Source organism: Salmo trutta, chromosome 15, assembly GCF_901001165.1.
Source record: "Salmo trutta chromosome 15, fSalTru1.1, whole genome shotgun sequence".
Lineage (NCBI taxonomy): Eukaryota > Metazoa > Chordata > Actinopteri > Salmoniformes > Salmonidae > Salmo > Salmo trutta.
Genome location: NC_042971.1, coordinates 60,608,967 through 60,750,538, shown reverse-complemented (window position 1 = coordinate 60,750,538; position 141,572 = coordinate 60,608,967). Strand labels below are relative to the sequence as shown.

Below are 141,572 nucleotides of genomic sequence, written 5' to 3'. Positions count from 1 at the left end.
AGGTCTAATATACAGGTCAGGTCTGATATACAGGTCTAATATACAGGTCAGGTCTGATATACAGGTCTAATATACAGGTCAGGTCTGATATACAGGTCTAATATACAGGTCTGATATACAGGTCTGATATACAGGTCTAATATACAGGTCTGATATACAGGTCTGATATACAGGTCTGATATACAGGTCTGATATACAGGTCTAATATACAGGTCTGATATACAGGTCTGATATACAGGTCTGATATACAGGTCTGATATACAGGTCTGATATACAGGTCTAATATACAGGTCTAATATACAGGTCTGATATACAGGTCTAATATACAGGTCTGATATACAGGTCTAATATACAGGTCAGGTCTGATATACAGGTCTAATATACAGGTCTGATATACAGGTCTGATATACAGGTCTTATATACAGGTCTGATATACAGGTCAAATATACAGGTCTGATATACAGGTCTGATATACAGGTCTGATATACAGGTCTGATATACAGGTCTGATATACAGGTCTTATATACAGGTCTGATATACAGGTCTAATATACAGGTCTAATATACAGGTCTGATATAAAGGTCTGATATACAGGTCTAATATACAGGTCTGATATACAGGTCTAATATACAGGTCAGGTCTGATATACAGGTCTAATATACAGGTCTAATATACAGGTCAGGTCTGATATACAGGTCTAATATACAGGTCTAATATACAGGTCAGGTCTGATATACAGGTCTAATATACAGGTCTGATATACAGGTCTGATATACAGGTCTAATATACAGGTCTGATATACAGGTCTAATATACAGGTCAGGTCTGATATACAGGTCTAATATACAGGTCTAATATACAGGTCTAATATACAGGTCTAATATACAGGTCTGATATACAGGTCTAATATACAGGTCAGGTCTAATATACAGGTCTAATGTACAGGTCTGATATACAGGTCTGATATACAGGTCTAATATACAGGTCTGATATACAGGTCTAATATACAGGTCAGGTCTGATATACAGGTCTAATATACAGGTCAGGTCTGATATACAGGTCTAATATACAGGTCAGGTCTGAAATACAGGTCTAATATACAGGTCTGATATACAGGTCTGATATACAGGTCTAATATACAGGTCTGATATACAGGTCTGATATACAGGTCTGATATACAGGTCTGATATACAGGTCTAATATACAGGTCTGATATACAGGTCTGATATACAGGTCTGATATACAGGTCTGATATACAGGTCTAATATACAGGTCTAATATACAGGTCTAATATACAGGTCTGATATACAGGTCTGATATACAGGTCTGATATACAGGTCTGATATACAGGTCTAATATACAGGTCTGATATACAGGTCTGTATACAGTCTAATTACAGGTCTGATATACAGGTCTGATATACAGGTCTGATATACAGGTCTGATATACAGGTCTGATATACAGGTCTGATATACAGGTCTAATATACAGGTCTGATATACAGGTCTGATATACAGGTCTAATATACAGGTCAGGTCTGATATACAGGTCTAATATACAGGTCTGATATACAGGTCTGATATACAGGTCTAATATACAGGTCTGATATACAGGTCTGTTATACAGGTCTGATATACAGGTCTGATATACAGGTCTGTTATACAGGTCTAATTTACAGGTCTGATATACAGGTCTAATATACAGGTCTGATATACAGGTCTAATATACAGGTCTGATATACAGGTCTGATATACAGGTCTGATATACAGGTCTGATATAAAGGTCTGATATACAGGTCTGATATACAGGTCTAATATACAGGTCTGATATACAGGTCTGATATACAGGTCTAATATACAGGTCTGATATACAGGTCTGATATACAGGTCTAATATACAGGTCTGATATACAGGTCTAATATACAGGTCTGATATACAGGTCTGATATACAGGTCTAATATACAGGTCTGATATACAGGTCTGATATACAGGTCTGATATACAGGTCTGATATACAGGTCTGATATACAGGTCTGATATACAGGTCTGATATACAGGTCTAATATACAGGTCTGATATACAGGTCTGATATAAAGGTCTGATATACAGGTCTAATATACAGGTCAGGTCTGATATACAGGTCTAATATACAGGTCTGATATACAGGTCTGATATACAGGTCTAATATACAGGTCTGATATACAGGTCTGATATACAGGTCTGATATACAGGTCTGATATACAGGTCTAATATACAGGTCTGATATACAGGTCTGATATACAGGTCTGATATACAGGTCTGATATACAGGTCTGATATACAGGTCTAATATACAGGTCTAATATACAGGTCTGATATACAGGTCTAATATACAGGTCTGATATACAGGTCTAATATACAGGTCTAATATACAGGTCTGATATACAGGTCTAATATACAGGTCTGATATACAGGTCTGATATACAGGTCTTATATACAGGTCTGATATACAGGTCAAATATACAGGTCTGATATACAGGTCTGATATACAGTCTGATATACAGGTCTGATATACAGGTCTGATATACAGGTCTTATATACAGGTCTGATATACAGGTCTAATATACAGGTCTAATATACAGGTCTGATATAAAGGTCTGATATACAGGTCTAATATACAGGTCTGATATACAGGTCTAATATACAGGTCAGGTCTGATATACAGGTCTAATATACAGGTCTAATATACAGGTCAGGTCTGATATACAGGTCTAATATACAGGTCTAATATACAGGTCAGGTCTGATATACAGGTCTAATATACAGGTCTGATATACAGGTCTGATATACAGGTCTAATATACAGGTCTGATATACAGGTCTAATATACAGGTCAGGTCTGATATACAGGTCTAATATACAGGTCTAATATACAGGTCTAATATACAGGTCTAATATACAGGTCTGATATACAGGTCTAATATACAGGTCAGGTCTAATATACAGGTCTAATGTACAGGTCTGATATACAGGTCTGATATACAGGTCTAATATACAGGTCTGATATACAGGTCTAATATACAGGTCAGGTCTGATATACAGGTCTAATATACAGGTCAGGTCTGATATACAGGTCTAATATACAGGTCAGGTCTGATATACAGGTCTAATATACAGGTCTGATATACAGGTCTGATATACAGGTCTAATATACAGGTCTGATATACAGGTCTGATATACAGGTCTGATATACAGGTCTGATATACAGGTCTGATATACAGGTCTGATATACAGGTCTGATATACAGGTCTGATATACAGGTCTAATATACAGGTCTAATATACAGGTCTAATATACAGGTCTGATATACAGGTCTGATATCAGGTCTGATATACAGGTCTGATATACAGGTCTGATATACAGGTCTGATATACAGGTCTGATATACAGGTCTAATATACAGGTCTGATATACAGGTCTGATATACAGGTCTGATATACAGGTCTGATATACAGGTCTGATATACAGGTCTGATATACAGGTCTAATATACAGGTCTGATATACAGGTCTGATATACAGGTCTAATATACAGGTCAGGTCTGATATACAGGTCTAATATACAGGTCTGATATACAGGTCTGATATACAGGTCTAATATACAGGTCTGATATACAGGTCTGTTATACAGGTCTGATATACAGGTCTGATATACAGGTCTGTTATACAGGTCTAAATTTACAGGTCTGATATACAGGTCTAATATACAGGTCTGATATACAGGTCTAATATACAGGTCTGATATACAGGTCTGATATACAGGTCTGATATACAGGTCTGATATAAAGGTCTGATATACAGGTCTGATATACAGGTCTAATATACAGGTCTGATATACAGGTCTGATATACAGGTCTAATATACAGGTCTGATATACAGGTCTGATATACAGGTCTAATATACAGGTCTGATATACAGGTCTAATATACAGGTCTGATATACAGGTCTGATATACAGGTCTAATATACAGGTCTGATATACAGGTCTGATATACAGGTCTGATATACAGGTCTGATATACAGGTCTGATATACAGGTCTGATATACAGGTCTGATATACAGGTCTAATATACAGGTCTGATATACAGGTCTGATATAAAGGTCTGATATACAGGTCTAATATACAGGTCAGGTCTGATATCAGGTCTAATACAGGTCTGATATACAGGTCTGATATACAGGTCTAATATACAGGTCTGATATACAGGTCTGATATACAGGTCTGATATACAGGTCTGATATACAGGTCTAATATACAGGTCTGATATACAGGTCTGATATACAGGTCTGATATACAGGTCTGATATACAGGTCTAATATACAGGTCTAATATACAGGTCTAATATACAGGTCTAATATACAGGTCTGATATACAGGTCTGATATACAGGTCTGATATACAGGTCTAATATACAGGTCTGATATACAGGTCTAATATACAGGTCTGATATACAGGTCTGATATACAGGTCTAATATACAGGTCTGATATACAGGTCTGATATACAGGTCTGATATACAGGTTTAATATACAGGTCTGATATACAGGTCTGATATACAGGTCTGATATACAGGTCTGATATACAGGTCTAATATACAGGTCTGATATACAGGTCTGATATACAGGTCTAATATACAGGTCTGATATACAGGTCTGATATACAGTCTGATATACAGGTCTGATATACAGGTCTGATATACAGGTCTAATATACAGGTCTAATATACAGGTCTAATATACAGGTCTGATACAGGTCTAATATACAGGTCTAATATACAGGTCTGATATACAGGTCTGATATACAGGTCTAATATACAGGTCTAATATACAGGTCTGATATACAGGTCTAATATACAGGTCTGATATACAGGTCTGATATACAGGTCTGATATACAGGTCTGATATACAGGTCTAATATACAGGTCTGATATACAGGTCTAATATACAGGTCTGATATACAGGTCTGATATACAGTCTGATATACAGGTCTAATATACAGGTCTGATATACAGGTCTGATATACAGGTCTGATATACAGGTCTGATATACAGGTCTAATATACAGGTCTAATATACAGGTCTGATATACAGGTCTAATATACAGGTCTGATATACAGGTCTGATATACAGGTCTGATATACAGGTCTAATATACAGGTCTGATATACAGGTCTAATATACAGGTCTGATATACAGGTCTAATATACAGGTCTGATATACAGGTCTAATATACAGGTCTGATATACATCTAATATACAGGTCTGATATACAGGTCTAATATACAGGTCTGATATACAGGTCTGATATACAGGTCTAATATACAGGTCTGATATACAGGTCTGATATACAGGTCCTGATATACAGGTCTGATATCAGTCTAATAACAGGTCTGATATACAGGTCTAATATACAGGTATGATATACAGGTCGATATACAGGTCTAATATACAGGTCTGATATACAGGTCTGATATACAGGTCTAATATACAGGTCTGATATACAGGTCTGATATACAGGTCTGATATCAGGTCTGATATACAGGTCTGATATACAGGTCTAATATACAGGTCTGATAACAGGTCTAAATACAGGTCTGATATACAGGTCTGATATACAGGTCTGATATACAGTCTGATATACAGGTCTGATATACAGGTCTGATATACAGGTCTAATATACAGGTCTGATATACAGGTCTAATATACAGGTCTGATATACAGGTCTGATATACAGGTCTGATATACAGGTCTGATATACAGGTCTAATATACAGGTCTGATATACAGGTCTGATATACAGGTCTAATATACAGGTCTGATATACAGGTTTGATATACAGGTCTGATATACAGGTCTGATATACAGGTCTAATATACAGGTCTGATATACAGGTCTAATATACAGGTCTAATATACAGGTCTAATATACAGGTCTGATATACAGGTCTGATATACAGGTCTGATATACAGGTCAGGTCTAATATACAGGTCTAATATACAGGTCTGATATACAGGTCTAATATACAGGTCTGATATACAGGTTTGATATACAGGTCTGATATACAGGTCTGATATACAGGTTTGATATACAGGTCTGATATACAGGTCTGATATACAGGTCTAATATACAGGTCTGATATACAGGTCTAATATACAGGTCTAATATACAGGTCTAATATACAGGTCTGATATACAGGTCTGATATACAGGTCTGATATACAGGTCAGGTCTAATATACAGGTCTAATATACAGGTCTGATATACAGGTCTAATATACAGGTCTGATATACAGGTCTGATATACAGGTCTAATATACAGGTCTGATATACAGGTCTGATATACAGGTCTGATATACAGGTCTAATATACAGGTCTGATATACAGGTCTGATATACAGGTCTGATATACAGGTCTGATATACAGGTCTGATATACAGGTCTAATATACAGGTCTGATATCAGGTCTAATATACAGGTCTAATATACAGGTCTGATACAGGTCTAATATACAGGTCTAATATACAGGTCTGATATACAGGTCTAATATACAGGTCTGATATACAGGTCTAATATACAGGTCTGATATACAGGTCTGATATACAGGTCTAATACAGGTCTGATTACAGGTCTGATATACAGGTCTGATATACAGGTCTAATATACAGGTCTGATATACAGGTGATATACAGGTCTGATATACAGGTCTGATATACAGGTCTGATATACAGGTCTAATATACAGGTCTAATATACAGGTCTGATATACAGGTCTAATATACAGGTCTGATATACAGGTCTAATATACAGGTCTAATATACAGGTCTGATATACAGGTCTAATATACAGGTCTGATACAGGTCTGATATACAGGTCTTATATACAGGTCTGATATACAGGTCAAATATACAGGTCTAATATACAGGTCTGATATACAGGTCTAATATACAGGTCTAATATACAGGTCTGATATAAAGGTCTGATATACAGGTCTAATATACAGGTCTGATATACAGGTCTAATATACAGGTCAGGTCTGATATACAGGTCTAATATACAGGTCTAATATACAGGTCAGGTCTGATATACAGGTCTAATATACAGGTCTGATATACAGGTCTAATATACAGGTCTGATATACAGGTCTGATATACAGGTCTAATATACAGGTCTGATATACAGGTCTAATATACAGGTCAGGTCTGATATACAGGTCTAATATACAGGTCTAATATACAGGTCTATATACAGGTCTAATATACAGGTCTGATATACAGGTCTATATACAGGTCAGGTCTAATATACAGGTCTAATGTACAGGTCTGATATACAGGTCTGATATACAGGTCTAATATACAGGTCTGATATACAGGTCTAATATACAGGTCAGGTCTGATATACAGGTCTAATATACAGGTCAGGTCTGATATACAGGTCTAATATACAGGTCAGGTGATATACAGGTCTATATACAGGTCTAATATACAGGTCTGATATACAGGTCTAATATACAGGTCTGATATACAGGTCTGATATACAGGTCTGATATACAGGTCTGATATACAGGTCTAATATACAGTCTGATATACAGGTCTGATATACAGGTCTGATATACAGGTCTGATATACAGGTCTAATATACAGGTCTAATATACAGGTCTAATATACAGGTCTGATATACAGGTCTGATATACAGGTCTGATATACAGGTCTAATATACAGGTCTGATATACAGGTCTGATATACAGGTCTAATATACAGGTCTGATATACAGGTCTGATATACAGGTCTGATATACAGGTCTGATATACAGGTCTGATATACAGGTCTGATATACAGGTCTGATATACAGGTCTAATATACAGGTCTGATATACAGGTCTGATATACAGGTCTAATATACAGGTCAGGTCTGATATACAGGTCTAATATACAGGTCTGATATACAGGTCTGATATACAGGTCTAATATACAGGTCTGATAACAGGTCTGTTATACAGGTCTGATATACAGGTCTGATATACAGTCTGTTATACAGGTCTAATTTACAGGTCTGATATACAGGTCTAATATACAGGTTGATATACAGGTCTAATATACAGGTCTGATATACAGGTCTGATATACAGGTCTGATATAAAGGTCTGATATACAGGTCTGATATACAGGTCTAATATACAGGTCTGATATACAGGTCTGATATACAGGTCTAATATACAGGTCTGATATACAGGTCTGATATACAGGTCTAATATACAGGTCTGATATACAGGTCTAATATACAGGTCTGATATACAGGTCTGATATACAGGTCTAATATACAGGTCTGATATACAGGTCTGATATACAGGTCTGATATACAGGTCTGATATACAGGTCTGATATACAGGTCTGATATACAGGTCTGATATACAGGTCTAATATACAGGTCTGATATACAGGTCTGATATAAAGGTCTGATATCAGGTCTAATATACAGGTCAGGTCTGATATACAGGTCTAATATACAGGTCTGATATACAGGTCTGATATACAGGTCTGATATACAGGTCTGATATACAGGTCTGATATACAGGTCTGATATACAGGTCTAATATACAGGTCTGATATACAGGTCTGATATACAGGTCTGATACAGGTCTGATATACAGGTCTAATATACAGGTCTAATATACAGGTCTAAATAACAGGTCTAATATACAGGTCTGATATACAGGTCTGATATACAGGTCTGATATACAGGTCTAATATACAGGTCTGATATCAGGTCTATATACAGGTCTGATATACAGGTCTGATATACAGGTCTATATACAGGTCTGATATACAGGTCTGATATACAGGTCTGATATACAGGTTTAATCAGGTCTGATATACAGGTCTGATATACAGGTCTGATATACAGGTCTGATATACAGGTCTGATATACAGGTCTAATATACAGGTCTGATATACAGGTCTGATATACAGGTCTGATGTACAGGTCTAATATACAGGTCAGGTCTGATATACAGGTCTAATATACAGGTGATATACAGGTCGATATACAGGTCTAATATACAGGTCTGATACAGGTCTGTTATACAGGTCTGATATACAGGTCTGATATACAGGTCTGTTATACAGGTCTAATATACAGGTCTGATATACAGGTCTAATATACAGGTCTGATATACAGGTCTAATATACAGGTCTAATATACAGGTCTGATATACAGGTCTGATATACAGGTCTGATATAAAGGTCTGATATACAGGTCTAATATACAGGTCTGATATACAGGTCTGATATACAGGTCTGATATACAGGTCTGATATAAAGGTCTGATATACTGGTCTAATATACAGGTCTGATATACAGGTCTGATATACAGGTCTGATATACAGGTCTGATATACAGGTCTGATATACAGGTCTGATATAAGGTCTAATATACAGGTCTGATATACAGGTCTAATATACAGGTCTGATATACAGGTCTGATATACAGGTCTAATATACAGGTCTGATATACAGGTCTGATATACAGGTCTGATATACAGGTCTGATATACAGGTCTAATATACAGGTCTAATATACAGGTTTGATATACAGGTCTAATATACAGGTCTGATATACAGGTCTGATATACAGGTCTAATATACAGGTCTGATATACAGGTCTAATATACAGGTCTGATATACAGGTCTGATATACAGGTCTAATATACAGGTCTGATATACAGGTCTGATATACAGGTCTGATATACAGGTCTTATATACAGGTCTGATATTACAGGTCTGATATACAGGTCTGATATACAGGTCTAATATACAGGTCTAATAGACAGGTTTTGATATACAGGTCTAATATACAGGTCTGATATACAGGTCTGATATACAGGTCTGATATACAGGTCTAATATACAGGTCTGATATACAGGTCTGATATACAGGTCTGATATACAGGTCTGATATACAGGTCTGATATACAGGTCTGATATACAGGTCTGATATACAGGTCTAATATACAGGTCTGATATACAGGTTTGATATACAGGTCTGATATACAGGTCTGATATACAGGTCAGGTCTGATATAAAGGTCTGATATAAAGGTCTAATATACAGGTCTAATATACAGGTCTGATATAAAGGTCTGATATACAGGTCTGATATACAGGTCTGATATACAGTTCTAATATACAGGTCTGATATACAGGTCTGATATACAGGTCTAATATACAGGTCTGATATACAGGTCTGATATACAGGTCTAATATACAGGTCTGATATACAGGTCAGGTCTGATATAAAGGTCTGATATAAAGGTCTAATATACAGGTCTGATATACAGGTCTGATATACAGGTCTAATATACAGGTCTGATATACAAGTCTGATATGAAGGTCTAATATGCAGGTCTAATATACAGGTCAGGTCTGATATACAGGTCTGATATACAGGTCTGATATAAAGGTCTAATATGCAGGTCTGATATACAGGTCTGATATACAGGTCTGATATACAGGTCTGATATAAAGGTCTAATATACAGGTCTAATATACAGGTCTAATATACAGGTCTAATATACAGGTCAGGTCTGATATACAGGTCTGATATACAGGTCTGATATAAAGGTCTAATATGCAGGTCTAATATACAGGTCTAATATACAGGTCTGATATACAGGTCTGATATACAGGTCTGATATAAAGGTCTAATATGCAGGTCTAATATACAGGTCTAATATACAGGTCTAATATACAGGTCTGATATACAGGTCTGATATACAGGTCTAATATACAGGTCAGGTCTGATATACAGGTCTAATATACAGGTCTAATATACAGGTCTAATATACAGGTCTAATATACGGTCTATATACAGTCTAATATACAGGTCTAATATACAGGTCTAATATACAGGTCTAATATACAGGTCAGGTCTGATATACAGGTCTAATATACAGGTCTAATATACAGGTCTAATATACAGGTCTGATATACAGGTCTAATATACAGGTCTAATATACAGGTCTAATATACAGGTCTAATATACAGGTCAGGTCTGATATACAGGTCTAATATACAGGTCTAATATACAGGTCTAATATACAGGTCTGATATACAGGTCTAATATACAGGTCTAATATACAGGTCTAATATACAGGTCTGATATACAGGTCAGGTCTGATATACAGGTCTAATATACAGGTCTAATATACAGGTCTAATATACAGGTCTAATATACAGGTCAGGTCTGATATACAGGTCTAATATACAGGTCTGATATACAGGTCTAATATACAGGTCTATTATACAGGTCTAATATACAGGTCTGATATACAGGTCTGATATACAGGTCTAATATACAGGTCAGGTCTGATATACAGGTCTAATATACAGGTCAGGTCTGATATACAGGTCTAATATACAGGTCTAATATACAGGTCTAATATACAGGTCAGGTCTGATATACAGGTCTGATATACAGGTCTGATATACAGGTCTAATATACAGGTCTGATATACAGGTCTAATATACAGGTCTGATATACAGGTCTGATATACAGGTCTGATATGCAGGTCTGATATACAGGTCTAATATACAGGTCTGATATACAGGTCTGATATACAGGTCTAATATACAGGTCTGATATACAGGTCTGATATACAGGTCTAATATACAGGTCTAATATACAGGTCTAATATACAGGTCTAATATACAGGTCTAATATACAGGTCTAATATACAGGTCTGATATATAGGTCTGATATACAGGTCTGATATACAGGTCTGATATACAGGTATGATATACAGGTCAGGTCTGATATGCAGGTCTGATATACAGGTCTGATATACAGGTCTAATATACAGGTCAGGTCTGATATACAGGTCTGATATACAGGTCTGATATACAGGTCTGATATACAGGTCTGATATACAGGTCTGATATACAGGTCTAATATACAGGTCTGATATACAGGTCTGATATACAGGTCTAATATACAGGTCAGGTCTGATATACAGTCTAATATACAGGTCTGATATACAGGTCTGATATACAGGTCTAATATACAGGTCTGATATACAGGTCGTATATACAGGTCTGATATACAGGTCTGAATATACAGGTCTGTTATACAGGTCTAATTTACAGGTCTGATATACAGTCTAATATACAGGTCTGATATACAGGTCTAATATACAGGTCTGATATACAGGTCTGATATACAGGTCTGATATACAGGTCTGATATAAAGGTCTGATATACAGGTCTGATATACAGGTCTAATATACAGGTCTGATATACAGGTCTAATATACAGGTCTGATATACAGGTCTGATATACAGGTCTGATATACAGGTCTAATATACAGGTCAGGTCTGATATACAGGTCTAATATACAGGTCTGATATACAGGTCTGATATACAGGTCTAATATACAGGTATGATATACAGGTCTAATATACAGGTCTGATATACAGGTCTGATATAAAGGTCTAATATACAGGTCTAATATACAGGTCAGGTCTGATATACAGGTCTAATATACAGGTCTGATATACAGGTCTGATATAAAGGTATATTATAAACTGGGTGGTTCGTGTGCTGAATGCTGATTGGCTGACAGCCATGGTATATCAGAACGTTTACCATGGGTATGACAAAACATTTATTTTTACTGCTCTAATTAAGTTGGTAAGCAGTTTATAATAGCAATAAGGAACCTCTGGGGTTTGTGGTACTAAGGGCTGTGTCCAGGCACTCTGCGTTGCGTCGTGCATAAAGGACAGCCCTTAGCCGGGGTATATTGGCCATGTGCCACACCTTATTGCTTAAATATGTAAGTCTAATATGCAGGTCTAATATACAGGTCTGATATTTTATTTTTTATTTAACTAGGCAAGTCAGTCAAGAACAAATTCTTATTTTACAATGACGGCCTACCCCGGCCAAACCCGGACGATGCTGGGCCAATTGTGCGCCGCCCTATGAGAGTGATTTGAGTAAGCAATGTACATGTAAACAGGGGTAAAAATGTCTGATAGCAGGATCAATACTTATGGTAAAAATAATCATTCTAATCAATCCATCAAGAATGGCATCATTGTGTGTGTTGCGTGCATGGTAATGAGTGTGTGTGTGTGTGTGTGTGTGTGTGTGTGTAGCATGTGTGTGTGTGTGTGTGTGTGTGTGTGTAGCATGTGTGTGTGTGTGTGTGTGTGTGTGTGTGTGTGTGTGTGTGTGTGTGTGTGTGTGTGTGTGTGTGTGTGTGTGTGTGTGTAGCATGTGTGTGTGTGTGTGTGTGTGTAGCATGTGTGTGTGTGTGTGTGTGTGTGTGTGTGTGTGTGTGTGTATGTGTGTGTGTGTGTGTGTGTGTGTGTGTGTGTGTGTGTGTGTGTGTGTGTGTGTGTGTAGTGTGTGTGTGTGTGTGTGTGTAGCATGTGTGTGTGTGTGTGTGTGTGTGTAGCATGTGTGTGTGTGTGAGTGTGTGTGTGTAGCGTGTGTGTGTGTGTGTGTGTGTGTGTGTGTGTGTAGCATGTGTGTGTGTGTGTGTGTGTGTGTGTGTGTAGCATGTGTGTGTGTGTGTGTGTGTGTGTGTGTGTGTGTAGCATGTGTGTGTGTGTGTGTGTGTGTGTGTGTGTGTGTGTGTGTGTGTGTGTGTGTGTGTGTGTGTGTAGCATGTGTGTGTGTGTGTGTGTGTGTGTGTAGCATGTGTGTGTGTGTGTGGGTGTGTAGCATGTTTGTGTGTGTGTGTGCGTGTGTGTGTGTGTGTGTGTAGCATGTGTGTGTGTGTTTGGTGTGTGTGTGTGTGTGTGTGTGTGTGTGTGTGTGTGTGTGTGTGTGTGTGTGTGTGTGTGTGTGTGTGTGTGTGTGTGTGTGTGTGTGGAAGACTTCTCAGGTTAGCTCTGCCTTCCTGAGAATTTGGTCATGTCGTTTGTGTTAATGACATTATTGTTATTTTTAAATGTATTTCAGATTCAGATCTACTTTATTATCCCACCAGGGGGAAATTAATTCGGTCATGAGCTTAAAAATACGGTACATAAAACATGAAAACACAGAAACTACACAATGTAATGAATTGAAAGTGCCATAGCTACAGATTTAAAGTGTAAGTGCAAGGTGCTGTGTACTGGAGGGACCAACAAACTATATCTATTATACAGCCTAATGACTGTTGGAATAAAACAGTCACCATATCTATCTGTTTTAATTTTATTTTGAAGAAGTCTCTTTCCCCTTGTCTGGCTGCTGCTGCGACTGAAGTTTGAGTGAAGGGGATGAGTACTGTCCTGTAAAAGGCTTTCATGTTTTAGAAGGATGAGTTTTGAGTGAAGAGGATGAGTACTGTCCTGTTAAAGGCTTTCATGTTTTAGGAGGATGAGTTTTGAGTGAAGGGGATGAGTACTGTCCTGTAAAAGGCTTTCATGTTTTAGGAGGATGAGTTTATAGGTTGGAGGCTGATTCTTGATCTATACTAATTATCCTTCCCACCGTCGTAATCACGAGCTGAAGCTTGACTTGGTCTTGCACTCGTATGTTTCCAAACACGCATATCAAGTCCAATCAAATCAAATTTGACATACATGTGTTTAGCAGATGTTATTGTGGCTGTAGCAAAATGCTTGTGGTTCTAGTTCCAACAATGCAGCAATATCTAACAAGTAATATCTAACAATTTCACAACAAATACCTAATACATACAAATCTAAGTAATGGAATGGAATTAAGAATATACAGTTGAAGTCGGAAGTTTACATACCTTAGCCAAATACATTTAAACTCAGTTTTTCACAATTCCTGACATTTAATCCTAGTAAAAAATTCCCTGTCTTAGGTCAGATAGGATCACCACTTTATTTTAAGAATGTGAAATGTCAGAATAATAGTAGAGTGATTGATTTATTTCAGCTTTTATTTCTTTCATCACATACACTCAATTAGTATTTGGTAGCATTGCCTTTAAATTGTTTAATTTGGGTCAAACGTTTCGGGTAGCCTTCCACAAGCATCCCACAATACGTTGGGTGAATTTTGGCCCATTCCTCCTGAAAGAGCTGGTGTAACTGAGTCAGGTTTGTAGGCCTCCTTGCTCTCACATGCTTTTTCAGTTCTGCCCACAAGTTTTCTACAGGATTGAGGTCAGGGCTTTGTGATGGCCACTCCAATACCTTGACTTTGTTGTCCTTAAGCCATTTTGCCACAACGTTGGAAGTATGCTTGGGGTCATTGGACATCAGACCAGAGGACATTTCTCCAAAAAGTACAATCTTTGTCCCCATGTGCAGTTGCAAACCGTAGTCTGGCTTTTTTATGGCGGTTTTGGAGCAGTGGCTTCTTCCTTGCTGAGCCGCCTTTCAGGTTATGTCGATATAGGACTCGTTTTACTATGGATATAGATACTTTTGTACCTGGTCCCATGGTGTTTATACTTGCGTACTATTGTTTGTACAGATGAACGTGGTACCTTCAGGCATTTGGAAATTGCTCCCAAAAATGAACCAGACTTGTGGAGGTCTACAATTGTTTCTGAGGTCTTGGCTGATTTCTTTTGTTTTTCCCATGATGTCAAGCAAAGAGGCACTGAGTTTGAAGGTAGGCCTTGAAATTCATCCACAGGTACACCTCCAATTGACTCAAATTATGTCAATTAGCCTTTCAGAAGCTTCTAAAGCCATTACATCATTTTCTGGAATTTTCCAAGCTGTTTAAAGGCACAGTCAACTTAGTGTATGTAAACTTCTGACCCACTGGAATTGTGATAAAGTGAATTATAAGTGAAATAATCTGTCTATAAACAATTGTTGGAAAAAGTACTTGTGTCATGCACAAAGTACATGTCCTAACCGACTTACCAAAACTATAGTTTGTTAACAAGAATTTTGTGGTGGTTGAAAAATGAGTTTTAATGACTCCAACCTAAGTGTATGTAAACTTCCGACTTCAACTGTATAATATATATATGGAGGAGCATATCAGACCAATGGTCAGCACGCTCTGCAGGACAGATTTATAGAACATTTCTAAGATATGGCGGTCGACATTGTTGGATCCCTGGCCTGTCTCCCCCTGTCTGGTACAGGTACCTCCACCACACTCACCCCTCTCTCCCGAGTTTTCGCTCGCCTCCAGCACACACGCACTGTTTGGGGCGAGTGACTCTGAACTTACAATGGCTAGCCCCAAGTCGTTATATATTTAATTTTGTTATTTTTCTATTTGCCTCATGACTCCTGCATGCTTTGTTGACTACAAACTTTCTTTACCCACCCGTGGGACAGACTATGTTTGTTCCCACACTCGGGACTCTGACTCGCTATTAGTTACACAGACTTTTGGCCTCCCATCGTGTTGTAACCATAACCAATCCAGATGTGTTGATCATTGCTGAGACGTGATTAAGGAAGAGTGTTTTGAATACTGATGTTAACTTTTCTGGTTATAACCTTTTTCGGCAAGACAGATCTTCCAAAGATGGGGGAGTGGAAATCTTTACCAAGGAACACCTTCAGTGCTCGGTTGTCTCCACCAAGTCTGTCCCCAAACAATTTGATTTGCTGGTTTTAAGCATTAAACTTTCAAATAGCTCTTTGTTGAATATTGCTGTGTGCTATCGTCCTCCATACGCACCGGCCTGTACCCTACTTGCCCTAAGCTCTCTCCTGGCCCCTTACACTACGTCTGAATTTGTCCTGCTAGGTGACCTAAACTGGGACATGCTTAAACCACCTGAACAAGTCCTAAAGCAATGGGACTCCATAAATCTTTCTCAGATTATTACCAATCCCACAAGGTATGACTCCAAACACCCAGAAAAGGATACTCTCCTTGATGTTATCCTCACAAATAATCCTGATAGGTATCAGTCTGGTGTTTTCTGTAATGACCTTAGTGATCACTGTTTTACAGCCTGTGTTCGTAATGGCTGCTCAGTGAAACGACCTGTCCTGATTTGTTATAGACGCTTGTTAAAAAGCAAGCCTTCATGAACTGGCCTCTATAAAATGTTATAGAATCAGCTTGATCCCTTCAGTCGAAGACGCTTGGACCTTCTATTTTGATATTTTCAATGGAGCAAAAGGCTCAGCACACGCATACTCAGGCTGACTGGCTCTCATTCAGGCAAAGGAGAAATAAGTGCACTCAGGCTATTCGGAAGACCAAAGTTAGTTACTTTAAGGAGCAGTTCTCTCTCTGTGGGTCTAACCCCAAGAAGTTCTGGAAAACGGTTAAAGACCTGGAGAATACACCCTCCTCCTCACAGCTGCCAATGTCCCTTAATGTTGATGATGTGGTTGTTACTGAGAAGAAGAACGTTGGCTGAGCTCTTTAATCACCACTTCATTAAGTCAGGATTCCTATTTGACTCAGCCATGCCTCCTTGCCTGTCCAACATTTCCTCATCTCCCACCCCTTCTAATGCGACTATCCCCGATGCTCCTCCCTCTTTTTCCCCTGCCCCGCTACAAAGTTTCTCCCTGCAGGCAGTCACTGAGTCTGGGGTGCTAAAGGAGCTCCTGAAACTTTACCCCCAAAACACATCTGGGTCAGATGGTTTAGACCCTTTCTTCTTTAAGGTTACTGCCCCTATTATCGCCAAGCCTATCTCCAACCTTTTTAACCTGTCTCTCCTTTCTGGGGAGGTTCCCATTGCTTAGAAGGCAGCCACAGTTTGTCCTTTATTTAAAGGGGGAGATCAAGCTGATCCTAACTATTATAGGCCTATTTCTATTTTGCTCTGTTTATCAAAAGTGTTGGAAAAACTTGTCAATAATCAACTGACTGACTTTCTTGATGTCTATAGTATTCTCTCGGGTATGAAATCTGGTTTCTGCTCAGGTTATGGATGTGTCACTGCAACCTTAAAGGTCCTCAATGATGTCACCATTGCCCTTGATTCTAAGCAATGTTGTGCTGCTATTTTTATTGACTTGGCCAAAGCTTTTGGCACGGTAGACCATTCCATTCTTGTGGGCCGGCTAAGGAGTATTGATGTCTCTGAGGGGTCTTTGGCCTGGTTTGCTAACTACCTCTCTCAAAGAGTGCAGTGTATAAAATCAGAAAATCTGCTGTCTCAGCCACTGCCTGTCACCTAGGGAGTACCCCAGGGTCAATCCTAGGCCCCACGCTCTTCTCAATTTACATCAACAACATAGCTCAGGCAGTAGGAAGCTCTCTCATCCATTTATATGCAGATTATTCAGTCTTATACTCAGCTGGCCCCTCCCCGGATTTTGTGTTAAATGCTTTACAACAAAGCTTTCTTAGTGTCCAACAAGCTTTCTCTACCCTTAACCTTGTTCTGAACACCTCCAAAACAAAGGTTGTGGTTTGGTAAGAAGAATGCCCCTCTCCCCACAGGTGTGATTACTACCTCTGAGGGTTTAGAGCTTGAGGTAGTCACCTTATACAAGTACTTGGGAGTATGGCTAGACAGTACACTGTCCTTCTCTCAGCACATATCAAAGCTGCAGGCTAAAGTTAAATCTAGACTTGGTTTCCTCTATTGTAATCGCTCCCTTTCACCACAGCTGTCAAACTAACCCTGATTCAGATGACCATCCCACCCATGCTAGATTGCAGAGAAATAATTTATAGATCAGCAAGTAAGGGTGCTCTTGAGCGGCTAGATGTTCTTTACTATTCGGCCATCAGATTTGCCACCAATGCTCCTTATAGGACACATCACTGCACTCTATACTCCTCTGTAAACTGGTCATCTCTGTATACCCGTCGCAAGACCCACTGGTTGAGGTTTATTTATAAAACCCTCTTAGGCCTCACTCTCCCCTATCTGAGATACCTACTGCAGCCCTCATCCTCCACATACAACACCCGTTCTGCCAGTCACATTATGCTAAAGGTCCCTAAAGCACCTGGGTCGCTCCTGTTTTCAGTTTGCTGCAGCTAGCGACTGGAACGAGCTGCAACAAACACTGAAACTGGACAGTTTTATCTCAATCTCTTCATTCAAAGACTCAGTCATGGACACTCTTACTGACAGTTGTGGCTGCTTTGCGTGATGTATTGTTGTTTCTACCTTCTTGCCCTTTGTGCTGTTGTCTGAGCCCAGTAATGTTTGTACTATGTTTTGTGTTGCTAACATGTTGTGTTGCTACCATGTTGTTGTAATATTGTGTTGCTACCATGCTGTGTTGCCATGTGTTGCTGCCTTGCAATGTTGTTGTCTTAGGTCTCTCTTTATGTAGTGTTGTCTCATGTCTTGATGTGTTTTGTCCTATATTTATACATTATTATTTATTTTTCTAATCCCAGACCCCATCCCCGCAGGAGGCCTTTTGCCTTTTGGTAGGCAGTCATTGTAAATAAGAATTTGTTCTTAACTGACTAGCCTAGTTAAATAAAGGTAAAAAAATATATATACAAAAATACATTAAAACGGTTCAGTTTGCGTAAAAAAATATAAAAAATCATTGAATTTGAGCTGTGGAGTGTGTTTTACATGAATTATCTGTCGCCTACACTATGTTTGCATTCTTAAATGTTTATAGAATCAAAAAAGGAAAGCTGTGTGTGTGTGTGTGGGCTGATGAGTGAGGCCTACTGATATGGCCATGCTCAGAGGGAGGAAGGTGCAGGATCAGAGAGAAAGGAGAGAGAGAGAGAGAGAGACAGAGAGAGAGACAGAGAGAGAGAGAGACAGAGAGAGAGAGACAGAGAGAGAGAGAGAGAGGAGAGACAGAGAGAGAGAGAGAGAGACAGAGAGACAGAGAGAGAGAGAGAGGAGAGAGAGAGAGAGAGAGAGAGAGAGAAAGGAGAGAGAGAGAGGGAGAGAGAGAGAGAGAGAGAGAGAGAGAGAGAGAGAGAGAGAGAGAGAGAGAGAGAGGGTAGCTAGAGCCTTCTCTCCTCCCTCCCATCCAGGCCCTCCTATGTGCTCCGGGCATTGACGTCACATTTGCTCCTTTCGGTTGCCATAGCAACTTATTTCCCTAAACCCCTTGTTTTTTTTTTCTTCTCCCTCCTCTTCTCTGGTAGGTCCACAATGGTTGTACAGCCAGCATCTTGCAACACAATGGTTGCAATACGGTGAACGAGGAGTGATTCAGCATTGCAATCGCGATTTTTTTCTAAGATATTCTTCATCCATCGCTGTGTTTTGTTTTTCTTTCTTTCTAGTTATCTCCATCTTCACGTTTATTATTCTGTGCTTGTAAAGTCGTTAAATGTCTCCCGTCGGAATGTTTTGAACAGAACTGTCACCGGATCGTCGTCAGCTGGCACGGAATGGTAGGTCTGCGCGGTGCGGGAGCGATGCGTGGAACAGTGATATTAATGCAGCGGGAACTGCTGAAGGGTGGGGTGATGAATATCGATTGATCTGCTACGAAGGTTAACCAATGCTTTCCGCTTTGGAACGCGATAGCGACAATAACAAACTTTTTGATTTGACTCTGTTGTCCTGTGTAGCTATATTATATACATCGGTGGGTAGTAGTGTGTTGGAAGTGGTAAAAATGCGTTGATTTGATAGGATATCGTTTTGATGCAGGACAAAATGTTGTTTTCCGCTAGTGCATATATGCTTGATGTGTTTTCTTTATGTATCAGCCATTGATAATATAATGGAAACAATGTTGCAACATCAATGAATATGGCCATACAATGGGGAATGAATGGTAGTCTATGATTTAGAGTTTAGAAGGCTATTTCAGGCATATTTTCTACGTGGTTTGATCATATTCAGTATTATTTTTGACAACCTTGTTGGATAATACACCGTGTCTGATTGAAGTCACTCGACCTGTCCTAGTAATGTGGACATTAATTACAGTACAGTGATAGAATGTCATGCGTGTACCTTACAGAGGAACACTAGGTGCAAATAATTCTACTGATTGACATTGCTTCTTTAGATCTGATCAAGACCTACAATGAAGATGAATTAGATGTGTATCAACTTGAACGGTAGACCATTCACCATTTTATACATGGCCATGTATTCCAACCCATTGCACCTTGTGCAATAGCCTATGTGTGGACAATGGACTCCCATCTCCTATAGAATGCCTTTGCATCAAGCCATCTCGATTATAAAGTGCAACATTTACTCATTTGTATTGAAGAGTAAATTGATGAATCTAGAAAGATGATGAATGAATGAACCATCTGACATATTATTGCACAGTGATCATGAGATATGTCAAGGCAGTGCCTTACTGTATATGATAAGCCTATAGAAAGATTGGAGACTGTGGATAAACAAAAATGCCTCTATTTGGGAGAAGAGCTGTAGTCATCCTAATGCAGCAAAGACATTGAATACAATACATTATTGATACAGGACAACTGTAGTAGGTCACTAATGGAATGGTGCAATATGCTCACTTAGTGACGAAAATAATGACGAAAATAAGAAAAATGTTTACATTTTATTTAAACAATGTGTTGTTTTTGTAAATTTGACACTTCGAGAGGCCTGAGAGATGGCTCGTACAGACTGCAAATATTCCTTTGATAAGTCGTTTGGAAACATAATCAGAAAAGGCATGGGTTTGAAACAATGACTTCAAGGCGAATATAATCCAGTGGTGGGGAATATCATAGCTTCCTGTACTGGGATCAATGTCTGGACCGCATCCTTCAGTCATGTTCTGGAAATATAAGAGGATGCTGAGATGTGAAGGAAGACTCAGGATAAGGCCCACCAGTACCGACAGCAGCCCGAAGAATATGAAACTTGAAGAAGATCAGAGAATATCAGGAATAAAAGTGAGAACCAGAAGCAAATAATCGATAGGTCTCCTAGCAGTGTTACATTTATCAAAGCATCGCCGTCTGTCTGTCTGTCTGTCTGTCTGTCTGTCTGTCTGTCTGTCTGTCTGTCTGTCTGTCTGTCTCTTTGTCTCTTTGTCTGTCTCTCTGCCCCGCCATATGATGGATGATGCCATTTGTCCTTCATTATGGCGACTAGGTACATCATGATATCCCTGGTAATGAGCATTTTGGGAGTAGTGGCATAGTGAAGACTTCAGGCAGGAAGCCCAATGCTGAACTATGTATGGCTGGCCTGGCAGGCTGGCATCGTAGTGAAGCCTGAGGCAGGAAGCCCAATGTCTAAACTAAGTATGGCTGGCCTGGCAGGCTGGCATCCTCCACTGAGCTCCAGTGAGTTAGATCGCATCATCAGAGATAATACTATTCACGGTCACCTCACTGAGGAATTAGAGATGGAGGGCAAACTCTTCAGCCAACGATGGTCCCATTCCAACAGAGATAGAGAGACAGAGAGGGAGCGAGAGAGAGGTTTCCTGCTAAATGTTATGTCTGAATCGATTCTGATTGGACTTGTCTTTGCATTGCTCATCAATACTTGAATATCATGTCACATCATAGAGGAAGGAAGTGTATATCAAGGTTACAGGGAGTAATGAAAAACAATTATTTGCTGCTACAATTCAGCTAGTCAAATGTATCAGCATCATGTAAACAAGTCTGAACTGGAGAGGGATTTCACAGTTTCAGTGACATTTTTTCATTATGAAATAGGCCAGGTTGACACCCTGCTAGGTAACATCCAAGCTGTTGTTACTAGACAGGATGCCATCTTAGCTCTCATCATTATACTGGAGAGGGACTTTTCAGTGATGTGTTTTCTTTATGAAATAGGCCAGGTTGACACCCTGCTAGGTAACATCACAAGCTGTTGTTAGACAGGATGCCATCCCTTCCATCCCACCCCTGCAGCTAGCTCCCTGGATATAGTCTGAATACTGCAGCTAGCTCCCTGGATCTGGTCTGAATACTGCAGCTAGCTCCCTGGATCTGGTCTGAATACTGCAGCTAGCTCCCTGGATCTGGTCTGAATACTGCAGCTAGCTCCCTGGATCTGGTCTGAATACTGCAGCTAGCTCTCTGGATCTGGTCTGAATACTACAGCTAGCTCTCTGGATCTGGTCTGAATACTGCAGCTAGCTCCCTGGATCTGGTCTGAATACTGCAGCTAGCTCCCTGGATATAGTCTGAATACTGCAGCTAGCTCTCTGGATCTGGTCTGAATACTACAGCTAGTTCTCTGGATCTGGTCTGAATACTACAGCTAGCTCTCTGGATCTGGTCTGAATACTACAGCTAGCTCTCTGGATCTGGTCTGAATACTACAGCTAGCTCTCTGGATCTGGTCTGAATACTGCAGCTAGCTCCCTGGATCTGGTCTGAATACTGCAGCTAGCTCCCTGGATCTGGTCTGAATACTACAGCTAGCTCTCTGGATCTGGTCTGAATACTGCAGCTAGCTCTCTGGATCTGGTCTGAATACTGCAGCTAGCTCTCTGGATCTGGTCTGAATACTACAGCTAGCTCCCTGGATCTGGTCTGAATACTACAGCTAGCTCCCTGGATCTGGTCTGAATACTACAGCTAGCTCCCTGGATCTGGTCTGAATACTACAGCTAGCTCTCTGAATCTGGTCTGAATACTACAGTTTGCATTACACTGGCTCCTGATGTGGATGATGTCATACCACTTTATCCTGATGTGGGTAATGTCACACCATTGGCAGCTGATGTGGGTAATGTCATACTCCTAGATCCCGATGTGGGTGAGGTAAAGTATTTGTGCACTGGCTGGCACAATGTACTTTCATCTGTGTTATTGTGGCTATTTAATACAGATAAAAAATGTAACCTTTATTTAACTAGGCAAGTCAGTTAAGAACAAATTCTTATTTACAATGATGGCCTACCCCGGCCAAACCCGGACGACGCTGGGCCAATTGTGCGCCACCCTATGGGACTCCCAATCACGGCCGGATGTGATGCAGCCTGGATTCGAACCAGGGACTGCAGTGTGCCTTAGACCGCTGCGCCACTCGGGAGTCTATGAGATCTAAGTTATCTCTTCTGCCGACTGCGTTATCACCACTAAAGTTTAGAGTTCAACTCCTAAACCTTGGTAATAACATTGTAATTACAGTAACAACATTGCTGTTACATAATCATTTGTTAATAGCTCTGTAATTGCATAGCAATGGAGTTCAGCGACAACTTGTGCAATACCATGTCCTCGCCACAATACACTAAAGATAGCCACGGTATGTCGACAACCCTAGCAGTACGCCCTGGCCAGTAGACAGCTACAGTTAGTCGGTTACATAAATGAATTTGATGGAAATACTGCATGGGATTTTTCAGTTGTCTCTATGCAACCTCCCTCCCTGCTGACTAAGGCTAAGCCAGTCAGCCATACGGCAGTAGTCTGTATCCCAAATGACGCCATATTTCCTATATAGTGCACTACTTTTGACAAGGGCCTATAGTGCATTATGTAGGGAATAGAATGCCATTTGGGATGCAACTGTAGTCTCTGCCCAGTCACTCCCATGATAAACAGCATCATACAGTAGTATCTGTAATGGGAGCAAACTACTTCAGGGGTCAAACAGCAAAACGAATCCAAGGGTCAAACAGCAAGGCAGGGGCCATCAAAGGATTTAGCAGACAGCATTAATCCAGACTGAAAGCTACAAAGACCTGATCTTAATATGCACCACCACACGCATAATATAATGACATTATAGCAAGTTGCACATAAGAACAGAGTGATCAGCTGTAAAAAAGATAGTGTTATTGCTGAAGCTTTTTGATTGCAGACTGTATACAGAACTGCGTAGCGGGGGATCTGCTTGTTCACTGAAGGACTCAACATCCACAGTCAGGCCTCGGTGTCCAGCTTGATTATGTTTCAGGCTGATTAAGAACGTGCTAAAGGAGGGAAGAGAAAGAGAGATTGGGAGAAAGAGAGGGGCGAGAGAGAGAGCGAGAGAGAGAGAGACGGCGGTAGAGAGAATGAGGGAAGGAGGGAAGGGAGAGAGAGCTGGAAGACAGAGAGATAGAGTGAAGTGCGTGTGTCTGAATAAAATAACAGTTATTCAAGCTGTGTTTTTGCAATGTTTATTTCTTCAAGGCCTTTGAATTGTGTCATACATTTATTTTCAAACAATGGAGGATATTTGGCGAGCAGGGACAGCTGAAATGTACAGTAGAGTTCAGAACAGTAGAGGCAATATAATAGTTCTCAACTGACTGTTTCCTGTGTTTGAATTAGGGTTTCATATTTTCCTTGAGAATGCACCAATTTTCCTTCCCAAGAAAATGGCAAGAAATGACCGGGCTTCCCGGTATTCCCATTCAAACCAGAAGTGGTTTTTAAAAGAATATAACACCAGCTAATAGTGCTGAGCGATTAGTTCAGTTCAGTTTCGGTTTAGATTATTACAAAATAATCACAGTTTTTTGCGATTTCGGTTTCAATACTTTTTCAAATATTAAAAGCACTGTGCATTATGGGGTTGAATGCTGTAACAACACAGACTAAAACAGTTAATACAAGTCCCATGATGGCAGTGACTGACCATTACTGCTCATCACTTATTAACCATCATTTACTCACATTACTTTAATAAAATATTTCAGTTGTTGTGTATATTACATTGGTTTTATTTGATGACTATATTATTTCATTCCAAGTCATCATCTCATCTTTATAGAGCTGCTGTCTTGACAAAATCACTATTTTAGTAGTTCTTCAAAGTAAATAAGGTATACCAACTATCGATCACTTAGATGATGTATTTTCAGGTAGAGATACCTGGCGAAGCAACAGCTGCTCTCTATGTCACCTCACGATCACGCTCCTTAACACCCGCCTGCTTAACCCGGAAACCAGCTGCACCAATGTGTCGGAGGAAACACCATTCAACTGACGACCGAAGTCAGCCTGCAGGTTGTAACAAGGTGCCATAGCGCGATGAGCCAAGTAAAGCCCCCCCCCCCCCGGCCAAACCCTCCCCTAATTCGGCTGACGATGGGCCAATTGTGCGCCGCCCTATGGGACTCCCGATCACGGACAGTTTTGACACAGCCTGGGATCGAGCCCAGGTCTGAAGTGACCCCTCAAGCACTGCGATGCAGTGCCTTAGACCGCTGTGCCACTCGGGAGACCCAGAATAACATTTTATACACAAACTTAGGCTATAGGCTACGTAAAACAACCTGGTAGGCCTATCCTGTAGCAAATTAACAAAAAAAATAATTTGCGTAGGCTGACCTGTTTCACTTAGATTTTTTTTTCTGCTGAAGTGAGCTCTCAAAAAGCTTCCCAGACTCAGGCGGTTTCTGATCTTCGTCATACATTGGCCACAGACTGAGAAGGCTCTAACGGCCTTTACGGAGGGGGCCTGGATTGTGGCGAGCACCTCAAACAGATGCTGCAGGTATTTTTACCTCTTGTTTGTGGCTTCAAACAGGCCGAATTCCTTAGACAGGATTTTGAGCAGGTTTGTTTTACATTCAGCCTTGTTGGCATTAATTTTAGTAAAGCTTTGCCACACAGACAACATTTTTGGAATGAATAAAAGCAGGTACAGTTGAAGTCGGAAGTTTACATACACCTTAGCCAAATACATTTAAACTCAGTTTTGAACAATTCCTGACATTTAATCCTATTAAAAACTCCCTGTCTTAGGTCAGTTAGGATAACAACTTTATTTTAAGAATGTGAAATGTCAGAATAATAGTAGAGAGAATTATTTATTTCAGCTTTTATTTATTTCATCACATTCCCAGTGGGTCAGAAATGTACATACACTCAAGTAGTATTTGGTAGCATTGCCTTTAAATTGTTTAATTTGGGTCAAACGTTTCGGATAGCCTTTCACTAGCTTCCCACAATAAGTTGGGTGAATTTTGGCCCATTCCTCCTGACAGAGCTGGTGTAACTGAGTCAGGTTTGTAGGCCTCCTTGCTCGTACATGCTTTTTCAGTTCTGCCCAAAAATGTTCTATAGGATTGAGATCAGGGCTTTGTGATGGCCACTCCAATACCTTGACTTTGTTGTCCTTAAGCCATTTTGCCACAGCTTTGGAAGTATTCTTGGGGTCATTGTTGATTTGGAAGACCCATTTGCGACCAAGCTTTAACTTCCTGACTGATGTCTTGAGATGTTGCTTCAATATATCCACATAATTTTCCTCCCTCATGATGCCATCTATTTTGTAAAGTGCACCAGTCCCTCCTGCAGCAAAGCACCCCCACAACATGATGCTGCCACCCCGTGCTTCACGGTTGGGATGGTGTTCTTTGGCTTGCAAGCCTCCCCCTTTTTCCTCTTAACATAACGATGGTCATTATGGCCAACAATTCTATTTTTGTTTCATCAGACCATAGGACATTTCTCCAAAAAGTACGATCTTTGTCCCCATGTGCAGTTGTAAACCGTAGTCTGGCTTTTTTATGGCGGTTTTGGATCAGTGGCTTCTTCCTTGTTGAGCGGCCTTTCAGGTTATGTTGATATAGGACTTGTTTTACTGTGGATATAGAAACCTTTTTACCTGTTTCCTCCAGCATCTTCACAAGGTCCTTTGCTGTTGTTCTGGGATTGATTTGCACTTTTCGCACCAAAGTACATTAATCTCTTGGAGACAGAATGCGCCTCCTTCCTGAGCGGTATGACGGCTGTGTGGTCCCATGGTGTTTATACTTGCGTACTATTGTTTGTACAGATGAACGTGGTACCTTCAGGTGTTTGGAAATTGCTCCCAAGGATGAACCAGACTTGTGGAGGTCTACAATTTTTTTTCTGAGGTCTTGGCTGATTTCTTTAGATTTTCCCATAATGTCAAGCAAAGAGGCACTGAGTCAACTTAGTGTATATAAACTTCAGACCCACTGGAATTGTAATACAGTGAATTATAGGTGAAATAATCTGTCTGTTAACAATTGTTGGAAAAAGTACTTGTGTCATGCACAAAGTAGATGTCCTAACCGACTTGCCAAAACTATAGTTTGTTAACAAGAAATTTGTGGAGTGGTTGAAAAAAAAGTTTTAACCTAAATGTATGTAAACTTCTGACTTCAACTGTACATATTGTATTGTGGCAAGGGGAAGGTTGTGTACCTTTTTCTCCTTGCTTAGTGGGGAATGAAGTCTCTTATGTGGCTACCCTTTCTGAAACATGGAGGGAATGAGAGCCCTTCTTTCCCATAACCTACACTATGCTCACTGGCAGTGTGTTTTTCTGGCTGGGCCTGCAAACCTCCCCAGAGTCCAGATGGAGGGAGAGGAGGCTGCGTTACACAGGGTTGGAGAGAAGGAGGGAAGGAGGGATGGAGGGATGGAGAGAAGGACGGATAGAGGGATGGGTGAATGCAGCAGGAGGAGCTGCTGAATGAAGCTGTCGCAATGGAACACAGAGGGTGGGGTGGGGAAAGGAGGGAGGACATAGAGGGAGGAGAGGAAAGGAAAGGAGGGAGGACTCACAGGGAGGAGAGGAAAGAGGGATGAGGGAGGGTGGAAATGAGGAATCAAAGGCTCTGTGCTGCAGTATTGTAGATGGAGAGAGAGCGAAAGAGACAGAAAGGAAGAGAGAGAGAGTGAGAGAGAGAGGGAGCAAGGATGGAGGGAGAAAATCACTGACATATTCATGTGATGTGTGTAAGCTGCCTTAAAGGCGGTCTCCTGTGAGAAGTAGGAGAATAACAGGAGAATAACAGGAGAATAACAGGAGAATATCAGGAGAATATCAGGAGAATAACAGGAGAATAACAGGAGAATAACAGGAGAATAACAGGAGACTATCAGGAGACTATCAGGAGAATATCAGGAGAATATCAGGAGAATAACAGGAGACTAACAGGAGAATAACAGGAGAATAACAGGAGAATATCAGGAGACTATCAGGAGACTAACAGGAGAATAACAGGAGAATATCAGGAGAATAACAGGAGAATAACAGGAGAATATCAGGAGAATAACAGGAGAATAACAGGAGACTATCAGGAGAATAACAGGAGAATATCAGGAGAATAACAGGAGAATAACAGGAGAATAACAGGAGAATAACAGGAGAATATCAGGAGAATAACAGGAGAATAACAGGAGAATAACAGGAGAATAACAGGAGACTATCAGAAGAATATCAGGAGAATATCAGGAGAATAACAGGAGAATAACAGGAGACTATCAGGAGAATATCAGGAGAATAACAGGAGAATAACAGGAGACTATCAGGAGAATATCAGGAGAATAACAGGAGAATAACAGGAGAATAACAGGAGAATAACAGGAGACTATCAGGAGAATATCAGGAGAATAACAGGAGAATAACAGGAGAATAACAGGAGAATAACAGGAGAATAACAGGAGACTATCAGGAGACTATCAGGAGAATATCAGGAGACTATCAGGAGACTATCAGGAGAATAACAGGAGAATAACAGGAGAATATCAGGAGAATATCAGGAGACTAACAGGAGACTAACAGGAGAATATCAGGAGACTAACAGGAGACTATCAGGAGACTAACAGGAGAATAACAGGAGAATATCAGGAGAATAACAGGAGAATAACAGGAGACTATCAGGAGAATAACAGGAGACTATCAGGAGACTATCAGGAGAATATCAGGAGACTATCAGGAGAATATCAGGAGAACAACAGGAGACTATCAGGAGAATATCAGGAGAATAACAGGAGAATATCAGGAGAATAACAGGAGAATAACAGGAGAATATCAGGAGACTATCAGGAGACTATCAGGAGAATAACAGAAGACTAACAGGAGACTATCAGGAGAATAACAGGAGAATATCAACAACATGTTATGTTACAGCTCATGCTGATTGTTTTGATTGCTGTGTACCAGGTTGTCATTTGTGGGGAAACAGACTGGTACATTAGGGCAATGGATTTACAATTACACTACAATAGTATCAACAGTGACTAAGACCTGAATTACATTATAATAGCATCAACAGCGTCTAAGAGCTGAATTACATTATACAATATAAAAGAGAAGTTAGTAAAACATAATCAACAACAACACATTCAGAAGTAGCCTAGTGCACCCACTTTCTGCTCAGTTAGAACAGGGAGACCAAGAGGAAGAATCTAAGCAGAGCTGGTCAGATCAGGTTTTGGGATGTTCCAGGACAGGACACTTTAATGGAATATCCAGGAAAAGAACAAGAAAGAAAATGGAACACTCAGTATCTCATCTGATCTGATCTCATCGGATCTGAGAATGTATTTTCAGGACGTACAAACAGGCTTAGGTTTCGTCGTAGGATACCCTTCATAGGAGCCTTGGGTAGGAAACGTTGGTTTCTACTTATTTTTGGCAAAGGTGCTCATTATAAAATCCCTTTGTGGCCATAGGCGAGCTGCGGGGGTGTGTGCGGGGGTGTGTGCGAGCGTGACTCCACAATCAAATAAGAAGCATATTAGTCGCTCATAGAGGCAGTTGATGTAGACATTTCTACCGGTCGAGGAGGATCTGTTAAGAGACACATTGGTTGAGTACCAAATGGCACCCTATTCACTTTATAGTGCACTACTTTTGATCAGGGCCCTGGTTGAAAGTAGTGCACTATGTAGGGAATAGGGTGCCATTTGAGACTCAAACATTGAGTCAGAGCCTGTGGAGGCATGATTATGAATTCACTGTTCTCTTTATGACTGGGAACCCTGATTGTTGCTCACGGCAACACCACAGTCATTTAGCTCATATGTCTTCTCACGTATCTGGGATGTGCTACGGTCACTGCTTCTGTAAGTCTTATCACTCACACTCCTATCCTCTTTTGACGGTTGGATTTCATGGCAAGGATAAGATGGGATGGACATAGAAATATCTCGAGTTGATTCAGGCCTTATAAAGAAGCCCATTGCACAGCCACTGTGGGAATGGACAGAGAAATATCTTAAGCCACTGTGAGTTGTGTCCAGATGGGTTGTGTAACAAAGCATCCGCGTTCCAAGTCGCTCCCCACCTGGTCCCAGTCTTTACTTCCTCTACCAGGACCTACTCTGAATGTCAACCTCCTGAGTCACAACACTCTTACCTCTTAGTCCTCTACCGTGTGTGTGTGTGTGTGTGTGAGAGAGAGGGAGAGTGCAGGCCTGCATTTATGCGTACGTCTGTGTGTGTGTGTGTCACTAGGAAATCGACTCGTATCCTCAGGGTAAAGGTTTGTAAAGGTATTTCAGGTCACCAGGTTCTCAGGGTTTAAGATAGGGTTTCTACTCATCCCATTTGTGCTGTCTGTCTGTGTAGAATAGATCAACCTAGAATTTGTAACAGTTTAGCTTCATCGTATTTTAAGGGCTTGTCAGAGCTCTCTACGAGAGGTGGGTGTAGGAGTCAGGCGCAGGAGAGGAGTAGATGCAAAAAGTGTTAAATGAGTCCATCCAAAACATACAGGCTCAGGACCTAAATACACAGTCCGTTAGCACCACTAGAAATAACAATCTAGGGAAAAACCTGAATGAATATAATTGAACAAAAATAACGTTGCCCAACATAGAAACAGGGAAACTAAAATAAACCTGCTCGAAACGAAATAAATAACCACACTAAGTAACCTAAACAAGAAACAGGTGCACAATCAAAACAGACAAGACCAAACGAAAAAGAAAAAAGGATCGGTGGCAGCTAGTAGACCGGCGATGACGACCACCGAGCACCACCCGAACAGGGAGAGGAACCACCGTCGGTGGAAATCGTGACAGGGCTGCGTGATCTGATGAGAGAATTAAAGATTACATAATGTGTGTGTGTGTGTGTGCATGTGTGTGGGTATGTGTGAGTGGGTGACCCAAACGGTCACCTTGAACCCCCATCCACTGCTGTTCTGTTGGGAGGATTGTGAGGTTGTTGTGTAATGTAATGGTGTTTGTTAGATTGGAGGATTGTGAGGTTGTTGTGTAATGTAATGGTGTTTGTTAGATTGAGGATTGGGATGTTGTTGTGTAATGTAATGGTGTTTGTTAGATTGGAGGATTGGGATGTTGTTGTGTAATGTAATGGTGTTTGTTAGATTGAGGATTGGGATGTTGTTGTGTAATGTAATGGTGTTTGTTAGATTGAAGTATTGGGATGTTGTTGTGTAATGTAATGGTGTTTGTTAGGTTGGAGGATTGGGATGTTGTTGTGTAATGTAATGGTGTTTGTTAGATTGGTGGATTGGGATGTTGTTGTGTAATGTAATGGTGTTTGTTACTTGCATTACAGAGTAGCAATATGATCACATTAGATTTAGAGGAGACTTTTTAATCATAGAGTAATCTGGTGGAAATGAAGGATATTGTATGTGCAGGTAACTGAGAAAATACAAAGCTTCCACACAGGTGTGGTTCCTGAGTTAATTAAGCAATTAACATTCCATCATGCTTAGGGTTACTTATAAAAATGCCCCAGATGCCCATTATTTTGCCAACCATGGCTTAAAAAATAGATTTTAGTCTCAAAGGAACATAGGGGGTTTAAAGTATGTGTGTGTGTGTGTGTGTGTGTGTGTGTGTGTGTGTGTGTGTGTGTGTGTGTGTGTGTGTGTGTGTGTGTGCGTGTGTGTGTGTGTGTGTGTGCCTCAGTCACCAGGTTTCAACCCAATGTAACACTTATGAGAGATTCTGGAGCCGCGCCTGAGACAGTGTTTTCCACCACCATCAACAAAACACTGAATTATGGAATTTCTGGTGGAAGAATGGTGTCTCATCCCTCCAATAGAGTTCCAGACACTTGTGGAATCTATGCCAAGGTGCATTGAAGCTGTTCTGGCGTCTCGTGGTGCCCCAACGCCGTATTAAGACACATTATGTTGGTGTTTCCTTTATTTTGGCAGTTACCTGTAGCTATTAGATACTCTGATGGCTTCTTTGGTTTTATCAGCCTCCTTAATTAAATTATGTTTTTTTCTCTCATAACATTGTCTGCTACTTTTCCATGCTTTGCTCAGTGTTCGGCTGGCCAGCGTCCATGCAATATTTTAGAGAGACTTGAATGATAAATAACTATTTTAGAGACTATTTGTAAGGGCTGTCTGGAGGAATGGACCAAAATGCGGCGGAGTTAGTGTTCAACATGATTTAATTAAGTAACGTGAACACTGTACAAACAAAACAAAACAAAACAAAACAAAACAAAACAAAACAAGACAAGAAAACTGACAGCCAACACAGTCCTGTCAGGTGCAACCACTGTGACAAGAACAATTACCCACGAAACACAAAGGAAACGTAGGCAACTTATGTGTGACTCCCAATCAACCACAACCCTCTACAGCTGTGCCTGATTGGAAGTCACACGGCCAAAATCAACGAAACAATAAAAAACACACTCCTTTCTGCCACGTCCTGACCCAACTACACCCTCTACTGGTCAGGACGTGACACTATTCTAGATAGATGTTGATGGTAAATAACTAATCTAGATAGATGTTGATGGTAAATAACTAATCTAGATAGATGTTGATGGTAAATAACTATTCCAGATAGATGTTGATGGTAAATAACTATTCTAGATAGATGTTGATGGTAAATAACTATTCCAGATAGATGTTGATGGTAAATAACTATTCTAGATAGATGTTGATGGTAAATAACTATTCTAGATAGATGTTGATGGTAAATAACTATTCTAGATAGATGTTGATGGTAAATAACTATTCCAGATAGATGTTGATGGTAAATAATACATCTAGATAGATGTTGATGGTAAATAACTATTCTAGATAGATGTTGATGGTAAATAACTATTCTAGATAGATGTTGATGGTAAATAACTATTCCAGATAGATGTTGATGGTAAATAATACATCTAGATAGATGTTGATGGTAAATAACTATTCTAGATAGATGTTGATGGTAAATAACTATTCTAGATAGATGTTGATGGTAAATAACTATTCCAGATAGATGTTGATGGTAAATAACTAATCTAGATAGATGTTGATGGTAAATAACTATTCTAGATAGATGTTGATGGTAAAGTTGATGGTAAATAACTATTCTAGATAGATGTTGATGGTAAATAACTATTCTAGATAGATGTTGATGGTAAATAACTATTCTAGATAGATGTTGATGGTAAATAACTATTCCAGATAGATGTTGATGGTAAATAATACATCTAGATAGATGTTGATGGTAAATAACTATTCTAGATAGATGTTGATGGTAAATAACTATTCTAGATAGATGTTGATGGTAAATAACTATTCCAGATAGATGTTGATGGTAAATAATACATCTAGATAGATGTTGATGGTAAATAACTATTCTAGATAGATGTTGATGGTAAATAACTATTCTAGATAGATGTTGATGGTAAATAACTATTCCAGATAGATGTTGATGGTAAATAACTAATCTAGATAGATGTTGATGGTAAATAACTATTCTAGATAGATGTTGATGGTAAAGTTGATGGTAAATAACTATTCTAGATAGATGTTGATGGTAAATAACTATTCCAGATAGATGTTGATGGTAAATAACTAATCTAGATAGATGTTGATGGTAAATAACTATTCCAGATAGATGTTGATGGTAAATAACTATTCTAGATAGATGTTGATGGTAAATAACTATTCCAGATAGATGTTGATGGTAAATAACTAATCTAGATAGATGTTGATGGTAAATAACTATTCTAGATAGATGTTGATGGTAAATAACTATTCTAGATAGATGTTGATGGTAAGTAACTATTCTAGATAGATGTTGATGGTAAATAACTATTCTAGATAGATGTTGATGGTAAATAACTATTCCAGATAGATGTTGATGGTAAATAACTATTCTAGATAGATGTTGATGGTAAATAACTATTCTAGATAGATGTTGATGGTAAATAACTAATCTAGATAGATGTTGATGGTAAATAACTATTCTAGATAGATGTTGATGGTAAGTAACTATTCCAGATAGATTGTGTTTTCTGTCCGTTGTTTTTGGTCATGTTATAGGGGGTTTCCCCTCATCCTTCAAGTGTAGTATCATTTTGGATATGGTTAGGTTCTATATTTAAAATATTATGTGTTTAGAATAGGTTATATTATACAAAAACTGTGCAGAATAGTCGCTTTTAGATATATCTTATGTAGCAGATGTAACCGATGTGAAATGGCTAGCTAGTTAGCGGTGGTGCGCGCTAATAACGTTTCAATCGGTGACGTCACTCACTCTGAGACCTTGAAGTAGTTGTTCCCCTTGCTCTGCAAGGGCCACGGCTTTTGTAGATCGATGGGTAACAATGCTTCGTGGGAGGCAGTTGTTGATGTGTGCAGAGGGTCCCTGATTCGAGCCCAGGTTGGGGCAAGGAGAGGGACAGAAGCTATACTGTTACACAGACATACTGACAAATTTGATTGCACATTTTCCATTAGTAACAAACTGTTTTTTGTATTATTCATGTAAAATTCAATTTGTAAAAAATGTATGTGTTTTAAGGGTACTTAAAGTCTGCCAAACTTCACTGAGTTTTATAAGGCTCTCTGAGTTACATCATTAGAATCAGCCTGGGCAGTGGGAACTTTTTCACATGAGCATGATTTAGGTGGTGTTGCTTCGTAATGGAGTATCCTTTTGTACTTTCTCTCTCGTTCAACCCTAACCCTAAACTGCATCTCCCTCTTCATTAAACTTACCGGTTCAGCTAGTTTCAGAGTAACATCTCCTTCTTCATTTGTGAAACTCTTGATTAAACACAAGGTGAGTTGGCAGTGGGTAGCAGGACGATGAATGGGCGTTTTAAAGTCTGACCACCCGGTCCTGAGAAAGTATGCTACTAGCACAATCTCCTGAACTTATTCTTCCCCTGTCAGGTCATTGTGAAGCGGACAAACAAGCCAAGTGGGTTTCTAAAGCAGCGTCATGAGCATTTGGGTTTGTCTGCGTCCCAAACGGCACCCTGTTCCCTATTCAGCCCTTAGGCCCTGGTCAAAAGTAGAGCACTACATTGGGGTGCCGTTTGGCACGTATTCTTAGACTCTAGACATGCTGAATTAGCTGCTGGAGAGGAGGAGGAAGAGTGGAGGAGGAAGAGAGGAGAGGAGAGGAGGAGGGGAGGGGAGGGGAGGAGAGGAGAGGAGAGGAGAGGCATTGAATGGTGATGTAAATTGAATGGTAATGTAATTTGAATGGTAAGGTAACAGCAGTTAGCCTAAATGTGTTTTTACAAATTAACTCTTTATTATTAGGTCAAGAGCTTTACTTGAAGTTAATGTGTGTTGCGAGCCAGGCAGGGTAGCCTAGTGGTTAGAGTGTTGGACTAGTAACCGAAAGGTTGCAAGTTCGAATACCGAGCTACAAAACTGTCGTTCTGCCTGAACAAGGCAGTTAACCCACTGTTCCTAGGCTGTCATTGAAAATAAGAATTTGTTCTTAACTGACTTGCCAGGTTAAATAAAGGTTAAATTAAGGAAAAATAAAAAATGCTTAACATAGACAACAGGTTCTGACCCTCTGCTTAACATAGGCTACAGGCTCTGCCACTCTGCTTAACATAGGCTACAGGCTCTGCCCCTCTGCTTAACATAGGCTACAGGCTCTCCTCCTCTGCTTAACATAGGCTACAGGCTCTCTCCTCTGCTTAACATAGGCTACAGGCTCTCCTCCTCTACTTAACATAGGCTACAGGCTCTCCTCCTCTGCTTAACATAGGCTACAGGCTCTCTCCTCTGCTTAACATAGGCTACAGGCTCTCCTCCTCTACTTAACATAGGCTACAGGCTCTCCTCCTCTGCTTAACATAGGCTACAGGCTCTGCCCCTCTGCTTAACATAGGCTACAGGCTCTGCCCCTCTGCTTAACATAGGCTACAGGCTCTCCTCCTCTGCTTAACATAGGCTACAGGCTCTCCTCCTCTGCTTAACATAGGCTACAGGCTCTGCCCCTCTGCTTAACATAGGCTACAGGCTCTCCTCCTCTGCTTAACATAGGCTACAGGCTCTGCCCCTCTGCTTAACATAGGCTACAGGCTCTGCCCCTCTGCTTAACATAGGCTACAGGCTCTCCCCTCTGCTTAACATAGGCTACAGGTTCTCTCCTCTGCTTAACATAGGCTACAGGCTCTCTCCTCTGCTTAACATAGGCTACAGGCTCTCCTCCTCTGCTTAACATAGGCTACAGGCTCTCCTCCTCTGCTTAACATAGGCTACAGGCTCTCTCCTCTGCTTAACATAGCCTACAGGCTCTCCTCCTCTGCTTAACATATGCTACAGGCTCTCCTCCTCTGCTTAACATAGGCTACAGGCTCTGCCCCTCTGCTTAACATAGGCTACAGTGCCACAACCAGCAGCAGCTGGGTTGGACAAGGGTATTATTTGGGTTTGGGTTAGGGTCATGGGGGGAGGGGGGGGATAAAGCATCTGTGGACATGCTGTCATACAGGGTCACAGTGTCATGAGGTGGTCTGAGCCCTTTGTCTCAGACCATGTGCACTGTGAGTGAGCACTGCAGCCCTACTGTACCATCTGTACCCATTGACCAGACAGAGCCCCTGGCTACCCTGGCCTGCCAGACGAGAGCGTTAAGATCAGGACTGGACAGCTACTTGGCATGACTGAGAGCTTTATGCTGAGGTGAACGGATGAAAAACTAAACTAGGCTTCTGTATGTGTTCATGTAATAACTACTATAGAAAATATACAGACCTGGGGAGAGTCTTAGCTAGTGTGTGTGTGTGTGTGTGTGTGTGTGTGTGTGTGTGTGTGAGTGCGTGCGTGCGTGGGGGTGTGTGCGTGTGTGCGTGTGTGTGTGTGTGTGTGTGTGCGTGCGTGCGTGCGTGCGTGTGTGTGAGTACGTTCTGCAGTGCATTGCGGTGTATTAGTATAGCAGCTGTCAGTAGCTGTCAGGGCTAGAAAACTTGACTGATCCCTTAGAGGGGACCAATCGGAGCGCTGTCATTGGGCCTGATGGCTCCCTGACACACGGACCACACTGCTTTGCTTTGCAAGAACGGGGGGTGGTGAGAAGATATAACATACTGAGTATGAAATGAAAGAGGCAACTTTCATTCAAGGGTTTCTCTTTATTTTTTTACTATTTCTACATCGTAGGATAAAAGTGAAGACATCAAAACTATGAAATAACACATATGGAATCATGTAGTAACCAAAAAAGTGTAAAACATCAAAATATATTTTATATTTGAGATTCTTCAAAGTGGCATCCCTTTGCCTTGATGACATCTTTGCATGCTCTAGGCATTCTCTCAACCAGCTTCATGAGGTAGTCACCTGGAATAATTTCAATTAACAGGTGTGCCTTGTTAAAAGTACATTTGTGGAATTTCTTTCCTTCATTCGTTTGTACCATTCAGTTGTGTTGTGAAAAGGTAGGGGTAGTATACAAAAGATATCTTTATTTGGTTAAAGACAAAGTCCATATTATGGCAAGAACAGATCAAATAAGCAAAGAATAATGACAGTCCATCATAACTTTAAGACATGAAGGCCAGTCATGAACTTTGAAAGTTTCTTCAAGTGCAGTCGCAAAAACCATCAAGCGCTAAGATGAAACTGGCTCTCATGAGGACCACCACAGGAAAGGAAGACTCATCCTCTGCTGCAGAGGATTAGTTCATTAGAGTTAACTGCACCTCAGAAATTGCAGCTTAAAGTAACAGACACATCTCAACATCAACTGTTCAGAGGAGACTGCGTGAATCAGGCCTTCATGGTTGAATTGCTGCAAAGAAACACCAATAAGGACACTTCGCTTGGGCGAAGAAAAAGTAGCAATGGATATTAGACCAGTGGAAATCTGTCCTTTGGTCTGATGAGTCCAAATTTCTGGTTCTGCCTTGTCCTTGTGAACAGATGATCTCCACATGTGTGGTTCCCACCGTGAAGCATGGAGGAGGAGGTGTGATGGTGTTTTGCTGGTTTTATTTTATTTATTTAACTAGGCAAGTCAGTTAAGAACAAATTCTTATTTACAACAACAGCCTAGGAACAGTGGGTTAACTGCCTTGTTCAGGGGCAGAACAACAGATTTTTACCTTGTCAGCTCAGGGATTTGATCTAGCAACCTTTTGGTTACTGGCCCAATGCTCTAACCACTAGGCTACCTGCCACCCCAATTTATTTAGAATTCAAGGCACACTTAACCAGCATGGCTACCACAGCATTCTGCAGCGATACGCCATCCCATCTGGTTTGCGCTTAGTGGGACTATCATTTGTTTTTCAACAGGACAATGAGAGCTATTTGACCAAGAAGGAGAGTGATGGAGTGCTGCATCAACTGACCTGGCTTCCACAATCACCGACCTCAACCCAATTGAGATGGTTTGAGATCAATTGGGCCACAGAGTGAAAGAAAAGCAGCCAATAAGTGCTTAGGATATGTGGGAACTCCTTCAAGAAGGTTGCAAAAGCATTCCAGGTGAAGCTGGTTGAGAGAATGCCAAGAGTGTGCAAAGCTGTCATCAAGGCAAAGGGTGGTTACTTTAAAAATAAAATATATTTGGATTTGTTTAACACTTTTTTGGTTACTGAATGATTCCATATGTGTTATTCCATTGTTTTGATGTCTTCACTATTATTATACAATGTAGAAAACAGTAAAAATAAAGAAACACCCTTGAATGAGAGGTGTGTCCAAACTTTTGACTGGTACTGTATGTCTGTAATTGAAACAATTACCCCTTTCTCTTTATCTCTCTCTCTCTCTCGCTCTCTCTCTCTCTCACTCTCTAATCTCTTTCTATAATCTCTGTCTCTATCTAATCTCTCTCTCTTTATCTATATCTCTCTCTCTAATCTCTGTCTCTCTAATCTCTCTCTCTAATCTCTGTCTCTCTTTATCTCTATCTCTCTTTATCTAATCTCTGTCTCTTTATCTCTCTCTCTCTCTCTCTCTCTCTCTCTCTCTCTCCCTCTCGCTCTCTTTCAGGGATGGTGGCGGTATTCGCCAGTAGTTTACAGTCACATTTGTCCTGTATGGTGGAAGGCGAATGGTTGTCCTCCATTGTATCTCTCTCTATCATAGTAAAAAAAAATATGCACAGTTGTGAGGACAGACATTATGAAGATTTTGAGTACTAAATGAAAAGTGTTAAATGTGTGATGACCCCCTCTATCCTCCGTCTTCGCCTAGTACTCTCCTGATCCCATCTTCATCACACACTGAGGTGAGGTGTGTCATATTCATTATGGTGGGATAATTACATCACATTGGTGCAAATTCATTAATTTATTGCACCTTTTTTGTTTTGTTGCTGCTATGACCCAGCAGGTGCATAGTAACAATGCAAGGATCACATGGGGATCCTTGTGTTTATAATATGTGATTGACAGGTAGAAAGTTGTCTTTGATTAAAAATACGAAAACCTCAGACACCTCCGCCAGAGAGAGAGAGTTATTATTCAAATTACCATTCCTTCATTTCATGCCACGTTTTCAGATGTTTTTTGGAGGAGGAGGAGGGGGACGTCATGTCCAGAAGGGTTTGGATGATAAGTGAGAGAATTGAGTTGTTTGAGTTCCTCTAGCTAGGTGATATAGAGGAGCTCATCTAGCTAGGTGATATAGATGAGCTCCTCTAGCTAGGGTATATAGAGGAGCTCCTCTAGCTAGGGTATATAGAGGATACCCTCTAGCTAGGTGATATAGGGGAGCTCCTCTAGCTAGATGATATAGGGGAGTCCCTCTAGCTAGGGTATATAGAGGAGCTCCTCTAGCTAGGGTATATAGAGGAGCTCCTCTTGCTAGGTGATATAGGGGAGCTCCTCTAGCTAGGTGATATAGGGGAGCTCCTCTAGCTAGGTGATATAGGGGAGCTCCTCTAGCTAGGTGATATAGGGGGGCTCCTCTAGCTAGGGTATATAGAGGAGCTCCTCTAGCTAGGGTATATAGAGGAGCTCCTCTAGCTAGGTGATATAGGGGAACTCCTCTAGCTAGGTTATATAGGGGAGCTCCTCTAGCTAGGTTATATAGGGGAACTCCTCTAGCTAGGTGATATAGGGGAGTTCCACTAGCTAGAGTATATAGAGGAGCTCCTCTAGCTAGGTGATATAGGGGAGCTCCTCTTGCTAGGGTATATAGAGGAGCTCCTCTAGCTAGGTGATATAGGGGAACTCCTCTAGCTAGGTGATATAGGGGAGCTCCTCTAGCTAGGGTATATAGAGGAGCTCCTCTAGCTAGGTGATATAGGGGAACTCCTCTAGCTAGGTGATATAGGGGAGCTCCTCTAACTAGGTGATATAGGGGATATCCTCTAGCTAGGGTATATCGAGAAGCTCCTCTAGCTAGGGTATATAGAGGAGCTCCTCTAGCTAGGTGATATAGGGGAACTCCTCTAGCTAGGTGATATAGGGGAACTCCTCTAGCTAGGTGATATAGGGGAGCTCCTCTAGCTAGATGATATAGGGGAGTCCCTCTAGCTAGGGTATATAGAGGAGCTCCTCTTGCAAGGTGATATAGGGGAGCTCCTCTAGCTAGGTGATATAGAGGAGCTCGTCTAGCTAGGTGATATAGGGGAGCTCCTCTAGCGAGGTTATATAGGGGAGCTCCTCTAGCTAGGGTATATAGGGGAGTTCCTCTAGCTAGGGTATATAGAGGAGCTCCTCTAGCTAGGTGATATAGGGGAACTCCTCTAGCTAGGTGATATAGAGGAGCTCCTCTAGCTAGGTGATATAGAGGAGCTCCTCTAGCTAGGTGATATAGGGGAGCTCCTCTAGCTAGGTGATATAGGGGAGCTCCTCTAGCTAGGTGATATAGGGGAGTCCCTCTAGCTAGGGTATATAGAGGAGCGCCTCTAGCTAGGTGATATAGAGGAGCTCCTCTAGCTAGGTGATATAGGGGAACTCCTCTAGCTAGGTGATATAGAGGAGCTCCTCTAGCTAGGTGATATAGAGGAGCTCCTCTAGCTAGGTGATATAGGGGAGCTCCTCTAGCTAGGGTATATAGAGGAGCTCCTCTAGCTAGGGTATATAGAGGAGCTCCTCTAGCTAGGTGATATAGGGGAGCTCCTCTAGCTAGGGGATATAGGGGAGCTCCTCTAGCTAGGTGATATAGAGGAGCTCCTCTAGCTAGGTGATATAGGGGAGCTCCTCTAGCTAGGTGATATAGAGGAACTCCTCTAGCTAGGTGATATAGAGGAGCTCCTCTAGCTAGGTGATATAGGGGAGCTCCTCTAGCTAGGTGATATAGAGGAGCTCCTCTAGCTAGGTGATATAGAGGAGCTCCTCTAGCTAGGTGATATAGGGGAGCTCCTCTAGCTAGGGTATATAGAGGAGCTCCTCTAGCTAGGTGATATAGGGGAACTCCTCTAGCTAGGTGATATAGAGGAGCTCCTCTAGCTAGGTGATATAGAGGAGCTCCTCTAGCTAGGTGATATAGGGGAGCTCCTCTAGCTAGGGTATATAGAGGAGCTCCTCTAGCTAGGGTATATAGAGGAGCTCCTCTAGCTAGGTGATATAGGGGAGCTCCTCTAGATATTTTTCATGGAGGAATCAGGGAACATCTTTATCTCCATCTCCAGAAATCACACTATTAAGAGAACTTGTTGAAATCTGATTGGTATAAGTTGTTATTTTTTGCTAAAGCAAACATTCTTCTTATAAAAAATGATATTGATGCTGGAATGAATGAATGGATAGAGCACATTCACATTTCTAGCAGTGTTTATTCCCTCACATCAAAGCATCCCCAAGATCCCCAAGATATATGAGCTTCCTTCTCTTCGATCTGAGTAATATCAGGATCGTCATGATCAACGTATGTTTAAAAATACACTGAAGTAATATTATTCTGTCATCATTAAACAGTGATAAAGACTTTGGATTCCTGAGTCATCTCATCATGCACTTAATATAATATGGCCGAGCTGCAGCCTCACCTATTATAGTCGACTATTCCAAGAAAAGGTCCCTGATTGGAGAAAATCTGTTAAATGGCTTTATCTACTATAATCATTATCTCTAATGTGATAGCAAATTGCTGCTAAGTAATCGGACCATTGCCACTCTCACAGAGTGGTGTTGTAATCTCAGGCTACTGTACCTCACTGTTGCTATACCAATGTGTTAGTACCTTACTGTTGCTATGCCAACATGTTAGTACCTCACTGTTGCTATGCTAATGTGTTAGTACCTCACTGTTGCTATGCCAACGTGTTAGTACCTCACTGTTGCTATGCTAATGTCTTAGTACCTCACTGTTGCTATGCCAATGTGTTAGCACCTCACTGTTGCTATACCAATGTGTTAGTACCTTACTGTTGCTATGCCAATGTGTTAGTACCTCACTGTTGCTATGCCAACGTGTTAGTACCTCACTGTTGCTATGCTAATGTCTTAGTACCTCACTGTTGCTATGCCAATGTGTTAGCACCTCACTGTTGCTATGCTAATGTGTTAGTACCTCACTGTTGCTATGCCAATGTGTTAGTACCTTACTGTTGCTATGCCAATGTGTTAGTACCTCACTGTTGCTATACCAATGTGTTAGTACCTCACTGTTGCTATACCAATGTGTTAGTACCTCACTGTTGCTAGTAACCAGAAGAGGAGGGTGTCCGTCCCTTTATTAACAGAGACCTAGTAACCAGAAGAAGAGGGTGTCCGTCTTTTATTAAGGATGATTTGTCTCCAGGGGCATCGACGACACCTCTATCAATATAGGACCGAGCCACAGTCAAGGCTCAAGTTTCTGTACGCCCCACCACTATTACAGAAACATTAGTTCTGGATCCTGTCTCTGCTTCGGAGCGAGACTGTGATGTGTTATGACCTGGGTTCAAATAATATCTAAAATCTTTCAAATGTTTTTAGTGTTTACTTAAGTCTGCCTGGAGTGCCACATGGGCGGGGTTTGTGACTATTCTATATGTTCCATTGCGCCAGGCAAGCTTAATCAAGCCCAGATTAAGTACAGTATCTGAAATGTTTTCAAATAGTTGTTGAACCCAGGTCTGAGTGTGTTATCTTCTCTGCTGAGGCGGCAGTCGAACAGCTTGTCATCCATCTTACTCAGTGATATCTGTCCCCTCCATCTACCCTTGTCTTCAGTCTTCCCTTGCTCGTCTTCTCCGCAGCCACAGTTCCTGCTTTTATGTCTATTCTACCTCTTTGTGTGTGTTCTGTTTACATCATACATTCACTTATTCACATATCATGTTGGTTATCAATACCTTGTATCTCTGACTGCAGATACATTTAGCAATGCTTTGTCGTAACCTATAATGCCACAGTTTTATCCAGTTCAGTGAGTGCTCTAGCCGTGTCCAGGAAGGCCCAGTGGCCAAGCTACCATTTCCAGGAAGGCCCAGTGGCCTAGCTACCGTTTCCAGGAAGGCCCAGTGGCCCAGCTACCGTTTCCAGGAAGAAAGTGGCCTAGCTACCGTTTCCAGGAAGGCCCAGTGGCCTAACTACCGTTTCCAGGAAGGCCAAGTGGCTTAGCTACCGTTTCCAGGAAGGCCTAGTGGCCTAGCTACCAGTTCCAGGAAGGCCCAGTGGCCTAGCTACCGTTTCCAGGAAGGCCTAGTGGCCTAGCTACCGTTTCCAGGAAGAAAGTGGCCTAGCTACCGTTTCCAAGAAGGCCCAGTGGCATAACTACCATTTCCAGGAAGGCCCAGTGGCCTAACTACCGGTTCCAGGAAAGCCCAGTGGCCTAGCTACCATTTCCAGGAAGGCCCAGTGGCCAAGCTACCATTTCCAGGAAAGCCCAGTGGCCTAGCTACCGTTTCCAGGAAGGCCCAGTGGCCAAGCTACTGGTTCCAGGAAAGCCCAGTGGCCTAGCTACCGTTTCCAGGAAAGCCCAGTGGCCTAACTACCGTTTCCAGGAAGGCCCAGTGGCCTAGCTACCGTTTCCAGGAAGGCCCATTGGCCTAGCTACCGTTTCCAGGAAGGCCCAGTGGCCTAGCTACCGGCTCCAGGAAGGCACAGTGGCCTAGCTACCATTTCCAGGAAGGCCCAGTGGCCTAGCTACTGTTTCCAGGAAGGCCCAGTGGCCTAGCTACTGTTTCCAGGAAGGCCCAGTGGCCTAGCTACCGGTTCCAGGAAAGCCCAGTGGCCTAGCTACCGTTTCCAGGAAAGCCCAGTGGCCTAGCTACCGTTTCCAGGAAGGCCCAGTGGCCTAGCTACCGTTTCCAGGAAGGCCCAGTGGCCTAGCTACCGTTTCCAGGAAGGCCTGTATGAAATCTGAGAAATGGATAAGTATTGTTTACAGTGCCATAGACTGTACACTATGTCGATGGCCACTGTAGTTAGTGTAACAGGAACACATATTTTTCATTGATTCAGGCTACCTTTATTCAAGGTATATACAGTAGATAGGTTCAAGTATCCTGTCTGAATAACTGTCAATGATGAGAAATAGCACATTCGCAAGGTGGGACTCTCAATGAGAAATTCTCAATCGGTTTAGCTTTTATCAGAACTGTGGGTGATAAGGGCCCCCCTCCTCTGTCTCTGTCTCTCTCTCTCTGTCTCTCTCTCTCTCTGTCTCTCTCTCTCTCTCTGTCTCTCTCTCTCTCTCTGTCTCTCTCTCTATCTCTATCTCTCTCTCTCTCTCTCTCTGTCTCTGTCTCTCTCTCTCTCTCTCTCTCTGTCTCTGTCTCTGTCTCTCTCTCTCTCTCTCTGTCTCTATCTCTCTCTCTCTGTCTCTCTCTCTCTCTGTCTCTCTCTTTCTCTCTCTCTCTGTCTCTCTCTGTCTCTGTCTCTCTCTCTCTCTCTCTCTCTCTAGGTCTCTGTCTCTCTCTCTCTCTCTCTCTAGGTCTCTGTCTCTCTCTCTGTCTCTCTCTCTCTCTCTCTCTCTCTATGTCTCTCTGTCTCTGTCTCTGTCTCTCTCTCTCTCTCTCTCTCTCTCTCTCTCTCTCTCTCTCTCTCTCTCTCTCTCTCTTTCGCTGCCTCTTTTTTTTTCTCTCTCAATCTCAATAAGATTGTGACTCTGGTACCAGTGAATGTCTCTCTAGACTACCTCGTACAGCATTAGTGTGAACATGATTCAGACAGAGGTGGTTGTTTGAGCTGTTTGAATGATTCCAGTTACAATTGTTTACACTAAAACTGGCCCATGAGGCACAATGACCCAAACCTGTAACACATTTAGTAGAACTATACACCAAATCTGCAATACTACTGGCACATGACTTGCTTTACACTCAGATTGTAATTATATAACAAACATTTGGCAAAACACAACACACAATTCTCTACCTTTGGCACAACCTTCCCAACTAAAATGTATTGTGTGCAAATGAAAAGCACCACTGTTCAGCTAAGATCAATTACCAACTGATCACTTTCTATCTTCAAACACTAATTATAATGCTCACTTTGCAATCAGACCTTTGGTATGGATAAAAAGGCCACAGGTGAATGCACAGGTGAATGCACAGGTGAGTGCACAGGTGAGTGCACAGGTGAGTGCACAGGTGAGTGCACAAGTGAGTGCACAGGTGAGTGCACAGGTGAGTGCACAGGTGAGTGGAAGTAAACTTGGCAGAGAGAGGTGGAAGTGGAGGTGGAGGTGGAGGTGGAGGTGGAGGTGAGGTAGATGTAGAGGTGGACCAAGAACAAGGAGAGTAATATCTGATGAAATTCAAGTGACTATGGTGGACCATGTGGTCAACCATGATTTGACCTTTAGAGAGGCTGGGCAGAGAGTGCAGACCAATCTAAGCCACTTCACTGTAGCATCCTTCGTCCGGACGTTCCAAAATGAGAATAGATATGTACTGCAAATCTACTACTTTTACTACTTGACAGTAGAACATGAAGCACAATAAAAAGTTTAGATTTCAATACAAACTGCAAGGGGAAACAAAGTAAATGTTTCATGTATTACTGTATATATGAAATTGGGAGCTATACTACTTTGTAACATGTTTATCTTGCATGCTGTATTACTGTAGTGTTTACTGTACTGTATGCTATTTAGTTTTTATAGAACTGAAAGACGACCACGTATGTGGTGGTAGAACACGTCTATTTACCAGACAAACAGGAAGCTGCCATTGTCCAAATGGTAGTTGAAAATAATGCCATAAGACTGCGGATAATCCAACAACAGATGATTGAAAGCCTTGCCATCTTCCATAACATCAGAGTGAGTTTATCAACCATAGCCCACATCCTTCAGAAACACCATCTCCAGATGAAGCAAATCTACAGAGTCATATTTCAAAGGAATTCCCAAAGAGTGAAGAATAAACTGTATGAATATGTGCAAGTATTACATTTTACATTTACATTTTACATATTTAGCAGATGCTAAATATGAGTGACTTACAGTAGTGAATGCATACTTTTCATACATTTTTTTTTCTGTGCTGGCCCCCCGACTGCCATTGTGACTGTCATTGTGACTGCCATTGTGACTGCCATTGTGACTGCCATTGTGACTGTCATTGTGACTACCATTGTGACTGTCATTGTGACTGTCATTGTGACTACCATTGTGACAGTCATTGTGACTGTCATTGTGACTGCCATTGTGACTGCCATTGTGACTGTCATTGTGACTGCCATTGTGACTGTCATTGTGACGGTCATTGTGACTGCCATTGTGACTGCCATTGTGACTGCCATTGTGACTGTCATTGTGACTACCATTGTGACAGTCATTGTGACTGTCATTGTGACTACCATTGTGACTGTCATTGTGACTGTCATTGTGACTACCATTGTGACTGTCATTGTGACTACCATTGTGACTACCATTGTGACTGTCATTGTGACTACCATTGTGACTACCATTGTGACAGTCATTGCCATCAGAGTTGTAATATCCTATGTCTACAGATGGCTGGGATTTTGCATCTGGAGATCTACCTGTGCTGCGGTGTATCAATGTCAGTTTAGACCTAGATTAAAAGCAAATACTGTTTCGGTGATAATAGGATGCCAGGTTAAATACACTGTTTGGACATTTTAATTCCTCTCATGCAGTCAATGTGCAATTTCTGACTCACTGCACGTTGTGAAATGGCTTGTGTGCTCTGTGTCACATCTACAACTACAATAGTCAAGTCCTCCTCCCCACACCTGAACACAGATATCCAGTGTCCAAAGCACAGGAATTCAGAGCATTGTATTGTGTTGTATTGTATTGTATTATGCTGTGTTGTATTGTGTTGTATTGTGTTGTAGTGTATTATATTGTGTTGTGTTGTATTGTGTTGTAGTGTATTATATTGTGTTGTATTGTGTTGTATTGTATTATATTGTGTTGTGTTGTATTGTGTTGTAGTGTATTATATTGTGTTGTATTGTGTTGTAATGTATTATATAGTATTGTGTTGTATTGTGTTGTGATGCGCTTCGTGGAACAATACTTGCCCAGGAAAACTGTTTCATTACTTGTGATTCATAGACATAGGATGACTCTCTTTGCGTAATCTATTCATTCATAAATGTCAACCCATTTCCATGGTGTTACACCTGCTGAAAGAACATGGCTTTCAGAGGCTGACCCACACACTGTATCGGAGAGACAGAGACATGGGAGAGTCATCCCTTTCTCATCCCTTAATTCTTACCTCCCCTCCCTTCTATCCCTCCCACTCCCCATCTCCCTTACCCTTACCCTCTCCCTCTGACACCCCCCTCTCTCTTCCCCTCCCCCTATCCCAACTCCCCCTCTCTCTTCCCCCCCTATCTCAACTCCCCCTCTCTCTTCCCCTCCCCCTATCCCAACTCCCCCTCTCTCTTCCCTTTCTACTATCCCAACTCCCCCTCTCTCTTCCCCTCCCCCTATCCCAACTCCCCCTCTCTCTTCCCCTCCCCCTATCCCAACTCCCCCTCTCTCTTCCCCTCCCCCTATCCCAACTCCCCCTCTCTCTTCCCCTCCCACTATCCCAACTCCCCCTCTCTCTTCCCCTCCCCCTATCCCAACTCCCCCTCTCTCTTCCCCTCCCCCTATCCCAACTCCCCCTCTCTCTTCCCCTCCCCCTATCCCAACTCCCCCTCTCTCTTCCCCTCCCCCTCTCCCAACTCCCCCTCTCTCTTCCCTTTCTACTATCACTTCCTCTACCCTCTCTCCTCCTCTACCGGCCTCCTCCCTCCCTCCCCACTCCGACTCCCCCTCTCCCTGACAGCCTCATTGTCTCTGTTTTGAAGGGCAGCCATCTCAGGAATCTGGAATGGAGCCTTGACATAGGCTGTGTCCTAAATGAAACCGTATTCCCTTTAAAGTGCACTGCTTTTGACCACTGTATAGGGAACAGGGTGCCATCTGAGATGCACGCATTGCCGTAGAGGGTTATATTGGTTGTATAGGATTTGATGGCAGTGGTTATATCTGACAAAGTAATGTCATTATGCAGCCAATTGTGGACTACTGAGAATGACAACCCTCACTATTGAGAATGACAACCCTCACTATTGAGAATGACATCCCTCACTATTGAGAATGACATCCCTCACTATTGAGAATGACAACCCTCACTATTGAGAATGACAGCCCTCACTATTGAGAATGACAACCCTCACTACAGAGAATGACAGCCCTCACTATTGAGAATGACATCCCTCACTATTGAGAATGACAGCCCTCACTATTGAGAATGACAACCCTCACTACTGAGAATGACAACCCTCAATATTGAGAATGACAACCCTCACTACAGAGAATGACAACCCTCACTACAGAGAATGACAGCCCTCACTACAGAGAATGACAACCCTCACTATTGAGAATGACAACCCTCACTACAGAGAATGACAGCCCTCACTACAGAGAATGACAACCCTCACTATTGAGAATGACAACCCTCACTATTGAGAATGACAGCCCTCACTATTGAGAATGACAACCCTCCCTATTGAGAATGACAACCCTCACTATTGAGAATGACAACCCTCACTACTGAGAATGACAACCCTCACTATTGAGAATGACAGCCCTCACTATTGAGAATGACAACCCTCACTATTGAGAATGACATCCCTCACTATTGAGAATGACAGCCCTCACTATTGAGAATGACAACCCTCACTACTGAGAATGACAGCCCTCACTATTGAGAATACCACTAAGTAATATTTGAACATCTTCCATTTTGGTAATTGGTTGGTGCTGTCTGAATGTTGCATAATGTCTGAAATATAAAGCACTTTTTCTGGAATAATTTTCTGAATGTATATATTTTTTTAAGTCTTGCGCTGTCCGCCTGTGTTCCAAATGGTACCCTATTCCCTATCTGGTGCACTACTTTTGACTAGGGCCCATAGGACTGGTCAAAAGTAGTGCACTACTGTATGTAGTGAATAGGGTGCCATTTGGGACTTAGTTCTTGGTTTCCCCACAGGGGGTGAGGTGGGGGAGACAACTATGCCTACAGCATATACCAGGAAGTAATCAACATATTAGCATATTGTCTGACTCCTGAATGACACCAGCTAGCTATTCTTAGAAGGCTTTTTCTTCCGAAGAGGAACCCTTTGTATTAAATGAAATACATTTCAATCCCACTGCATTCCACTTTGGATCAAAAAACTATACCCATCAAACTGTATTTCATCAGGCCCTCAAACTGTATTTCATCAGGCCCTCAAACTGTATTTCATCAGGCCCTCAAACTGTATTTCATCAGGCCCTCAAACTGTATTTCATCAGGCCCTCAAACTGTTTTTCATCAGGCCCTCAAACTGTATTTCATCAGGCCCTCAAACTGTATTTCATCAGGCCCTCAAACTGTATTTCATCAGGCCCTCAAACTGTATTTCATCAGGCCATCTCAGATCGTTTTCTGACCTCTCATGTTTCCTGTTCAGTAGTCGTGATCCATTATGCTAGATCAAAGCATAGGAGTGATCCAGACATTTCTTAATTTTTTTTGTCTTGCTACCAGACATCAAATTGTACCCTTGAGATCCCTAGAACTGCTGGGGCCAAGTCTTTCTGTCTGAATATTTTCACACTGTGCATTGTCTTTATTTCTGAAGAGTTCCTACAATATGTTTCAGTACTCGTCATCTGAGCCAGAGCTCATCTCATATGTATTCAGATCTTAAGTTATTTATTTACCACAGTGTGAAATATTGAACCTGCCTGTTTATGAGTGTAGAACTGCTGCACTTGATTTTCATTGCCCATTGGTGGAGGTGGTGTAGTAGTGGGTTGGGGACAAGGACAGGTCTGGAGCTGCTTGGCTTTCTTGGGGGTCTGATGGTCTGTTAAAGGGTCCATTGTGGTGATCAATCAATGAATGTTCACAAAGCTTAGGGACTGAGCTGTAAGCTACGTCAGACAGTCAATAAGAAGTTGTTGAGGTCATCTTGAGTGTAGCTGTAATCTTTCCTTTTTGTAAGGCTCAGTAAGCTCCACCACATTCCCATAGAACGACCCAGAGTAAACTCCACCACATTCCCATAGAAACCTTAGGTAGCAACCACTCTCTGATCTCTAACCTCTTGATCTGATCTCAAACCTCTGATCTATAGCCTCTAAACTCTAAACTATCTGTAGTAGATGGCTGTACAGCTAAAACAGATCTGTGACCAGCTGTCTAAATACTCAGTCTCTAGAAACTCAGTCTCTAACCTCTAATCTCTAGACTTTAACTTCTAATCTCTAGACTAGAACCTCTAATCTCTACACTCTAATCTCTAGACTCTAACCTCTAAACTCTAGACTCTAATCTCTAATCTCTAGACTCTAACCTCTAATCTCTAGACTCTAACCTCTAGACTCTAACCTCTAATCTCTAGACTTTAACCTCTAACTTCTAATCTCTAGACTCTAGCCTCTAACCTCTAGCTATATTCTAGTCTCTAATCTCTAGCCTCTCCCCTCTCTCTGTTTGTGTCTTGCAGGTATTTATGAGGAGGGATTTCTTCTATTACTGCAGTGAACCTGTCCTGGATGTGAAAATAGCCTTTTGTCAGGTGTGTGTTCCTTACAGGTAAAATAAGGTACAGTATTCATACACTTCCATTTGCCCTTCATTAGCTCTGTCTGTTCTGTGTCTAAGATGAAGACCGTTCTGGTAGCCTGCCCCTGGTCTGTACTTTATGTGTTGTAGCTTGTCTGGGTTGGGCTCAATTCCATTTCAATTTAATCAATTCAGGAAGTAAAATGCCATTCCAATTCCAAATGTCTTCTTAAATTGACTGAATTTAAATGGTAATGACCCCAACCCTGAGTTGGGTACAGCATTTACAGAATGGGACAAGGCTTCCTCAATGATGCTTGTGAATACAAACCAGCTAAGTGAAGGACAGAAACAGAAATGCACATGACCGGATTAACTATGTGTGCTTGTGATTCTAACCTGTGGCGTCATATCCTAAATTGCTTCCAGCAGTGCAAAATACTAATCATATTGACCCTTTGGTAAACATAATACACCTCACTGTTTTTTAGGTTTTTTTTGCCTAATTGTTTACAGCATCACTCCCTGATCAAGTGAAATATAAAGAAAATATAAATGAGATCATCTATAATTAGAGCTAAGATGCTCCAGTCTATTATAGGGAAGAATGGCAGGATGGAAGGATGGAAGGATGAATAGTTGGATGGAAGAATGACAGGATGGAAGGAAGGATGCATGGAAGGATGGATGGATGGATGGATGGATGGATGGAAGGAAGGAAGGAAGGAAGGAAGGAAGGAAGGATGGAAGCAAGGATGCATGGAAGGATGGATGGATGGATGGATGGATGGATGGATGGATGGATGGATGGATGGATGGATGGAAGGAAGGAAGGATGGAAGGTTGGGAGAAAGGAAGGATGGATGGATGGATGGATGGATGGATGGATGGATGGAAGGCAGGATGGAAGGAAGGAAAGAAGGAATGAAGGAAGGAAGGAAGGATGGATGGATGGATGGATGGATGGGTGGAAGATAGGAAGGATGGATGAATGGAAGGAAGGAAGGATGGAAGAAAGGATGGAAGGAAGGAAGGAAGGATGGGAGAAAGGAAGGATGGATGGAAGGAAGGAAAGATGGAAGGATGGATGGAAGGAATGAAGGGATGGATGAATGGAAGGAAGGAAGGAAGTAAGGAAGGAAGGATGGATGGAAGGAATGATGGGAGGAAGGAAGGATGGATGGATGGATGATGGATGGATGGATGGATGGATGGATGATGGATGGATGGATGGATGGATGATGGATGGATGGATGGATGGATGGATAGATGGATGGATGGATGGATGGATGGATAGATGGATGATGGATGGATGGATGGATGGATGGATGGATGATGGATGGATGGATGGATGGATAGATAGATAGAGATAGATAGATGATGGAAGGATCAAATCATATCAAATGTATTTAGACAGCCCTTCTTACATCAGCTGATATCTCAAAGTGCTGTACAGAAACCCAGCCTAAAACCCCAAACAGCAAGCAATGCAGGTGTAGAAGCACGGTGGCTAGGAAAAACTCCCTAGACAGGCTATAACCTAGGAAGAAACCTAGAGAGGAACCAGGCTATGAGGGGTGGCCAGTCCTCTTCTGGCTGTGCCGGGTGGAGATTATAACAGAACATGGCCAAGATGTTCAAATGTTCATAGATGACTAGCATGGTCAAATAATAATAATCACAGTGGTTGTCGAGGGTGCAACAAGTCAGCACCTCAGGAGTAAATGTCAGTTGGCTTTTCATAGCCGATCATTCAGAGTAGCTGTCTCTAGAGAGTTGAAAACAGCAGGTCTGGCACAGGTAGCACGTCCGGTGAATAGGTCAGGGTTCCATAGCCGCAGGCAGAACAGTTGAAACTGGAGTAGCAGCACGGCCAGGTGAACTGGGGACAGCAAGGAGTCATCAGGCCAGGTAGTCCTGAAGCATTGTCCTAGGGCTCAGGTCCTCCGAGAGAAAGAAAGAAAGAAAGAGAGAGAATTAGAGAGAGCATACTTAAATTCACACAGGACACCGGATAAGACAGGAAAAATACTCCAGATATAACAGACTGACCTTAGCCTCCCGACACATAAACTACTGCAGCATAAATACTGGAGGCTGAGACAGGAGGGGTTGGGAGACACTGTGGTCCCATCTGACGATACCCCCGGACAGGGCCAAACAGGCAGGATATAACCCCAGGATATAACCATAAGGATGGAAGGATGGATGGATGGAAGGATAAATCTTTGGGATGTACAGTGCCTTCAGAAAGTATTCATTCTCCTTAACCTATGTTGTTGTTTTACAGCCTGAATTCAAAATTCATTAAATTAATTTGTTTTCTCACCCATCTACACACAATACTCCATAATGACAAAGTGAAAACATGTTTTTACAAATGTTTGCAAATATATTGAAAATAAAATACAGAAATATCACATTGACATAATTATTCACACCCCTCCGTCAGTGCATGTTAGAATCACCTTTGGCAGCGATTACAGCTGTGAGTCTTTCTGGGTAAGTCTCTTAGAGCTTTGCACACCTGGATTGTACAATATTTGCTAATTATTAAAACAAAACAAAAAATTCAAGCTCTGTCAAGTTGGTTGTTGATCATTGACAGCCATTTTTCAAGTCTAGCCATAGATTTTCAAGCCGATTTAAGTCAAAACTGGAACTACGCCACTCAGGAACATTCAATGTCGTCTTGGTAAGCGACTCCAGTGTAGATTTGGCCTTGAGTTTTAGGTTATTGTCCTGCTGAAAGGTGAATTTATCTCCCAGTGTCTGGTAGGAGGCATACTTGACCATGTTTTCCTCTAGGGTATTGCCTGTGCTTAGCACCATTCCGTTTATTTTTTATCTAAAAAAAAATCCCCAGTCCATAGCAAATACAAGCATACCCATAACATGATGCAGCCACCAGTATGATTGAAAATATGAAGAGTGGTGCTCATGTGTAATGTGTAATGTGTTGTATTGCCCCCCAAAAAACACTTTGTATTCAGGACAAAATGGCAATTGCTTTGCCAAATGTTTTGCAGTTTTACTTTAGTGCCTTGTTGCAAACAGGATGCAGATTTTGGAATATTTTTTATTCTGTACAGGCTTCCTTCTTTTCGCTCTGTCAATTAGGTTAGTTTTGTGGAGTAACTAAAATGTTGTTGATCCATTCTCAGTTTTCTCCTATCACAGCCAATATACTCTGTAACTGTTGTAAAGTCACCATTGGTCTCATGGTGAAATCCCTGAATGGTTTCCTTCCTCTCCGGCAACTGAGTTAGGAAGGACACCTTTATATTTGTAGTGACGGGGTGTATTGATACACCATCCAAAGTGTAATTAATAACTTCACCATGCTCAAAGGGATATTTAATATCTGCTTTTTTATTTTACCCTTCTAACAATAGGTGCCCTTCTTTGCGAGGCATTGGAAAACCTCCCTGGTCTTTGTGGTTGATTCTGTGCTTGAAGTTCACTGCTCGACTGAAGGACCTTACAATTATTTGTATGTATTGGGTATAGAGATGAGGTAGTCATTTAAGATCATGTTAAACACTATTATTGCACACAGAGAGAGTCCATGCAACTTATTATGTGACTTGTTAAGCACATTTTTACTCCTGAACTTATTTAGTCTTGCCATAACAAAGAGGTTGAATACTTCTTCACTCAAGACATTTCAGCTTTTCATTTTATTAATTCCAAAACATTTCTAAAAACATAATTCCACTTTGACATTATGGGGTATTGTGTGTAGGCCAGTGACACAACATCTCAATGTAATCCATTTTAAATTCAGGCTGTAACACAACAACATGTGGAAAAAGTCAAGAGGTGTGAATACTTTCTGAAGGCGCTGTTATCCGTCTTTAATAAAAGCTGTCTACAACCACCCCACTAAATTCAATAAACGATTGCAATTGCTGCAAATATTTGTTAATTATGATCAAATGACCCTTGTCTGTTTAATTGTCAGTCGGCTGTTGAAAAGCAGACCTCTTGATAGAACTGGATAGTCTAGAGCATGACTCTTCAACCTCTCCAGGAACAGGCTCTGGTCTGGACTTACTGCAGATCTCTCCAGGAGGAACAGGCTCTGGTCTGGACTTACTGCAGATAGCAGGGCTCTTCAACCTCTCCAGGAGGAACAGGCTCTGGTCTGGACTAACTGCAGATCTCTCCAGGAGGAACAGGCTCTGGTCTGGACTGACTGCAGATCTCTCCAGGAGGAACAGGCTCTGGTCTGGACTAACTGCAGATCTCTCCAGGAGGAACAGGCTCTGGTCTGGACTTACTGCAGATCTCTCCAGGAGGAACAGGCTCTGGTCTGGACTAACTGCAGATCTTCTTGCTATAGTCTTATTCTCTTCAGAAAATGCATCCAAATGGCAGCCTATATCCTATATTGTGTTCTACTTCTGTCCATAGGTCTCTGTTCAGAAGTAGTGCACTATATAGTGATTAGGGTGCATGTATAATGTGCATAGACATAGAATGAATGCACTATATCTCTATGGTGCTGTACTATACTAGTCTCTTATTCAACATGGAATATATTTGGCTTATGTATGCATGTTTGAACAGTCAGTTACTAGACTGGGCATGTACTGATGTACATGGAGTAATGTTTGGACAAACAGTTACTAGACTGGGCTGGACATGAACATAGAGTAATGTGTGTGTCAGTTACTAGACTGTGGCACTGGCAATTTTTATTAACTAGGTAAATGACAGCCTAGTAACAGTGGGTTAAATGCCTTATTCAGGGGCAGAACGACAGATTTTTACCTTGTCAGCTCAGGGATTCGATGTAGCAACCTTTCGGTTACTGGCCCAACGCTCTAACCACTAGGCTACCTGCTGCCCCTTGGCAATGCCAAGGTTGTGGGTTCAATTCTCTCAGGGATCACATGGAGGTTTAATCCAGACCTACACGGTAGTGTGATAGTCTACTTACCAAATGGCACCCTACTCCCTATATTATACACTACATTCCGTAGGTAATAGGGAGCAATTTGAGACACTACCATGTTGCATCCCTGTCCTGCTGGGTTTATGTCTCCCTGTTAGTTCTGGATAGCCGATACGACCCCGCTCTCATGCAAACCCTTTGTCCACAGAATACCGAAAAGGCAGGTTTTGTTTCTATAGTTTTCTGTAAACTGTCGTTAAGAAAACTTAAGAGTGAAGGAAGTGGAATGAATAAGAATATCTTATTATGAAGTTTGGAAATTAGACAGGCCAATAACAGCGGACACAGGATATGTGATGTATGCCTTCATTTTGCAGGCATATTGTACTGTAGTCAACATGCATTGTTAATGGGACTAGTTCTAAATGCTATTTTAAATGAATAAAATAAACAAAGAACTTTAGCAATGCAACTGGCTTTAGAGCCAGTCACAGAGGTCAACGTGACATCACTGACCTTTTGTTTTGTCCGTCTACTGCAGGGTTTTGGTAAACAAGTGGATGTGTCATATATCTGCAAACACTACAACATGTCTAAAAGCAAAGTGGATAACCAGTTCTACAGCGTGGAAGTAGGAGATTCCACCTTCACAGTTCTCAAACGCTACCAGAATCTAAAACCCATCGGTTCTGGAGCTCAGGGAATCGTCTGGTGAGTACTGGAACGCTGCTTTTTACGCTCCTTATATTGTTGTGAAGGAAAAATGAAATGAACTGTTGAATGTATTATTGGGTTTCAGTATGATGGCAGTGTGCATATGGACTGTGGACTGTTTATCGTGAAATGAATTAAATGTTAAAGAGAGTATTCCGCTGCATAACGTCATATTTGGTTTCTGTATAATGTGCTGGCAGATATTGACTGGTTTGATTCACTTGTATGGTCTTAGCATAAAAAATTTAAATAAACAAAATATTTCATTGGGCAGTATCAGGGATTGACGCTTTTGTGGAAATCCTGGCAGTTTTTAAGAATAACAAATTGTGTGATTAGTCTAGAAAGAACCGGTTTGGTCATGATGAGCTCTCTGATACATTCTGAAGCTCAGTAGGAACCAGGAAGTCATTAACGTTCACCTCACGGCAGCTCTGCCAGCGGCTCAGGAATGAAAAGGCTGTGCTCTTCCTTGGAAAAAGGGAGATCAATGGAGATTTCCATTCCAACACTTTGTCAACGTCATTCTGCCTTGGTCCGTCTGTCTTTCCCCTGGAATCAGGCAAGAGAGGGGATCTGTGCTTCTTTGAGAAGGGTCTGCCTAGCCTGGTTCTATAGCCGGGTGGGAGGGGGCGACACTGGATGTAACCTCCTGTTCTCTCCTGTGCCCTCCTTCCCATGGCGATTGTGTACACTTACAAAAGGGGAATGGGTGAGTTGTAGGAATGCTGTAACCGTAGAAATAGAACTAATAGAACGGTTGGAAATAGAACTACTAGACCAGGCATCCCCTTTTTATGTCACTCCTGCTCTAGTAATTCTGTTTCTTTGGATGGTAAACAGGAAATTCTAGTTCATCTGGTTCACTCACAGAGTAACACGATTTGGTGTTTCAAGTTGTGTCCCACGGCAACAGTATTAACACCACAAAAAGTTAAATCCTCCTGAGAAAAAATAAAGGCTGTCATAGGGCTCTGGTCAAAAGTAGTGCACTATATAGGGAATAGGGTGCCATGGTCATACACCTCTGGTAAAAAGTAGTGTACTATATAGGGTACCATTTGGGAAGCAGGCATAGGCTACAATAATACAGGCTTTTAAATAAATACTGTTGAATATACAGTATACTGTTGTTGTCCTGCCTCCAGTCAGACTGCAAACAACAGAGAGAAAGACGTATCATGAAATCAACATCATGCAATCTGTTATATAATCAGATTCAGGAGATGTTCCCCTGTACACTGAGACAATGTTCTCGCTGTGAGAGAGAGACCTGGGCTTGTATTCAAAGAGCGTCTCAGAGTTGGGATAGTAATCTAGCATCAGCTCCCCCTTGTCAATGTAATTGTATTTCTTCTGATCTAAAAGGCAAACTGATCCTAGATCAGCACGACCCCTGCACTACGGTGTGGTTAAGACTGTCTATGATTGTCCTCTTCCCCAGTCATTCAGATCTGTGTATCTTGTCTCTTGTGTCCTGTGGCGTGGTCAGGGAGCTTCCAGACAGAGACACCATGGCCAGAGACACCATGGTCAGAGACACCATGGTCAGAGAGCCTCCAGACAGAGACACCATGGTCAGAAAGCTTTCAGACAGAGACACCATGGTCAGAGAGCTTTCAGACAGAGACACCATGGTCAGAGAGCTTCCAGACAGAGACACCATGGTCAGAGACACCATGGTCAGAGACACCATGGTCAGAGAGCTTTCAGACAGAGACACCATGGTCAGAGACACCATGGTCAGAGACACCATGGTCAGAGAGCTTTCAGACAGAGACACCATGGTCAGAGACACCATGGTCAGGGAGCTTTCAGACAGAGACACCATGGTCAGAAACACCATGGTCAGGGAGCTTTCAGACAGAGACACCATGGTCAGGGAGCTTTCAGACAGAGACACCATGGTCAGAGAGCTTTCAGACAGAGACACCATGGTCAGAGAGCTTTCAGACAGAGACACCATGGTCAGAGAGCTTTCAGAGAGAGACACCATGGTCAGAGACACCATGGTCAGAGACACCATGGTCAGAGACACCATGGTCAGAGAGCTTTCAGACAGAGACACCATGGTCAGAGACACCATGGTCAGAGAGCTTTCAGACAGAGACACCATGGTCAGAGAGCTTTCAGAGAGAGACACCATGGTCAGAGACACCATGGTCAGAGACACCATGGTCAGAGAGCTTTCAGACAGAGACACCATGGTCAGAGACACCATGGTCAGAGAGCTTTCAGACAGAGACACCATGGTCAGAGAGCTTTCAGACAGCGACACCCCCTTAGGATGCATCAGCAGGTTGGGCTAGTGGTGATGACATCACACGGCCCTCAGAGTGATGTTTTTCTAAGGTCCCTATTGGCTCCAAGCTTTCCATTAACATTCTACTGCTGTTTCTATGGCCACTCCGTCCACCCTGCACACTGTCTTCATAGAAAGACAGTGCATTCGGAAAGTATCCAGACCCTTTGACTTTTTCCACATTTTGTTACGTTACAGCCTTATTCTAAAATGTATACAATAATTTTTTCCCTCATCAATCTACACAATACCCCATAATGACAAAGCATAAACAGGTTTTTATAAATTTGTGCACATTTATTGAAAATAAAAAACAGAAATACCTTATTTACATAAAGTACCAGTTAAAGGTTTGGACACACCTACTCATTAAAGGCTTTTTCTTAATTTTGACTATTTTCTACATTGTAGAATAATAGTGAAAACATCAAAAATTTTGAAATAACACATATGGAATCATGTAATAACCCAAAGAATACCTCCCCAGTTCAAACGCTACTCTTTATATTGTAGACTCTTTTTTTTTTACAACACAAGGTTTCTAGATATTGTTTTGAATGTGTAACGATCGTCGTCGGGTGATGAGGAAGTGGACCAATGCACCGTGGGCTTGGTGCGGGGAACAGGAACGGGCCGAACAGGACTGTGGACATGCACCGTGGGCTTGGTGCGGGGAACAGGAACGGGCCGGACAGGACTGGGGACACGCACCACTGACCTGGTGCGGGGAGCAGGGACGGGCCGGGCCGGACTGGGGACACGCACCACTGACTTGGTGCGGGGAGCAGGGACGGGCCGGGCCGGACTGGGAACACGCACCACTGGCTTGGTGCGGGGAGCAGTAACGGGCCGGGCCGGACTGGGGACACGCACCACTGACTTGGTACGGGGAGCAGGGACGGGCCGGACAGGACTGTGGACATGCACTGTGGACTTGGTGCGGGGAGCAGGGACGGGCCAGACAGGACTGTGAACACGCACTGGTGAACTGAAGCGTGGAGCCGGTTTAGCCACTCATCCTGGCTGGATGCCCATCCTAGCACGGCATGTGCTGGGCATGTCCACCGGACGCACCGGGCTGTGCGGGCGCACTGGCGACACAGCGCGCAACTCCGCATCCCATGGCTCCTCCTCCAGATCTTCCCTCTGCAGGTCCTCAATCAACCGTCTCATCTTCATCTCCTCCTCCGCCGTCATCCCCCACGAGAGCAGTGGTCTGGGCTCCTCCTCTGCCCTTCCGGACCACCCCATTAGCCCCCCCAAAAAAAATTATTGGGGGTGTCTTCCGGGCCTCCTCGACCGCCGCCTGCGACTCCGTCCACCGGCTGGCATTACCTCCTCGACCTGGGAGTCCGTCCGCCAGGGTCCTTTCCCCGACATGATCTCCTCCCAGGTCCAGAACTCCTTCCCCTCACGAGCCCATCTCTCGCGCTCCTTTTCCTCCCGCTGCTTGGTCCTGGTTTGGTGGGGTGTTCTGTAACGATCGTCGTCGGGTGATGAGGAAGCGGACCAAAGCGCAGCTGGGAGCGAACACATGTTTATTCTTCACACTGAAATAAACACGTACACAAAACCAAGAAAATGGCGATACGTTAACTGCTCAAAACACAAAGAGGCAACACCCCACAAACAGCGTGGGGGAAAAAGGAACTTAAATGTGATCCCAATCAGAGACAACTAGCGACAGCTGTCTCTGATTGGGAATCGACAGAACCCAACATAGAAATAAACCACATAGAGCTAACACAAGGCTATAACGCAAACATAGAAAACAAACCAAGGAAAAATACCCAACATGACACACCCTGACCAAAATACCCGAGTTCACCTAGTCAGGGCGTGACAGAATGTCAATATAGAAATGATGAAGGAAAGCTCTCTCTGGCCATGTCTCTCTCTGGCCATGTCTCTCTCCGGCCATGTCTCTCTCCGCCATGTCTCTCTCCGGCCATGTCTCTCTCCGGCCATGTCTCTCTCTCGGCCATGTCTCTCTCTGGCCATGTCTCTATCCGGCCATGTCTCTCTCTGGCCATGTCTCTCTCCGGCCATGTCTCTCTCCGGCCATGTCTCTCTGGCCATGTCTCTCTCCGCCATGTCTCTCTCCGGCCATGTCTCTCTCCGGCCATGTCTCTCTCCGGCCATGTCTCTCTCCGCCATGTCTCTCTCCGGCCATGTCTCTCTCGTCTCTCTCCGGCCATGTCTCTCTCCGCCATGTCTCTCTCCGGCCATGTCTCTCTTCGCCATGTCTCTCTCCGGCCATGTCTCTCTCGTCTCTCTCCGGCCATGTCTCTCTCCGCCATGTCTCTCTCCGGCCATGTCTCTCTCCGGCCATGTCTCTCTCCGCCATGTCTCTCTCCGGCCATGTCTCTCTCCGGCCATGTCTCTCTCGTCTCTCTCGGCCATGTCTCTCTCCGCCATGTCTCTCTCGTCTCTCTCCGGCCATGTCTCTCTCCGCCATGTCTCTCTCCGGCCATGTCTCTCTCCGGCCATGTCTCTCTCGTCTCTCTCGGCCATGTCTCTCTCCGCCATGTCTCTCTCCGGCCATGTCTCTCTCCGGCCATGTCTCTCTCCGCCATGTCTCTCTCCGGCCATGTCTCTCTCGTCTCTCTCCGGCCATGTCTCTCTCCGGCCATGTCTCTCTCGTCTCTCTCCGGCCATGTCTCTCTCCGGCCATGTCTCTCTCGTCTCTCTCCGGCCATGTCTCTCTCTGGCCATGTCTCTCTCCGCCATGTCTCTCCGGCCATGTCTCTCTCCGGCCATGTCTCTCTCCGGCCATGTCTCTCTCCGGCCATGTCTCTCTCGTCTCTCTCCGGCCATGTCTCTCTCGTCTCTCTCCGGCCATGTCTCTCTCCGGCCATGTCTCTCTCCGGCCATGTCTCTCTCGTCTCTCTCCGGCCATGTCTCTCTCCGGCCATGTCTCTCTCGTCTCTCTCCGGCCATGTCTCTCTCTGGCCATGTCTCTCTCCGGCCATGTCTCTCTCCGGCCATGTCTCTCTCCGGCCATGTCTCTCTCCGGCCATGTCTCTCTCGTCTCTCTCCGGCCATGTCTCTCTCGTCTCTCTCCGGCCATGTCTCTCTCGTCTCTCTCTGGCCATGTCTCTCTCGTCTCTCTCCGGCCATGTCTCTCTCTGGCCATGTCTCTCTCGTCTCTCTCCGGCCATGTCTCTCTCCGCCATGTCTCTCTCCGGCCATGTCTCTCTCGTCTCTCTCCGGCCATGTCTCTCTCCGGCCATGTCTCTCTCGGCCATGTCTCTCCGGCCATGTCTCTCCGGCCATGTCTCTCTCCGGCCATGTCTCTCTCGTCTCTCTCCGGCCATGTCTCTCTCCGGCCATGTCTCTCTCGTCTCTCTCCGGCCATGTCTCTCTCTGGCCATGTCTCTCTCCGGCCATGTCTCTCTCCGGCCATGTCTCTCTCCGGCCATGTCTCTCTCCGGCCATGTCTCTCTCTGGCCATGTCTCTCTCGTCTCTCTCCGGCCATGTCTCTCTCCGGCCATGTCTCTCTCCGGCCATGTCTCTCTCCGGCCATGTCTCTCTCCGGCCATGTCTCTCGGCCATGTCTCTCTCCGCCATGTCTCTCTCTGGCCATGTCTCTCTCCGCCATGTCTCTCTCCGGCCATGTCTCTCTCCGGCCATGTCTCTCTCTGGCCATGTCTCTCTCGTCTCTCTCCGGCCATGTCTCTCTCCGGCCATGTCTCTCGGCCATGTCTCTCTCCGCCATGTCTCTCTCTGGCCATGTCTCTCTCCGCCATGTCTCTCTCCGGCCATGTCTCTCTCCGGCCATGTCTCTCTCCGGCCATGTCTCTCTCTGGCCATGTCTCTCTCCGGCCATGTCTCTCTCCGGCCATGTCTCTCTCGTCTCTCTCCGGCCATGTCTCTCTCCGGCCATGTCTCTCTCCGGCCATGTCTCTCTCCGGCCATGTCTCTCTCCGGCCATGTCTCTCTCCGCCATGTCTCTCTCCGGCCATGTCTCTCTCCGGCCATGTCTCTCTCTGGCCATGTCTCTCTCTGGCCATGTCTCTCGGCCATGTCTCTCTCGGCCATGTCTCTCTCCGGCCATGTCTCTCTCTCGGCCATGTCTCTCTGGCCATGTCTCTCTCTGGCCATGTCTCTCTGGCCATGTCTCTCTCTGGCCATGTCTCTCTCTGGCCATGTCTCTCTCTCGGCCATGTCTCTCTCCGGCCATGTCTCTCTCCGGCCATGTCTCTCTCCGGCCATGTCTCTCTCCGGCCATGTCTCTCTCCGGCCATGTCTCTCGGCCATGTCTCTCTCCGCCATGTCTCTCTCTGGCCATGTCTCTCTCCGCCATGTCTCTCTCCGGCCATGTCTCTCTCCGGCCATGTCTCTCTCTGGCCATGTCTCTCTCGTCTCTCTCCGGCCATGTCTCTCGGCCATGTCTCTCTCCGCCATGTCTCTCTCTGGCCATGTCTCTCTCCGCCATGTCTCTCTCCGGCCATGTCTCTCTCCGGCCATGTCTCTCTCCGGCCATGTCTCTCTCTGGCCATGTCTCTCTCCGGCCATGTCTCTCTCCGGCCATGTCTCTCTCCGGCCATGTCTCTCTCCGGCCATGTCTCTCTCCGCCATGTCTCTCTCTGGCCATGTCTCTCTCGTCTCTCTCCGGCCATGTCTCTCGCATGTCTCTCTCCGGCCATGTCTCTCTGGCCATGTCTCTCTCCGCATGTCTCTCTCGGCCATGTCTCTCTTCCGGCCATGTCTCTCTCCGGCCATGTCTCTCTCTGGCCATGTCTCTCTCCGGCCATGTCTCTCTCCGGCCATGTCTCTCTCCGGCCATGTCTCTCTCCGGCCATGTCTCTCTCCGGCCATGTCTCTCTCCGGCCATGTCTCTCTCTGGCCATGTCTCTCTCCGCCATGTCTCTTTCCGGCCATGTCTCTCTCCGGCCATGTCTCTCTCTGGCCATGTCTCTCTCTGGCCATGTCTCTCGGCCATGTCTCTCTCGGCCATGTCTCTCTCCGGCCATGTCTCTCTCTCGGCCATGTCTCTCTGGCCATGTCTCTCTCTGGCCATGTCTCTCTGGCCATGTCTCTCTCTGGCCATGTCTCTCTCTGGCCATGTCTCTCTCTCGGCCATGTCTCTCTCCGGCCATGTCTCTCTCCGGCCATGTCTCTCTCCGGCCATGTCTCTCTCCGGCCATGTCTCTCTCTGGCCATGTCTCTCTGGCCATGTCTCTCTCCGGCCATGTCTCTCTCCGGCCATGTCTCTCCGGCCATGTCTCTCTCCGGCCATGTCTCTCTCCGGCCATGTCTCTCTCGGCTGACTACAATGTATTCCAAGATATTGATTATTCTGAGATGTGCTGTAGCTGAATATTCTCGTTCCCCTGTCGGTTCCCCTGTCGGTTCCCCTGTCGGTTCCTCTGTTAGTTCGTATGACAGACACTGACATTGTAGAGGATTTGTACGTCTGGGGCCCTGGTGTCTGAATAGTAATGTAACGGCCTAATATTCCTCATACATCAGGGGGCCTGGTAGTTTGATAAATAGCTTCTATTCTGCTGTGATGAGATTGTGCTGAGTCAGCATAGGGGTGTAGAGACACACACACACACACACACACACACACACACACACACACACACACACACACACACACACACACACACACACACACACACACACACACACTGTTGACACAAAGCAGCCGCCGTACAAATAGCTTCCTGGTACAAATATTCCTATAATCCCAGGGGAACGGTGACTGTAGGCCATTAAAGTTGAATTATCTCTAGCACATAGACTCTAAGGCCCGCTAACTGGAACTGGGGAGAGGAGGGGGGACAGAGGGGGGGTAGGAGGGAGAGGGTAGGACATGTAAGACCTGATTGATGGTTGGTATGATGGTTGGTATGATGGTTGATATGATGGTTGATATGATGGTTGGTATGATGGTTGGTTTGATGGTTGGTATGAAGGTTGGTATGATGGTTGGTATGATGGTTGATATGATGGTTGATATGATGGTTGGTATGATGGATGGTTTGATGGTTGGTATGAAGGTTGGTATGATGGTTGGTTTGATGGTTGGTATGATGGTTGATATGATGGTTGGTATGATGGTTGGTTTGATGGTTGGTATGATGGTTGGTATGATGGTTGATATGATGGTTGGTATGATGGTTGGTTTGATGGTTGGTATGATGGTTGATATGATGGTTGATATGATGGTTGGTATGATGGTTGATATGATGGTTGGTATGATGGTTGGAATGATGGTTGGTATGATGGTTAGAAAGATGGTTGGTATGGTGATTGATATGACGTTTCTGGAGGCTGTTCTGACAGGAGCCTTGGGGTCAGTCAGGGGAATCTGCTACTGAAACTACAACTGACACGGGTCCTAAAAGGTTACTGACTGGTTACAGGTTACTGACTGGTTACTGGTTACTGACTGGTTACAGGTTACTGACTGGTTACTGACTGGTTACAGGTTACTGACTGGTTACAGGTTACAGACTGGTTACAGGTTACTAACTGGTTAAAGGTTACTGACTGGTTACAGGTTACTGACTGGTTACAGGTTACAGACTGGTTACAGGTTACTGACTGGTTACAGGTTACTGACTGGTTACAGGTTACAGACTCGTTACAGGTTACTGACTGGTTACAGGTTACTGACTGGTTACAGGTTACTGACTGGTTAAAGGTTACTGACTGGTTTAAGGTTACTGACTGGTTACAGGTTACTGACTGGTTACAGGTTACTGACTGGTTAAAGGTTACTAACTGGTTAAAGGTTACTGACTGGTTACAGGTTACTGACTGGTTACAGGTTACTGACTGGTTAAAGGTTACTGACTGGTTACAGGTTACTGACTGGTTACAGGTTACTGACTGGTTACAGACTGGTTACAGGTTACTGACTGGTTACAGGTTACTGACTGGTTACAGGTTACTGACTGGTTAAAGGTTACTGACTGGTTACAGGTTACTGACTGGTTACAGGTTACTGACTGGTTACAGACTGGTTACAGGTTACTGACTGGTTACAGGTTACTGACTGGTTAAAGGTTACTGACTGGTTACAGGTTACTGACTGGTTACAGGTTACTGACTCGTTACAGGTTACTGACTGGTTACAGACTGGTTACAGGTTACTGACTGGTTACAGGTTACAGACTGGTTACAGGTTACTAACTGGTTAAAGGTTACTGACTGGTTACAGGTTACTGACTGGTTACAGGTTACAGACTGGTTACAGGTTACTGACTGGTTACAGGTTACTGACTGGTTACAGGTTACAGACTCGTTACAGGTTACTGACTGGTTACAGGTTACTGACTGGTTACAGGTTACTGACTGGTTAAAGTTACAGACTGTTACAGGTTACTGACTGGTTACAGGTTACTGACTTGAACTGGTTAAAGGTTACTGACTGGTTTAAGGTTACTGACTGGTTACAGGTTACTGACTGGTTACAGGTTACTGACTGGTTAAAGGTTACTAACTGGTTGAAAGGTTACTGACTGGTTACAGGTTACTGACTGGTTACAGGTTACTTGACTGGTTGTAAAGGTTACTGACTGGTTACAGGTTTCTGACTGGTTACAGGTTACTGACTGGGGTTACAGACTGGTTACAGGTTACTGACTGGTTACAGGTTACTGACTGGTTACAGGTACTACTGACTGGTTAAAGGTTACTGACTGGTTACAGGTTTACTGACTGGTTACAGGTACTGGACTGGTTACAGACTGGTTACAGGTTACTGACTGGTTACAGGTTACTGACTGGTTAAAGGTTACTGACTGGTTACAGGTTACTGACTGGTTACAGGTTACTGACTCGTTACAGGTTACTGACTGGTTACAGACTGGTTACAGGTTACTGTTACAGGTTACTGACTGGTTACAGGTTACTGACTCATTACAGGTTACTGACTGGTTACAGGTTACTGACTGGTTACAGGTTACTGACTGGTTACAGGTTACAGACTCATTACAGGTTACTGACTGGTTACAGGTTACTGACTGGTTACTGACTGGTTACAGGTTACTGACTGGTTACAGGTTACTTGACGTTGTGTCTGTGTGTCTGTGTGTGTGTGTGTGTGTGTGTGTGTGTGTGTGTGTGTGTGTGTGTGTGTGTGTGTGTGTGTGTGTGTGTGTGTGCGTGCGTGCGTGCGTGTGTGACAGCGTCTCATGAAAACACTAGTTAGTCTGTATGACTATCATGCTTCCTCCCTATACCCAGGAGGCATTTCATGGAGGATTGTGGGTAAATTCCTTGTAATCCTGAATGAGTTTTTAACAGATGTTGTTAATTAAAGCACTGTTGTATTTTTCAAGTGACCAAATGACAGATTATGAGATGTTTTCATGAACATCATGAAACATAATCATGTGAATCATTGTGTTGTTTTAGCCAAGCATTGTGTTTTATTAGCTAACTATTGTGTGGTATTAGCATAGCATTGTGCCATTTTAGATAACCATTGTGTTGTATTAGCTAAGCATTGTGTGGTATTAGCATAGCATTGTGTCATTTTAGATAACCATTGTGTTGTATTAGCTAAGCATTGTGTGGTATTAGCATAGCATTGTGTCATTTTAGATAACCATTGTGTTGTATTAGCTAAGCATTGTGTGGTATTAGCATAGCATTGTGTCATTTTAGATAACCATTGTGTTGTATTAGCTAAGCATTGTGTGGTATTAGCATAGCATTGTATCATATTAGATAATCATTGTGTTTTATTAGCTAAGCATTGTTTTCATTTTACGGTCAGACAGCATAGCATCTGTCCCAGTAGCCTTTCCAATCCTGTATTTCAGGAGGCTGCCTGCTGCTGTTGCATTGTTAATGAGCACAACATGTTTTCCTGAGCTGAGCCAGACACAGGAGAGAGAGACAGGAGAGAGAGACAGGAGAGAGAGAGAGAGAGAGAGAGAGATAGAAGGGTGGGGGTATAGGGATAGAGAGGGGTGTATAGGGAGGGGAGAGGGAGAAGGAGAGAGAAGGAGAGGGAGAAGAAAGAGGGGGGTGTAGAGAGAGTGAGAGAGAGCGAAAGAGAGAGGGGGGGTTATAAGGAGAGAGAGACAGAGAGAGGTGGTTATAGGGAGAGAGAGGGAGAGAGGGGGTATCAGGAGAGAGAGAGGGAGAGGGAGAGAGGGGGTAGAGAGAGAGAGAGAGAAGAGGCGGTATAGGGATAGAGAGGGGGTTTAGGGAGGAGAGAGAGAGGGAGAAGGAGAGAGAGAGAGGGAGAGGGAGAAGGGGGGAGAGAGAGAGAGAGAGAGAGAGAGGGATATAGAGAGAGAGAGAGAGAGAGGGGGGGTTATAGGGAGAGGGAGAAAGAAAGAGAGAGGGGGGTTATAGGGAGGGGAGAGAGAGACAGAGAGAGAGGGTTAGAGAGAGAGAGGAAGAGAGGGGGTATCGAGAGAGGGAGAGGAAGCGAGACAGAGAGAGCGAGAGAGAGGCAGAGAAAGCGAGAGAAATAGAGAGAGAGAGAGAGAGAGAAATGTACAGTGTTTCTTTCTTTAAAAGTTACAACTTATGCCGCGACCGTTAGTGGTAGATGGTGTCATTCTGTCATTGCACAACACTATCACAAGGGGGAGTTAGAACGCTGATCTATCGGTAGTCTAAACTATGGCAATTAATTCAGTCTGAGAGTCTCTCTTCTCTGGCACTAGAGTCCTGCATCAGGCAACAATTTTTAAAAAAATGTCAGTGGTCCTGGAGTTAAGAGAGAACTTGGGTAAATACAAAGGGGGAATTTCACTTGACATTTTTGAAAAATAGGCACGGTGGGCTTTTGGTTTCTCTCCCTCAGTTTAATCAACCAGAAAAGACAGAAGTAAGGAATTTATCTGTCGGCCCTGCGTTAAAGACCAAAATTGGTTAAATAAAATTGGGATAAATAAAAATATATACCAGTTTCATTTAAGGACAAAAAAATGGACAACTGTGCCATATAGATTGCAAAATAGTTGGGAAGAGATTTTCGATGTACCGATTCCATGGCACATGCTTTATGAATTGACACGCAATTTTCAGTTTATTATAATCTACTACAGGCCTTAGACCTATGGGTTTAACCTTTTGAATTAATGATTATATTGAAGATGGAAGCCACCTCTTAATGAGTTCCATGATCCGATCTGTTATCCAACGATTATTATTATTATTATTACTATTACTGAATTACAGAGTATGGGGACTGGTCTTGATAAATCAATCAGATTTTTATTTACTGTTCTCTCGACCGGTCCCGTTGTACAGCGCCATATTATCCTAACTGAAACCCTTAATTAAATCGCTTTAGCCGTGATTGTAAAATGAATCAGCCGATGCATTGGTCCAGAGCCAGGTGGTATTGGCTGAGAGTCACGTCATTGGCTGAGAGTCAGGTGGCATTGGCGTAGAGTCAGGCGGAGAATGAGGCATTGAAGAGGGGGCGAGGAACGAGATGGAGTCGCAATCCATGCCAGGCTCAGCCTGTGAGCTCTGGAACTCCACCTTCTGTTTGGGGACTCTGCAAACAACATGTCCTTGATGAAAATATGGTACATGGTTTATGAATTGACACCCAATTTTCCATTCCTCCTGAAAGCGCTAATATTAAAAACAGTCAAATGCATTCTCTCCATCGCCCACACGCACTTTAAACATTTGGATAATAAAGCATTTATAGGCTGACATTGGTTGATTTTAATACTTTTGACAGCCAAAATTCTAACTCCACCCATAACTTTTGGACATTTAAACGTTCCCAGAAGGCATGGATAATTATAACCTACTGCAGGCCTAAAACCTATGGGTGCAAACAACGTTTCCATCTATTGTCAGGCTATTAGCCTGACAATAGACTCTTCCACCTTTACAAAAGGATAGTCTAATAGCTCGGGCTAGGTGTGAAAAAAAAATCCCCCCAACTTGCAATGTAGTAAGTACTCTAAAGTTTTACAGTTCTAACTACAAACATCATGCAACTGCAAAATGTCAGATAAAGCATATACTGTACAGTATTTCTTCATCAACATCTTTATGCTTTCGTTAATAAAAGAATGATAAAAATACTCTTCAAAATGCAGATGTTTATTTCAACTATCAGCAGGACAATAGACTCTGTTTTGACCAAATGAATCTGCTCATGTTGTGTGTGTTAGATTATTTGTTGACATTGTGGCATTTTAAGCATATTGAAGACAGAAGCCGCCTCTTAATGAGTTCCGAGGGCCGATCTGTTATCCAATGATTAGTTTAATAGCCCGGCTACTGTAGGTGTGAAAATCCCCCCAACTTGCAATGTTAAAAGTACTCTACACAGTATCTATTCATCATTTTACACAGTATCTATTCATCAACATCTTTATGCTTTCGTTCATAAAATAACAATAAAAAATACTTTCAAAATGCAGATGTTTATTTCAAGTACTGTACAGTACATCTCAGCTACATTTTAGTTGCACTTCCCCCCAGCTCCATGACCACGGGTAAAACCTTGCTGAGATGATCAATGTATTTGTCCGTTTCTCAAGCCAAAATGTCTTGATGGCCTTCACCTGTTCATCTTTGCTTGTAGGCTTGGCAGAGTTACGGATGAATTTTTCAGAATAAAGTAGGCAAATGAAGGCAACAAATTGTTGTCTAACAGAACACCCAAAGTCATTTAATTGTTATAATAGGATTTGAAGCAATAGTTACCCGCGTGTGGTCAACTATTTCAGCACCATTTTGCGCTGCTCTGAGACAAGCATGGGGACTGGTCTTGATTTTTATTTTCACTGAATCTCCGTTTGGGTATTGGTTAGCCTACAATTAGGGTGTGGAAATGTTAAGATTATTTTGCTCTTCACCGGTCACGTTGTAAAGTGCCATATATTCGGAAACCCTCAGGGTTTTGTTTTTCTTGGATAGAAACACCATAATATTAATCTAATTAATTAAGCTGAATTTCTTAATCCCATAAACTATGTTCTTACAAAAAAAGGTTTTAAATTCTCTAGTACAGCCAATATTAACAACAGTCAAATGCTTCTCAAAGATGCCCTCTGGTGGTTAAACTAGCACTAACTAGCATTAATGGCAACAATGGCTGACACTTAAATAACGTGCCATAGAATTCTGCGGCAGCCTGCAAGGTGTGCTGCAGTACAACGCAACTTTTAAAGGAAGAACCACTGTAAGGAGAGACACAGACAGGGAGGAAAATAGACTGGGAGGATAGCAGTGCAGTCTTCCTGCCCCTCGACAGATGCTTTTAAAACCAGAGCTCTGATTTGATATCAGATCCTCTCTGTCCACACATAGATGATCCGTCACTCTCTCTAACTCCTCTTTGCTTGTCATCACCTAGACAACAGCTGTCTGTGAATGATGACTAGGAAGTAATGGATGATATAACACTCATAGGATTAAATAGAGAACACAATGTATTATTGTATATCTATGAGAATAGCTCGTCTTTGTTTGACATATCAGTGATATAACCTGACTGTTGACACCAGATGAGAGTTCACACTGGTTGACTGTGAATCTGAATCATTCATCATCATAACAATCACAGGATCTGAAGAGTGGAAAAAGCTATTCTCCACCACTACCCTGGTCCTTCCACCACTACCCTGGTCTAGTAGTGTGTGTTAAATGATCTCAGCCATGCTTTGTGCTTTCGCAATATGCCACCTGGCTGTGAAAGTCAATATGCCACATGGCTGTGAAAGTCAATATGCCACCTGGCTGTGAAAGTCAATATGCCACCTGGCTGTGAAAGTCAATATGCCACCTGGCTGTGAAAGTCAATAGTTGTCCGTAATAGAAATGTATACCCAGCTAACGTAAGCTTTTTATAATGGGCCAATTGTTTACTGCTGAATAGCCTGTCTCAGAACAGTATGGCTGTACCCCCACTGAACAGCCTGTCTCAGAACAGTATGGCTGTACCCCCACTGAACAGCCTGTCTCAGAACAGTATGGCTGTACCCCCACTGAACAGCCTGTCTCAGAACAGTATGGCTGTACCCCCACTGAATAGCCTGTCTCAGAACAGTATAGCTGTACCCCCACTGAATAGCCTGTCTCAGAACAGTATGGCTGTACCCCCACTGAATAGCCTGTCTCAGAACAGTATGGCTGTACCCCCACTGAACAGCCTGTCTCAGAACAGTATGGCCGTATTCCCACTGAATAGCCTGTCTCAGAACAGTATGGTTGTACCCCCACTGAACAGCCTGTCTCAGAACAGTATGGCTGTACCCCCACTGAACAGCCTGTCTCAGAACAGTATGGCTGTACCCCCACTGAACAGCCTGTCTCAGAACAGTATGGCTGTACCCCCACTGAATAGCCTGTCTCAGAACAGTATGGCTGTACCCCCACTGAACAGCCTGTCTCAGAACAGTATGGCCGTATTCCCACTGAATAGCCTGTCTCAGAACAGTATGGCTGTACCCCCACTGAATAGCCTGTCTCAGAACAGTATGGCTGTACCCCCACTGAACAGCCTGTCTCAGAACAGTATGGCCGTATTCCCACTGAATAGCCTGTCTCAGAACAGTATGGCTGTACCCCACTGAATAGCCTGTCTCAGAACAGTATGGCTGTACCCCCACTGAACAGCCTGTCTCAGAACAGTATGGCTGTACCCCCACTGAACAGCCTGTCTCAGAACAGTATGGCTGTACCCCCACTGAACAGCCTGTCTCAGAACAGTATGGCTGTACCCCCACTGAATAGCCTGTCTCAGAACAGTATGGCTGTACCCCCACTGAACAGCCTGTCTCAGAACAGTATGGCTGTACCCCCACTGAACAGCCTGTCTCAGAACAGTATGGCTGTACCCCCACTGAATAGCCTGTCTCAGAACAGTATGGCTGTACCCCCACTGAATAGCCTGTCTCAGAACAGTATGGCTGTACCCCCACTGAACAGCCTGTCTCAGAACAGTATGGCTGTACCCCCACTGAACAGCCTGTCTCAGAACAGTATGGCTGTACCCCCACTGAACAGCCTGTCTCAGAACAGTATGGCTGTACCCCCACTGAACAGCCTGTCTCAGAACAGTATGGCTGTACCCCCACTGAACAGCCTGTCTCAGAACAGTATGGCTGTACCCCCACTGAACAGCCTGTCTCAGAACAGTATGGCTGTACCCCCAACTGGCACCCTATACCTTATGCATGTATAGTGCACTACTTTATAAGGCTCTGGTCAAATGTAGTGCATTATACACTAAGTGTACAAAACATTAAAGACATCTTCCTAATATTGAGTTGCACCTCCCCTTTTCCCCCCAGAACAGCCTCAATACATCGGGGCATGGACTCTATGAGGTGTCGAAAACGTTCCACAGGGATGCTGGGCCATGTTGACTCCAATGCTTCCTACAGTTGGTGTGAAGTTGGCTGGATGTCCTTTGGGTGGTGGACCATTCTTGATACACACGGGAAACTGTTGAATGTAAAAAACCCAGCCGCGTTGCAGTTCTTGACTTAAACCGGTGCGCCTGGCACCTACTACCATACCCTGTTCAAAGGCATTTAAATGTTTTGTGTTGCCCATTCACCCTCTGAATGACACACATACACAATCCATGTCTCAATTGTCTCGAGGCTTAAAAATCCTTCTTTAACCTGTCTCCTCCCCTTCATCTACACTGATTGAAGTGGATTTAACAAGTGACATCAATAAGGGATCATAGATTTGACCTGGATTCACCTGGTCAGTCTATGTCATGGAAAGAGCAGGTGTTCTTAATGTTTTGTACACTCGCGTATAGGGAATAGGGTTCCATTTGGGATGCACCATACAGTTGCAGCTGAATGTATGATTGTAAAATTACCGACTCCATTTTCCCTCAAGTTTGAGAAAATACCATTTTCTATGTCCACCATCTTCCTCTGTTCTGGATAAGGGATTAATAATAGCGGGAACTGGGTTACTGAGATTTCAGAGATTTCCCACCCAAACCCATTCTCGTTTCTCTGGACAATGGCGAGAAACCGGTAAATTATATGAATGATTTCTATGAACAGCGTGACGTGAAATGAAACTGTTAAACGATGTTCAATGTCTAAATCTGGTTTCTCTGCATCCTTCTCTGCTCTACTACCTGCATGATCAATCATCAACGCTTAGTGTGTGTGTGTTGGTGTGTGCGTGCGTGCGTGCGTTGGTGTGCGTGCGTGCGTGCGTGCGTTGGTGTGTGTGTGCGTGTGTGTGTGTGTGTGTGTGTGCGTGCGTGCGTTGGTGTGTGTGTGTGTGTGTGTGTGTGTGTGTGTGCGTGCGTGCGTGCGTGCGTTGGTGTGTGTGTGTGTGTGTGTGTGTGTGTGTGTGTGTGTGTGCGTGCGTGCGTGCGTTGGTGTGTGTGTGCGTGTGTGCGTGCGTGTGTGTGATGGGTTCTCCTACCATGCCATTGCAAACAGATCAGTGATCAAAAAGAAGGCCACAGCCTCCCTAATAATCCCTCTACATACCGTATCACAACTGGTGAGCGGATATGCTGAGAAATAGAAGGGTAAATTAGCCCAGATGCAAAAAAATACTAAATTCCCGTGTGACATATCAACTCTCTGGCTTCATTCATACATTAGACCAGTCTTCACAGTGCTAGCAGACTGCCATATTTACTCAACAATACAGTTCCTAATTGAAAACATCCTTTAGGCTACTTGCATGGCTTAAATAAATGTAATTGTTTACTATATGTGCAGGCTACACGTGACCTCTCAACGCAGTTATGGTAGACAATGTCCAATCTCAATCTCACATCCAAATCTCCACTAACATGTGACACTGGCAGAGGTTCAAATCTGACCAGTAGCTCACCAGGCGCCCGCTTTATTAGAGTAACATCCTGAAATAATGTTGCTAATCTCTATTTCTTTGAGGGCTTTTGTGAACACAGTGTATCAGCCATTTTGTGATTAGCAGCAGTGATTAGCAGCAGTTTATATTTGAGCCAGGATCTGTAGAGACACAGCGAGCACTGCAATGCAGTGCCTTAGACCGCTGTGCCACTTGGGAGGCCCTCTTGCTGTAGATTGCCTGTTTTCTTGCTGTAGATTGCCTGTTTTCTCACTGTAGAATACCTGTTTTCTTACTGTAGATTACCTGTTTTCTTACTGTAGATTACCTGTTTTCTTACTGTAGATTACCTGTTTTCTTACTGTAGATTACCTGTTTTTCTTACTGTAGATTACCTGTTTTCTTACTGTAGATGACCTATTTTCTTACTGTAGATGACCTGTTTTGTCACATACAAATAGAACTACTGTAGAACAAAAAAAGCCCCTTGGACCATGGCAGTTTGACTGGTACAACGACATAGTTGTAATTCTCTGTTTTCTCCTGTGCTCTCTGCAGTGCTGGGTACGATGCGGTCCTCGACAGGAACGTGGCCATCAAGAAGCTCAGCAGACCCTTTCAGAACCAAACCCATGCCAAGAGGGCATACAGGGAACTGGTGCTCATGAAATGTGTCAATCACAAAAACGTGAGTTACAATGTTATGTCTCGTTTAAGCAAATAACAAGATGTGTGTGTGTGTGCGCGCGTGCTTGATTGTGTCTGTGTGTGTGTGGTCGTATTATTCAAATCAAATCAAAGTTTATTTGTCACGTGCGCCGAATACAACAGGTGTAGACCTTACAGTGAAATGCTTACTTACAGGCTCTAACCAATAGTGCAAAAAAGGTATTAGGTGAACAATAGGTAGGTAAAGAAATTAAACAACAGTAAAAAGGAAGTGAAAAATAACAGTAGTGAGGCTATATACAGTAGCGAGGCTACATACAGGCACCGGTTAGTTGGGCTGATTGAGGTAGTATGTACATGTAGATATGGTTAAAGTGACTATGCATATATGATAAACAGAGTAGCAGTAGCGTAAAAGAGGGGGGTGGTGGGTGGTGGGACACAATGCAGATAGCCCGGTTAGCCAATGTGCGAGAGCACTGGTTGGTCGGCCCAATTGAGGTAGTATGTACATGAATGTATAGTTAAAGTGACTATGCATATATGATAAACAGAGAGTAGCAGCAGCGTAAAAAAGAGGGGTTGGGGGGGCACACAATGCAAATAGTTCGGGTAGCCATTTGATTACCTGTTCAGGAGTCTTATGGCTTGGGGGTAAAAACTGTTGAGAAGCCTTTTTGTCCTAGACTTGGCACTCCGGTACCGCTTGCCATGCGGTAATAGAGAGAACAGTCTATGACTGGGGTGGCTGGGGTCTTTGACAATTTTTAGGACCTTCCTCTGACATTGCCTGGTATAGAGGTCCTGGATGGCAGGCAGCTTAGCCCCAGTGATGTACTGGGCCGTACGCACTACCCTCTGTAGTGCCTTGTGGTCGGAGGCCGAGCAATTTCCGTACCAGGGAGTGATACAACCAGTCAGGATTTTTGCCTTTGTTTTTATTTTGCCTTTGTCCATAGGAATTCCCTTTTTACTTTAACCTCCCAGTCACTGCAGTGTGACGCTGCATCATTATGAAGCTATACAAAACAAATATGGCTAAAGTCATAAGCATTTGAAATGTAAATAGCTGTTAATGTTGTAGCTTACTGTACATAGACTGGAACATTAAACTGAGACTGAATGTTGCCCCAGTTTTCTCTCTCTTTGTCCCTCTCTTTCAGATCATCAGTTTATTAAATGTTTTGTTTCTATCGATCTCTTTCAGATCATCAGTTTATTAAATGTTTTGTTTCTATCGATCTCTTTCAGATCATCAGTTTATTAAATGTTTTGTTTCTATCGATCTCTTTCAGATCATCAGTTTATTAAATGTTTTCACACCACAGAAATCATTAGAAGACTTCCAGGATGTGTAAGTACCAATAAACATTCAGAGGAAAAATGAACAATTGTGAGATCACTCAGAGAGCATGCAGGGAAAACTGTATTTTCATTTAATCTGACTTTTAATGTGACATATTACTTTGATTTAACAACAGACAAAGCAAAATTGTTACATACCTTCAAGACTTATTCATTTGAGAAAAGAAACAGTGAGACTGAAGTCTGTGAAGGTGGTAGTGCAGTGTAATGTGAAGCCTTCGGTTCTGTCTGTCTTTGTACTGACCGATGAATGAATTTGTAGACTGATGGTACTGCAGTAAATGGAATGCGCCATGCTTGTCTAAAGCAGTTTATCTTCACTATATTCCTGTCTATTAGTCTGGTAGGAATTTCAAATCTGAAAAATGTGCAAATAGATTTTATGAATCTCAAATGTATGAATACATGTACAATTCTAGGTAATTATATGTACTTTATTGCAAAGTAAAAACTAAAACATTTTATATATATATATATATATATATATATATATATATATATATATATATATATATACTGGAAACTGGGCAAATGCACTTTCCAGTTCCATCGATTGAGTGTGTCAGTGGAACACTGTTTCTTCCGTCCCTCTCCTTACCCCGAGCTGGGCTTGGACCAGGGGAACCTCTGAACACATGAACAACTGCCTCCCAAGAAGCATCGTTACCTATCGCGTCACAAAAGCTTGGAGATCAGAGGAAGGGAAACAACTACTTCAAGGTCTCCGAGCGAGTGACGTCACCGTTTGAAACGCTACGAGCGCGCACCGTTAACTAGCTAGCCATTTCACACCGGTTACACCAGGACATTGAGATGAGATGAAAAGCTGCTCAAGATGGTAACGAACACGATGACGGCCATGAATCAATGGAGTGGCTGCGGTTCTGGATTTTTCGTGTCTAAATATACGGTTGTTTGTGCTCATGTGTCAGATTTTTTAATGTAGCTGCTGCCTCCTCCTTGATCAGCGATGAACACCATTGTCTGGTGTAACCTACGAACTTCCTGTTGTACACAGAAGAACCGATCAACATGTTCGTACAAACTCCCAATGCAAAACTCACTGAGGAGTTACATGCAGATATCTCGGCAGCATATCAAACACAAGCAAGACACAGCAAGACACAGATCCTAATTAGTGATTTAAATGTTTTTTTAATTATCATTTGAAAACATTTGCTAAGCAGGAGGCAGACAGTCAAAGTAGTAGTGTTATTTTTCAGCAGCTCTGGCTACGATATGGCAGCAACTATAAAGATTAGCTTGCATCATCACAAAAAAAAGATGATTGTTTTTGCTCCAATGCAACGTGTAGGGAACTGCATTCTGCTTGTGCCACTGCAATATCCATTACAACAGACAGAGAAGGTACTAGCCTTCATAATGGCCTTGAATGTTTTTATTTCAGCTGTTCAGAAAAATGAGGCTGAGACACAGGCTACATCACCATGATTCAGAAGGGTCTCCCGAGTGGCGCAGCGGTCTAACACACCGCATTGCAGTGCTAGAGGCATCATGACAGATCCTGGTTCGTTCACAGGCTGTGTCACAACTGGCCGTGATCGGGAGTCCCATAGGGCGGCGCACAATTGGCCCAGCGTCGTCTGAGTTAGGGGAGGGTTTGGCCGGGGGGTCCCCCACTCCCCTAACTCAAATGTAGGCCGTCATTGTAAAGAAGAATTTGTTGTTAACTGACTTGTCTAGTTAAATAACAGGTCATTTAAATAAGAGGCTGAGTAAAGACACGCGTGTGTAGAAAAGAGATCCTTAGCTTTGAAGAAAAAGATTTCCAGAATGGAACTCTGTATTCGCAACCCCGGCCTTAATACAAAGACTATGCAGAATCCCGTTGATGCTCTGGCACTGCACAGAGGGTGTCCATTGTGATGAGGAGTAGAAGAGAAAGGAGTGAGAGGCAGAATGATAAATTTAACTAGAGCCTCTTGGGTTTAAAGGATCTCACTTCAGGTCATGTAGGCCTAGTTCTCAGACCTCTTCTTCATTCTGGATATTATATCACTACTTTTCCCGCCATATTCAAATGCCAACTCAGGGTGTTTACTACTAGTTGTGAAAACATGTCTTATCGGTTTCGGAGCTCTAACTTTTACATCTGTCTAGCCCGAACGTATCCCACATCTCTTCTTACTAACAGTGTCACTCTGTCAGGTACCTGTGTATGGAGCTGATGGATGCCAACCTGTGCCAGGTTATCCAGATGGAGCTAGACCATGAGAGAATGTCTTACCTGCTCTACCAGATGCTGTGTGGCATCAAACACCTGCACTCCGCTGGCATCATTCACAGGGTGAGATGGCCTCTCTCTCTCTGTGTGTGTGTGTGTGTGGCATCAAACACCTGCACTCCGCTGGCATCATTCACAGGGTGAGATGGCCTCTCTCTCTCTGTGTGTGTGTGTGTGTGTGTGTGTGTGTGTGTGTGTGTGTGTGTGTGTGGCATCAAACACCTGCACTCCGCTGGCATCATTCACAGGGTGAGATGGCCTCTCTCTCTGTGTGTCTGTGTGTGTGGCATCAAACACCTGCACTCCGCTGGCATCATTCACAGGGTGAGATGGCCTCTTTCTCTGTGTGTCTGTGTGTGTGGCATCAAACACCTGCACTCCGCTGGCATCATTCACAGGGTGAGATGGCCTCTCTCTCTCTGTGTGTCTGTGTGTGTGGCATCAAACACCTGCACTCCGCTGGCATCATTCACAGGGTGAGATGGCCTCTCTCTCTCTGTGTGTGTGTGTGTGTGTGTGTGTGTCTGTGTGTGTGGCATCAAACACCTGCACTCCGCTGGCATCATTCACAGGGTGAGATGGCCTCTCTCTCTGTGTGTGTGTGTGTGTGTGTGTGTGTCTGTGTGTGTGGCATCAAACACCTGCACTCCGCTGGCATCATTCACAGGGTGAGATGGCCTCTCTCTCTGTGTGTGTGTGTGTGTGTGTGTGTGTCTGTGTGTGTGGCATCAAACACCTGCACTCCGCTGGCATCATTTACAGGGTGAGATGGCCTCTCTCTCTCTGTGTGTGTGTGTGTGTGTGTGTGTGTCTGTGTGTGTGGCATCAAACACCTGCACTCCGCTGGCATCATTCACAGGGTGAGATGGCCTCTCTCTCTGTGTGTGTGTGTGTGTGTGTGTGTGTGTCTGTGTGTGTGGCATCAAACACCTGCACTCCGCTGGCATCATTCACAGGGTGAGATGGCGTCAGTTGTAGAAATATAATAAATAGAATGTAATTCTATGACTCCCAAGTGGTGCAGGAGTCTAAGGCTAGCTGTGGCACTAGAGATCTTGGTTCGAGTCCAGGCTCTGTCGCAGCCGGCCGCGACCGGTAGACCCATGGGGCGACGCACCATTGGCCCAGGATGTTCTTGTCCCATCGCCCACTAGCGACTCCTATGGCGGGCCGGGTGCAGTGCACGCTAACATGGTCGCCAGGTGTACGTTGTTTCCTCCGACACATTGGTGCGGCTGGCTTCCGGGTTAAACGAGCAGTGTGTCAAGATGCTGTGTGGCTTGGCTGGGTCGTGTTTCAGAGGACACACGGCTCTCAACCTTCGCCTTTCCCGAGTCCGTACGGGAGTTGCAGCGATGGGACAAGACTGTAACTACCAATTGGATATCACGAAATTGTGGAGAAAAATGAATGTAATTCTATTTCTATGTCCTTTTTCACATATGAAACAGGACTTTAATCATGCTGAACATTACACTGCTTATAGCCCAGTGGGCAAAGCTGATGGAAATGACATCATTGCAACTGCTTCTGCCTGCTGGGATATGCCATCTGTACACATTTAAACATACTATAGTAGCTAGCACCACCTGTTAAAGTTTTACCTCAGTAACCCTCATCTCTTGCTGTTGCTTTCCCCAAAGGACCTGAAACCTAGCAATATAGTGGTGAAATCTGATTGTACGCTGAAGATCCTGGACTTTGGCTTGGCTAGGACTGCAGGCACCAGCTTCATGATGACCCCGTACGTGGTGACGCGGTACTACAGAGCCCCAGAGGTCATCCTGGGCATGGGGTACAAAGAGAACGGTAAGACAGGTTCTAGAGGGGGTTCTGGTGTTCTGACACTGTAACATGCTACTGCTGGGATGTGTTCTAATACTTTAAGATGTGTTCTAATACTGTAAGATGTGTTCTAATACTTTAACATGTGTTCTAATACTTTACGATGTGTTCTAATACTTTAAGATGTGTTCTAATACTTTAAGATCTGTTCTAATACTTCAAGATGTGTTCTAATACTTTAAGATGTGTTCTAATACTTTAAGATGTGTTCTAATACTTTAACTAACCCACGGACTCCTCTGGTGTGGTAGTGTAACCTCTTCTTTATGACTCTAAGTCAGAATACGTCTACAGTCAGTGGTCTGTAGACAGCATGGAGTAAATACATGCTTAAATAAACCACAAGCAGTGGTGAGTGGGTAACCTTGGCTCTACGCTCATGAATACACTACTAGACGGAGGCCTGTAGGGTGAGAGGCCAGGAGGTGAGGCCATGGATTTCCTGCCACCAGCCAAGCCCCAGGAGACTGGCTTCTTCTCTCTCTCTCTTCATTAATGGAATGGAATAGTAATTTATCTGCGTGCTACGTCTCTGACTAATTATAGTCTGAATAACCAAATCACTCTCTGTTTCCCACGCTCTGTCAACAACATCTCTTTCTCAATTCCTCTTTCCTTGATTTCTCACATATTTGATGTATCCTATCCTTGCCACCTTCTCAAAACGCATTGGAGGAGAACTTGAGGGTTCCGAGGGGAGGGACCTAGGGAGAGTTCCGAGGGGAGGGCTCCGAGGGGAGGGTTCCGAGGGGAGGGACCTAGGGGAGGGTTCAGAGGGGAGGGTTCCGAGGGGAGGGACCTAGGGGAGGATTCCGAGGGGAGGGTTCCGAGGGGAGGGACCTAGGGGAGGGTTCAGAGGGGAGGGTTCAGAGGGGAGGGTTCCGAGGGGAGGGACCTAGGGGAGGGACCTAGGGGAGGGTTCCGAGGGGAGGGTTCCGAGGGGAGATTTTCGAGGGGAGGGTCCTAGGGGAGGGTTCCGAGGGGAGGGTTCTGAGGGGAGGGTTCCGAGGGGAGGGACCTAGGGGAGGGTTCCGAGGGGAGGGACCTAGGGGAGGGTTCCGAGGGGAGATTTTCGAGGGGAGGGTCCTAGGGGAGGGTTCCGAGGGGAGGGTTCTGAGGGGAGGGTTCCGAGGGGAGGGACCTAGTGGAGGGTTCCGAGGGGAGATTTTCGAGGGGAGGGACCTAGGGGAGGGTTCCGAGGGGAGAGACTTAGGGACCTTGGATCTTCACGACTAATACGTTTTGATAAAGAGGCGAGGAGAAAGGATGCAGGGGAAGAGGAACTGAGAAAGAGCCTACGGTTTTCTTTTCTAATGCTAACCTCTGACTTATCTCTCACTCTCTGTCTCTGTACCTGCAGTGGATATATGGTCGGTGGGGTGCATTATGGGAGAAATGGTGCGTCACAAAATTCTGTTCCCTGGCCGGGACTGTATCCTCACTTACTAAGATAATATACATAATGTCAGTTGATCTTGATCAAAGAATAAGGCCAGCATTCAATCCAATCTGCTATAGCGCAGGACACTATGCTGCTGACAAAACATATTTTAAAGGCTATTTCCCCCAACATTCGCAGAGATCGCTTTCGTGGTAAACGCTGTGCAAGCGTAAATTACCAATAATAGTCTGTTACTGTGCTTTAATATGCCATTCTTTGAATCCCGGTCTAAGATTTGTGCCTGTAAAATTTGGATGAACAGGTATTTAATAAGTGATTTGTATCAAACTAAAGGAAGTAGATTATGTACATCAAATCCTATCATCGGCCCAATTCTTTATACATGTATTTCTCAATGATTCTTCTCAGACTCTCTGAATGTGACTCGATACCTTTCCTGTTCTCCTCTGTTAGGTACTGGGCTGTTCTCCTCTGTTAGGTACTGGGCTGTTCTCCTCTGTTAGGTACTGGGCTGTTCTCCTCTGTTAGGTACTGGGCTGTTCTCCTCTGTTAGGTACTGGGCTGTTCTCCTCTGTTAGGTACTGGGCTGTTCTCCTCTGTTAGGTACTGACCTGTTCTCCTCTGTTAGGTACTGGGCTGTTCTCCTCTGTTAGGTACTGACCTGTTCTCCTCTGTTAGGTACTGGGCTGTTCTCCTCTGTTAGGTACTGGGCTGTTCTCTGTTAGGTACTGACCTGTTCTCCTCTGTTAGGGACTGGGCTGTTCTCCTCTGTTAGGTACTGGGCTGTTCTCCTCTGTTAGGTACTGGGCTGTTCTCCTCTGTTAGGTACTGGGCTGTTCTCCTCTGTTAGGTACTGGGCTGTTCTCCTCTGTTAGGTACTGACCTGTTCTCCTCTGTTAGGTACTGGGCTGTTCTCCTCTGTTAGGTACTGGGCTGTTCTCCTCTGTTAGGTACTGGGCTGTTCTCCTCTGTTAGGTACTGGGTTGTTCTCCTCTGTTAGGTACTGACCTGTTCTCCTCTGTTAGGTACTGACCTGTTCTCCTCTGTTAGGTACTGACCTGTTCTCTGTTAGGTACTGGGCTGTTCTCCTCTGTTAGGTACTGACCTGTTCTCCTCTGTTAGGTACTGGGATGTTCTCTGTTAGGTACTGACCTGTTCTCCTCTGTTAGGTACTGGGCTGTTCTCTGTTAGGTACTGGGCTGTTCTCTGTTAGGTACTGGGCTGTTCTCCTCTGTTAGGTACTGGGCTGTTCTCCTCTGTTAGGTACTGGGCTGTTCTCCTCTGTTAGGTACTGGGCTGTTCTCCTCTGTTAGGTACTGGGCTGTTCTCCTCTGTTAGGTACTGGGCTGTTCTCCTCTGTTAGGTACTGGGCTGTTCTCCTCTGTTAGGTACTGACCTGTTCTCCTCTGTTAGGTACTGGGCTGTTCTCCTCTGTTAGGTACTGGGCTGTTCTCCTCTGTTAGGTACTGGGCTGTTCTCCTCTGTTAGGTACTGGGCTGTTCTCCTCTGTTAGGTACTGGGCTGTTCTCTGTTAGGTACTGGGCTGTTCTCCTCTGTTAGGTACTGGGCTGTTCTCCTCTGTTAGGTACTGACCTGTTCTCCTCTGTTAGGTACTGGGCTGTTCTCCTCTGTTAGGTACTGGGCTGTTCTCCTCTGTTAGGTACTGACCTGTTCTCCTCTGTTAGGTACTGGGCTGTTGTAGGTCTAGTGACTCTAACTAACTTGGCTGACTTCATAATAACTCAAATTTTTCCATAATTGTATTATTAATTCACCATCTAATATATGAATTAACCTCTCTGAAAAGTTCTGTGTGTAATATTAACAAATTGCTTAATGTACGTTTCTTACCCAGAAAGAAATTATCCATCTTGTATTCACCCTCTTTATTCTGGTACCTCTTTGGCAGAATGACACATTCCTCACTCAGAATATTTATGCTTTTCTTAATTGATATATTTCTGTTGGCGAGTGTGTCTGCCTGGTGCGTGTTGTATACACTGTGGGAATCCAGAATATATTCTAAAGCCATTGTGGTCATTATTTTTAGGTAGTCAATGCCAATCAAAATGCCAGCAGAGTGAAATCTGTAAGTTGCTTTTACAGTGGATTTTACCAAGCTAGAACATATGAAATGTTTCATTCCAAAATGATTTATATTCAATTTCAGAAATGTTGGTAAATTAGCTTTTATTGTTTAAAGAACTTATGAAAGAGATTGCTGTGTGTTTTTCACTACCTAATCATGACATGGGGTTGTTCAATGACAGATAAGTATTTGTTTGTTGTCTGTCACTTTAATTTCAGAGATGCAAATAATCATGTTTTGTTTCGAAACTCTACAGTATATCCGCCTCACTCTCAGATAAATAAATAGTACTGCTAAGTTTTACACAGTCAAATGTGACAAAAAAACTACATTTTTAATAAAGAACTGTAGAAAATGATGCATTTGTGACATCAATATAAAAAAACAATAATTAAAATGAACCAGTACGATTTGCCATTTTAGTCATTTTGCAGATGCTTTTATCCAGAGCGACGTACAGTTAGTCCGTTCATCTTAATATCACTAGGTGAGACCACCATGTATCACAGTCACAGGATAGACACATGGGGAAATAGAGCCTGATAGAAGAGCCTTGTGACTTCCTGCTATTCAACATGGGAGATTGGGACACATAGAGCCTTTGAGAAGAGCCCTGTGACTTCCTGCTATTCAACATGGGAGATTGGGACACATAGAGCCTGTGAGAAGAGCCCTGTGGCTTCAGGCTATTCAACATGGGAGATTGGGACACATAGAGCCTTTGAGAAGAGCCCTGTGGCTTCCTGCTATTCAACATGGGAGATTGGGACACATAGAACCTGATAGAAGAGCCCTGTGACTTCCTGCTATTCAACATGGGAGATTGGGACACATGGGGATCCATTGGCCAAGCAGGGTACACGTAGATATGTGTGTAGAAAACATTTCATCACAGTTAAGACATTTAACATGTTTAGTACAGTCTGTTTATAACTCCACTCACTACTTGTAGCTGTATAGTCCGTTTCTTTGTGTTGTTGGTCCTGGCTAGCTTAATGTTCTGGTTGGTAGCTAGCTAGCACTCACTCACTCACATGGAGCAAAATCTTGACCTTTGTCAAACACAATTTTCTTGTTGTCTGCCTGTTTTAGTCAATTACAAAACTACAATAAATAAAAGTACAACATGTCTCTAAAGATTCATTTTCAACATTGCCTGCTCCCTAGCGTTCTCACTACTTAGAAACACTTAATTGTAGGGCTTACCTCATGCCCCTTTTCATAACCGTTGACCGTTACAAAGATCAAGTTTTTGCTGTGAGCCAATGGGGTAACCACAGGTTGTTTTTCCCCACAGGCGGGCAGGTCCTCGACGTTCTAATACCGACTGGGACTATGCGAACATTCCATTCCAGCTAAACAATGGAAATAATAGCACTTCGCAAACAAAACCCATTTTAACACATATCTATAATCTATTAATTAAAAAATCTGAGAAAAGTAATATTTTACACACACATGAATCTAACCATAAGCATTAATTTCTGATGAAGAAAATAAACACAAATGTGAAAAATGGGTGGATATAGCATTTTGGAACGAAACTCTTCATATGCACTAGAGAGTGGCTTTACCGTGCTTTAGAAAAGCCCTGTTAGAACACGCATGTGGCATGTTGTATGTCTGGGCGCAGTGTGTGGTTGATGGAGTTAGTATCACCGGAGGTTGGTGGCACCTTAATTGGGGAGGACTGACTTGTGGTAATGGCTGGAGCGGGATCAGTGGAATGGTATCAAATACATCAAACACATGGTTTCCATGGTTTCCATGGTTTCCAGGTGTCTGATGCCATTCCATTTGCTCCGTTCCAGCCATTATTATGAGCCATCCTCCCCTCAGCAGCCTCCACTGGTTTGTATGTCATGTGTCATACATGCTGAGTGACTGGTATGGGACTGTGTCTGGCTGCAGTGGACATGTGGTCTGTGGGCTGCATCTTTGGAGAGGTGATCAGAGGAACAGTGCTGTTCCCAGGCACCGACCGTATCCTTGCCTCACTTCTGGAACATTCATCAACACTATACTGCACACTGCTAGAAGAAATGGCGCTGTGAATAACCAAATAGGGTTCAATGGCTAGCGGCATACAGTATGTGCCCTATAATAGCCTCCTTTTTACTAATTGTGTCCACATCTTGATTGTGCCCACATTTGTAGACGGGTGTAGATGATCACAAGACACATTGGGATCTGATTGTGATCAGATCTTCCTGACCGTAGTCAGGCACATTGGGATCTGATTGTGATCAGATCTGATTGTGATCAGATCTTCCTGACCGTAGTCAGGCACATTGGGATCTGATTGTGATCAGATCTTCCTGACCGTAGTCAGACACATTGGGATCTGATTGTGATCAGATCTTCCTGACCATAGTCAGGCACATTGGGATCTGATTGTGATCAGATCTTCCTGACCGTAGTCAGGCACATTGGGATCTGATTGTGATCAGATCTTCCTGACCGTAGTCAGACACATTGGGATCTGATTGTGATCAGATCTTCCTGACCACCTCTGGTGTTAGTCAGACACGCATTACGTCTGGATTTCTCACAGGTGTAGACGGATCTGGACAGTAAAAGCATATAAATCATCATTATTCTGCCTTTTAAAATCATTGACAGCTGGCGCCATTGACTTTTGACATCAATATGTGTTTTAAAAGAAATCAATAATATTTTAGAAGAATATCTCTGAAATAATTTGCATACAGGGAGGGACAGGGACATTTGGTCACAATGCAGACACAGGAAGGATAAGAAAAACATTTTAATACCACGTGTAGACATATATCTGAAAGTCTGTGCACAATCAGAATGTGGTTCAGATCAGGACCAAGGATGCATGTTAGCGCCAGGTATAAACGGCGCTAATGATACAACAAGCTCCATAGATCTGTTGCTAGCGCACCACAGCTAACTAGCTAGCGATTTCACACCTACCTCGTTCTGGCTTTGTTCCGGTCTTTACAGGCTACAACATACAGTATCAAGGCTGTCATTGAGACGAGCAGTTTGAACACCATAATAAAAGCGGAACATTTTGAAAATAGCGTAAATTCAAGATCAGGGGTATACTGATAATATTTAAGGGGGATTGTCAGTATAAAAAAGTAAATGCTTTCTTTTAAAACACAAGTTAAGATATGCAGCTATATGGAAAGATTTTAGAATACATTTCAGCAAATTGTTTTAATCAAATTAGACAAGCTAAACATCCGTGTAGAATAACTTTAGGGAATGAATGAAAAGGTCCCCAAGCTTCTCATCTCACAGTATGGTGTAGATGTGATTCCTAAAGTGTGATGTAGACAAAGAGGAAATTAAGCCAGCGTTCCAGCAGGATGAGCTCATGTGTTTCTGGATGTCCTGGCTGGCTGACAGGCATCCTCTACCCCCTCTGAGAACGTTGGGAGATGGAGAGAACAAAGACTCAGCCATCTCTGCCATCACCCCCCCCCCCCCCCCCCCCCTCCTCAGCTTGGCCACCTCCTATTCCCCTACATACAAATACACACACACACACACACACACACACACACACACACACACACACACACACACACACACACACACACACACACACACACACCATCCTTACCCCTCTGTTCCTATCCTAAAATAGTGCTCATCATTCAAATCAACTTTCAAGTTTATTTGCCATTTGAAATAAATTAAATGGAAATCTTACTCAACAGAGCGCTCATAATAATAAAATAAAACAGCAATAATAACACAAAATCACACCAACCAACCCCTTCTTCTGCCTTCATATTGATAAAGCATATTTTATACAATCCAGAGAGAACTTTGGGATGTTCCAATCCTGCTATCTGCTGGTTTTAAAACCCACTTTAAGGGCACATGTACGTGCATCTTATCTTAACCCAGGACTGGGGAACAGTTTATTAAATGATAGGAAGCCAAGGAGAAAAGCATTGACTCGGTTCTATACCACTGTGTCTGTGTCCCAAATGGCATCTTACTGTATTCCCTATAGTGTACTAGTTTTGACCAGGGCCCAAAGTGGGAAGTAGTGCACTATGTAGGGAAAAGGGTGCCGTTTGGAATGCAAACTGGAATACACACTGCTTCACTGAGAGATTAAGGGCTCGATTCAATCTGTTTCGCTGAAGTTCAGCATTACAGCGTAATTGAAATTCAAAGGCAATCTTCCCACGTTAGCGGAGACTACATTCACAATAAACGCTGCATACGTTGGCTAAGTTACCTTTACATTTATATCAAATCAAATCATATCAAATGTATTTGTCACATACACATGGTTAGCAGGTGTTAATGCGAGTGTAGTGAAATGCTTGTGCTTCTAGTTCCGACCATGCAGTAATATCTAACAAGTAATCTACCAATTCCACAACAACTACCTTGTACACACAAGTGGAAAGGAATGAATACGAATATGTACGTAAAAATATATAAATGAGTGATGGCTGAACGGCATAGGCAAGATGTGATAGATGGTATGGAGTACAGTATATACATATGAGATGAGTATTGTAGGGTATGAAAACATATAAAGTGGCATTGTTTAAAGTGGCTAGTGATACATTACATCAAGATGGCAAGATGCAGTAGATGATATAGCGTACAGTATATACATATGAGATGAGTAATGTAGGGTATGTAAACATTATATAAAGTGGCTAGTGACAAATTGATTACATACATTTTTCCATTATTAAAGTGGCTGGAGTTGAGTGAGTATGTTGGCAGCAGCCACTCAATGTTAGTGGTGGCTGTTTAACAGTCTGATGGCCTTGAGATAGAAGCTGTTTTTCAGTCTCTCGGTCCCAGCTTTGATGCACCTGTACTGACCTCGCCTTCTGGATGATAGCGGGGTGAACAGGCAGTGGCTCGAGTGGTTGTTGTCCTTGATGATATTTATGGCCTTCCTGTGACATCGGGTGGTGTAGGTGTCCTGGAGGGCAGGTAGTTTGCACCCGGTGATGCGTTGTGCAGACCTCACTACCCTCTGGAGAGCCTTCCGGTTATGGGCAGAGCAGTTGCCATACCAGGCAGTGATACAGCCCGACAGGATGCTCTCGATTGTGCATCTGTAAAAGTTTGTGAATGTTTTTGGTGACAAGCTGAATTTCTTCAGCTTTCTGAGGTTGAAGAGGCGCTGCTGCGCCTTCTTCACCACGCTGTCTGTGTGGGTGGACCATTTTAGTTTGTCCGTGATGTGAACGCCAAGGAACTTAAAACTCTCCACTACTGTCCCGTCGATGTGGATAGGGGGGTGCTCCCTCTGCTGTTTCCTGAAGTCCACGATCATCTCCTTTCTTTTGTTGACATTGATTGTGAGGTTATTTTCCTGACACCACACTCCGAGGGCCCTCACCTCCTCCCTGTAGGCCGTCTCGTCGTTGTTGGTAATCAAGCCTACCACTGTAGTGTCGTCTGCAAACTTGATGATTGAGTTGGAGGCGTGCATGGCCACGCAGTCGTGGGTGAACAGGGAGTACAGGAGAGGGCTGAGAACGCACCCTTGTGGGGGCACAGTGTTGAGGATCAGCGGGGTGGAGATGTTGTTACCTAACCTCACCACCTAGGGGCGGCCCGTCAGGAAGTCCAGGACCCAGTTGCACAGGGCGGGGTCAAGACCCAGGCTCTCAAGCTTAATGACGAGTTTGGAGGGTATTATGGTGTTAAATGCTGAGCTGTAGTCGATGAACAGCATTCTTACATAGGTATTCCTCTTGTCCAGATGGGTTAGGGCAGTGTGCAGTGTGATGGCGATTGCGTCGTCTGTGGACCTATTGGGGCGGTAAGCAAATTGGAGTGGGTTGAGGGTGACAGGTAGGGTGGAGGTGATATGGTCCTTGACTAGTTTCTCAAAGCACTTCATGATGACAGAAGTGAGTGCTACAGGGCGGTAGTCATTTATCTCAGTTACCTTATCTTTCTTGGGAACAGGAACAATGGTGGCCCTCTTGAAGCATGTGGGGACAGCAGACTGGGATAAGGATTGATTGAATATGTCTGTAAACACACCAGCCAGCTGGTCTGCGCATGCTCTGAGGATGCGGCCGGGGATGCCGTCTGGGCCTGCAGCCTTGCGAGGGTTAACACGTTTAAATGTTTTACTCACGTTGGCTGCAGTGAAGGAGAGTCCGCAGGTTTTGGTAGCGGGCCGTGTCAGTGGCACTGTATTGTCCTCAAAGCGAGCAAAAGAGTCGTTTAGTCTGTCTGGGAGCAAGACATCGTGATCCGCGACGGGGCTGGTTTTTCTTTTGTGGTCCGTGATTGACTGTAGACCCTGCCACATACCTCTCGTGTTTGAGCCGTTGAATTGCGACTCTACTTTGTCTCTATACTGACGCTTAGCTTGTTTGATTGCCTTGCGGAGGGAATAGCTACACTGTTTGTATTTGGTCATGTTTCCGGTCACCTTGTCCTGATTAAAAGCAGTGGTTCGCTCGTTCAGTTTTGCGCGAATGCTGCCATCAATCCACGGTTTCTGGTTGGGGAATGTTTTAATCGACGCTGTGGGTACAACATCACCGATGAACTTGTTAATAAACTCGCACACCGAATCGGCGTATTCGTCAATGTTGTTGTTCGCCGCAATGCGAAACATATCCCAGTCCACGTGATCGAAGCAATCTTGAAGCGTAGAATCCGATTGGTCGGACCAGCGTTGAACAGACCTGAGCGCGGGTGATTCCTGTTTTAGTCTCTGTCTATAGGCTGGGAGCAACAAAATGGAGTCGTGGTCAGCTTTTCCGAAAGGAGGGCGGGGGAGGGCCTTATATGCGTCACGGAAGTTAGAATAACAGTGGTCTAGGGTTTTGCCCGCCCTGGTAGCACAACCGATATGCTGATAGAATTTGGGGAGCCTTGTTTTCAGATTAGCCTTGTTAAAATCCCCGGCTACAATAAATGCAGCCTCGGGATATGTGGTTTCCAGTTTACATAGAGTCAAATGAAGTTTGTTCAGGGCTGTCGATGTGTCTGCTTGGGGAGGAATATACACGACTGTGATTATGATCGAAGAGAATTCTCTTGGTAGATAATGCGGTCGGCATTTGATTGTGAGGAATTCTAAGTCAGGTGAACCAAAGGACTTGAGTTCCTGTATATTGTTATGATCACACCACGTCTCGTTAATCATACCAGAGAGATGCTTGTTTCTGTCGGCGCGATGCGTGAAGAAACCAGGTGGCTGTACCGACTCAGATAGCGTGTCTCAAGTGAGCCATGTTTCCGTGAAACAAAGAACGTTACAGTCTCGGATGTCTCTCTGGAATGCTACCATTGCTCGGATTTCGTCTACCTTGTTGTCAAGAGACTGGACATTGGCGAGTAGTATGCTCGGGAGCGGTGTGCGATGTGCCCGTCTACGGAGCCTGACCAGAAGACCGCTCCGTCTGCCCCTTCTACGGTGCCGTTGTTTTGGGTCACCGGCTGGAATCCGATCCATTGTCCTGGGTGGTGGTTCCAAACAGAGGATCCGCTTCGGGAAAGTCGTATTCCTGGTTGTAATGTTGGTGAGTTGACGTTGTTCTTATATCCAATAGTTCCTCCCGACTGTATGTAGTAAAACCTAAGATTTCCTGGGGTAACAATGTAAGAAATAACACATAAAAAAACAAAATACTGCATAGTTTCCTAGGAACGCGAAGCAAGGCGGCCATCTCTGTCGGCGCCGGAAGTTTACACTCAATTTGTAACGCTTCAGTCAAACAGCTTGAATAGAACCCTAGGTAGCTCTTTAATTAAGGATATGGGATAATGGGGAGTGCTGATGCAATAATAACAAAAGCTTTAGTATTAATAGAGTCTTTCTTATAGCAGATTAAAGGAGTGGAATTACCATTGTAGATGAGGGGAGGAATGAACTCCTCACCCCGGCCCAGATCACTCTGACCAATAGAACACTCAGACAGGACTCTCTATGCATCGTGCTGACACATGCATGTCTTGGGTCAGTATAGAAGAGGTACTGTAGTACTAGTTTTAATAATCCACAAAATGCCAGAAAATATCTATTTTATTACCCTTTTATTTGTTTATTTGTCAGGCACAACAAGTATTGCTGCAGATTTAGCTACAGTACTTGACTCCATTCCATCGGTAGTCCCTAGTACAGTGTTTCCCAAACCAGGTCCCGGGGACCCCAGGGGGGGCACGTTATGGGTTTTTGCTCTAGCACTACACAGCTGATTCAAATAATCAAAGCTTGATGATGAGTTGATCATTTGAATCAGCTGTGTAGTCTTATAGTAAAAAAACGAAATATTCACCCCTTGGGGTCCTCAGGACTGAGTTTGGAAAATGCTGTCCTAGTACCAAATTAACACTGTTCTGTGTTAATCCATAGATAGGTGTACAAGGCCTTGTTTGTTGGTGAACCCACTTACCGTCCATACGGGCCACTGACTGTACAATATCGTACAATGGTGATCTGTTTGGACTGTCAGACTAGGAAGAGATCTGTTTGTTTACAGTGATTGAGTTGATTAAATGGTCAATCTGCAATTCAAACAATAACAAAGCAGCCACCACGGCACTGTTATGGTAAACAGCTGAGGAATGGGGCTGGAGAAATGTAACCAGCCTCAGATTCATAGACAGAGCTATGGATGCACGACTGACAATCCATGATATCAACATGATAGCTTGAACCATGTTTTGAGGCTACAGTATACAGTGTTTGATTACAAACGAAGGACTAAAACAAGCTTCTATTCTGGGTTCTGATGGGGTCAGACAGTTGGACTGAGCTCATGGGGCATTTATAAGTTTATATTCTTCAGGAATTAATGGGTATATATCATTAAAAGTCCAAAAATATATGTAGTAATCGCAGATTCACCCTTTAAATATGGAAAAAGACAACTTTATTTTGTTTGAGAAATGGCAGATTATACAGTAGTTGTCTGTTACTGTTTGCTCATGTCCTTAGGTCTGCTTAGGAGAGTGATATGTCCCAATGTGGCCTTAACACATCTGCTTGCAGGCCTACTGTAGTCCTACGCATACATGATGATGCTGCATCTTAATGTCTTAGACATACAGTACAGTGGTCCCTTTAGTGTTCTGTTCGTTGTTACCATCTTTATCACTTTGGGTTTGTGATAAAGCATTTTATTAATGCATACTGTATTATTATCAGTAGTAGTAGTAGTAGCAGCAGTAGTAGTAGTAGTAGCAGCAGCAGTAGGATAAGTAGTAGAGGCAGTAGTAGTAGCAGTAGTAGTAGGAGTGGTAGGAGTAGTAATAGTAGCAGCAGCAGCAGCAGTCGTAGTGGTAGTAGTAGTAGTTGTAGCAGTAGCAGTAGCATCAGTAGTAGTAGGAGTAGTAGTAGCAGTAGTAGTAGGAGTAGCAGTAGTAGTAGTAGCAGGAGTGGTAGGAGTAGCAGTAGTAGTAGGAGTGGTAGGAGTAGTAATAGTAGCAGCAGCAGCAGCAGTCGTAGTGGTAGTAGTAGTAGTTGTAGCAGTAGCAGTAGCATCAGTAGTAGTAGGAGTAGTAGTAGCAGTAGTAGTAGGAGTAGCAGTAGTAGTAGTAGCAGTAGTAGTAGGAGTAGCAGTAGTAGTAGTAGCAGTAGTAGTAGTAGTAGCAGTAGCATCAGTAGTAGTAGTTGTAGCAGTAGCAGTAGCATCAGTAGTAGTAGGAGTAGTAGTAGCAGTAGTAGTAGTAGCAGTAGCATCAGTAGTAGTAGGAGTAGTAGTAGCAGTAGTAGTAGTAGTAGCAGTAGTAGTAGTAGCAGTAGTAGTAGTAGTAGCAGTAGCATCAGTAGTAGTAGTTGTAGCAGTAGCAGTAGCATCAGTAGTAGTAGGAGTAGTAGTAGCAGTAGCAGTAGTAGTAGCAGTAGCAGTAGCAGTAGTAGTAGTAGTGGTAGTAGTAGTAGTAGCAGTAGTAGTAGTATCAGTCGTTGTAGGAGCAGTAGAAGTAGAAGTATCAGTAGTAGCAGAAGTAATATAAGTATCAGTAGTATTAGTAGCAGTAGTAGTAGAAGTATCAGTAGTATCAGTAGTAGTAGTAGTAGTAGTAGTAGTAGTAGTAGTAGTAGGAGTATTTTTTTTTTTATTAATTTTTTTATTTTATTTTAACCTTTATTTCACTAGGCAAGTCAGTTAAGAACAAATTCTTATTTACAATGACATCCTACCAGTAGCAGGAGTAGGAGTAATAGTAGTAGCATTAGTAGTAGTAGTAGCATTAGTAGTAGTAGTAGCATTAGTAGTAGTAGTAGCATTAGTAGTAGTAGTAGCATTAGTAGTTGTACATTTACATTTACGTAATTTAGCAGACGCTCTTATGTAGTAGCAGCAGCAGTAGCAGTTGCAGTTTAAAGCCTATGTACAGTGTAACAGTTTGGTGACATAGCCAGGCCATGGTGCTTTGCTGTCCAAGTTTGTTGTGTTTTTTCCTTAACCCCTACCTCTCAGATATTGACCAATGGAATAAGGTGATTGAGCAGCTGGGCACGCCTGCACCAGAGTTTATGAAGAAGCTGCAGCCCACCGTCCGTAACTATGTAGAGAACAGGCCCAAATACGCAGGCCTCACCTTCCCCAAGCTCTTCCCCGACTGCCTCTTCCCCGCAGACTCGGAGCACAACAAACTCAAAGGTGAGTCAATGAAGTGGCGGTTCTATTCTATTCAATTCTATTGTTTTATTCTATTCTGTTCTATTCTGTTCTATTTTGTTCTTTTCAAGAAGGCATTGTGCATCATGTGTGTGGAGACTAGAGATGGTTTGTGTCTGTGAGTGTTGTACAGTGTGTCAATGTGTCTGTGAGTGTTGTACAGTGTGTCAATGTGTCTGTGAGTGTTGTGCACAGAGTCAATGTGTCTGTGAGTGTTGTGCACAGAGTCAATGTGTCTGTGTGTGTTGTACAGTGTGTCAATGTGTCTGTGTGTGTTGTACAGTGTGTCAATGTGTCTGTGTGTGTTGTGCACAGAGTCAATGTGTCTGTGAGGGTTGTACAGTGTGTCAATGTGTCTGTGAGTGTTGTGCACAGAGTCAATGTGTCTGTGTGTGTTGTAGTGTGTCAATGTGTCTGTGTGTGTTGTGCACAGAGTCAATGTGTCTGTGAGTGTTGTACAGTGTGTCAATGTGTCTGTGAGTGTTGTACACAGAGTCAATGTGTCTGTGTGATAAAGGCATATATATTTTATATGATTGTAATCTCATCAAACTGAACTGGCTTTTGGCTGACGAGGGGCAGAATAAGTGAAGTGATATACTGTAGCTGAAAATGACAAGGGTGACAGTCACTCCCTTTAGTGAAATTAATTTAGAGGAAGAGGGTTTAAACCAAGACGTCATCCACTACCTTTCCATCTACATTTCCAGAGAAATCATATTCATCATATCATGGTATTCCCAGGAAGTATTTCTACAGGAGGCTTCTAGAGAAAATAGTTTACAAAATCCCAGGTGGATACCAGGCTATATCTGAAGAAGACAGATTTCCCCTAAATATAATGAATCTGCCTGGTGCAGCTGCTACATCAAAGTCACGCAGTATGTCTGGGAAGGAAATTCACAGGAACTACTCAGGAGCCCTCCTGCTGCCTCCTGTCTCCTGCCTCTTGTCTGCCTCCTCCTGCCTCCTGCCTCCTGCCTCGTGCCTGCCGCCTCCTGCCTGCCTCCTCCTGTCTCCTGCCACCTCCTGTCTCCTGTCTCCTGCCACCTCCTGCCTCCTATCTCCTGCCTCCTGTCTCCTGCTGCCTCTTGCCTGCCTCCTCCTGCCTCCTGTCTCCTGCCTACTGTCTCCTGCCGCCTCATGCCTGCCGCCTCGTGCCTGCCGCCTCGTGCCTGCCGCCTCGTGCCTGCCGCCTCCTGCCTCCTGCCTCCTGTCTCCTGCCTCCTGTCTCCTGCCTCCTGTCTCCTGCCTCCTGCCTGCCGCCTCCTGTCTCCTGCCTGCTGTCTCCTGTCTCCTGCTACCTCCTGCCTGCTGTCTCCTGCCTCCTGCTGCTACCTGTCTCCTGCCTCCTACCTCCTGTCTCCTGCTGGCTCATGTGTCCTGCCTGTTGGCCTCCTGTCTCTTGTCTCCTGTCTCCCGCCTCCTGCGGCCTGCCTGCTACCTCCTGCCTGCTACCTCCTAGCTCCTGCCTGCTGACTGCCTGATCCCTGCAGAAACCAGACTGAAGGAGAGGGGCTGCTAGAGGAATACACCCACTGACTTAGAGCTGTGTTATTAGCGGCTGTGTCAGATATACTAGAGGAATACACCCACTGAGTTAGAGCTGTGTTATAGCGGCTGTGTCAGATATACTAGAGGAATACACCCACTGATTTAGAGCTGTGTTATAGCGGCTGTGTCCGATATACTAGAGGAATACACCCACTGAGTTAGAGCTGTGTTATAGCGGCTGTGTCCGATATACTAGAGGAATACACCCACTGAGTTAGAGCTGTGTTATAGCGGCTGTGTCCGATATACTAGAGGAATACACCCACTGATTTAGAGCTGTGTTATAGCGGCTGTGTCAGATATACTAGAGGAATACACCCACTGAGTTAGAGCTGTGTTATAGCGGCTGTGTCAGATATACTAGAGGAATACACCCACTGATTTAGAGCTGTGTTATAGCGGCTGTGTCAGATATACTAGAGGAATACACCCACTGAGTTAGAGCTGTGTTATAGCGGCTGTGTCAGATATACTAGAGGAATACACCCACTGAGTTAGAGAGGACATAATGGAGTCACAGCCAGAGATGGAAGGTAAGGTGTAGTGTTACAGTGACTGTGTTAGAGAGAAACTGCATTAGAGTGATTCATTACTGAGCCGAGCCAAACCGACCAGAGATGCACTGGGCTAGCCTGGCTATGCATCCACCTTAGTTACTGGAACCATGCTGGAAAGGACAATGTCAAAATAAAATATTTCATCTGGAACAGTATATGCTTGGGGTCGGCATAGTGTGAAAAGTGTACGAGAGCACTGTTTACGTAGCTGTACTCGAGGCTAGGTAGGAGCCTGGGAAATCCTGTTAGGAGTAAAGCTAGTGGAGCCGTGGTTTTTGGTTACACTGCATGCTGAGAGAGCTGTTATGCTAGAGATAAGGAGTGACTCAGAGGAGGGAGCGTCTGAGCCGCCATTTTGGAGATTGCTATGGCTGGCCTATAGCTGCTGGCATGGTGATGCAACACAGTGTGGGGATGGTGAGGAGGGGAGGTACAGCGCAGCTCGTCGTCTGACTGCTGCTAATGGACTATTTACAGTGAGTCAGACTGGCAGGGCCGTAGAAAGGGTGGAGGGAGGGATGGAGAGATGGGGGGAGGGATGAAGAGATGGGGTGAAGATGGAGGGAGGGATGGAAGGATGGATGGTGGGAGGGATGGTGGGAGGGATGGGATGGATGGATGGGCTGTGGGAGGGATGGATGGATGGAGGGAGGGATGGAGGGAGGGAGGGATGGGGGGTTGTGGGAGGGATGGAGGGATGGATGGATGGAGGGGCTGTGGGAGGGATGGTGGGAGGGATGGATGGATGGATGGAGGGAGGGAGGGAGGGAGGGAGGGAGGGAGGGATGGAGGGGCTGTGGGAGGGATGGAGGGGTGGATGGGGGGCTGTGGGAGGGATGGAGGGATGGATGGATGGAAGGATGTGGCAGGGATGGTGGGAGGGATGGGATGGAGGGATGGATGGATGGATGGATGGAGGGAGGGAGGGAGGGATGGAGGGATGGATGGAGGGGCTGTGGGAGGGATGGATGGATGGATGTAGGGAGGGAGGGAGGGAGGGAGGGATGGAGGGGCTGTGGGAGGGATGGAGGGGTGGATGGGGGGCTGTGGGAGGGATGGTGGGAGGGTTGGGGGGTTGTGGGAGGGATGGTGGGAGGGATGGGGGTGGTGGGAGGGATGGGGGTGTAGGGAGGGATGGGGTGGTGAGAGGGATGGGGGTGTAGGGAGGGATGGGGGTGTAGGGAGGGATGGGGTGGGGTGGTGGGAGGGATGGGGTGTAGGGAGGGATGGGGGTGTAGGGAGGGATGGGGTGGTGGGAGGGATGGTGGGTTAAGAGTTTGGTATTGCAGAACTGAACAGTTCATATTAGTACAAGAGCAGGAAGCACAGATGGATTAATCATGGTCATGTTTTTTTATTTTGTGAATTTGCATCTGAAGAAATATTAAATTTGTAATTTAAGGCTAATACAAATGGTTGTAAGAGTATTGTAATTCATAACCTTGAGAAACAAGTAGGTTACTAGCAAGCTCTCTTCTCTCTTCTGACAAAGAGATTGAATGTCTGTGTGTTGAACCATAATATTCCCTGAGTGTTAAGCCTTGACTGTGGTGCTATGGAAACAGAGGAGGGAAAATCTTAAAGGAACAGTAAACTATTGCCTCACATGGAGAAGATATGAGACAAAGTAGTGCACTACAGATGGGATAGAGTGCCGTTTTGGATGCACATAATGTTTGATAGACAGTGTTTTATTGCTGATTGAGTTTCTCCCTTCTCCTATTCTATCCATTTACTCTGACCCCACTCTCTCTGTTTCCTCTCTCCTTCCTTGACTCTGACCCCACTCTCTCTGTTTCCTCTCTCCTTCATTGACTCTGACGCTTCTCTCTCTCTCTCTGCTTCTCTCTGTTTCCTCTCTCCTTCCTTGACTCTGACGCTTCTCTCTCTCTCTCTGCTTCTCTCTGTTTCCTCTCTCCTTGCTTGACTCTGACGCTTCTCTCTCTCTCTCTGCTTCTCTCTGTTTCCTCTCTCCTTCCTTGACTCTGACGCTTCTCTCTCTCTCTCTGCTTCTCTCTGTTTCCTCTCTCCTTGCTTGACTCTGACGCTTCTCTCTCTCTCTCTGCTTCTCTCTGTCTCCACAGCCAGCCAGGCCAGAGACCTGTTGTGTAAGATGTTGATTATTGATCCAGCCAAGCGGATACAAGTGGATGAAGCCTTACAGCACCCCTACATCAACGTTTGGTACGACCCAGCCGAGGTGGAGGCGGTGAGTAGGAGGAGTCTGTAGCTAGAACTCTCTGGCAGCCTTATCACTTAGTAGCCCTAGGTCAATCCTATAGCTTGGTACTTGTTTAGTTTGGGCTGTTTTCATCTGCCTTGTGTTTGTATTAGTGATGAGTAGATATATTATTTTTATGTTAAATTCCCCTCTCATAATGGTTACCATAGGAACCATCCAGAGAAACATTTATGTTGTTGTTGTTTAGTTTGCGTCCCCTGCTTTTTCTTCATGGTTTGACCTTTTATGGCTATCCCTTTACCCACCACAGCTTATCTGACATTCCGTAGTCATGGAGACATGTACGCATGTTACTGACTATCATGTACTGTAGAGACATCCCAGTGGGTTATTATACCCATAGAAATATATACTATGGTTTCTTTTTCTATGGTTTTACCTGCTGGAATGTGCTTGATTCCTCAAATAGAGCACAGATTTTTTTTTTTTAAAACACAGTCTCACTGCTCACTGCTTTGGGAGAATACAGTATAGTTCATTCTCATCCAGGAGCTGTGTGATAAGGATAGTTAGTACTGTATCATATAGCAGGCGTTTCTTAAGCTGCGCTGGTTATGTACTGAAGTATAGGCATTCCCCTTTTTAAAGACCTTCATCACTGTGGGATAATAGTGAGTTTGGGAAAAAGCCATTTGCAGCCCGTCTCTTACTTTACTTGATGAAGACTTTAGATGCAATTCACACCAAGTAGGCCTATCTGCCTATGCATAATGTAATACAGTGTGACATGGCCTTCTCTGAACCCAGTGAAGCAGACAGAACTGGGGCGCTGAATGAAAAGGTAACCGCTCTGTTAGCCTAGAACCCAAACTGATACAATCTCTTCCCAATAGTGAAATGTAATATATTAGTTTGGATTTCAACATACGACTTTATATGAAAGAGGTGTTCAAATATAGAGTATCAATGACTCTCAACAAGATCAATTAAGTAGATTTTAATCAAGTTTATTTTATTTTGTTATTTGCAATAAATCACACACCTTCATTATAATATCTATGTTTAACAGTTGGAATATGCATTTTGAAGTATATTATTATATGATATTGTGTAATATGTAATATTTCATTTGTAGCATGTCTCGTTCTTTTGTGAAAACATACATTTTACTTAATCAAAGCAAAAAATGACCAAGAAGTGACATCTTACTGTTATATGATGATGGGATATTCTATATTGTTGTATAGATGTGATATATAGATTATATTGGCCATCAATGGCATTATATTCTCACTGAAACCAATGTACTGTTTTCTCCCCTCTTTATTGTTCATTTCATGCTGATGAAGGCCAGGGATCTCGTCCAAATATCAATGGTAAATAAAAAATGACTTACATCAAGATAAATATATCTCCTATACAGCATATACAGCATTACAAACATGATATGACCAGATATGACCACATATGACCAGATATGGCTTTACAAAACTGTACTACATGTATTTGGGGGCAGGTAGTCAAAACCCCATCTTCAGAACTTTTTTCACTGACCAAAATTGAGAAATGTGTCATATATACTCTTAGAAATAAAAGTGCTACCTAGAACCATAAAGGGTTCTTCGGCTGTCCCTGTAGGAGAATAACACGTTTGGTTCTAGGAGTGTATAGAATGGAGAGCATTACAAACATGATATGACCAGATATTACCAAAATTGCACTATCCTAAGAAACCCTCATACCTCAGACAAGAAAATATATCATGTTGTCAATCAACAATGACAAGCCACCTGGGTCTGACAACTTGGATGGAAAATTACTTAGGATGATAGTGGACGATAATGCCACTCCTTTGCTATCTCTTCAATCTAAGCCTACAGAAAAGTGTGTGCCCTGGAGGGAAGCCAAAGTCATTCCACTACACAAGAATAGCAAAGCACCCTTTACTGGCTCAAACAGCCAACCAATCAGCCTGTTACCAACCCTTAGTAAATATTTAGAAAAAATGGTGTTTGACAAGATACAATGCTATTTCACAGTAAACAAATTCACAACAGACTTTAGCATGCTTATAGGGAAGGGCACTCAACATGTACGACACTTACAGAAATGACTGATGATTGGCTGAGAGAAATTGATAGTAAGAAGATTGTGGAAGCTGTTTTGTTAGACTTCAGTGCAGCTTTTGACATTATCAATCGTAATCTGCTGCTGGAAAAAGAAATGTGTTATGGCTTCACATCCCCTGTTATATTGTGGATTACCTGTCTAACAGGACAAAGAGGGTGTTCTTTAATGGAAGCATCTCCAACATAATCCAGGTAGAGTCAGGTATTCCCCAGGGCAGCTGGCTAGGCCCCTTATTTCTTTTCAATCTTTACTAATCATACTGCCACTGGCTTTGAGTAAAGCCACCGTGTCTATGTATGCTGATGACTCAACACTATACACGTCGGCTACCACAGCAAGTGAAATCACTGCAATACTTAAACAAAGAGCTGCAGTCAGTTTTAGAATGGGTGGCAAGAAAACTAGTCCTTAATATTTCAAAACAAAAAGCATTATATTTGCTGCGACAAATCATTCACTAATCCCTAAACCTCAACTAAATCTTGTAATGAATAATGTGGAAATTCAGCAAGTTGAGGAGACTAAACTTGGAGTAACCCTGGATTGTAAACTGTTGTGGTCATAACATATTGATGTAACGGTAGCTAAGAGAGAAGCTAAGGGAGAAGTCTGTCTGTAATAAAGATCTGCTCTGCTTTATTGACATTGCTATCAACAGAACAAGTCCTACAGGCCCTAGTTTTGTCGCACCTGGACTACTGCCCTGTTATATGGTCAAGTGCCACAAAGAGGGACATAGGCAAATTCCAGTTGGCCCAGAACAGTGTAGCACGGCTGGCCCTTAAATTTACACAGAGAACTAACATCAATGACATGCATGCCCATCTCTCCTGGCTCAAAGTAGTGGAGCGATTGACTGCGTCAGTACTTGTCTTTGTGGGAGGTATTGACATGTTGAAAGCACCGAGCTATCTGTTTAAACGACTAGCACACAGCTTGGACACCCATGCATACCCCACAAGACATGCCACCAGAGGTCTCTTCACGGTCCCCAAGTCCAGAACAGACTATGGGAGGTGCACAGTGCTACATAGAGCCATGACTACATGGAACTCTATTCCACATTAAGTAACTCATGCAAGCAGTAAAATAAAAACAGATAAAACTACACCTTATGGAACAGTGCGGATTGTGGGGAGACAGACACAAACACGTATACGCGCACGCATGCTAACATGCACTCTACACACATGTACATTAATATTGTTATATTGCTGTATTATGGATTTTGTATTGGAGATATGTTGTGGTAGATAGTGTGTAGTAATGTGTGATGTACTGTTTTATTTTTTATGTAATTGCCTTAATCCTGTATGGACCCCAGGAAGTGTAGCAGCAGCTAATGGTGATCTGTAATAAACAGAAAAATACAGAATACTAACTCAATGCAGAGAAGAATGTGGCAGGATGTCTGTGTGCTGTGCATGTCTGTGTGGCTTTCTCCTCACTAACAGGAAGCAATATACCGTCTGGCTGCATCTATGAATACGGGAGCCATTTTTCACTGTAGAAGTAGTCGTTAATGTGTTCATGAAACTGCAAGAAAACCGTGCTGTAGCCTACTGTACTCTGTCATATCTAGACAGAACGTCTATGCTATCTTATTACAATCTTAAAATGTATGAAAAACCTATAGATTTGATAAATGGGTTCGTAACACCACCTAAATATCCTCTGTGTTGTAGACATATGATAACATCTGGGCAGTAGTCCTGTACAGTACACATGCAGCATGTACAGTACCTCGAGATTCGGCTGAACCTTTTCTCAGGCTCACCCTTTCACTTTGATTGATTGATACTCTGCTGAACAACTACCTACCGGTCTCGTGACAAATACTGAGTCCTTGGAAGCAGCCTGTAATGTTGTAGTCCAGTAGTGTACGTATGCATTGACCTCTTTATTAACCCACTTCCAAGGTCACATCATGAATGTGATTTATATGAAGTCTCGTCAAAAATCTTCATCATGTTTGACAGACGGATAGGGAAGGAGACAATAGAGATAGAGTTGAGGGCAGTTGGAGGAGTACTGAGGAGATACAAATGATTGACAGGCGTCAGTCAGTCAGTTGATGTCTGCAGCACTGGTAGGCTGACATACAACACAGTCAGATGTCCTATACTATACTCCTGTCCTATACTATTCTCCTGTCATCTATACCTGTCATATACAGTGCATTTGGAAAGTATTCAGAACCCTTGACTTTTTCCCAAAAATGTTACGTTACTGTCACTCCTGCTCCTCCCCTCCGGCGTTTGACGTCGCCGGTATACTAACCACCGGTCCCGGCAACCATCATTACGCACACCTGGCAACCATCATTACGCGTACCTGCGCTTCATCATGAGGCACACCTGGACTCCATTACCTCACTTATTACCTCCCCTATATCTGGCACTCCCTTAGATCCCCAGTCAGTAGACGCCTCTGCTATGTTGTCTCGTTCCATGTTTGTTGTTTTATTAAACGTACCACCTGCACCTGCTTCTCGACTCTCAGTGACAGCCTTATTCTAAAATGGATTAAATAAATAAAAATCCTCATCAATCTACACACAATACCCCATAATGGCATCACAATACCCCATAATGGCATCACAATACCCCATAATGACATCACAATACCCCATTATGACATCACAATACCCCATAATGACAAAGCGAAAACAGGTTTTTAGACATTTTTGCACATTTATTAAAAATAAAAAACAGAAATACCTTATTTACATTAGTATTCAGACACTTTGCTATGAGACTGGAAATTGAGCTCAGGTGCATCCTGTTTACATTGATCATCCTTGAGATGTTTCTACAACTTGGTTGGAGTCCACCTGTAGTAAATTAAATTGATTGGACAGTATTTGGAAAGGTACACACCTGTCTATATAAGGTCCCACAGTTGACAGTGCACGTTGGAGGAAAAACCAAGCCATGAGGTTGAAGTAATTGTCCGTAGAGCTCCGAAACAGGATTGTGTCAAGGTACAGTTATGGGGAAGGGTACCAAAAATGTTCTGCAGCATTGAAGGTCCCCAAGATCACAGTGGCCTCCATCATCCTTAAATGGAAGAAGTTTGGAACCACCAAGACTCTTCCTAGAGCTGGCTGCCTGACCAACTGAGCAATCGGGGGAGAAGCTCTTGGTCAGGGAGGTGACTCTGCCAGAGCTCCAGAGTTCCTTTGTGGAGATGGGAGAACCTCCCAGAAGGACAACCATCTCCGCAGCACTCCATCAATCAGGCCTTTATGGTAGAGTGGCCAGACAGAAGCCACTCCTCAGGAAAAGGCACATGAAAGCCCGCTTGGAGTTTGCCAAAAGGCACCTAAAGGATTCTCAGACAATAAGAAACATGATTCTCTGGTCTGATGAAACTACGATTGAACTCTTTGGCCTGAATGCCAAGTGGCACGCCTGGAGGAAACCTGGCACCGTCCCTACGGTGAAGCATGGTGGTGGCAGCATCATGCTGGGGGGATATTTTTCAGGAGCAGAGACTGTGAGACTAGTCAGGATCGATGGAAAGATGAATAGAGCAAAGTACAGAGAGATGCTTGATGAAAACCTGCTCCAGAGTGCTCAGGACCTCAGACTGGGGTGAAGGTTCACCTTCCCACAGGACAACGACCCTAAGGACACAGCCAAGACAACGCAGGAGTGGCTTCAGAACAAGTCTCTGAATGTCCTTGAGTGACCCAGCCAGAGCCCGGACTTGAACCAGATCGAACATCTCTGGAGAAACCTGAAAATAGCTGTGCAGCGATGCTCCCCATCCAACCTGACAGAGCTTGAGAGGATCTGCAGAGAAGAATGGGAGAAACTCCCCAAATACAGGTGTGCCAAGCTTGTAGCATCATACTCAAGAAGACTCAATGCTGTAATCGCTGCCAAAGTACTGAGTAAAGGGTCTGAATACTTATGTAAATATGATATTTCAGTTGTTTTATTTTTTATTGAAAAAAAAAGCAAAAATGTCTAAAAACCTCTTTTTGCTTTGTCATTATGGGATATTGTGTGTAGATTGATGAGCAAAAAATAACTATTTTATCAATTTCAGAATAAGGCTGTAATGTAACAAAATGTGGAAAAAGTCTAGGGGTCTGAATATTTTCCGAATGCACTGGACTATACTCCTGTCCTATACTATACTCCCATTCTATACTATACTCCTGTCATCTGCATCCGTCCTATACTCATGTCCTATACTATACTCCCGTTCTATACTATACTCACGTTCTATACTATACTCCTGCCCTATACTATACTCCCATTCTATACTATACTCCCATTCTATACTATACTATACTCCTGTCCTATACTATATTCCTGTCCTATACTATACTCCTGTCCTATACTATACTCCCGTTCTATACTATACTCCCGTTCTATACTATACTCCTGTCCTATACTATACTCCCATTCTATACTATACTCCTGTCCTATACTATACTATACTCCTGTCCTATACTATACTCCCATTCTATACTATACTCCTGTCCTATACTATACTCCTGTCCTATACTATACTCATGTCCTATACTATACTCATGTCCTATACTATACTCCTGCCCTATACTATACTCCCGTTCTATTCTATACTCCTGTTCTATACTATACTCCCGTTCTATACTATACTCCTGTCCTATACTATACTCCCATTCTATACTATACTCCTGTCATCTGCATCCGTCCTATACTCCTGTTCTATACTATACTCCTGTCATCTGCATCCGTCCTATACTCATGTCCTATACTATACTCCCGTTCTATACTATACTCCTGTCATCTGCATCCGTTCTATACTCATGTCCTATACTATACTCCCGTTCTATACTATACTCCCGTTCTATACTATACTCCTGTCCTATACTATAATCCTGTCCTATACTATACTCCTGCCCTATACTACAGTCCCGTTCTATTCTATACTCCTGTTCTATACTATACTCCTGTCCTATACTATATTCCTATCCTATACTATACTCCTGCCCTATACTATACTCCCGTTCTATTCTATACTCCTGTTCTATACTATACTCCCGTTCTATACTATACTCCTGTCCTATACTATACTCCTGTCCTATACTATACTCATGTCCTATACAATACTCCTGTCCTATACTATGCTCCCGTTCTATACTATACTCCTGCCCTATACTATACTCCTGCCCTATACTATACTCCCGTTCTATACTATACTCCTGTCCTATACTATACTCATGTCCTATACTATACTCCTGTCCTATACTATACTCCCGTTCTATACTATACTCCTGTCATCTGCATCTGTCCTATACTCATGTCCTATACTATACTCCTGTCATCTGCATCCGTCCTATACTCATGTCCTATACTATACTTCCGTTCTATACTATACTCCTGTCCTATACTATACTCCTGTTCTATACTATACTCCTGTCCTATACTATACTCCCGTTCTATACTATACTCCTGTCCTATGCTATACTCCTGTCCTATGCTATACTCCTGTCCTATACTATTCTCCTGTCCTATGCTATACTCCTGTCCTATACTATACTCCCGTTCTATACTATACTCCTGTCATCTGCATCCGTCCTATACTCATGTCCTATACTATACTCCCGTTCTATACTATACTCCCGTTCTATACTATACTCATGTCCTATACTATACTCCTGTCCTATACTATACTCCTGCCCTATACTATAGTCCCGTTCTATTCTATACTCCCGTTCTATACTATACTCCTGTCCTATACTATATTCCTGTCCTATACTATACTCCCGTTCTATACTATATTCCTGTCCTATACTATACTCCTGCCCTATACTATACTCCCGTTCTATTCTATACTCCTGTTCTATACTATACTCCCGTTCTATACTATACTCCTGTCCTATACTATACTCCTGTCCTATACTATACTCCCGTTCTATACTATACTCCTGTCCTATACTATACTCCTGCCCTATACTATACTCCCGTTCTATACTATACTCCTGTCCTATACTATACTCATGTCCTATACTATACTCCTGTCCTATACTATACTCCCGTTCTATACTATACTCCCGTTCTATACTATACTCCTGTCCTATACTATACTCCCGTCCTATACTATACTCCCGTTCTATACTATACTCCTGTCATCTGCATCCGTCCTATACTCATGTCCTATACTATACTCCTGTCATCTGCATCCATCCTATACTCATGTCCTATACTATACTCCCGTTCTATACTATACTCCTGTCCTATACTATACTCCTGTTCTATACTATACTCCTGTCCTATGCTATACTCCTGTCCTATACTATTCTCCTGTCCTATGCTATACTCCTGTCCTATACTATACTCCCATTCTATACTATACTCACGTTCTATACTATACTCCTGTCCTATGCTATACTCCTGTCCTATGCTATACTCCTGTCCTATACTATTCTCCTGTCCTATACTATCCTCCTGTCCTATACTATTCTCCTGTCCTATGCTATACTCCTGTCCTATGCTATACTCCTGTCCTATGCTCCTGTTCTATATTATATACTCCTGTCCTATACTCCTGTTCTATACTATTCTCCTGTCCTATCCTCCTGTCCTATGCTATACTCCTGTCCTATACTATACTCCTGTCCTATGCTCCTGTCCTATACTATTCTCCTGTCCCGGACAGGAAGACCACACAACCCACTCATGTGACGCACCCCTCCTAGGGATGGCATGGAAGAGCACCAGTAAGCCAGCCGACTCAGCCCCTGTAATAGGGTTTGAGGCAGAGAATCCCAGTGGAGAGAGGGGAACCGGCCAGGCAGAGACAGCAAGGGTGGTTAGTTGCTCCATTGCCTTTCCGTACACCTTCACACTGGGCCAGACTACACTCAATCATAGGACCTAATGAAGAGATGAGTCTTCAATAAAGACTTAAAGGTTGAGACCGAGTCTGCGTCTCTCACATGGATAGGCAGACCATTCCATAAAAATGGAGCTCTTTAGGAGAAAGCCCTGCCTCCAGCTGTTTGCTTAGAAATTCTAGGGACAATAAGGAGGCCTGCGTCTTGTGACCGTAGCGTACTTCTAGGTATGTACGGCAGGACCAAATCGGAAAGATAGGTAGGAGCAAGCCCATGTATTGCTTTGTAGGTTAGTAGTAAAACCTTGAAATCAGCCCTTGCCTTACAGGAAGCCAGTGTAGAGAGGCTAGCACTGGAGTAATATGATCAAATTTTTTGGTTCTAGTCAAGATTAGCACTAACTGAAGTTTATTTATTGCTTTATCTGGGTAGCCGGAAAGTAGAGCATTGCAGTAGTCTAACCTAGAAGTTACAAAAGCATGGATCCATTTTTCTGCATAATTTTTGGACAGAAAGTTTCTGATTTTTGCAATGTTACGTAGATGGAAAAAAGCTGTCCTTGAAACAGTCTTGATATGTTCGTCAAAAGAGAGATCAGGGTCCAGAGTAACGCCAAGGTCCTTCACAGTTTTATTTGAGACGACTGTACAACCATCAAGATTAATTGTCAGATTCAACAGAAGATCTCTTTGTTTCTTGGGACCTAGAACTAGCATCTCCTTTTTGTCCGAGTTTAAAAGTAGAACATTTGCCACCATCCACTTCCTTATGTCTGAAACACAGGCTTCCAGGGAGGGCAATTTTGGGGCTTCACCATGTTTCATCGACATGTACAGGTGTGTGTCGTCCGCATAGCAGTGAAAGTAAACATTATGTTTCCAAATGACATCACCAAGAGGTAAAATATATAGTGAAAACAATAGTGGTCCTAAAACGGAGCCTTGAGGAACACCGAAATTTACAGTTGATTTGTCAGGAGAAACCATCCACAGAGACAAACTGATATCTTCCCGACAGATAAGATCTAAACCAGGCCAGAACTTGTCCGTGTAGACCAATTTGGGTTTCCAATCTCTCCGAAAGAATGTGGTGAACGATGGTATCAAAAGCAGCACTAAGGTCTAGGAGCACGAGGACAGACGCAGAGCCTCTGTCTGACGCCATTAAAAGGTCATTTACCACCTTCACAAGTGCAGTCTCAGTGCTACGATGGGGTCTAAAACCAGACTGAAGCGTTTCGTATACATTGTTTGTCTTCAGGACTGGTAGTGAGTTGCTGCGCAACATCTTTTTCTAAACTTTTTGAGAGGAACGGGAGATTCGACATAGGCCGATAGTTTTTTATATTTTCTGGGTCAAGATTTGGCTTTTTCAAGAGAGGCTTTATTACTGCCACTTTTAGTGAGTTTGGGACACATCCGGTGGATAGAGAGACATTTATTATGTTCAACATAGGAGGGCCAAGCACAGGAAGCAGCTCTTTCAGTAGTTTAGTTGGAATAGGGTCCAGTATGCAGGTTGAAGTTTTAGAGGCCATGATTATTTTCATTAATGTGTCAAGAGATTTAGTATTAAAAAACTTGAGTGTCTCCCTTGATCCTAGGTCCTGGCAGAGTTGTGCAGACTGAGGACAACTGAGCTTTGGAGGAATACGCATATTTAAAGAGGAGTCCGTAATTTGGTTTCTAATGATCATGATCTTTTCCTCAAAGAAGTTCATGAATGTGTCACTGCTGAAGTGAGTCATCCTCTCTTGGGGAATGCTGCTTTTTTAGTTAGCTTTGCAACAGTATCAAAAATACATTTGGGATTGTTCTTATACTCCTCAATTAAGTTGGAAAAATAGGATGATCGAGCAGCAGTGAGGGCTCTTCGATACTGTACGGTACTGTCTTTCCAAGCTAGTCAGTAGACTTCCAGTTTGGTGTAGCGCCGTTTCCGTTCCAATTTTCTGGAAGCTTGCTTCAGAGCTCGGGTATTTTCTGTATACCAGGGAGCTAGTTTCATATGGCAAATGTTTTTAGTTTTTAGGGGTGCGACTGCATCTAGGGTATTGCGCAAGGTTAAATTCAGTTCCTCAGTTAGGTGGTTAACTGATTTTTGTACTCTGACGTCCATGGGTAGGTGGAGCGAGTCTGGAAGGGCATCTAGGAATCTTGGGTTGTCCGAGAATTTATAGCATGACTTTTGATGCTCCTTGGTTGGGGTCTGAGCAGATTATTTGTTGCGATTGCAAATGTAATAAAATGGTGGTCTCATAGTCCAGCATCATGAGGAAAAACATTAAGATCCACAACATTTATTCCACGGGACAAAACTAGGTCCAGAGTATGACTGTGGCAGTGAGTAGGTCCGGAGACATGTTGGACAAAACCCACTGAGTCAATGATGGCTCCGAAAGCCTTTTGGAGTGGGTCTGTGGACTTTTCCATGTGAATATTAAAGTCACCAAAAATTTGAATATTGTCTGCCATGACTACAAGGTCCGATAGGAATTCAGGGAACTCAGTGAGGAACGCTGTATATGGCCCAGGAGGCCTGTAAACAGGAGCTATAAAAAGTGATTGAGTAGGCTGCATAGATTTCATGACTAGAATCTCCTGTCCTATGCTATACTTATGGCCTATACTCATGGCCTATACTCCTGTCCTATACTATAATCCTGTCCTATGCTATACTCCTGTCCTATTCAATACTAATGTCATATGCTATACTCCTTTCCTATACTATACTAATGTCATATACTCCTGTCCTATCCTATTCTCCTGTCCTATGCTATACTCTTGTTCTATGCTATACTCCTGTTCTATACTATACTCCTGTCCTATGCTCCTGTTCTATACTATACTCCTGTCATATGCCCCTGTTCTATACTATACTCATGTTCTATGCTACTGTTCTATACTATACTCCTGTCCTATTCACCTGTTCTATGCTATACTCCTGTTCTAAGCTATACTCCTGTCCTATGCTATACTCCTGTCCTATGCTCCTGTTCTATACTATACTCATGTTCTATGCTCCTGTTCTATACTATCCTCATGTTCTATACTCCTGTTCTATGCTATACTCATGTTCTATGCTATACTCCTGTCCTATGCTATACTCCTGTCCTATGCTCTTGTTCATTACTATCCTCATGTTCTATACTCCTGTTCTATGCTATGCTCCTGTTCTATGCTATACTCCTGTCCTATGCTCCTGTTCTATACTATACTTCTGTTGTATGCTATACTCCTGTCCTATGCTATACTTCTGTTCTATACTATTCTCCTGTCCTATGCTATACTTCTGTTCTATACTATACTCCTGCCCTATGCTATACTCCTGTCCTATACTATACTCCTGTCCTATACTATACTCCTGTTCTATACTATACTCCTGTCTTATACTATACTCCTGTTCTATACTATACTCATGTCCTATGCTCCTGTCCTATACTATACTCCTGTCTTATACTATACTTCTGTTCTATACTATACTCATGTCCTATGCTCCTGTCCTATACTATACTCATGTCCTATACTCCTGTCCTATGCTATACTCCTGTCCTATACCCCAGACAAGCACACCTGATTCAACTTTTCAACTAATCATCAGGCCCTCAATGAGTTGAATCAGGTGTTGTTTGTCTGGGGCTACAACAACAATGTGTTCTGCTGGGGGTCCTAGAGGGATGTAGTTGAGACCACTGGTAGAGATGGTATATCAATGATCTGTCTGCTAGCTGCTAATTTGCTGAACTCATATTTAAGGTCTCACGTGTGGCGCAGCTGTCTAAAGGCACTACATCTCAGTGGTAGAGGCGTCACTACAGACCCTGGTTTGACCCCGGGCTGTATCACAACGGGTCCTGATTGGGATTCCCATAGGGCGGCGCACAATTGGCCCAGCGTCATCCGAGTTAGGGGAGGGTTTGGCCAGGGTAGGCCATCATTGTAAATAAGAATTTGTTCTTAACTGACTTGCCTAGTTAAATAAAGGTTAAAATATAAATAAAACATATTTCTGTGTGTGTGTGTGTACCACGACATATTTTGTAAATATGGCTAGTGTTGCATATGTTTAGATCTTGTTCCATTTAATGTATAGTGCAAACTTCAAAGTGTTTTTAAGATATTATTTAAATGCTTTCATGGTACTGGCAGTGCTTAGGTGCCACTGGTCTCTTAGCCGTAGCTAAAACCGGCTTCAGCAGACACAATCAATCATCCTTGTGTTTCTCCCTCCAGCCGCCTCCTGCTATCTACGACAAGCAGCTGGATGAGAGAGAACACTCCATCGATGAATGGAAAGGTAAACATATCACATCTTTAGAGTATATACAGTTGAAGTCGGAAGTTTACATACACTTAGGTTGGAGTCATTACAACTCGTTTTTCAACCAATCCACAAATTTCTTGATAACAACTATAGTTTTGGCAAGTAAGTTAGGACATCTACTTTGTGCATAACACAAGTAATTTTTCCAACAATTGTTTACAGGCACATTATTTCACTTATAATTCACTGTATCACAATTCCAGTGGGTCAGAAGTTTACATACACTAAGTTGACTGTGCCTTCAAACAGCTTGGAAAATTCCAGAAAATTATTTCATAGCTTTAGAAGCTTCTAATAGGCTAATTGACATCATTTGAGTCAATTGGAGGTGTACCTGTGGATGTATTTCAAGGCCTACCTTCAAATTCAGTGCCTCTTTGCTTGACATCATGGGAAAATCAAAAGAAATCAGCCAAGACCTCAGAAAAAAATTATAGACCTCCACAAGTTTGGTTCATCCTTGGGAGCAATTTTCAAACACCTGAAGGTACCACGTTCATCTGTACAAACAATAGTAAGCAAGTATAAACACCATGGGACCACGCAGCCGTCATACCACTCAGGAAGGAGACGCGTTCTGTCTCCTAGAGAATAACGTACTTTGGTGCGAAAAGTGCAAATCAATCCCAGAAACACAGCAAAGGACCTTGTGAAGATGCCGAAGGAATCAGGTACAAAAGTATCTATATCCACAGTAAAACGAGTCCTATATCGACATAACCTGAAAGGCCGCTCAGCAAGGAAGAAGCCACTGTTCCAAAACCGCCATAAAAAAGCCAGACTACGGTTTGCAACTGCACATGGGGACAAAGATCGTACTTTTTGGCGAAATGTCCTCTGGTCTGATGAAACAAAAATAGAATTGTTTGGCCATAATGACCATCGTTATGTTTGGAGGAAAAAGGGGGAGGCTTGCAAGCCGAAGAACACCATCCCAACCGTGAAGCACGGGGGTGGCAGCATCATGTTGTGGGGGTGCTTTGCTGCAGGAGGGACTGGTGCGCTTCACAAAATAGATGGCATCATGAGGAAGGGAAATTATGTGGATATATTGAAGCAACATCTTAAGACATCAGTGAGGAAGTTTGGTCGCAAATGGGTCTTCCAAATGAACAATGACCCCAAGCATACTTCCAAAGTTGTGGCAAAATGGCTTAAGGACAACAAAGTCAAGGTATTGGAGTGGCCATCACAAAGCCCTGACCTCAATCCTATAGAAAATTTGTGGTGAGAACTGAAAAAGCTTGTGCGAGCAAGGAGGCCTGCAAACCTGACTCAGTTACACCAGCTCTGTCAGGAGGAATGGGCCAAAATTCACCCAACTTATTGTGGAAAGCTTGTGCAAGGCTACCCGAAACGTTTGACCCAAGTTAAACAATTTAAAGGCAATGCTACCAAATACTAATTGAGTGTATGTAAACTTCTGACCCACTGGGAATGTGATGAAAGAAATGAAAGCTAAAATAAATCATTCTCTCTACTATTATTCTGACATTTCACAATCTTAAAATAAAGTGGTGATCCTAACTGACCTAAGACAGGGAATTTTTACTACAGTAGGATTAAATGTCAGGAATTGTGAAAAACTGAGTTTAAATGTATTTGGCTAAGGTGTATGTAAACTTCCGACTTCAACTGTAGATATGTTGTAATTATATTGCTAAGGAGGCCTCTATCCGAGGGGTATATTGGCTGCGTTTACACAGGCAGCCCAATTCTAATATTGTTTTCCACTAATTGGTCTTTTGACCAATCACATCAGATCTTTACACATCAGTTATTTTTTTCCAGAGCTGATCTGATTGGTCAAAAGACCAATCAGTGAAAATCATATCAGAATTGGGCTGCCTGTCTAAACGCACGGTCCAAAGCTGGCCAACAATACAGTCTACTCATTCATTTTCTATTTGAGTTTGTATAATAACTTTTCCAGTTTGTGTGTTGCCATGGTAATTCGACTCCTGGAATGGACTAGTTGAGCAGAGGAGAATTGATTTCTCTGCTGCTATTTGAAAGATTTTTTTCTCCACAACTTTTCCTCCCTCCCTCGTTCTCTCGCTCGCTCGCTCTCTCTCTCTCTCTATCTCTCTCTCTCGATCTCACTTTCCAGAACTAATCTACAAAGAGGTGATGAACTTTGAGGAGAGGACGAAGAACGGGGTGGTGAAGGGACAGCCCTCTACCTCAGGTACTCTCAGTGCATAACCTAGTCCCCTCTGTAAGTTGAATTATCAATATAATCACTCACTGGACATTTCTTTGTAACAGAGAAATTCATCCGTACGTTGGCCACCATTCGTCTTTGTCTCTCATCTTGTTTTTCCGAGACATGTAGTGTAGAATTTGTACATGAGTAATTATATCTGTATGTAAAAGTATTGATTTAAACTGTAGATTTGGTCTTTTTTTGACCAACCATACGTGTTTTGTGTATGTACAATGATAAATCTGTATTTGAATGGTATTAATGTACGCAGTTAGGCAATTGAAAAGTAATATCTGTATGGACTAAGTGATTCATGTGCATTGATTAAAAAGGTTGCTGTCCACCTACTCTATGGAAAAGGTAATATAGGCCATATATATATATGTATATATATATATATATATATATATATATACACTGAGTGTCCAAAATATTACGAACACCTTTCTTTTATTGGGTGTCACCCCCCACACAAACACATTTTCCCCTCAGAACAGCCTCAATTCGTCAGTGCATGGACTCTACAAGGTGTCCAAAGTGTTCCACAGAGATGCTGGCCCATGTTGACTCCAATGCTTCCCACAGTTTTATCAAGTTAGCTGGATGTCCTTGGGGTGGTGGACCATTCTTGATACGCATGGAAAACTGTTGAGTGTTGAAAAACCCAGCAGCGTTGCAGTTCTTGAAACAAACCGGTGTGTCTGGCACCTACTACCATACCCTGTTCAAAGGCACTTAAATCTTTTGTCTTGCCCATTCACCCTCTGAATGGCACACATACACAATCCATGTCTCAAGGCTTAAAAATCCTTCTTTAACCTGTCTCCTCCTTCTCATCTACATTGATTGAAGTGGATTTAACAAGTGCCATCAATAAGGGATCATAGCTTTCACCTGGTCAGTCTGTCATGGAAAGAGCAGATGTCCTTAATGTTTTGTACACTCAGTGTATATTTATTAGTGTACTTTCACATCTGTACTGTAACATATGATGAATTAAAGCTGGGGTCTTTGGTCCTTGCTCTTCCAGAGAAACACTAGAATTCCTCTCGTTCTGAGCTTGCCTTCTAAGATGTCCTAAGATGTGTGATAAATATTTTCAACCCCATAAATATGTTCTGTAAAAAGTGTAGTGTAAATTCCCTTGAATGGCCACTTGAGGGCGGTGTGGAGTCATGAAGGCGTTAGTCCAGTCTAGTGCTGCTGAGAGGAAAACAACTTGCCTCGGTCGTTCTCCTCAGCTGTTTTTGGCAGAGAGCATTTTATACTGTACAAAGTCTCACTATGGAAGTTGTATTTGGGGATTGCTCAGTGTCTACAGACATCCTTGTTAGGGCTCTGTTAAGGGGATAGTGGCCTGGAAGTTGTTTAATCCGCAGTGCGATACTGTCACTGTCTCCCTCCCCCCTCCGTCTGTCTCTATGCCCCACTCTTTCTCTCTTTCCCTCCCTCTCTCTCTCTCTCTCTCTCTCTCTCTCTCTCTCTCTCTCTCTCTCTCTCTCTCTCTCTCTCTCTCTCTCTCTCTCTCCCTCCCTCCCTCCCTCCCTCCCTCCCTTATCCCTCTACCTCACTCTCCTTCCCTCTCTCCATCCCTCTCTCCTTCCCTCTCTCCTTCCCTCTCTCATTCCCTCTCTCCATCCCTCTCTCTCCCTGCAATTAAGCAGATGGGTAGCCCTAGTGCTGAGGCGAGCAGAGAACAGACGCAGTGCTGAAGAGTCCCAGACGGCAGTATTTCACAGCATTAGCAGTACCAGGCTCTGGAGCACTGCCATTCAGCAGTACTTGGCTCAGGGCTTTTATAGATCACATAGCCAGCCAGGAGGCAGAACCAACTTTAGGGTTTAGTGATAGACCACCTGTCATTCTACACAGACCCAGGTAGAATCAGGGGAAATAGAGGACCGCTTGGCTAGCACAGTGAACAATCTACTATACTGGTTGTGGATGAATGCAAATACAATGTGTTTTATGTGTTGGTTACTGTTCTTTGGCAGCATTTCTATATGGGAGGATATATGTAGAATAAAGCATTTAGGTAGACTTAGATTATTTCAGAATTTCTCCCTCCCAAAAATATATATATATTTTTTATAGATATCCAGAATTGCTTTGATATTTTGCAAAGATGATGTGTCATGTTTGACACAGGATTCTCAAATCTTAGAATGGTTTTAGATGTTTCTTTTGTCCTTGAAGAATAAACAGTTAGCTTACATTGATGTAGAAGCCAATGTGTGAGCACTGGACCCCTTCTCCTACTGCTCCGTCTCTGAGTAAACCTGCCACTGTGGGGTTGGATACAATCCATGTTTCAGCCATAAATTGTGATTTAGCCTTCTCGTTTTATTGGTGGTCAGCTGAAATGTCTCCCACTGTCCTTTTTTTAACCACCCGCCTGATAAACAGGAGATTTATGGTCCGCCTGCACAGTGGATGTTTTTTGTACAAATCAGCTCACCATTTGGTATGCTCTGGATCGAGAGGGATCGTTTCCTCTCCAGTAGATGAAAGGTGTACGTGTAAAGGACATGCGTTATGTGACACTACAGACTTAGTGACTGTGGATTATGAGGCGGTGATACACATGGCAGAATGTATGTGGATACCTGCTCATCGAACATCTCATTCTAAAATCATGGGCATTAATATGGAGTTGGTCCCCCTTTGCTGCTATAACAGCCTCCACTCTTCTCGGAAGGCTTCCTACTAGATGTTGGAACATTGCTGCAAGGACTTGCTTCCATTCAGCCACAAGAGCATTAGTCAGGTCAGGCACTGACGCAAGCAGTAAAATTTGATTTAAAAAAATAGATTAAAAAAAACCTTATGGAACAGCGGGGACTGTGAAGCAACACAAACATTGGCACAGACACACACACACACACACACACACACACACACACACACACACACACACACACACACACACACACACACACACACACACACACACACACACACACACACACACACACGATAACAAACACACTATACATACACATGGATTTAGTACTGTAGATATGTGGTAGTGGTGGAGTAGGGGCCTGAGGGTACACAGTGTGTTGTGAAATCTGTGAATGTATTGTAATGTTTTAAAATTGTATAAACTGCCTTAATTTTGCTGGACCCCAGGAAGAGTGGGGATCCAGCAATATATGGGGATCCATAATATATACAAATACAAATACTGATGTTGGCCGATTAGGCCTGGCTTGCAGTCGGCGTTCCAATTAATTCCAAAGATTTTTGATGGGGTTGAGGTCAGAGATCTGTTCAGGCCAGTCAAGTTCTTCCACATCGATCTTGACAAACCGTTTCTGTATGGATCTCTTTTTGTGCACAGCGGTGTTGTCATGCTGAAACAGGAAAGGCACAGATCATCTAGAATGTCATTGTATTCTGTAGCGTTACGATTTCCCTTCACTGGAACTAAGGAGCCTAGCCCGAACCATGAAAACAGCCACACACCATTATTCCTCCTCCACCAAACTTTACAGTTGGCACTGTGCATTCGGGCAGGTAGCGTTCTCCTGGCATCCGCCAAACCCAGATTCGTCCGACGGACTGCCAGCACTCGGCGATCCAGTTCTGTGAGCTTGTGTGACCTACCACTTTGCGGCTGAGCCGTTGTTGGCCCTAGACGTTTGCACTTCACAATAACAGCACTTACAGTTGACCGGGGCAGGTCTAGCAGGGCAGAAATTTGACGAACTGTCTTGTTGGAAAGTTGGCATCCTATGACGGTGTCACGTTGAAAGTCACTGAGCTTTTCAGTAAGGCCATTCTACTGCCAACAACGGCCATTCAACTGTCAGCAACGGGTGTGGCTGAAATAGCTGAATCCACTAATTTAGCCATGTAGTGTATAAGTCTAGATAAAACCAGTGGCTGAAATAGCTGAATCCACTAATTTAGCCATGTAGTGTATAAGTCTAGATAAAACCAGTGGCTGAAATAGCTGAATCCACTCATTTAGCCATGTAGTGTATAAGTCTAGATAAAACCAGTGGCTGAAATAGCTGAATCCACTCATTTAGCCATGTAGTGTATAAGTCTAGATAAAACCAGTGGACTGAAATAGGTGCCAGTGTCACGTCCTGACTAGTAGAGGGGGTAGTTGGGTCAGGACGTGGCAGGAGGGAGTGTGTGTTTTTTATTGTTTCATTGATTTTGGCCGTGTGACTTCCAATCAAGCACAGCTGTAGAGGGTTGTGGTTGATTGGGAGTCACACATAAGGTGCCTACTTTGCCTTGTGGGGTTGTGGGTGGTTGTTTTTTACACTGCTTGTATAGCCTGTAGAACTGTCACTGTTGTCACCCTTTTTTTGTTGTTAAGTGAATGCTCTACTCCTTTTTTGGCAATAAATGACCATGAGTATTCACATACCTGCTGCGCCTTGGTTCATTTCAGAAGACAGCCGTTACAGAACCACCCACCAAACCAGGACCAAGCAGCAGAAGAGGAGGAAGCCACAGGAAAAAAAAGGAGGAATGGACATGGGAGGACGTCCTGGATGGCAAGGGAGCCTACACCTGGGAAGAGATCCTGGCCGGAAGGGATCGCCTCCCATGGGAACAGGTGGAGGCACTCAGGAGAGTGGAGGCAGCTGGACAGAGGAACCAACGGGAATGTTTTGCTGGAACACGGTTGGGTAGGAAACCCGAGAGGCAGCCCCAAGATTTTTTTGGGGGGGGGCACACGGGTAGCTTGGCCAGGCCAGGGAAGAGCCGTAAGCCAGCTACCCGTGATTACAGGGAGGTGCGTATGAGGTGGAGGGCGCCATGTTACGCTGTGGTACGCACCATCTCGCCTATACGGACGCACAGCCCAGTTCGCCCAGTACCAGCGCCCCGCAGGTGCCAGGGCAAGGGGAGCATCGAGCCGGAAGGGGTGATGTCAACCCTGCACTCAAGACCGCCAGTGCGCCCTTTCGGTCCGGTGTTTCCCGCTAGACGCACTAGCATGGAGGTGCGTGTCTCCAGGCTGGAGAGTCCAATACCAGCCCCACGCATCAGGAGTCTAGTGCGTCAGCCCAGCCTCGCCAGTCAACAGTCACCAGAGCTGCCCGCCAGTCAACCATCACCAGAGCTGCCCGCCAGTCAACCATCACCAGAGCTGCCCGCCAGTCAACAGTCGTCAGAGCTGTCCGCCAGTCAACAGTCGTCAGAGCTGTCCGCCAGTCAACAGTCGTCAGAGAGGTCAGACTGCGCTGAACTGCCGGAGTGGCCAGACTGCGCTGAACTGCCGGAGTGGCCAGACTGCGCTGAACTGCCGGAGTGGCCAGACTGCGCTGAACTGCCGGAGTGGCCAGACTGCCCTGTTCTGCCGGAGTGGCCAGACTGCCCTGTTCTGCCGGAGTGGCCAGACTGCCCTGTTCTGCCGGAGTGGCCAGACTGCCCTGTTCTGCCGGAGTGGCCAGACTGCCCTGTTCTGCCGGAGTGGCCAGACTGCCCTGTTCTGCCGGAGTGGCCAGACTGCCCTGTTCTGCCGGAGTGGCCAGACTGCGCTGAACTGCCGGAGTGGCCAGACTGCCCTGTTCTGCCAGAGGTGCCCGACTGCCCTGATCTGCCAGGGTGCCCGGCCGCCCTGTTCTGCCAGGGTGCCCAGACTGCCCTGTTCTGCCAGAGTGGCCAGACTGCCCTGTTCTGCCAGAGTGGCCAGACTGCCCTGTTCTGCCAGAGTGGCCAGACTGCCCTGTTCTGCCAGAGTGGCCAGACTGCCCTGTTCTGCCAGAGTGGCCAGACTGCCCTGTTCTGCCAGAGTGGCCAGACTGCCCTGTTCTGCCCGAGTGGCCAGACTGCCTTCCGGCCCAGCCCGAGTGGCCCTCCTGCCTTCCGGCCCAGCCCGAGTGGCCCTCCTGCCTTCCGGCCCAGCCCGAGTGGCCCTCCTGCCTTCCGGCCCAGCCCGAGTGGCCCTCCTGCCTTCCGGCCCAGCCCGAGTGGCCCTCCTGCCTTCCGGCCCAGCCCGAGTGGCCCTCCTGCCTTCCGGCCCAGCCAGAGTGGCCCTCCTGCCTTCCGGCCCAGCCAGAGTGGCCCTCCTGCCTTCCGGCCCAGCCAGAGTGGCCCTCCTGCCTTCCGGCCCAGCCAGAGTGGCCCTCCTGCCTTCCGACCCAGCCAGAGTGGCCCTCCTGCCTTCCGACCCAGCCAGAGTGGCCCTCCTGCCTTCCGACCCAGCCAGAGTGGCCCTCCTGCCTTCCGACCCAGCCAGAGTGGCCCTCCTGCCTTCCGACCCAGCCAGAGTGGCCCTCCTGCCTTCCGACCCAGCCAGAGTGGCCCTCCTGCCTTCCGACCCAGCCCGAGTGGCCCTCCTGCCTTCCGACCCAGCCCGAGTGGCCCTCCTGCCCTCCGGCCCAGCCCGAGTGGCCCTCCTGCCCTCCGGCCCAGCCCGAGTGGCCCTCCTGCCCTCCGGCCCAGCCCGAGTGGCCCTCCTGCCCTCCGGCCCAGCCCGAGTGGCCCTCCTGCCTTCCGGCCCAGCCCGAGTGGTCCGTCTGCCAGGGTCAGCCCGAGTGGCCCGTCTGCCCGGCGCAGCTATCGGCGCCAACAAAGTGGGCGACGCCGAAGGTGGAGCGAGGTCCACGTCCTGCACCTGAGCCACCTCCAGGATAGGTGGGTTGGGGAGGGAGGGTGTAGCACAGTGCCGTCGGTGACGGCAGCCACCCTCCCTTCCCTCCCTTATTGTTTAGTTGTTAAATTTTGTTGGGGATTTTCTTGTTTTCCTTTTTTTTAGGTGCATCCCGGCGTCTGCACCTTGAGGGGGGGGTACTGTCACGTCCTGACCAGTAGAGGGGGTAGTTGGGTCAGGACGTGGCAGGAGGGAGTGTGTGTTTTTTATTGTTTCATTGATTTTGGCCGTGTGACTTCCAATCAAGCACAGCTGTAGAGGGTTGTGGTTGATTGGGAGTCACACATAAGGTGCCTACTTTGCCTTGTGGGGTTGTGGGTGGTTGTTTTTTACACTGCTTGTATAGCCTGTAGAACTGTCACTGTTGTCACCCTTTTTTGTTGTTAAGTGAATGCTCTACTCCTTTTTTGGCAATAAATGACCATGAGTATTCACATACCTGCTGCGCCTTGGTTCATTTCAGAAGACAGCCGTTACAGCCAGTACTGTTTTATATTCAGGTTCAGAAGCTCCACAATAGTATTGAGCTAATATTCTATAAGAGGAACAGGAGCTGAAGCAGTAGAACATTTGAGGTGCCGGTACTCAGCTCTGGTGAGCTTCTGCCCAAGTCGAGCGATCACTGGATAAAACTATTCTCAATGGGAGGTATTTGATAATAAGAGAACACTTTTTGTATTCCTACCTGCTTAAATAATGTTCTCTTCAGTTTTCTATGCTACTCTTTAACTAGATGTTCCCTCATCTATTTGTTTCCTGCAAATGCTTTTAGTCTACCATATCCGGCTCTGGTATAGCCTAGAATCCATCTCGGAAAACAGAACCAACTCAATCAGATTTATTTGAATCTAAAAGCCAAAGAAAGACAGAAAAGGGAAGAGAAAAATGATAGATGGAGCCATTTGCTGTGAAATGAAATGAAATAGCCCCGTCGAATCCTCTGAAGGAAAGATGAAGGACGACATCTTCTGCATATTATAATAAGAAACCGGACCAGTTTAGAACTGATTATCATCCTCTGCCATTTTTATTAAACATGTCATCTCTTTTACTTTGACATGCTGCTACTGAACACACAGAATATGAATAGGTCTTTTAGGGACCTTTAAATAGAATCTTAGTATTAGTGTCTCTGAGGAGAGAGAGGACAGTGGACCCCAGCCTTAACTTGTTCTGTTACTGTCTCTGTGGAGAGAGAGGACAGTGGACCCCAGCCTTAACTTGTTCTGTTACTGTCTCTGAGGAGAGAGCAGACAGTGGACCCCAGCCTTAACTTGTTCTGTTACTGTCTCTGAGGAGAGAGCAGACAGTGGACCCCAGCCTTAACTTGTTCTGTTACTGTCTCTGAGGAGAGAGCAGACAGTGGACCCCAGCCTTAACTTGTTCTGTTACTGTCTCTGAGGAGAGAGAGGCCAGTGGACCCCAGCCTTAACTTGTTCTGTTACTGTCTCTGAGGAGAGAGCAGACAGTGGACCCCAGCCTTAACTTGTTCTGTTACTGTCTCTGAGGAGAGAGCAGACAGTGGACCCCAGCCTTAACTTGTTCTGTTACTGTCTCTGAGGAGAGAGCAGACAGTGGACCCCAGCCTTAACTTGTTCTGTTACTGTCTCTGAGGAGAGAGAGGACAGTGGACCCCAGCCTTAACTTGTTCTGTTACTGTCTCTGAGGAGAGAGCAGACAGTGGACCCCAGCCTTAACTTGTTCTGTTACTGTCTCTGAGGAGAGAGAGGACAGTGGACCCCAGCCTTAACTTGTTCTGTTACTGTCTCTGTGGAGAGAGAGGACAGTGGACCCCAGCCTTAACTTGTTCTGTTACTGTCTCTGAGGAGAGAGAGGACAGTGGACCCCAGCCTTAACTTGTATCTGTTACTTCCTCTGAGGAGAGAGAGGACAGTGGACCCCAGCCTTAACTTGTATCTGTTACTTCCTCTGAGGAGAGAGAGGACAGTGGACCCCAGCCTTAACTTGCCTCTCTCATGTCTAGTGTGTCACTGTGATTTGTATATACGTACGGTTCCTTGTGTACTATTGGGTTGTGTTGTGACTGATTGTGTATGACACAGTAAGGGTTGTATGTGTCACAGTAATGGTTGTAGCTGACTGTGACTGTGTCTATGTATTAGTGTCTGCGGGGCTGTTAGTTCATTGTAATCCCGGCCGCCTGTTTATTCCCTCAGCACAGGTGCAGCCGTGAACAGCAGTGGTGAGAGCCTCCCTTCCCCCTCCGTCAACGATATCTCCTCCATGTCCACCGACCAGACCCTGGCCTCAGACACCGACAGCAGCCTGGAGACCTCTGCAGGACCCCTGGGTTGTTGCAGGTGACTAGCAGCCTGCCTGCGCAACCCCATGTTCTTCAGAAGGTGAAACACAATGTCCAAACAACCCAACCAACCTACCTACCAACCACTACCAACCGAAACCTGAAAAAGAACAAAAATGATTAAAAGAGAAAAAAATTCTGATATGAATGGGATGATTAAGGAAATATAGTAATTACTATAAGAATCATGATTATAAAATTTAAGCCTGCATTTTCATTCAAAAAGAAATCACAAAAGTATAACGAAAAAACTAAAATGAACTAAAGTGAAATATATTTATTAACTTCTAGTTGCTTTACTTATATCTCCCCCGTATATGGCATCAATAAAAAAAAAATACAAAAAGCTTAGACAGGCATTTTTCTGTAAAGTGTCATTAAAACTGTCTGTTCATTCCCCCAATACCTTGCAAGCGTCTGTGCTTCAGTCAATGTGGCAAGGTGTTCTCTCTTTGTTCATTACTGCACTGTACTATATAAACCTCCATTCACTTTCCCCACACCTTATGTGACGGTACTGGTATGTTTTGATAACCTCTAGGCTTGATCCTGGGGTTGTCTCCTGTATGGGGTTGACAGATAGGTGTGTTTGAATACTATTATTCCTGCAGGGGTTGGTGCTAGTGTTCCACACAGCACAGCGCCCCCTGTCTTCTGTAAATATGTAATTCTGTACAGCAGCAAGCTAGGCAGACAGACAGACAGACAGACAGACAGACAGACAGACAGACAGACAGACAGACAGACAGACAGACAGACAGACAGAGTGGGACTGATGGCCAGTACTGGAAGTTCTTCTATAGCGCACCTTGCCACATGACATCACCGCCTTGACCTTTGCCCCCCTAACCTTTGCCCCTTGACCTTTTACCTAAGTTTAACTCCTTGCCTGTTAGTCCTGCTGCATGATTACAAAAGCTAACTCTAATTATATGATAAATGACTATAGATACTTTTGTTTATATAACATAAGTAATTGAACTTTTCAACCGGAGTGGTGCTGAAACCCAGGGATGGGGGAGCTCTAGTTAATGATGGATTGCTATATATATTAACATACATACTGGGAGTGATTGGCTGCAGGAGAAGCCATTGTGACGTACAGTACTATCACTGTCATCGCTGAGTAGGATTGGGGTTCAATTCCATTTCAATTCAGTCAATTCAGAAAGTCAACTGAAATTCCAATTCTAATTCCATATTTTCATCATTGAAACACGTTCAGGAAGATTGGAATTTGGAACTGAATTTTTCAATTGACTTCCTGAATTGCCTGAATGTAAATGGCACTGACCCCAAACTTGTCGCTGAGCTGGAACCTTAAGTTCTCATTTATTTTTTGTGTTTTTGTTGAAATGAAATAATAAAATCCCTTCAGACTGCACCACCACCCACAGCCTGTCATTCCAAATGTCACCTACCCACCAACCAGGGTGGTCACTCACTCTGTTTCTGTGTCACTACTGTGGAGTAAAGAAGAGGAGAGAAGGAGACTTATATGTTTGTGTTACTATCTGAAGAACGCTTTGGTGGGGGGGGGGGGGGGGTCAAGAGGTTACCTCATAGAATAGTTTAGTTCCTCAATCGCATCTGTCATTTACATTTAAATGACTACTACTTACTGTAATGACTACTACTTACTGTAATGCCTACTACTTACTGTAATGACTACTACTCACTTACTGTAATGACTACTACTTACTTACTGTAATGACTACTACTTACTGTAATGACTACTACTTACTGTAATGACTACTACTCACTTACTGTAATGACTACTACTTACTGTAATGCCATATTTTGTCAAAAGGGAATCAGCTGATATACCGACTACCTATAAAACCAGTAATGTTAAAAAGAAGGATTTTAACTGGAATTTTATTTATTATTGATTATTTATTATTTCATAGACTGAACCTGAATAATGGGAAGTGCCTTGTTTGGAATGATGCAGTTTCCTCATCTTAGATAGACAGTAATAACAACAACACAGCAAGCATTGAAATGAAGTTGGTATCTGGTAGGGTTGAAACAATTCTGGAAACTTTCCCAGAATTCCCAGGTTTTCCAGAGGTCCTGGTTGGAAGATTCCCAGTTGGATGATTCCCTCCCTTTTCATTCCCTCCTGATCCCAGGAATCCTTCAATTTATAATCCTCAACTTCATGAAAACCTGTGAAGTTTGGGAAAGTTTACCAGAGATGTTGAAACCTTTAAGTGTCTGGTCTGTCCTGTTCAATCTGTTTCCGCATGGTGTCACTGACTGCACCTACCTGCACATAGTCACCACAACTGACCGATACCCATGTCCTCTCTACAGGAAGTACACTACAACCATCACCATGGTATCGTTGCATCTTTGACTAACTACATCATGTAGAAATTGGAACCTACTTTTTAAACACACTGGGACTGTTGTTAAAATGCAGATAAAGACTCATCATCTACATGTTTTTCCTGACCTATATAGTTACCTAGCAACTGAGCAGAATACCTTCTAAGTTTTTCTGACCTATATAGTTACCTAGCAACTGAGCAGAATACCTTCTAAGTTGTTTGGTTTTGTTTTGTATCTGTAAATGTCTTATTTGATCAGTGTCCTTACATTTCAATAAAGGGATGAAATAATCGTTGTTTGTATATTTAAAGCCTAAAACCCATATTTGTTACATATGTTACTATACCCCCTGGTGAAGGACAGTTGTGGAAATATTGAGCAATGTTTCATGCTTTTTCAACCTTATTGAATGAAAACTCCAACAGAAAATCTGTTGGACAGCAAGTGGGAGGGTTTTCAGTGGTTGAATTACATTTATTCAAATTGCGAGAGGGAGCCACACCAGCAAAGATCATTATGCACCTGGGGAAAGAAAGGGAAAGAGGGATACCTAGTCAGTTGTCCAAGCAAATGTATTCAACTCAAATGTATCTTCCGCATTTGACCCAGTGCAGAAGGTAAGTCTGAATACCAACTACTGAGAAGTGCTTAAATGAAAACAAGTAAAAAAAGGAATAGATTTCTTAAGTCTGAATCAGGACCTATGTGAATGAATACTGAACAAATATATAATCGCAACATGCAACAATTTCAACGATTTTACAGAGTTACAGTTCATATAAGGAAATCTGTCAATTGAAATAAATTCATTAGGCCTTAATCTATGGATTTCACATGACTGGGCAGGGGCGCAGCCATGGGTGGGCCTGAGAGGGCATAGGCCCACCCACTTGGGAGCAAGGCTCAGACAATCAGAATGAGTTTTTCCCCACAAAAGGGTTTTATTACAGACAGAAATACTCCTCAGTTTCATCAGCTGTTCGGATAGCTGGTCTCTCCTGCAGGTGAAGAAACCGGATGTGAAGGTCCTGGGCTGGCGTGGTTACACGTGGTCTGCAGTTGTGAGGCCGTTTGGACGTACTGCCAAATTCTCTAAAATAACGGAGGCGGCTTATGGTAAAAATGAACATTCAATTCTCCGTCAACAGCTCTGGTGGACATTCCTGCAGTCAGCATGCCAATTAAACGCTCCCTAAAAACTTGCATTGTGACAAAACTGCACATTTTAGAGTGGCCTTTTATTGTCCCCAACACAAGGTGCACCTCTGTAATGATCATGCTGTTTAATCATCTTCTTGATATGCCACACCTGTCAGGTGGATGGATTATCATTTTTTTATATATATATATATATATATATATATATATATATATATATATATATATAAACATACTCATATCCTGAAAAGTCCCCACCCAAAGATAAGGACGACTTAAGGTCTATAACATGTCCCTCTGTGATAGTACAATATTTGACTGTACTACTTCATAAGGATCGCTGTGTTTTCCTTCTAAATAGAGTTCCCAAAGAAGGACACAAACATTTTAACTCTGACAGCTTTTGAAGTGGTATTCTTCTTTGTATTTTTTTTAATTTCGTTTTTTAATTTATTTATTTAACCTTTATTTAACCAGGCAAGTCAGTTAAGAACAAATTCTTATTTACAATGACGGCCTAGGAACAGTGGGTTAACTGCCTTGTTCAGGGGCAGAATGACAGATCAAGAATATATTCCACTTCCCTCTTCTTCTCTTCCATAATCTGCACCTCAGTAAGTCTGGAATTCACAGTTGTAGTTAATACTGCTGTCAACCAGGTTTATGCCTGTTATGTCCTGCTGAAAGGTGGAGGGGGATATAGGAGGAGATATCCCAGCTATCTCCTCTTGTTCTGTCTGGATTGTGTACCAAATGGCACCCCATTCTCTATATACACTTTTTACCAGTGCACTATGGGTAGTGAACTATGGGTAGTGCACTATGGGTATTGCAAAAGTAGTGAACTATATAGAGAAGTGCACTATACAGGGATACTTCCATTTGAGACGAAACCCTCGTATAAGATTGATGACAGGCGCTCCTTAAGGGACGCCTATATGGGGTCCTTCAGTTCTTTTCATAAACAGATGCACAGATTATCCATGATATTAACCAGACACTCTAGTGTGTGCTCTAACAATGAAAATAAATGTCTTCAAAAATGGAATGCAGGTGGGAGGAGGCAAGATCAGGTGGGACCATTCTAGCCAATGAGAGGGCAGTGACCAACAGGCACAATGGTTTCTACTAGTTACCACAGCCACAAAGTCAAATTTGGCTATATCGTAAAAATTCATGAACACAAAAATTGGCATTTTGGTCTTAATTTAAGGTTAGGGTTAGGCATATGATTAGGTTTAAAATCACATTTTAAGAAGATAAATTGTAGAAATAGGCAGGGTTTATGACTTTGTGTTTGCGGTAACTAGTGACAACCAGGCACAAACTCCAATATAAAGTGTTTTTTTCTCAAAGTTGCCAGGATGTCACGTGTCCTACTTATATCAGTACACTAGAAACAACCTAAGGATTCCCAAAATTCCATTCGATCAAATAAGCCACATGTAGCAAATAAACCATTTCATTTTATTTTTTTTGCTAACCAAATTTGACACTCTAATTGAAAACTCCTTGCTTGGAGAGAGAAATAAAAGTATGGGGCCCAGCACTCCACCCTGGACTTGAACAGCTTTTATGACCAAGTCCACCTATACAAGGCAGCAGTGCCCACCTTCGCCCGGGACCCAAAAGGACATCGCTCTCAAACGCAGGCCCAACACTTCACACAGGAGCAACAGATCAGTAGACACCCCGCCCAGACCAGCGAGACACTCTCCCAGACTTGCGGGACCCCCCACATAGAGGACCCACGCCGAGAGGACCGACATCCAGACCACAACACCACCCCAACCATTCCCACACCAACCAATCAACACCCCCTCAAGTCAACCATGCCCACACCCCATGTAGGCCCCCTCAGATCAGAACTATGCCCCTCCTGCCCACCCCATGCACCCCACCCCCGCAAAGAGGGCCTCAACATGGAAGTCACACATACACCCCAGGCCGTGAGCGGGCAAACAGGCCCAACCCCCACTCTTACACTAGCCCAAGCCAATGGCATGTACCAGATGCTCAGCAGGCTCTGCTCACACTTAATGGCCTGAGGCCAAACCACACGACCAACAACATTGGACACTTTTTGGAACACAAAGCCTTCACTATCTCATCCTGGAATATCCAAGGCCTGAGGTTATCTGTCTTTGACCTAAAGAGCAGGAACCTGGACTTCATCAAAGAAATCGGAAATACAGACATTGTCATCCTACAACTAACATGGTATAGAGGAGATGGACCCACTGGTTGCCCTCTAGGTTACAGAGAGCTGGTAGTCCCATCCACCAAACTACCAGGAGTAAAACAGGGAAGGGACTCAGGGGGTATGCTAATTTGGTATAGAACAGACCTAACTCACTCCATTAAATTAATCAAAACAGGAACATTTTACATTTGGCTAGAAATTCAAAAGGAAATGATCTTAACAGAGAAAAATGTCCTCCTGTGTGCTTCCTACAGTATATCCGCCCACTAGAATCCCCATACTTTAAAGAAGATAGCTTCTCCATCCCGGAGGGGGAATCAATCATTTCCAGGCCCAGGGACCAGAACCGGACAAGAACCTGACACCCTCAGCACACAGGGGGACAAACACCTGCCTGGAGGTGACAGCATTCCCTCCCCCATAGGCACCCCTAGGCACAACTATGACAACATAACCAACAAAAACGGGTCACAACTCCTGCAGCTCTGTCGCATGCTGGATATGTACATAGTCAATGGTAGGCTTCGAGGGCACCCCATGGTAGGTACACCTATAGCTCATCTCTTGGCAGTAGTACTGTAGACTACTTTATCACTGACCTCAACCCAGAGTCTCTCAGAGCGTTCAGTCAGCCCACTGACACCCCTATCAGATCACAGCAAAATCACAGTCTACTTGAACAGAGCAATACTCAATCATGAGGCATCAAAGCCAAAGGAACTGAGTAATATTAAGAAATGCTATAGATGGAAGGAATGTACTGTGGAAACCTACCAAAAAAGAATTAGGCAACAACAAATTCAATCCCTTTTAGACAACTTCCTGGACAAAACGTTCCACTGTAATAGTGAAGGTGTAAATTTGGCAGTAGAAAATCTTAACAGTATATTTAACCTCAGCTTCCCTATCAAATCTAAAAGTGTCAAACAGAAAACAGAAAATGAACAATGACAAATGGTTTGCAAAAACCTAAGAAAGAAATTGAGGAACCTGTTCAACCAAAAACATAGAGACCCAGAAGACCTGAGTCTACGCCTTCACTATGGTGAATCACTAAAACAATACAGAAATACACTACGGGAAAAGAAGGAACAGCACGTCAGAAATCAGCTCAATGTAATTGAAGAATCCATAGACTCTAACCACTTCTGGGAAAATTGGAAAACACATAACAACACGAAGAATTTTCTATTCAAAATGGATGTATGGGTAAACCACTTCTCCAATCTTTCTGGCTCTATAACAAAGAACAAACAGCAAAAACATATACATGATCAAATACAAATCTTAGAATCAACTATTAAAGACTACCAGAACCCACTAGATTCTCCAATTACCTTGAATAAACTACAGGACAAAATAAAAACCTTGAACCCAAAAAGGCCTGTGGTGTTGATGGTATCCTCAATGAAATGATAAAATATACAGACAACAAATTCAAATTGGCTATACTAAAACTCTTTAACATCATCCTTAGCTCTGGCATCTTCCCCAATATTTGGAACCAAGGACTGATCACCCCAATCCACAAAAGTGACAAATTTGACCCCAATAACAACCGTGGAATATGCGTCAACAGCAACCGTGGGAGAATCCTCTGCATTATCATTAACAGCAGACTCGTACATTTCCTCAGTGAAAACAATGTACTGAGCAAATGTCATATTGGCTTTTTACCAAATTATCGTACGACAGACCACGTATTCACCCTGCACACCCTAATTGACAAACAAACAAACCAAAACAAAGTCAAAGTCTTCTCATGCTTTGTTGATTTCCAAAAAGCCTTCGACTAATTTTGGCATGAGGGTCTGCTATACAAATTGATGGAAAGTGGTGTTGGGGGAAAAACATCCGACATTATAAAATCCATGTACACAAACAACAAGTGTGCGGTTAAAATAGGCAAAAAACACACACATTTCTTCCCACAAGGCCGTGGGGTGAGACAGGGATGCAGCTTCAGCCCCACCCTCTTCAACATATATATCAACAAATTGGCGAGGGCACTAGAACAGTCTGCAGCACCCGGCCCTCACCCTACTAGAATCTGAAGTCAAATGTCTACTGTTTGCTGATGATCTGGTGCTTCTGTCACCAACCAAGGAGGGCCTACAGCAGCACCTAGATATTCTGCACAGATTCTGTCAGACCTGGGCACTGACAGTAAATCTCAGTAAGACCAAAATAATTCCAAAATTGTTCCAAAAAAGGTCCAGTCGCCAGGACCACAAATACAAATTCCATCTAGACACCGTTGCCCTAGAGCACACAAAAAACTATGCATACCTCAGCCTAAACATCAGTGCCATAGGTAACTTCCACAGAGCTGTGAATAATCTGAGAGACAAGGCAAGAAGGGCATTCTATGCCATCAAAAGGAACATAAAATTCAACATACCAATTAGGATCTGGCTAAAAATACTTGAATCAGTTATAGAACCCATTGCCTTTTATGGTTGTGAGGTCTGGGGTCCGCTCACCAATCAATAATTCACAAAATGGGACAAACACCAAATTGAGACTCTGCATGCAGAATTCTGCAAAAATATCCTCAGTGTACAACGTAAAACACCAAATAATGCATGCAGAGCAGAATTAGGCCGATACCCGCTAATTTTCAAAATCCAAAAAAGAGCAGTTAAATTCTACAACCACATAAAAGGAAGCGATTCCCAAACCTTCCATAACAAAGCCATCACCTACAGAGAGATGAACCTGGAGAAGAGTCCCCTAAGCAAGCTGGTCCTGGGGCTCTGTTCACAAACACAAACAGACCCCACAGAGCCCCAGGACAGGACCCAACCAAATCATGAGAAAACAAAAAGATAATTACTTGACACATTGGAAGAATTCCTAACCTCCTGCCAAATGTATGACCATATTAGAGACACATATTTCCCTCAGACTACACAGATCCACAAAGAATTTGAAAACAAACCCGATTTTGATAAACTCCCATATCTACTGGGTGAAATACCACAGTGTTCCATCACAGCAGCAAGATGTGTGACCTGTTGCCACAAGAAAAGGGAAACCAGTGAAGAACAAACACCATTGTAAATACAACCCATATTTATGTTTATTTATTTTCCCTTTTGTACTTTTAACCATTTGTACATCGTTACAACACTGTATATATACATAATATGACATTTGTAATGTCTTTATTCTTTTGGAACTTCTGTGAGCGTAATTTTTACTGTTCATTTTTATTGTTTATTTAAATTTTGTATATTATCTACTTCACTTGCTTTGGCAATGTTTAGCATATGTTTCCCATGCCAATAAAGCCCCTTGAATTGAAATAAACAGAAACAGCACCACCTGGTGGAGAAGACAGATTTCGGGGCCAGTTATTCCTCTTTGGTTCACCTCTTCCTCTCTGACAGACAACAGCAGGCAGGCAGCACCAGGTCCTTGTAACTGAGTGATGTATGACAGAAACACAAGTATCCACTACATTCCCCACAGGTCCATACACAGCTGTGTAGCGTAGCAATCTAAATCTTTATTTTTATTTTTAAAGCAGCTTCAGAAAAAAGTTAACTTTCCCAAAGTCCCCACAATGTGCGAGCCACACCCCACTGGTTCTCAGTAATGCTATTATATATACACACACACAACACACTCTTACAACAGGCCAGTATCCATCATTATGGTGCAGGGTCCAGGTCCACTCCACAGGGTCCAGGTCCACTCCACAGGGTCCAGGCCCACCATAAGGTCTCTACTCCACAGGGTCCAGGCCCACCATGAGGTCTATACTCCACAGTTTTCAGGTCCACCATGAGGTCTCTACTCCACAGGGTCCAGGTCTCTACTCCACAGGGTCCAGGCCCACCATGAGGTCTATACTCCACAGTTTTCAGATCCACCATGAGGCCTCTACTCCACAGGGTCCAGGTCTCCACTCCACAGGGTTCAGGCCCACCATGAGGGCTCTACTCCACAGGGTCCAGGTCCACCATGAGGTCTCTACTCCACAGGGTCCAGGCCCACCATGAGGTTTCTACTCCACAGGGTCCAGGCCCACCATGAGGTCTCTACTCCACAGGGTCCAGGTCCACCATGAGGTCTCTTCTCCACAGGGTCCAGGTCCACTCCACAGGGTCCAGGCCCACCATGAGGTCTCTAATCCACAGGGTCCAGGCCCACCATGAGGTCTCTACTCCACAGGGTTCAAGTCCACCATGAGGTCTCTGCTCCACAGGGTCCAGGCCACCATGAGGTCTCTACTCCACAGGGTCCAGGCCCACCATGAGGTCTCTACTCCACAGGGTCCAGGCCCACCATGAGGTCTCTACTCCACAGGGTCCAGGCCTACCATGAGGTCTCTACTCCACAGGGTCCAGGCCCACCAGGAGGTCTCTACTCCACAGGGTCCAGGTCCATTCCACAGGGTTCAGGTCCACCAGGAGGTCTCTACTCCACAGGTCCAGGCCCACCATGAGGTCTCTACTCCACAGGATTCAGGTCCACCATGAGGTCTCTACTCCACAGGGTTCAGATCCACTATGAGGTCTCTACTCCACAGGGTCCAGGCCCACTAGGAGGTCTCTACTCCACAGGGTCCAGATCCACCATGAGGTCTCTACTCCACAGGGTCCAGGTCTATACACAGGGTTCAGGTCTCTACTCCACAGGGTTCAGGTCTCTACTCCACAAGGTCCAGGTCTCTACTCCACAGGGTCCAGGCCCACCAGGAGGTCTCTACTCCACAGGGTTCAGGTCTCTACTCCACAAGGTCCAGGTCCACTCCACAGGGTCCAGGCCCACCAGGAGGTCTCTACTCCATAGGGCTCAGGTCTCTACTCCACAAGGTCCAGATCCACCATGAGGTCTCTACTCCATAGGGTCCAGGCCCACCATGAGGTCTCTACTCCACAGGGTTCAGATCCACCATGAGGTCTCTACTCCACAGGGTCTAGTTCTCTACTCCACAGGGTCCAGGCCCACCATGAGGTCTCTACTCTACAGGGTCCAGGCCCACCATGAGGTCTCTACTCCACAGGGTTCAGATCCACCATGAGGTCTCTACTCCACAGGGTCCAGGTCCACTCCACAGGGTTCAGATCCACCATGAGGTCTCTACTCCACAGGGCCAGGCCCACCATGAGGTCTCTACTCCACAGGGTCCAGGCCCACTAGGAGGTCTCTACTCGACAGGGTCCAGGTCCACTCCACAGGGTCCAGGCCCACCATGAGGTCTCTACTCCACAGGGTTCAGGTCTCTACTCCACGGGATCCAGGCCCACCAGGAGGTCTCTACTCCACGGGGTCCAGGGCTGCTGCAGACTGAATCTATACCACTATAAACAGTTATAGTCTCTGTTATATGTGTTCATATACAATGTTGAAAATGGCCATATTATACAGTCTACCCACACCAGGAGTGCTTGAGAAACCAGCACAGAGAAACTCTATTTCTACAAGCCTCTTGACATTGTGATACTCCCCAAGAACTACTGTAGGTAGAGCAACCCCTGATCTACACCGCCCATTAATACACAGAATCATCACAACCCCCTGATCTACAGCGCCCATTAATACACAGAATCATCACAACCCCCTGATCTACAGCGCCCATTAATACACAGAATCATCACAACCCCCTGATCTACAGCGCCCATTAATACACAGAATCATCACAACCCCCTGATCTACAGCGCCCATTAATACACAGAATCATCACAACCCCCTGATCTACAGCGCCCATTAATACACAGAATCATCACAACCCCCTGATCTACAGCGCCCATTAATACACAGAATCATCACAACCCCTGATCTTCAGTTTAGGATAAATATCAACCATAGATGAACATTCAATGTTGAAACCATTACTAACTAGACTTGTATTTAGGTTTAATACAAAATCTACAAAATATGATTCATTTGAAGCCAGAACATTCCTATCTGAAAATGTCTTAAAGCTACAGTACAGACAAACAAAGCAAAGTGTCTATAAAAACATGTACATGTTCTGTCTCTTCTTCTTTGGGATGAATGAAATGGCTCCGTAGCAAAAAGCCACAAGTTATATTAACTTGAATATAGACACAGGAAACTAAATCTGAGTACATAAAGTAATTCAGTACCACCATGTTGAAAATAAAATATATGTTCAACAAAAAGCATTGATATCAAATGGAAATGTCACAAATGGATACGTAGTTATGTTGTTTAAATATACCAGACAAACATACAAATATTTTTGTAACATTTTTTTTTTTTTACACATACATAACTTTTCTTCAGCATTGTTTTTCCTTTACATACACAAGCAGATACATGATAATATGGAACAGGGTTGATTATATACTTGATTGGATCTTGAAGGAAAATGGGGAAGAAGAATGGTTTTATGGGTAGTGTAGTCTTTCAGTAGTCCATGTATAGACTGGGTATATAGTCTGTGTCAGGCAGATAACCAGCCGCCTGACGTCTTCAGTAATATTGCCACAGTCAGTCAGCATGGTTGAGGTCCAGCGGCATGCACCCTGTCCCACTACACACTGAATCCATAAGTCTCTTTGCTTTCAGACGGTATTGTCTCTCTCAATGTTTTTTCTACTCCTTAATACAGGGTTACCCAAACTCAGTCGTGGGGACCACACGTGCACGTTTTGGTTTTTGCCATCAAAAGTTGATGATTAGTTCATTATTTCAATCAGCTGTGTAGTGCTAGGGCAAAAACCAAAATCTGTGCCACATGGGTCCAAAGGACCAAGTTTGGGAAACCCTGCCTTAGTACATACTCCCATCGCCTCTCACTAGATTAAAATGTCACAGTCCACTCTGCACTGCCACACCCCCTCTCACTAGATTAAAATGGCACAGTCCACTCTGCACTGCCACACCCCCTCTCACTAGATTAAAATGGCACAGTCCACTCTGCACTGCCACACCCCCTCTCACTAGATTAAAATGGCACAGTCCACTCTGCACTGCCACACTAGAATAAAATGGCACATTCCACCGTGTACTGTGACAACCCCTCGCACTAGATTCAGGTGGTACACTCTGTCAAAGTGTCACCTTAGTACATTCTCACACTTTCTCTCACCCCCCCAGGTGGTACACACTCCCCCTCACAAGATCCAGACGGTAATGTCCCTTTCAATATGTCTCCAAGTCATTGTCAAGTCCCACCCCCTCTCATTCGATTAAAATGGCACAGTCCACCCTGCACTGCCACAACCCCTCACTGGATCCAGATGGTATTGGCCCGGCTGGGCCGGCGCGGGTCGTCGGTCAGATCTCCGAAGGTAGAGAAGAACTGTTCCATCTCTTTCTGCAGCATCTCGTTCCTCTTCTCTGCATCATCCTTGGCTCGCTCTGCATTACGAAACTTGATCTCCACCATGGTGACCTTCTTCTTCTCCTGGTTGAGCTCCTCGTGAAGGGTCCCCATCTCAGTCTCCAACTCTAGGTTACTGTGCTCCAGGCTGCAGAGACGAGAGCAGTTAGTTTAGAAGGAGGAAGAAGTTATTTAAAGTGGCAATCCAGTCTCTTTTTCACCTCATTTAACACCCAATTTACTTAACAAAAGGCACATCTCAACAGGTGGTCCAGGTAAGTCATGACATAACACAATGCCTCAGGAGGTTGAAGAAATTTGGCTTGTCACCCAAAACCCTGACAAACTTTTACAGATGCACAATCGAGAGCATCCTGTCGGGCTGTATCACCACCTGGTACGGCAACTGCACCGCCCTGAACCGGAAGGCTCTCCAGAGGGTGGTGCGTTCTGCACAACGCATCACCGGGGTTAAACTACCTGCCCTCCAGGACACCTACACCACCCGATGTCACAGGAAGGCCAAAAAGATCCTCAAGGACATCAACCACCCGAGCCACTGTCTGTTCACCCCGCTAACATCCTGAAGCCGAGGTCAGTATAGGTGCATCAAAGCGGGGACCGAGAGGCTGAAAAACAGCTTCTATCTCAAGGCCATCAGACTGTTAAACAGCAGTCACTAACTCAGAGAGGCTGCTGCCTACATTGAGACCCAATCACTGGTCACTTAAATAAATGGATCACTGGTCACTTTATACAATGCCACTCTAAATAATGCCACTTTAATAATGTTTACATATCTTACATTACTCATATCACATGTATATACTGTATTTTACACCATCTATTGCACCTTGCCTATGCCGCTCTGTCATCGCTCATCCATATATTTATATGTACATATTCTCATTCACCCCTTCAGATTTATGTGTGTATTGGGTAGTTGTTGGGGAATTGTTAAGATTACTTGTTAGATATTACTGCACTGTCGGAAGTAGAAGCACAAGCATTTCGCTACACCCACATTAACATCTGCTGACCATGTGTATGTGACAAATAAAATTTGATTTGATTTGATTTTGATTTGCCTTTTATGCTCGCTTCGAGGCAAGCAACACTTAAGCATGCAGTTTAGCACCAGCTGTTCCGGACGACTGTGTGATCACGCTCTCCGTACCCGATGTGAGCAAGACCTTTAAACAGGTCAATATTCACAAAGCCGCGGGCCAGACGAATTACCAGGACGTGCGTCCGCGGACCAACTGTCAAGTGTCTTCACTGACATTTTCAACCTCTCCCTGACCCAGTCTATAATAGCTACATGTTTCAAGCAGACCACCATAGTCCCTGTGCCCAAGAAAACAAAGTTAACCTGCCTAAATGACTACAGGCCCGTAACACTCACGTCGGTAGCCATGAAGTGCTTTGAAAGGCTGGTCATGACTCACATCAAGACCATCATGCCCGGAAACGCTAGACACACTCCAATTCGCATACCGCCCCAACAGCTCTACAGATGACGCAACCTCAATCGCACTCCACACTGCCCTTTCCCACTTGAACAAAAGGAACACCCATTTGAGAATGCTGTACATTGACTACAGCTCAGCGTTCAACACCATAGTGCCCTCAAAGCTCATCACTAAGCTAAGGACCCTGGGACTAAACACCTCCCTCTGCAACTGGATCCTGGACTTCCTGACGGGCCGCCCCCAGGTGGTAAGGGTAGGCAACAACAACAATGAGGGTAGGCAACAACTGCCACGCTGATCCTCAACACTGGGGCCTCTCACGAGTACGTGCTTAGTCCCCTCCTGTACTCTCTGTTCACCCACAACTGCGTGGCCAAGCACGACTCCAACACCATCATGAAGTTTGTTGACGACACAACAGTGGTAGGCCTGATCACCGACAATGATGAGACAGTCTATAGAGAGGAGGTCAGAGAGCTGGCAGTGTGGTGCCAGGACAACAACCTCTCCCTCAATGTGAGCAAGACAAAGGAGCTGATTGTGGCTATAGGAAAAGGGGGGCCGAACAGGCCCCCATTAACATCGATGGGGCTGAAGTGGAGCGGGTTGAGAGTTTCAAGTTCCTTGGTGTCTACATCACCAACAAACTATCATGGTCCCAACACACCAGTCCAAACACACCAAGACAATTGTGAAGAAGGCACAACAACACCTTTTCCCCCTCAGGAGACTGAAAATATTTTGCATGGGTCCCCAGTTCTACAACAGCACCATCGAGAGCATCCTGACCGGTTGCATCACCGCCTGGTATGACAACTGCTCGGCATCTGACCGTAAGGCGCTACAGAGGGTAGTGCATACGGCCCAGTACAACACTGGGGTCAAGTTTCCTGCCAACCAGGACCTATATACTAAGCGGTGTCAGAGGAAGGCTCCAGTCACCCAAATCATAGACTGTTCTTTCTGCTACCGCACTGCAAGCGGTCTAGAACCAAAAGGCTCCTTAACAGCTTCTACCCCCAAGCCATGACGGAAAGGCACTGTAGCAACAAACTGCCCTTGCTGTCTCTGCCTGACCAGTTCCCCTCTCTCCACTGGGATTCTCTGCCTCTAACCCTATTACGGGGGCTTAGTCACTGGCTTACTGGTGTTCTTCCATGCCGTCCCTAGGAGGGGTGCGTCACTTGAGTGGGTTGAGTCACTGACGTGATCTTCCTGTCCGGGTTGGAGCCCCCCCTCGGGTTCGTGCCGTGGGGGAAATCTTTGTGGGCTATACTCGGCCTTGTCTCAGGATAGTCAGTTGGTGGTTGAAGATATCCCTCTAGTGGTGTGGGGGCTGTGCTTTGGCAAAGTGGGTGGGGTTATATCCTGCCTGTTTGGCCCTGTCCGGGGGTATCGTCGGACAGGGCCACAGTGTCTCCTGACCCCTCCTGTCTCAGCCTCCAGTATTTATGTATTTATGCTGCAGTAGTTTATGTGTCGGGGGGCTAGGGTCAGTCTGTCACATCTGGAGTATTCTCCTGCCTTATCTGGTGTCCTGCGTGAATTTAAGTATGCTCTCTCTAATTTTCTCTCACTTTCTCTCTCTCTCTCTCTCTCTCTTTCTCTCTTTCTCTCAGAGGACCTGAGCCCTAGGACCATACCTCAGGACTACCTGGCCTGATGACTCCTTGCTGTCGCCAGTCTACCTGGTCATGCTGCTGCTCAACTGTTCTGCCTGCGGCTATGGAACCCTGACCTGTTCACCAGACGCGCTACCTGTCCCAGACCTGCTGTTTTCAACTGTCTAGAGACAGCAGGAGCGGTAGAGATATTCTGAATGATCGGCTATGAAAAGCCAACTGACATTTACTCCTGAGGTGCTGACCTGTTGTACCCTCTACCACCACTGCTTATTATTATCTGACCATGCTGGTCATCTATGAACATTTGAACATCTTGGCCATATTATAATCTCAACCCGGCACAGCCAGAAGAGGACTGGCCACCCCTCATAGCCTGGTTCCTCTCTAGGTTTCTTCCTAGGTTCCGGCCTTTCTAGGGAGTTTTTCCTAGCCACTGTGCTTCTACACCTGCATGGCTTGCTGTTTGGGGTTTTAGGCTGGGTTTCTGTATAGCACTTTGTGACATCAGCTGATGTAAGAAGGGCTTTATAAATACATTTGATTGATGACTGCTGAACAATTAATCAAATGGCCACCCGGACTATTAACATTGACCCTCCTACCCACTGCTGCTACTCGCTGTTTATTATCTATGCATAGTCACTTTGCAAATTACCTCGACTAACCTGTACCCCCGCATATTGACTCGGTACCGGTACCCCCTGTATATAGCCTCGTTATTGTTATGTAATTTTGTTGTGTTACTTTTTAATATTTTTTTTACTTTAGTTTATTTAGTAAATATTTTCTTAACTTTATTTCTTGAACAGCCTTGTTGGTTAATTAAGGGCTTGTAAGTAAGCATTTCACGGTAAGGTCTACAGTACACCTGTTCGGTGTAGTCCTTTATTTCGGAGTATGTGACAAATAACATTTTATTTTATTTGATCATGGATTCCCATTAGACCAATTCCTTGAATGCCCTACTCATTGAAGTTTGCAGTCTAAAAAAAAACATTTTGCTCATAACATTTTTTTTCTTCTCTTTAGTGTGTTTACTGTATTTATACTGGGATATCGCTTTCAACAGGAGGACATCTTTAAGCTCTTCCTTAAATCTCTAAAACAGTCTTCTCTTCATCTCATTCCCTTCATCTGCACTGATTGTAAAAGACTTGGCTGGCTTTCACCTTGTCCGTTCTTTCAGATCAGTGCAATGAAAGAGAAGAGACAAGAAAAACA

The 141,572-nt window shown here is 43.8% G+C and overlaps 2 protein-coding genes across 15 annotated transcripts in view; one reads left to right on the top strand and one right to left on the bottom strand.

The window, feature by feature from the left end:
• The first annotated feature begins 19,976 nt into the window (after nucleotides 1-19,976).
• mapk10 (mitogen-activated protein kinase 10) lies at nucleotides 19,977-126,882 on the top strand. 11 transcript variants are annotated; one of them, XM_029692401.1, is made up of 15 exons: nucleotides 19,977-20,246; nucleotides 51,559-51,630; nucleotides 57,059-57,228; nucleotides 75,852-75,981; nucleotides 77,258-77,316; nucleotides 79,497-79,635; nucleotides 81,216-81,381; nucleotides 84,870-84,908; nucleotides 86,820-86,891; nucleotides 95,321-95,503; nucleotides 99,717-99,841; nucleotides 101,164-101,190; nucleotides 113,012-113,075; nucleotides 115,213-115,290; nucleotides 124,113-126,882. In XM_029692401.1, exons 1-15 carry the CDS (start codon nucleotides 20,244-20,246, stop codon nucleotides 124,253-124,255), a joined length of 1,470 nt encoding a protein of 489 aa, XP_029548261.1. In that variant the 5' UTR covers nucleotides 19,977-20,243; the 3' UTR covers nucleotides 124,256-126,882. The 11 variants fall into 11 exon arrangements, with proteins under 11 accessions (XP_029548261.1, XP_029548269.1, XP_029548268.1 ...); XM_029692409.1 differs by having other exon boundaries at nucleotides 51,559-51,647; XM_029692408.1 differs by having other exon boundaries at nucleotides 51,559-51,657.
• An 8,916-nt stretch (nucleotides 126,883-135,798) lies between these two features.
• The window catches only part of arhgap24 (Rho GTPase activating protein 24), a 202,460-nt gene continuing 196,686 nt past the window's right edge, over nucleotides 135,799-141,572 (bottom strand). For all 4 annotated transcript variants that reach the window (XM_029692396.1, XM_029692397.1, XM_029692398.1 and 1 more), the window contains one exon: nucleotides 135,799-137,402. In XM_029692396.1, the coding sequence (XP_029548256.1) occupies nucleotides 137,159-137,402 (244 nt within the window). In that variant the 3' untranslated portion in view covers nucleotides 135,799-137,158. The remainder of the gene's footprint in view (nucleotides 137,403-141,572) is intronic.

What these genes read in the sequence shown, in the direction of transcription:
- mapk10 (XM_029692401.1), top strand. An exon ending in ACCCAGCCGAGGTGGAGGCG is followed by an intron (nt 99,842 to 101,163) that starts GTGAGTAGGAGG and finishes ATGCTGATGAAG; the next exon opens with GCCAGGGATCTCGTCCAAAT. An exon ending in GGGACAGCCCTCTACCTCAG is followed by an intron (nt 115,291 to 124,112) that starts GTACTCTCAGTG and finishes CCCTCAGCACAG; the next exon opens with GTGCAGCCGTGAACAGCAGT.